Below are 122002 nucleotides of genomic sequence, written 5' to 3' on the forward strand. Positions count from 1 at the left end.
ACATCAGCTTCTTTAGGGGATATGTCACTTCTAAAACCCCGCTAAGCCCGGGAAAACGAAACGCAGGCAGGGTTGTAAGAAACAAAAACACATCATTTTGTTCTCAACCTCAATTTTATCCATGCAACAATGATTTACAATATCATCCTGAGTTCAAGGGATGTTTTTATTTTTTTTTAGGTGCTATTGTTTTTCATTGAAATCCATTCACACCTTATTCATGCTAGAGTTACACTTGGACATGTTTACCTTCAAGTTGTTTTGTATGAGTTTTATTGCATGTAATTATTTGCATACTTCTCTCTCGTGCCTAGGCTTTCTTTTCAAAAGCTACACCAAGTTTCTTTTAAATAATGCAGTGTAGTGTCATTCTTCCACCTTCTAGTAGATTAATGAATACAAAACAACTGTAACTGTATTAGGCTGACTGAGGCTGTAAAGAACTGCTAAAATGACTTAACGATGCTAACTCAGCACTGTTAAAATTTAACCCAAGCAAGAATCACAGAGCCACACAAAGTAGTGCAGTCTCTGTACCAAAACGGCCTTCAAGGCCACTCTAACCTAAAAGGGAATTAATCCCTACAGACATCTGTGTTAAAATACCCAACAGCATTAAAATCCATGTTTAACCTGTTATAAAAAAGTGTTGGTCTTTTCATAACACCTGTATAATGGCTCAATGAAGCATGGCTGCTTTGATTGACAGGTGTGCTGATAATGCTGTAGCCGGTCACTGCTAGGCCTCAGCTTTGGTGGTGCAGCCTGTTCAAGAAGCTTCAGTTTTGATTAGTAGGTGTAGTATTTTATTAGCATCGATTAGCAGGTATGGAGTGGGTTGCATGCATACAGTTCATAGATGCAGTTTGCTGAGCACTTACCTAGCATGTCACCCTCGCATCTAAATATGGTAAATTATTATAAAGCCAAAACTTGAATGAGGAAGGTTTAAAATGCAGAAATCATGGGTAACATTTAAGTGGTTACATCTATCACTTTTTAAAATATGGTTAAAAAGCAGGATTTTTTTCCTATGGTCCCAGCTTATGAGCCAAGCTTGCTAGCATTAGCTGATAACTTAGCACTCCACTGTAGTGTCCAAACATATGGTCACATATGGCTCTAAAACACAACAAAAAAAATCAAAGATGGTAATGGTCACAAAGCGGTGGTGGTGACATCATAATAACCATTTCCATCTTGCTATTCTACACTTTGTGTTTTAACCGTATTCATCACCTTATCTTTGCAAGTTAGCATAATAGCATTTCAGTTAGCACCAGAGGATGAGCATTTTGTTTTTCACAACACTGGAGCAAGGGTGCTGTCAGGGACTAGAACATATTTCCCCCACACTGGCTCCCTGTTATATCCAGAATCAAATTTAAAATCCTTCTCATGCAAAGTCTTGAATAATCAGGACCTATTTTGCCTTAAATACCTCATATTAGCGCTTAGACTGCTGGGGGCTTCCTTATCACTCACCTCTTTTTACTTTCTATGTGTTTATACACCACTTTGCATTTAATCATTACTCCACAGTATGTATTTTGTTCCTCCCGTCATCCTCAACGGCAGATGTCCGCCCCTCCCTGAGCCTGGTTCTGCCGGAGGTTTCTTCCTGATAAAAGACAGTTTTTCCTTCCCACTCTCACCAAATGCTTGCTCATGTGGGGTCATCTGATTGTTGGGGTTTTTCTCCCTATTATCCTCGGGTCTTTACCTTATAATATAAAGCATCTTGAAGCAACTGTTAGTGTAATTTGGTGCTTTATGAAAGAATTAAATTGAATTGATGATAGCAAAATAAGTTTGTGTTCAGGAATTGTGTTAAGGATCAAAATGTACCGACAGAGTAAGAAGCCATGCAATGTGTTTAGGACACACTGCAGACGATTCCAACACACAGAACAAGTTGCAGTTTTTATAGCTGCAACATGTCAGAGATTTTTAAACACTTGTGTTGAGCAGAATTATTATATCTGCTGTTGCTGTGTTTACTGGTTGCGACTGTAGTGAGGCAGCTCTGGTCCCACTCGTTTCTCTTTACTTCACTTTGTCACTATTAATCTTTCACTATCTCACCCAGTCCTTCTGTGTTTGTGAACTCGCTCACACATTTGTTTACTCAACTTTTCTGCTTGTCATTTGTACTCCCCCCCCCCCCCCTTTCCTAACACCTCCCCATCTACCTCACTTCAGTGCTAGCAGTTCTGTTTCTCCTCACGTGCCGTTTTCCCCTTTTTTTGTCGCCCCTGTTTTCTCTCTCTGCCTTTCTCCTCGTCTGTTCTCATCCTTGCTTATCTTTTTCTCCTGGTCACATTCTTCTTTTGAATTACATGGCAGAAACAGAGCCTGGTGTCAGCTTGACGAACGAGGTCACGGAGGTCCAGCAGACCTCGTTATGCTGAGTCACCACGAGGCCTCTCTGTCTGTCTCTCGGCCTGTCTCTCTTTCACATGCACATACAAAATAAAAGGTTCAGTCAAATCTCGCTCTCCACTTGCTTCTCACTCTGCTGTGCCACTCTGACGTCAAGTGATTCCTCAGAAGAGTCATGAAAACAGTCCTATCTTATCATACCCCAGCTCAACTTTAATCACAAACTGCTCGCATCACCATGACTCTCAAATTAGACGCCCATATGAAAAAAAAGAACCTTTCTATAATTCAAGTCCTATGTGTGTATAGAATAAAATATCAATGGAAGGTGTAACAGCATGATTACTTGCACCTTATTAAAGAAAGGTAAGTGTTGTATTTTATTTAGAAACTATATGACAAGTGTGAGAATCAGGCAGCCCTGATTTGAAAGTTAATCTTTCATAGAGAGTCATAAATTACCCATTTTATGTGCGTGTTATTTAATATTTGGTGTATACTGTCTATAGAGCCTCCTGTGCCTGTGATGCTCGTCAGGGCGCAGCCCCGATGGGCCCATCTGGGCCTGGGGAGTGTTGGTGCAGTGGCGTCTGATAGGCTTCAGCTACTATATTTACCCTGCCTCTCATAAGAAAATACCAGACCCAAGAAACCCATCACATGTTCTCTCCTGTGGCCTTTTCCCACATCAACAACACATTGAGATAACATGGACAGGTCTGGAGAGAGTCAGGTTTAAATTAGAAGCAGAGACAGTCAGTAGGTCAGTGAGGGGTGGGGGACGAGTGATCGGTATTAAAGCATTAAAAGGCCAATCAACAGAACAGATGACTTAAACGGGAGAAGTGGAAAAACATCTCTGGACACTAACTTGTTTAAACAGGGTGTACTGACATTGTTTGTGTTGCACCCAAAATGAGAGACAGTCTAACTGTAACCAAGGGGAACAGAAGCTCATGACAACAGAATCCGATTGAGTGGATGAAGAATCTCCAGTTGGGACACCCGTGCTGTGCTTTAGCCGTACTTGAAGGTGACATTGTCAGAGCACAGTGCATAAAGGATCGCTTATCTCAGTAATGTGCTGGAGGTTGTTTTGCTTTTTAACCCAGTTTGCAATAGAAGAAGTGTGAAAGAAAACAACATGTATGATGCATGAAAACAAAAGAAACAGAAACCAGGAAATGAGAACTAAAAGCATTTCAACTGATTGAAAACTTGCCAGTAACCTCAAATTGTTCAAATAATTAAGGAAGCATTCAGCCTGCTGAACCTGTAAGACTGCACAGATAGCAGAGGTTTAAAGCAAAAGACTTCTATCTTCTAGATATAACAACGTTTTCTTCGAACTTTAAAAAGAATATTTGGAACTATAGCTGAACAGCAGTCAGTGTTATACATACATATTGTAACTAAATCCCAAGTTGAGAAGAATCAGCGATCTGAGGTTTACATAAGCTTGGAAATAGCGTTCATACTCTATTTCACTGTGCTTAAGTGATGATACCTGGATAGTGTAAGGTGGTGGGAAGTATGGTAATCTTTGAAAGTCAACAGTGTTTCTGGAAAGTGACTTGGAAAGTGTGCACACGGGGGCCGTGGTGTCTGTGGCTGATAAAGGCTGAGACATTTGTGGCTCAGTGTGAGTTTTCAGGGCTCTGGCAGAAAGTAGTGCTTATCCAACTGCAGGCCTGCGTCCTATCAGCTGCTTTTGGACGGCTGTACACGCCACTCTCACACCTGCTGATTCTTCTGGCACTTCCACAGAGGTCGGTGATAACGAGATGAGCCACACGAGATGGCCTTATGCAGGAGTCAAGCTTGTGCTGAAACTTCTTAAAGTCAAACAGGAGTAAATGATGAGGCAGAAAAAAACATACAGCTGGAAACAGCATGGTCCCCCATTGAAGGGAATTGATTACATTCATGTCATAGTGCTGTGCTGTGCAATCGTGAACATGTGGATTGCAGTTTATTACCCTGCATGCATGTGTGTGTGTGTGTGTGTGTGTGTGTGTGTGTGTGTGTCTCCTCCTAGTAGTTGTTGCCCTCACTCGTGCTGTCTTCCCTCAGTTCTCAGGCCTGTAATGTGATCTGAGTGTGTCTTACTCAAGAAAGGGCCAAGGGGATACCCATCACAGCCGATCTGCAATCACAAGCTCAGGCACCCCCCCACTCTGCTCTCCCCCTCAACAACAACCACCCCCTGCCCACCCTCAACACATCTCACAACGCGAAGCAAGGGGCTGAGGCGCCACAGACGCTTCCAGCCTCACATCCCGTGTCCATTTCACACCACGCCAAACCACCAGTCTATAGAAGCGCTGGCATGCACACTCAGGGAAATGTTTTCACTCCCACTGAATGAGGAGCATGCTTTGCAGAGAGTGCCTGTTTGTTCTGTGCCTTTCTGCATGTGAGCACCTAATGTAGCATGGGTAACACCCTTCACGGGGTGAGAGAGAGAGAGAGAGAGAGAGAGAGAGAGACAGCAGCGGAGCCGAGCGCCAGAAGACAAGAGAGGAGGTGAACGGGCAAGAAATACTTAAAGTGCTGTGATGGTAATGCGGTAACAAGGTCCGGTCATCACGCCGCAAAATAACTACTTGTTTACTGCATATGTGTGTGCATATATGTATGTGTTTGTAACATGTTTAGCCCCCAGACGGGTAGGGCTGGCGGGGGGAGTGGAGGTGTTGGTTGTGTGCCATATTTCCTTATCTCTGGTCAACATGCTTGTGCTAAGGGAGCAGCGCCTCCACCTCGATCTCAAACCCAGCCTGCCACTGTTGGAGGGCAGAAAAGGGAAGGGAGAGTAAGAAAGAGAAGGGGGTTGAGGTTCTCTACAGCAGGAGCAGCAAATAAAGAGAGAGACAGACAGAGAGAGAGGCCCAGCACCTGACAGCTACTGACAGCTGAGCTTCCTCTCTCAGTGGGGCTTTCGTGACCACAAACTGACACACTCTCTCCCTCTCTCTCGCACACACACACACACAAAACACAATGATCGATCCACTTTAGCTTTAGACTGTCAGACTGTGCTTCTGACTGTGTGGCAGAAGCACACACACTATATGTGTGTGTGTGTGTGTGTAGAGGAGGAGCTCTTATATAACAAGTGTGTGACTGTATGAATGCAATGTTTTTGTGTGCTTGCCTTTCTGCGTATCAGCTCAGACGGTCCCTATGTCTGTAGGTTTAAAGTGTGTCCACCAGTGTCTTCCTGTGTGGTAACAGGCCACAAGAGGCAGGAAGCAACAGGTGTAAAAGAGGAATTAAGAAGAAAAGAAAAAAAAAACACGCCACTCCTTCCACCTCCACCCCTCCATCCTGTTTGCCTTTTGACCCTTTGCTGTCACTCCTGGCTTACTGTACCAGGGCAGCTGTGAAAATGACCTCTGCCTTAGCAGCGCACAGCAAAAACAAAACATCATACGTATCTCTCTCCTCGTGTCAAAAGTGAACTGTAAGTGTTCTGTTTCTGTGTCTCCCGTCCGCACGAACCAGCACATGACCTGCATCTCACTTGGGTTGTTATTTAATCAAAGGTGGGGGGTAGGAAGCAGCTGCTGATGTCACACCCAGGACAGGCCATTCCTGATAAGAGCGCTTCAGACAGACAGCAGCAGATATGGCAGTAAATCACATTAGTCACTTGCATCGGTGACACAGCTGTTGAATTTGTTAATTTGTCACAAGGGGAAAGGTCGCGTTTATGTTTGCTGGCTTCATCGTTTGCAAGCGGCGAGGCTTTTTCAAACAGTGGAGAGCTCCAGTTCTATTTTACATTTTTTTAAAAACATCCTACCTTGTGCAACAGGTGTTTCTTGAAGTTCGGATGGATGGAGTCGTCAGTGAAACCGAGAGTTCAAGAAACATTTTAAAGGAATGTTTCTCATTGCCTTATTTTGAATTCTCTGCATTTGCTTCCATGCAGACTGTTAGCAATAAGGCAGGAAACAGGGAGAGGGCTTGGCTCTGCTTTTTCTTTTCTAAAGCCCACTAATTACAGTTTTTCTCAATTGCTAAAACACATTTCTTGAAACTACGCCTCATATCCTCACAACAGTAAACACAAATCCATAACATCTCACTCAATTTCCCAAACATCCTATTTCCAGGTCAAAATGAAGCTCCACACCCAAAACTATTCACTCCTGCTGAAAAACCAAACTTTGCCCTCAGACATCAAACACAAGCCCTCAAAAACACACACACTACAACAGAGTTTTGCACACTGGTACAATTAATTCAAAACAATAGTTCCAAAACAAATAGGTTGCTTATGGTTCTCCCCTTCAAAACCCTTGTCACATGATAAACACAAAAGACGTAACCAATGTATGTACAGTGGCACATTGTCATTCATGTACTATACAGTACAACACACACCAGAAACATTATCCCACCTCAGCATCTTGTCTTTGGTCTGGGTCAGGCCAGAGAATCTCATCCACATCACAGGCTATATTGGCCCCAGCCAGGCAGTGGGGGTAAAATCCTCTTGCATGCCTGATCCACCCCTGGCATGCATCTACTGATATGTCTAGGCAGGCCTCTTCCATGGCCTGAAGGAGGTGAACACGGACATAAGGTTCTCGGTCATACACTTTCCACCGCCATGCCGAAAATAACTCCTCTATCGGGTTTAGAAAGAGAGAGTATGCAGGCAGAAAGATATTAGAAAACCTTGGGTTATTGGTAAACCAGTCACGAACCAGAGCAGCGCGATGGAAGCTGACGTTATCCCACACAACAACGTAGTGAGGCTGCTCTGGCTGTGCTGGTTCCCTGTAGTGCAGCTGGAACATATGTTGTCTTAAACCATCAAGAAAAGCAAGGAGAAGCATAGTGTTATAGGGTCCTAGTACGGCATGGCGGTGGAGTACCCCTCGTTGGCTGATGGCTGCGCACATAGTGACATTCCCCCCACGCTGACCAGGGACATTTACAATAGCCCGATGGCCAATTATGTTCCTCCCCCTTTTCCTTCTTTTGGTCAGGTTAAAACTTGCCTCATCCACAAAGATTATTTCATGGGGAACAGGCCGTCCTTCAGTCTCAAAGATTCTCTGCAAAACACATAACACAGTAGAGTCAATCGGTACCCTGAACCACAGTTCAAGAGTGCTGAAATGGCAGCATAAACTGCCATGCTGTGATGGTACACAATACTTTATACAGTATCAAAACTCATACCTGAACATATTCCACACGTTGGTTTTTCACTCTGTCAGAGTTTCGTTCGAAAGGGACTCGGTATGCCTGTTTCATCCGGAATTGATTCTTTCGGAGGATGCGGTCAATTGTGGAGAGGCTGATGGCATTTATGCCTCGAAAAAGATGATCATCCTCAATCACTCTCCTTTGCATCTCTTTGGATCCATTGTTTCAAACCTGAATGAGCTGACTTTGGCCCTTTTATCTATCCATCGCAGGTTCTGATTGGTGTGTGCTAAATTTTGACTCCTAGTGTTTCCACCTGGTTAATTGTGTGCTAATTGAGCTCAAGCTATGCTGACTTAAGTTAACATTATTGCATGCTAGTGCTTTCTAAATGACTACATGGTGTAAGCACTGTAAAATGTAGGGATTTGTGTGTAGAGTTTTGCAGTAACAGTTCACCAAATTTGAGTCATGTGTCAAAGCAGGGAATAGTGTTTATAGTTCAGGGAAATGGGTGAGCTTTTTGAACAATAGCGTTACGGTTTTGAAATTTTAGTTTAGAGGCCTGGTTATAGTGTTTAAGCAATCGAGAAAAACTGTAATATGATTGTAGATGATGTGTGTTGTTCTCCATGGACAGAGCCCCAAAAGGTCAGGCGAGATCTTAGTATAAACTTTATAAAACGCAATGATTCTTAATGAGATCAAAAAATGGGCATCTTTTGATCGGAGGAAGGGAGATTGTGCTAACATAAGATGAAATATACAACCCGCCCTCTGAGATATTTTTAGCCACGAATTCATCTGTGGTTTCTTTCACAATCTCCTGCACGTGAACCGTCCCCCACCAGTTGCTCATTTCTCCCATCATTTCTTTTTGGTGGTTTCCTTAAACCTCTCCTATTTTAGTATGTTCCACCAAACTTGCCCTCTTGTGTAAAGACAAAAAAAATACCCCTCCAAGTTCCCCGTCCTCTGTCTCATAAAACAACATGGTCCTCTGTGTTTGCGCACACGAGTGTGTGTGTGTGTGTGTGTTTTCATGCACCGACGGTTATGTTCCCCATCCTGTAGGGAGTGATCTGAGCTCAGTACAGCGAGGAGGATAGCCTGCCTGGATTCACCAGCAGCTCTTTATAAGGACAAGGGGAAAAAGGCCCCGCTGTCTCTAAATTTAGATGGACTTTATTAGGCCTCTTGTCTTGTTTCCCCTGTCCCATCCCCTCCTCCTTTGCTGCTGTTAGAAATCTCTCACCAAAGCTATGTGGGAGGCCGACCCTCCTCTCCATCACAGTGAGGGGAGAGTTTGCCTGATAATGATCTGGGCTGATAATAATCACAGAGCAGAGGAAGCAAAAGAAACATGGGGAGAGGGTGACAAAGCAGCGGTGGGTGGTGACAGAAGCATTTTTCATTGTGTCTCCTTTGCTCCTCAACAACTATCATCGACACTGCCGGTGATGTCCTCTCGCTTAGAGTCTTAGAGGGAGACCCGTAGCAGGAAAGTGGTATGTTTATTTATCCAAGCCCAATAAGGAAGAGTGTGACAATTCTCCAAATCCCACATCTATAAGAGTGGTTTCCGTATTCCAGAAGCAGTTGCATTAAATCTCTGTGAAAATATGTGCATATTTATCAATACATAGCCCTCTACATACCTCTGCTATCAGGCCTTATCTCCACTGCAAAACATACTTCAAGAGCTTTGAATGCTGTTGTCCACATTTACTGCCAAAGATAAATAGCCTCCTAACAACTCCACACTCTGTCGTTCTTATCTCACTCATTGCCTAGGTGATTCAAACAAAGAACAGCCAAACACAAATTGTCACAGTGCTTAGGAAAATTCGCTACCAATGCAGAAGGGAATGAGAGAGATCATGGACCTGTAATGGCTTGAGTCTCTCAGAGGAGAGACTCTGTATGCAGAATTTAGCATCAGCACTTTATCGTGATTTATCTTGTAGGTCTTGGATCTAACAGAAGTTAAACCTCAGCTTATGTCATTTATTCTGATCGAAACCAGATATGCATTTTTTTTTTACATTTCCAAAATACCACAAACACAATCTCTCATATACCCAAACTTAGACTACTCTGATAACAATTCTTCTTGTACACCTAAATAATGAGCAACACCCTCACAGTTTAATGTAAAAGCAGCGAGTCTGTGGTGCTCATATTCTACAAAATACACCAGAGGAATTACAACAGGGCTGGAAGAAGTAGCCCAAGAATATTTATTTCTACTTCACCAATGAGCAGACAGCCCAGGAGCCTGGACAGGTGGGGATGATCAGGGCAGAAGAGAGCGATTTGCATTTGAGCTGCCAAACTCCGGAGTCACAGAAGAAAGGCATCAACTGCCACGCAAATGGGAAGCAAATGAGATTCAAATCAGGGCGGGTTAAAGGAGTGGCCAAAAAGATGAGAGCATATGAGAGTTTTGTGTACTGGTATGCAGAACTATTTGCAGTGTGCACCATCCAGTCGCTTTTGCTTCTGGCCTTGTGCTAAAAAGCCTTTCCAGTTTTACCACAACAGCACCAGCAGCAGCAGCAGCAGCAGCAACCCTCTGGGGAAGGACAAACCATGACATCAGAACAGTGGAAGGAGCACTGGAGACAATAGTTCTCTGTGCAGGAGAAGGGCCGAGGCGTGGCCTGGCTGGACAGAGGGTCTTCTCAGTGGACCAGCCAGCCTCAGCAGCTGTCTCAACCTCTGTCTATATCTCTGTCACACACACAATTTCAATTCAGCATGAAAGCTGACATAGCATTAGGACAAAGAATCAACAGATTTATGTTGAAACCCTCCAGCTCTATGTAGCTCTCCTTGTGCTTGTGCGTGCTTGTGTTTGTGTGTGTGTGTGTGTCAGCCTTTTATGCATGCTCAGTTCCAGCTAAGGAACGCAGGCACGGAGGTGGAGTAGGAGAGCCACAGAGAAAGAAATATGGTTGGTACACAGTGGCAAAACAAAGAGGCAATGGAGAGAACGCCCTCCTCTGATCTGGGGTGATAGTAGCATGGGATAACTGTGCGTGTGTGCACATGTAAACACACGTCGCCCCGCACAATGTCTGCTCACATAACAGAAATATATTTATTATAGTCTGTCTGTTGATGTGCAGCAGATGCATATCTCGTGCCAAACTTATTTACCCACACCCTCCAGTGGCGGGTCCTCTTCTTCAAACAGCCGTAAAACTTTACGGGCCATGGCAGAGAGGAGTGAAGAAGCTCACCACGTAGCTGAATTTCACACGGGGAGAGGGGACTGGAGATGGAGCCTCGCTGATCCGGTGAGCATCAGGGACACACGCACCACCTGGGTTGTCAAAAGGAGTCACACTAGCCCTTTTTTCCTCTTTTCTTTCTTTCTTTCTTTCTTTTTTTTTTAAAAAGAGGCTCAATATGTGATGAGCAAACAGAGGACGAGCATCATTGAGCATGTATGAGCAGTGTATTAACACAAAACCCACCTGCCCTTCAGTTTAGGTCTAATGACAACAAATGCAACAAAAGACCTGTGTGATACGCCCGGCCTCGAGGGGCCACCACAGCAATCTATTCAGCCTCTCATTCACCTGTGAGGAGGACTCAATAGGTTTGCATGTTATTAAAAGCTTTCATACACAAGGGCTGATTGCATTATGGATCTGCATAGAGGACACTCGCCTAAACTGAGGAGTTTTTAAAATAATGACTGTTTGCACCATTGTTAGAAACTCCAGCTTTCTGAGCATGAGGGGATTTTTTAAACAACATGCCAGTTCCTGATTTTATCTTCTGGGTTGTATTAATGTAGATTCAGTAAGTTTCCATTAACGGTCTTGCCATTACACACAAACACGGAAACACACGAGCAAAACACTCACACAATGTAATAAACAGGGCATTATTGCCACCCTCCCCCCGACAGGCTGCTGTTAAATTCGTAATGATTCAGCCGAGTTTTAAGGTGTCGCAAGATGTAAGCTGATTTGTTCCTGACAAACCTGCACTGTGGAGCTCAAGGCTATTTAAAATACAAACAAGCGACCTGACTACATGTAGTTCAAAGCCTGAAATCTGTCATGTCAGCAATGCTTGGGGATCTGACGTCAACCTAAACATGTTGAGAGAAGAGGAGATTTTATCTGTGGGGTTTTCACATGCTTTGTAACAGATTTTCAACAGAGAGAGTTTCACTGCCTTGATCGTGACTTGACCGACTGACCAAGTTATAGCAGTTTCATCAGGAAATAGCTCTGTGTCATAAGATTGTACAGGCCTCACAGATTAAAAGAGGTAGCTTTAAATTAACCAACACTGTCTATTTTTTTTAGTAGTTTCATCTTAATGAAGGGAGACAGAATATAATCCAGAAAAAACCCATTACCTAAAAGCTAGATTAAAGTTTCGAGTTGATTTGGATGTCATTGAGTGAAATAAGTACTTGATCCCAAAAACATGACTTAATACTTGGTGGAGAAACTCTTGTTGGCAACCACAGCGGTAAGACATTTTTTGTAGTTGTTCATCAGGTTTGTACACATCTCAGGAGGGATTTTTGCTCCCTCCTCTTTACAGAAACTTTCTAAATCCTTTAGGGATTTTTTTATTACTGCTTGGAAACCCAAACCTTCAGCTTCCTCCACAGACTTTCTATAGAGTTGGGGTCTGGAGACTAGCTAAACCACTCAATGACTTTAATGTGCTTCTTCTTTTGCCATGTCTTTGTTGCCTTGGCAGTATGTTTTGGGTCACTTTAATGCTGGAAGACCAAGCCATGACCCATATTTAGTGTTCTGGGTGAGGGAAGGAGGTTCTAGTCCAAGATTTTATGGTATATGGCCCGGTCTTTTGGCCACTCAGTGCTGTGAAGTCGTCCTGCACCCTTAGCAGAAAAACAGCTCCCATATCATAATGCTTCCACCTCCATGGTGACTGTTGGGATGGTGTTCTTTGGGTCATACACAGCATTTCTCTTCTTCCAAACACGACGGGTTAAGTTGATGCCAAAGAGCTTGAGTTTGGTTTTAAAATGACCACAGCATTTTCACTGGTAAACTTCAGACGAGCCTGTACATGTTTCTTCATGAGCAGGTGGAACTTGCAGACGCTGCTAAATTGCAGCGTCTGCAAGTTCTATTATGTGTGTTATAGTGGTGTTTTTGGTCACTGCTCTTCCCATGTTGTTCTGTGCTGCTTCACCGCCTTTCTCATGATCCTCTTCGTATCATCAGGCAAAATCTTGCATGAAGCTCCAGATTGAGGTGGATTGATGGTCATTTTGTATTTGTTCCATTTCTGAATAATTGCACCAGCAGTTGTCATCTTCTCATTAAGCTGATGGTCAATCTTGTCCCTGATGTCCTTTGACAAATCTTAGGTCTGATTCTGATTTGTCAAAGGACTGAAACTGATTCTGTGTGCAGGCGTGCTTTATATAGGTACGAAGTTGAGATTAGGAGAATCTATAATTGACTGACTGATTGTAATCTTGTGTTACATCTTGTCACACAGGCAATCTGTGGGAACCTGAATTTTGGCTGTGTTGTAGAGGATCAAATACTTATTTAATATTTTGCCTCTCTTCATTAAAATGAAACTACCACAAAAAAATTAGAGACAGCAATGATAGGACTTTGTACACATTTCTAATAAAGCGTCCTGAGTTTGAAAGTCACATGGACGAGTCTTTTCTTATCACACACATCAGGAGAAAGAATCACAGAAAAGCTGTTTGAAACTGCTGAGAATGACAAAGAAACATGAGCATGGCTGCGGTCTTTTCAAAAGATACTTTCTGAATCCGTCTGGGTGAACAGCAGTTTGGTGGTTTTTGCTGTGACCATGTGACAGTTTCTTAAGGAAACTGTTTCTTACTGGTGACATTTCTTTGGGTGACTGTTTCTCTGTAGGATGAACTGTGTGACCCACAGCTGCACACTGAGCAACAGTCTCTTACTTTATCCCCAAATCCAGATCGGTGAGGATCATAAAGTGAAAGATGGACATATACAATCACCAACAAAGAGACACACACAGTATTGCAATTATGTCAACCATGGGCTATGTATAGCAAAAGGCACAGACTGCCATCTAGTGGTGCCTCTGGATCCTGTTACTTCCACCTACCCTGCAGGAAATCTGGATTTGCAATGTGCAATGTGGCTTATTAATGAAGACATGTAGCTTTTATGTACAGCAGTTTAAAAAGATTTTAAGAACATCCTCCTAACCAGCAAAAAAACTGGTGACAAACAGAATAACTTCCAGTCTAAGAGTTGAGACTGGAAGAGACTTAATTACTACTGCCATTGCTGGAACAATGTGACTGTATTTTATTCTACAGCCCAAAAGCCTCATGGAGAAAATATCTTGTTTTCCTTTTAAATGAAGACAGTTTTAAGCATTCCTTAGAGACCTACAAAGAATGGTTCTTCACCGTATTAGAAGTACTTAAGTATGTGATCAGGTAAACCTTTTCCACCCGCTGGATTTCAGCATCAGTGACTGAAAACTGAATATCATGCAGTGAATATATCTTTGAGATACAGAGATGATGGACGTTACCACCTCTTTAATCGTAATGCACTGTGTTATGCTGCTGGGAACAGTTTTCTGTAATCAGAAGCTCACGTTGCTAGATTACAGCATCGGGCTCCCCTCTTCTTCTTGGTGTGCGGCCCATTTGACATGTTGATCACATTGTTTCTCTCACGTTTGTGTTTTTATTTGATTTTATTCTAATGTATTGTTAATTATGTGGTCAGCATTTTTTAAACATGTTGCTAATAAATAAACTGACTAAGAACATAAAGAAAGCAAAAGCACAAATATCAACAGATGTAACAGTTTTATTGTTTTAATAAGTAGCAATGGTCTATGTCTTTTTTTTGCCCCTGGTGGACCCACTGTTAGCACTGAAGGGAAGAGATGTTGCTGCACACACTGCAGCATCTTGTCTGTTTTTTTAACATATACAAAACCTGTTCTTAAATTGTACTGATGTATTCTTTTCACAGCATGACAATGGCAGATGAAATTTAAAAAACGTAAAAAAAATAAAAATGAACCAACAAAAGAAAAACGTTTCAAACAACAGTATAAAAGTCAGTGATGCATGCTGAATGTTACTGATCCGATGATTGCTCTGCTGTACATCACATGGAACAAAAACAACTACAGAAACGTTCCTACCTAAATCATGCAGAGCTGTAATAAACGGTATGTTACATCACTGGCCTCTTTCACATACCTGCCATTTAACTGCTGGAATCTGAACGTGTGGCTTCATACATCAGTGAGGAGCCTGCATTGCAACAGTAATGCCACTAGATCAGGCTGAGCGACACAAGTGAGACTGTTTGCTGCAGAGTTAACATGACTGCATGTGCACAGTGCATATTTGCGAGTTGCTCAGCCCAACCCACTAGAAAATACCATGCAATAACAAGTTATATTAATTTCTATTTACAGTAAGAATAAAGCCATTTTGACCATTTCCAATTCCCAAAAGTCAGCATGGTCTGTGTTCTATCATGAAGCCGGCGTGTCCAGATGCCGGCAGGTCAACGGAGAGAGAAGCCTGAAAGAGGCCTTTGATGCAACTGACAGCTGTTTGAGCTGTGTGTTAGGTTGAAGAGGTTTCTTCCAATATTTTTTTCACCACAGAAACTGTGGTTTCCTCTATCCATCCAGTAATTTGAGAATGCTTTCCCTCTCCTTCAGTGCTTTCCAGGCCTGATCTTTCTCCTTCTTAGTTGGGGTACGTTTCTTCTGCCTGGCTGCCATGATTCGCCGGAACGCCTCCATCACCTCATTGTCAGACACCCTGACTCTCTGCCTTAACTCCTGTTTGCGCATCTCCTCTTTTGCCAACCTGTGAAAAAACAGCAAATCCAGAGTTTCATGTGATCAAAGATCTCTAACACATGTACAGTTTCACTTAGGTGGCAAACAGAACCACTGCTGCTCTCTGTCCTCACCGTAGCAGCTCCTGCTTTCTGGCTCGGTTGTGAGCGGTCAGGGCTTTGAGTTCTGCTTGTCTCTTCAGCAGCTCTGCAAGGACCTCATCCTCAGAGTCTCCTCCCTGGCCAGGTCGCTCCTCGGAGTCCAGCAACCCCTGGGCTACCAGCTCCTCTTTGATTCGAGCCTCCAGGGAGCGCGTATGAGGAACGCTAAAGATGGCAAAGATCATAAGAAATATGCAGATGCAGAGCGGAAAACACCACTAAAACAACCAATGTTACCACCTTAAATCTAGAACCAATTTTTCCCTTTAAATTTAATGGAGAGGAATTAACATCCACGTTTGTGTGTGCAGGCACAGCTGCATGAAAGTAGACAGCAAATTGAGGTACTTTGAAGAGTTAGCTGCTGACCTGCCAAAACATCCTAAAAAAGATTGAATGCGGTTTTTCTTTTGTTTCATGCTGAGGATACCGAGGTCTGTGTGGATGAGGAGATGTGTTTAAAAATGGCTGCTATTTCAGGAGGTTTTCTCATGTAATACATCAAAAATCTATTTGATGCTGACATTATACCTAAAAGCTTTTCCTTGGCTTCGGGGTGAAGTCCCAGCACCATCGTTAGCATCCTTTCCTGAAATGTCCGGTATAGGAGAATCCTCCATGGGGGATATAATGTTCTCCTGGAAGAAACCATGCTCATGTATTTATATGTATATTATTATTTGTATTTTTTACAACGCAATAATGCATTGTTATAAGCGTTATCAGGGCAAAAGCTGGTCACAAAATGATGAGTCTGACCTCTACAAGGGCCTGCAGCAGACGCTGTGTGAGAGGACCAAAGGGACAACCGTCTTCTGGAGATTCGTGTTGGGATTCTGACTTTTTCAGCAGCGAGTCCACATCTACAGCAAGTGAAGATAAATGTTAGTGTTAAGGTGGAGTTACTAGTTCATGCACAGTCACGTGTAGGCACAAGTGAGCCTTCCCCTCACCTTTTGCGTCCAATTCAGAAAGCGGCCCTCCCATGACGCTTTTCTTTTTGTCGTTGGCTCGTGCTCCTTCCCTCTGCTCCTCCAGCAGATCCTCCTGAGCCCACCGCTGAGAGTAGTGTTTTCCCAATGCTGGAATCTACCATTAACACAGATCAGCCCCAAACCTCAAAACACTCTTATTCACTGCATTGCATACAGTTATTTGTAACATAACATTGCGTGCATGGCTCTATGTCATACCTTGAAGTAGTCTGCTTCATCCTCTGGTGGTTTAAGAAGCTCCTCCAACAATCGTACTTCTTCATTTGTAATATCTGCACAGTATGGCTCCACTGAGGCCCAGAATCTTAAAAACAGAAATATTACAAGGTAATATAAGAATAAAGTTCTTTTCTTGCTAAAACACACATCTAAGAATAACTTGAAAATTAGAAGGGAAAAAAAAAGAAACATCAAAGAGAAAATAAACTAAGCAGATATATTTTGTAAGTTGTTGCGGACCTGTTGGGAGCATCATTTTTAGGGTTGCGGGGAATGTCTTGAGGGTCATCTGTAAATTCATACTCTTGTACTTTTGGCTGCAGGTTTTTGGTTTTGGGTCTGCCGGGACCTTGGCCTGGCCCATGACCCCCTTTACCGTCCAATTTCTGCTTCTTTGGCTTGTGGCGAGATGAGGCAGCGGGGTCTGGGTCTTTTCCCAGCTTCAGAAAGCGTTTATCTCCCTTCTTATCTTGCCAGTCTGTAAGGATCTGAGATAAATAGAGAGGAAAAAATTATGGTAGCCTTTAATATACAAGGCTGCATCTAGATGCTTAGAGATGAAAGCCTTATGGTTAAAAGAAAAGTTACATGAAAGAAGAGCGGTCACCAGCTTGTTCCTACCTGTCTCTGCTCTTCCAGTGCTCGGAGGCGGCGGGTAGCTGACGACAGCAGTGTCTCCAGCTCCAGCTGCAGGGTATCCAGCTCTTCGATGCCGATGCCATCATCCTCTGAGCGGCCCAGCACAGCAGTGTAGCGGGGGCATACCTTGACATGCTCCACGGGCTTAAAGTCGTAGTATTTCAGTGGGGGGCAGTCCTTCAGCTCACTCATGATGTATTGCAGCAAAGACCTGACAGTGATTTTACTGGCATAAGACAAAGTACTCATTAGATTATCAGACTGGCATACAATGTGAGTCCAGCTCTGTGCTGTAGCTCTCACACACAAATTCAGAAACACTTACGTACGGCCGCACGTACAGTCGGGACTGCTTTAAAGAGCGCAGGCTCGCTGGGCCCGAAATGCTGGAGAATACGTTTAAATTCTAACAAGGGTTTCTTTTATATTCATGATTTGCGCACAGATGCTTTAAATATGGGCGTTTTAAACCCACACCACACAAATATAGCGCACAAATTATAATGTGTATAATATTTTAGAGCAGCGATAGTTACCTTCACTGAATGGCGTCCATGATGGGTGAAACCATTGTGGTAAGAGGGGGGGTGTGTGAAAATTATTCACCTAAAATGATGTCCCATTTTATATATAATGACGATTCTGAGGAGAAAAAATAAGATAGTTAAATTTTTACAAAACCTAACCAGGCATTTTAAGTCGTAAAAGCAATTTAAAAAGTGGCAAGTCTGAGAATACAGAGTCTGGAGACTTGGCGCTTCATAGAGCCTGTTGAGTAGTCTATCACAATGGTATCATCGGATGATACCAAATCTAGGCGTATTAAAAATATTTGCTGCCAAGCTTTTAATTTGGAAGTTAGACAGTATAGTTTGTGTACGTTAATCTTGATAATTGACATCTAACTATGAAAACCATATAAGGTAAAAATAAAAACTCGTGAGACAACAGCCGTTGTCCCCTCTTCATAGTGCAGAATGGGAACACCCTAGGGTGTGCTCGTTTTACTAAAAATACACTCCACCTGGGCGGAGAAATAAACGCGAACATTTACGCTGGGTGGGTAAAAACGATTCATTAGACTAACCCTCGCATCAAAACGAACACACCATAGATTTTCTCGACTATGTAGGATTTACGGAAGAGTCGTCCCAGGCGTGGCTGAGGAACTTCCGTCTTTTACAGCTCAAAAATGGTAAGTCTCCAGCACAACACTCAGCTTTATATTTAATTATTTAGCCAATTACCCCAAGTAACTACTGCCATATTTAACTTAAGATTAGCTAGCTAGCTGTGTGTTCCTTGTAGACGTGGTTTCTGGTTGGCTGCAGCAAAATGAGATTACGGGCATCCTTGATACGGTTTGCAGAAACAGATTGACTGAGCTGTCTTTTCCTCTCGTTTCCTTTTCTGCTCGTTTCTGTGACCTGTAGCTTCACCACAGTTTGTCCTTAAACCGTGGAAAAGCGACGTATATAGCTGGCATAAATACAGTAAATAATTTGGATGAGCTGCAGTGTCGATCACCTGAAGGCATCACATCCTCTTCTGCATTCATATCGCAGATAGATCTACACGTAGCTACGTAGCATTAGTAGATACTTGTTCATTCTGCCTGTGATAACAGATAGCTGTCAAGTGAGACTTGCACACGGATTATTGTCATGCGTAGCCTTAAACACAAGTCCCTGCTGGGCGATTTACCTTTATTCAACTGGAAGGATCTCATTGCATGTGGCCGAATCCTCCCAGGTATTGACTTTTTATTACTTTTCTCTTCAGACAGCGACTCTGCGCCCCTACTTAAACGCTGTGAGGGCCACCTTGCAGGCAGCCCTATGTCTGGAGAACTTCTCCTCTCAGGTGGTGGAGCGCCACAACAAGCCAGAGGTGGAGGTCAGGTATGTTTAGCAGCACTCAATTGAGTCTCACTGGTTTGTCCCCTGCTGCTTCCCACCCTATGCTTCCTCATGTTTCTCCTGCCCTAAAGATGTGTGTATTATGATCAGCTGCTGGCAGACGAGTTCAGTCATGTGCAAACTTGCATAAGAAAATCAAGGAGGGAAGAAAAATGGCTACAAGCAAGGGCAAGGCTTTAAAGTTGGACTGAAGGGACTTGCCTCAGCTTGTTCGCAGGTGTCCTCCCCTTTCAGTGTTGCGGGGTCTCGAGTATAACGTTGAGTTTTACTGTGTTTAGAAGGACTGTTTTTGCTGTTGTTACAGGAGCAGTAAGGAGCTGCTGCTTCAGCCGGTGGTGATCAGCCGTAATGACAAGGAGAAGGTTCTCATCGAGGGATCCATCAACTCCGTCAGAGTCAGTATTGCTGTCAAGCAGGTCAGTAGAGCTAGAATGGCTTTAACTTTTATTGTGGTTATGACTTTCCAGAATATTCTAACGCTCTTTAAAAACTACTATGATTGACTGCAGGCCGATGAGATCGAGAAGATCCTTTGCCACAAGTTTATGCGCTTCATGATGATGAGAGCAGAGAACTTCTTCATTCTGCGGAGGAAGCCAGTAGAGGTAAGAGACAGCGAGTGACAAAAGAGAAATCAGTACTTATTAACAGTATCAGAGGAAGAATACCACGTACAAAACGAGGAAGTGTGGGAGCTAAATGAGTCATAAAGGTCTTCATGCATGCATGTTTTAGAAACATCATACAGACAGTAAACACCTCAATAAAAAAGATCTAGAAGACGGTTGGTGCAGCAGGGGAGGATGTTAGGGATGGGGGGGTTGGAGGCAGATGATCCGCTGTTGACCCCTAAAGGGAGCAAGCAAAAGAAGGAAACAACATTAAATATCTCAGTATTTACAATAGCTTTAATGCAGTAACACAAATGGTGTCTTTTATTTTTTCCGCTCTTATTTTAGGGATATGATATTAGCTTCTTGATTACCAACTTCCACACGGAGCAGATGTACAAACACAAGTTGGTGGACTTTGTCATCCACTTCATGGAGGAGATCGACAAGGAGATCAGTGAGATGAAACTTTCGGTTAATGCCAGGGCCCGTATCGTTGCCGAAGAATTCCTCAAGAATGTAAGTAACTTGTTCGCTTCCTGCAGCGGCTCCGCTTTTATTATTGCCTCGTGTTAATTTGATTCTCTTGTCTTTACAGTTCTGATGGAAGTGTTAGTGTTTCCCCCGTGCCACCCTGGGAATGTTCCAACTGCCACTCGGCACAAGAGTGGAGAGTTAAAGGAGTAAGCAGCCGACCCGAGAGGAGAGGAACGTGACCAATCTGGCTTTGATGCCCTTTATTTACCCTTTACACCCGAGTGTCTTCCTGTACTCATGAATATCAATGACTGTACATAATGAAATATTTACAGTTTCATTTTCAGCCACTTAGAACAAATCCCCAAACAAAGGCGGGTCCTTAAAGTATTAATCAAGTTGATAACCATGAGTACAGGAGCACTGAGGCTGTGCTGTTCCAAATGAAACTCAGAAGAATTTTGTATTTTTTTTGTGTTCTGTCGCTGTCGTTTTAAATTGTCTCCAAATTTTCTCTGTTCAGGACATACTTGTTTGTGGAAGTGTTAAGTCAAACGTAGAAAGAGCTCACTGTAAAGAAACTGCCATCAGTCATGCAAGAAGATACGGAAATATAATAATAAAACTCAGTTGTTTATACCCGTTTGTGTTTGAAAGCTGACGTTTTTGCTGCACTGTTGCTGTTCCTATAAATGGATTTGCTCTGTTTCAGAGGAAGTTGTTCTGAGCCTGCCCTTTAACCACATTTTGCCTTATGCGTGTGTAACTGCTGTGCGCCGTTTCAGCCGCCAGGAAGGGGAAGTGCAGGCAGGGTGTGAGTCTGACGGTGTTTGTTCACATTCACAAGTTAATCCGAATCGTTCGATCCAAATCAAGACTTGAGTGTGCTGTGAAGAAAGCGCCATTTTCACAATAACCTTAAGTATTTCTTAAAAAAAAAAAAAAATCCACTTTAATTTGAGCAGCTGTACTTACTACACGCACACATGCTTCACAAAAGTTGTGACTCGTGGAGGCTGATACTGCCGTCACACGCAGGGAGGAAGAGATTTGTGTTTCTGTCCTGGCTCGAAGAGGACGCAGCCAAATTAACTTTACAATAATGGCAAGATAGCTTTGCAACTTCCTAAGTTTCCATTGTGATACCATGGTTCATGCATTTGACTGTACAGTACTGTGCATAAGTGTTAAATCACCCCATATTTATATTTTGCTAAGAAAGTAGGAAATGCAGCAATTGATTGGAAGGTATAAACGCACATAGAAATACTTTTTTAAAGGCAGAACAGCTTGTAAGTCAACATTTGATTTGATCACCGTTATTCTTAATCACAGCCTGATGTCTTTTAGGTAAGCTCTCTTGTCATTTTTTAAATGAGTCTTCAGAAATAGTTCTGCAGGCTTCTTGAAGGACATCAAAGATGATCCCACACTGCTCAATGTTGATAATCAGATTATCTTCAGATGGTATTTCCTGGTTGATCAAAATCTGATTAATCTGTTTAAAATCCCATCAATTTTAACAAGATCTCTAAAACCACTGGCTGAAATGCAACCCTACACCATGACAGCCCCTCCACAGTGTTTTACAGATGGCTGTAGGCACTCACTGTTGGACCTCTCTCCTAAACACCTCCGTACATATTGACGATTTGACGTTTTTGATTTGGCTCCCTCACTCCTGGAGACCTGTTGCCACTGATTTTCAGTCCAGTTGAAAATCAGTTTCCTTAAAATTTTTAAGCACACACTGCACAGCATGTTGGCCACACAGAAAGGCCCCGTCCAGATGATGGAGTCAACCTTAGGACCTTCTTGCTGTGAGGCAACAGTGCTAACCACCGCGCCGCCCACAAATAATCCCATTATCAAGAAATAACCACAACACGAACAGTACTGCACAAAAGCCTCATAAAGAAACCCATCACAAGGTATGCAGTCACAAAAATCTCAAGTGAGAAGACAGATTGGAGTGGTTGGCTTAAAAAAATAACATCTTTATTATTGTGTAGTTGGGATGTACATTTTTTTTAAAATCTTAACCCACAACACCAACTTCAAGCTAATATTGTGTTCTTTGTTTCTGTTTTGCATGTTTAATGCTCTGATGTGTTCTCCACAGAAATGAGTGAAAGCATGTGAGTGTATTTCACTGAAGGCCCGTCGTGTGTGGAATCATCATTTACATAAAACATCAGTTTCAGCTGACACTGTACAAGCAGATACAGTACACCACATAGCTAAGGAAAGCTATTACACCAGCCAGCCCTACAAAATGAAATGGCTACTTGTTTACCATTAAAAATGAACGACCCAGTCCTTTAATCTATTACTGAATCAGCACTTTAAAAATAGTAAGCTGTTGTCCGAGTAGGTTTGCAGCCTACAAAGTGCACATTATCACTGAATACAGCTTCACATCCGATAATGACTGCACGTTACAGTTGCATATCAAAAACATGGAGCGGAAAAAAAAAATATCACAGGGTTAATACTTCAAGACACAAAACAGTAACTTTCAGTGTTAGTGCTACTGCTGCGCAAAATCAACACAATGAAACCACACGGAGTACAGTAACAGGCAGACAGGAATCTGCTGTGTGAGTCAAGCGTTTAACTCCCTGCTGTGCAAGACAATACTTTGATTCATAAATAATTTGGAACAGCGATGCCGAGGGCCCGCTGAACACTGAGGCCCGGACACTCGCAAGTTCCTCAAAAAAATATGCTTAAACAAGGGGTAACAGAGAAATGTGTGCGTGTGTATGGCGCTGGTGGAGGAGGAAGAAGGAGACACATTAACCTGCTGGTCACCAGTGTGAGGAGGTTGTGCACATTTGGAAAGGTGGAAAAAAAAGGAAGAAAAAGGAGGAAGGGGAAAGGTCCAGCTTTCAGCATCACCGGGTTCCAGCCAGCAGAGGTATCAGAGATGAGGAGGGACGGTCTGCAAGGCGTCTTCAGCCGTACGTTGGACGTTCACGTTCTGGAAGAAGGAATGCAGCAGCGTCAGTGTCCTGAGTGAATATACATCAACACAAGCCCACTTTTATCACAAGTCACCAAAACAAGGACTCTTCTTTTACTGGGGTGAAAAAAAACAAGAAAGCCTTTTTTTCTCTCTGTCAGTGGATGTTAATGCTTTTGTCTGCTGCTGCTGCAACTTCTTCCATCAGTTTTCCATCTACGACTTTTTGCATTTCTTTTGCCCAAGGCACCATCTGGAGAGCCCCATCACCATGACAGTCACTGGCGTGAGCAGACTGCCAAGTAATTGGTGTCTGGAAGTTGGTAACTACATGTTTCTCTAAACCTCACAGCAGCACCTGAGACTAACCTAAAATGCTTGTTACTACTTTTTCTTTACTTTAAATGTGATTTTTTAAAATTTCCTCTTATTTTGTTTAATTTTAATCAGAGAGCCTTGTTAAGTCAGTGCAGACAGAAATCTGTGACTGGCACAGTGAGCGTTTTGTTTAGCTGTTTGCTATTCACCCCAGTGGAGTCTTTGCATATGAATGACCAGGAGAAATCTCAGTCTCCTGGTTTGCACTGCACTGAACGTTTCATGTGTACACAGAAGAAGATACGAAGGAAATTCCAGCGTTTGTTTGATCTCCCTCTGATATCAGTAAGAAACACCCAAGTCATTTTAAGTCTTTAACAATTCATTAATATCAAACAGTGAAGCAGATTCATGCCATGCTTTCTAAAATGAAGCACAAAAAGAGTGTGATAAAGATACATGATATGGAAGTGTAGTTTATTTAAAAACAGTCAACAGAAATAGCTTCCTCTTAGTTCTGATCAGTAACGTGAAAAACACTGTGAGAGTCTTCACATTGTTTCACAAGAAAAGTGTAATTTCATATTTCCAGCATTTTCATTAGACAGTGTTAGGACATCTTAACAAATTAAACAGGAGCTTATGTGCAAGAGTTTATGTGCAAATATAGAGAAACTGCACCACTTGGCTACGTCACAAAGCGCTAACCTTAAGAGTTTCCTGACTGCTATCTACAAACATATAAAGTGATGGCACACTGTTAAAAGTTAACGTGGTTAAAAATCAGTTCAACAGACAGAATCAAATAAACAACGTATTCACTGACTGCACTTCAGAAGGTGCTGGAGTGTCACTGTTTCACAGTCAGGAGTACAGCATCAGCTCAAAAACACCTTCATTTGATTGTTTTGCTTTTTTATTCATTCTCCAAAAATAGGAGAATGAGCTTGTCACAAGGTCCGTGACAGGATTAATAAATGAAAAATTACAAACTGGATTCCAGTCGATTACCACCATCATCACATCTTATTATTACAAGAGAAGGAAGAACAGAAGACATGAAGAGTGGAAAGAGACTCAGTCAGGGATTTTTTTTCCCTGAAGGTACACTGTGCATCTGAAGGGTTCTGTGTGGGTAATGAAGGACTAAAGGAGGGGGGAGGGTTGGGGGTGTTGGGAGGGGAGGGTACTGCCTCACTGGTGAGATGGCACTGTTAGCAAAGCTTCCTCTGACATCCGCGACACGTCTACGTTCTGTTTGATAAAAAAAAAAAACAGACAAAAAGGAGGAGGGATCAAAACACAAGGGAGACATGAAATCCACTGGGCACACACCATGTCAACGACTTGGAATAATGCATCACGTTTAAGGTTTCAAGGATTTATCTGTTTTTCCACTTGTGTGACAGCATCAAGAAGAAATGAAAACCACTGTATGCACATATTTATGGTTTTGCCAATCTAGTTCAAAAGTTAAAAAATAAAATAATGTAAGTGCTCAACCATAAAACACACGCAGAGCATAAAACATTCACTGTTGTAGTATTTGTTATGCAGAATTCATCGCTGTTCAGTATCAACTCCTGTTAGAAAAAATAATAATAATAAAACAGTTAAAATGGTCCACTTGGAGGACTATTTATCTAAAGGAAATGAGGGAGAATGTGAAGAGCAGTTAGTCAGTGTTTCATTAATCTGTAACCAGAGGTGGGCAGTAACGCATAATCTGATTACTTTTTTCAAGTAACGAGTAAAGGGATTACTATTGCAAAAACGGTAATTAGATTACCGTTACTTTCCCGCAAGCACGCTGCGTTACTGCGTTACTAAAACCGTGATTTTTTTGCGAGAATGTCTCATGACAATGACGTAAGCGAGTATGACGTTCGTGGCAACAGCTGTGTGCAGATCAACAATGGATCACATATCGAGTGCGGGAGAGAGTATGAACGTGCAGTGTTTAAAGCGTGGAAGTACTGACCATTTACCATTTACTTTGAGTTTGATTCCATAAAAAGTGACAAAAACATTAGTGTCCGTGGTACGTGGGAAGAAAACTTCTTTTTACAGCGAAAAAAAAAAAAAAAAAAAAACCCTAAACAAGCACCGAGTACGATGTAATGGGAAATTCACAGAGAAACTCGCGGATTCTTCAACTGACCGCTGCGGCACACCTGCACCAGGGTAAACCTCCGCCTATGCCACTCCTGCTATACAGGTGAAAATAGAGCAACAGGACTGCTAGTCTTTGATTTTATTTGTTTTCTGCTGGGTTTTACTTGCATCTATTTGAAAGAGTGAGTGTAAACACAAAAAATATTTTATTTTATGTGCTGGAATGTGTAGAAAATAGGTTTAAATGTTAAACTAATTTCTTCAAGTCAGAGAATGGTGCAGATAATTTAATTTTTGCTTGATGCATAAAGTTAAAAGATTAAAACTAATAAAACAAGTTTTATAAAGAGACTTTTCCATTTGATTACATTTTGTATGATGGATTATGCAGAAAAAGTAGAATTGGGCTGAAAGATATATCGCTTTATCAGCTATTCAGGTTGTAAATCGTGTTTTTAAAAAGTAACTAAGTAATTAATTACCGTTGAGAATAAGTAATCAGTAAAGTAACGGGATTACTTTTTTGGGGAAGTAATGAGTAATTAGTTACTGATTACTTTTTTCATAACTTGACCAACACTGTCTGTAACCAACACAGGATCTGCCAAACGAGCCAGCTCTGCATCGATTACGAAAGCATGGAAATCAGAAAGGAGCACCACAGTGAGCGACCTTACCTGTGAGAAAGCAGGCTCTGCTGTATCTGTCTGTTTAATGTGTGCGTGTGTGTGTCATGCTACCCACCGCTGGCCTCTCTCTGTGCGTGTTCACTGCATCCACGTTTAGGCTGATGGACTCCACTTTACAGCCTAAGCGTGCAGAAAGAAGGTTTGTTTGATTAGTTTATGTGGCAGCAGATGTATATTCAGTTTGTACATTGCACATTGGCACGACAGCGGACCTACCGTAGGCCACCGGTGTCAGCTTCAGCACCGTGTGTAGTGGGCACTTCAGATATGGAAGCTCCTCTGTATGGAAAGATGAGTTCATTAGAGCACCACCGTATAAGTACACACAGTGCTTTTCACATATTTACATTCTTTTCATAGTGGGAGCAGGTACTCGTGCATGTGCATGCTAAAGGAGTCACATGCGCACTTTTTAAAATGAATTAATAAAAGATATGATTCATCAGGTAGTAAACAAGTATTTTGTGATGAATAAAGAATGGGTCCAAATAGGGATGGGTACCGGTGTCCGGTGCCATGATGGCACCGGTTCTGACATAAACGGTAGTAACCAGACCGAAAAGCAGCGCACATTTCGGTGCTTTTTTTTCCTGAGCTGTGATACACTTTAGATTCTAGCCAATCATTTTACGTTTCCGAGGATAGTAGGCGGGGCCAGGTACGTACGTTCTGTTAGAGCAGAGCTACAGATTAAAAATGTCCAAGGCGAAGCGGTCAAAAGTCTGGCTGTACTTCATAGCAAAATATGCAAACTCAGCAGCCTGCAACAAGTGCTTTAAGCTGATACTGTGATACTGTCAAAGGAGGTAACACCTCAAATCCGATGAAACACCTGGCGACGCATAGCGTTTTTTTAAAAAGCCCAGAAATGCGCCGTATTTGATAGCTTGCTGCGAGACCTCACACCGAGCACATCTACTGCGGGTGGGTTGCCTGTTATGCAACATCCCCCAAAAACACGAAGAGGAGAGTCCTGGCCCCTAGCCCTGCCAGTGTAGCAGAAATGATGACGGATGATGGTGGCAGCAGCCGTTCTTCTCTGCGTGAGTAGCTAATTTACGTTTCAATTCAATTCAATTCAATTTTATTTATATAGCGCCAAATCACAACAAAAGTCGCCTCAAGGCGCTTCATAGATACAGAGAAAAACCCAACAATCATATGACCCCCTATGAGCAAGCACTTTGGCGACAGTGGGAAGGAAAAACTCCCTTTTAACAGGAAGAAACCTCCGGCAGAACCAGGCTCAGGAGGGGCGGCCATCTGCTGCGACCGGTTGGGGTGAGAGAAGGAAGACAGGATAAAAGACATGCTGTGGAAGAGAGACAGAGATTAATAACAGATATGATTCAATGCAGAGAGGTCTATTAATACATAGTGAGTGAGAAAGGTGACTGGAAAGGAAAAACTCAATGCATCATGGGAATCCCCCGGCAGCCCAAGTCTATTGCAGCATAACTAAGGGAGGATTCAGGATCACCTGGTCCAGCCCTAACTATATGCTTTAGCAAAAAGGAAAGTTTTAAGCCTAATCTTGAAAGTAGAGATAGTGTCTGTCTCCCGAATCCAAACTGGAAGCTGGTTCCACAGAAGAGGGGCCTGAAAACTGAAGGCTCTCCCTCCCATTCTACTTTTAAATACTCTAGAAACAACAAGTAGGCCTGCAGAGCGAGAGCGAAGTGCTCTAATAGGGTGATATGGTGCTACAAGGTCATTAAGATAAGATGGGGCCTGATTATTTAAGACCTTGTATGTGAGGAGCAGGATTTTGAATTCAATTCTGGATTTAACAGGAAGCCAATGAAGGGAAGCCAAAACAGGAGAAATATGCTCTCTCTTTCTAGTCCCTGTCAGGACTCTTGCTGCAGCATTTTGGATTAGTTGAAGGCTTTTCAGCGAGTTTTTTGGACATCCTGATAATAATGAATTACAGTAGTCCAGCCTGGAAGTAATAAATGCATGAACTAGTTTTTCAGCGTCACTCTGAGACAGGATATTTCTAATTTTAGAGATGTTGCGCAAATGGAAGAACGCAGTCTTACATATTTGTTTAATATGTGCGTTGAAGGACATGTCCTGGTCAAAAATGACTCCAAGGTTCCTCACCGCGTTACTGGAGGCCAAGGTAACGGATCCAGAGTAAGAATCTGGTTAGATACCATATTTCTAAGATTTTCAGGGCCGAGTACAATAACCTCAGTTTTATCTGAATTAAGAAGCAGAAAGTTAGCGGCCATCCAGGTCTTTATGTCTTTAAGACATTCCTGCAGTCTAACTAATTGGTGTGTGCTATCTGGCTTCATGGACAGATAGAGCTGGGTGTCATCTGCATAACAGCGAAAATGTATGCTATGTCTTCTAATGATGCTGCCTAAGGGAAGCATGTATAATGTAAACAGAATTGGTCCTAGCACTGAACCCTGTGGAACTCCATAATTAACCTCAGTGTGTGAAGAGGACTCTCCATTTACATGTACAAATTGGAGTCTATTAGATAGATATGATACAAACTACTGCAGTGCAGTACCTGTAATACCTACAGCATGTTCTAATCGCTCTAATAGGATATTATGGTCAACAGTATCGAACGCTGCACTGAGGTCTAGCAGGACAAGCACAGAGATGAGTCCACTGTCAGAGGCCATAAGAAGATCATTTGTAACCTTCACTAAAGCTGTTTCTGTGCTGTGATGAGCTCTGAAACCTGACTGAAACTCTTCAAATAAACCATTCCTCTGCAGATGATCTGTTAGCTGTTTGACAACTACTCTTTCAAGGATTTTTGATATGAAAGGAAGGTTGGAGATTGGCCTATAATAAGCTAAGACTGCTGGGTCTAGAGATGGCTTTTTGAGTAAAGGTTTAACTACAGCCAGCTTGAAGGCCTGTGGTACATAGCCGATTATTAGAGATAGGTTGATCATATTTAAGATCGAAGAATTAATTAATGGCAGGACTTCTTTGAGCAGTTTTGTAGGAATGGGGTCTAAAAGACACGTTGAGTAGGCTAACCACGTTATTACATTAATGCATGTAAGGTGAACTAGCAAACAATCATCATAGCTACATGCGGCTGTCCTCTTGTTTGATGGCAGATACTCCCTTCACCCTGGCTAAAAAGGCTAAAATGACCAAAGAAAAAGTGGAAAACAGTTAAACATGAGAGGTTTAGGACAAAGTTTGTGTTTTTTCCGTTGTTTAAGCACTGCTTCCAGCCAAGAGTTCTCTCTGCTTTCTTTGGGGCCATCGTGGTTCAAAGAGTTGGCAGTTCGTCCTGTAACCGGAAGGTTGCCGGTTCGAGCCCCGGCTCGGACAGCCTCGGTCGTTGTGTCCTTGGGCAAGACACTTCACCTACCACCTACTGGTGATGGCCAGAGGGGCCGATGGCGCGATATGGCAGCCTCGCTTCTGTCAGTCTGCCCCAGGACAGCTGTGGCTACAACTGTAGCTTGCCTCCACCAGTGTGTGAATGTGAGAATGAATGAATAGTGGAATTGTAAAGCGCTTTGAGGGCCCCGAAAAGTGCTATATAAATGCAATCCATTATTATTATTATTATTATTTTCTAGCAGATGGACTCCAACTCCATGTTCTTGGACCTGCAGTTTAGTTTGTGCCGCCTCACAACAAAGACTGCTGTCACAGGCTGCACTCATGAGAGGTTGCTAATGATATCGTGAACTATCTGGCTAACAGCAAGGTAACTTTCAAAATAACAGCGTCTGCTAGTAAACTCATCATGGATCGTTATTTTGGAGGGGTGAAAAAAACCCATTAATCGCTAAATACAATATGGCAGTTTTTAATTCCCCTCAAGTACAGTGTGAGTGTGAGACAGTGACACAGTGAAGAATTCTGAAGTGGAGGAATTATTGAAATAAAGGAAAAACAGAAATGAGGTCAGTCAGCCACGTACGTCTCCAACTGCTCACTTGAAAAATGAGCTTTATGCAAAACACGTCAGCGCACAAACCTCTCATCCAGCATCTTAGTTAAAAAGACTCTAACCCAACCAAGAAGGTCTGTGAGGTGCACAAAAGTTAGTCTGGCATGTGAAGCTGCGGAAGCAGCCGGGGACCGGACATGCACAATAATTCATCTATCACTCTGCCTTCAATAGATGTGAAAATGAAACTGAGCAGATAGCTCCAGGATCTACGTGATCTACAATAAAAATGTTGTGTGTGTTTTACACTAAAATGTGTTTCCTAAAATTATTTTTCTCTTACACCTCTCAGGTTTCTTGACATTTCAGTTTGAAAACTGACCTGCTGTTTTGTCCAGAAAGTATGCCAACAGGCAGCGCAGGACAGCTTGATGACAGATGACCAGCACGTTCTCCTGCCGCTCCAGCTCCATGATGACGGGCTCCAACCGCTGCACCAGGTCCTCATAGGACTGAGTGGCACAAAACAACGGAAAAGGCAATCGTGCGAATCCCCAAAACAATATAAAAAACTGAATGTGTAAAATAAGACTTCCACTTGACATTGACACATCCTGCAGAGTAATTAATTCACAGGTGAACAGGATGACATCTGAGCAAATGGAAAATCCATACAGGCTGTGTAGACTAACATAGGCTTTAACGACATTTCCGAAAGCATGATGTCACCGCCCGACTGGGCAACCAGCTAATGCCCATATCCATCTTCCTGTTACAGATTAATGGAGAGGTAATGGAATGAACTAAAGGTGAGAAAGGACCAGCAGGCACCTCAAACCACCTGATCAAATATATCTGGCACACACACACACACACACTGATGCTGAAGCCTTTGTTTACTGTGATCTAGTGTTAAGCCGATACTGTCTGAGAAGCTGAAGCTCATTAGCACAGAGTAGGCTGCCAGAAGCCATTAAGATAAAATTAGATCATGTTTGTGGTTATCAGAAAGAAAAAGAGCACTTCATTATGCCCACAAAGGAAAATCCTGTCTGCATTAGCAATGTTCCACATGTTAAAAAATAACCACTGACCTCTCCTTTTGGATAGCGATAGCGATATTTGTCCTGGTCTCTTAGTGCAAACTCCAGAGGGTAGTTTCTTTGGATCTCCTCATACATCAACTCCTCACACACACCCTAAAATGCACATACGGGTTCAACTTCAACACAGAAGCACAAAGAGGTAGTCAACAGTGATGTGCAGAAGCCAAGAGAGCACCACCTACAGCATCAATCTCATTCAGGACCTTCCACTGTTCATAGGGCACATTGAGGGCTTCGGCTGTCTGGATGGTTCTCTTCATCTGACTAGTCCATACCTTGAGGTCGCTAATGTTTTGCTCCTGGATGAAGTGGCTCAGCTTCTTAGCAAACTGGAGAAAGAAAAACAAAACCTTTATTTATTTTCACAATAGCTCATGCAGTCAGGAGGAAGACAGGTAAGGGTTTAGAAGACATTTTTTCTTTGATTGTAAAGTTTCGTTGTACCTCCTTCCCTCTAATCGTCAGACCCGAGTCTCCTCCGATACGACCCTTGACGTTTAGCTCGCTCTCCCCGTGGCGGCACAGGTAGATGGAGCGGGGTGTGATGTGGATGTTCATGAGGTAGTAGACAATCCGGCTCTGGATGTGGTCTAACACTCTATTGACCAAGTACCGCTGACCAACGTCCATGATTTTAATGTAGGACAGATCTCTGAGGGGAGAACACAGATAAAATACAATAAGAAAATGTGTTTTTTAAGCCGGTTACTCCCATAGTTTTGCAATGGGGACACACACACCATCACCAGGTTCCACCTCACCTGTCCAGTACCTCATCCAGTGTCTCGTACGAGTTTTCATAGCACTTAATCCGCTTCATGAAATCTTCCACTGCTTCTTCTGTGTTGCAGTTGGTGTAGTCCGGGCTATCCAGTTTCACTTGCTAAAGTAGAGCAACAGCAGAGGAGTGAGCCCTGCATCTTCTAACGAGTCAAAACAGTGCCAACAAACACAGACACTCACCACTATGTTCTCCTGTATGACATCTGGGTCTTCACACACAGACTCCACAAAGAACACCTGAAGGAAGACAGAATCAGTGTGACCGCCAGCAAAACCCGAACCCTCACTTTGAGCCCGCCAGGTTACCTTAAAGCCATTCTGCTCCGCAAACTCCAGGATGGTCTCCCTTCTTTCTCGGGTAGTGTTTGTTGCATCGAACACCTGTAGTAACACACACATTATATGAGCTTTTTTAGCACTGCACCCCGTATCTGAGCTGAAGAAAATATCTCAGCCTGTGTGATAATTAACACATGACCCACCGCAACCTGGCCTCCGTCTTCTGTGAGGTACTCCCGCACATCGTTCAATGCCGCTGAAGCACACTTTCTGTGAAAATCACAGACAATCGGCCATAAAATGTTACATAATTAGTGATTAAATAACTTGTTAAGGTAGCATGATGCCAAAAGCACCCTTACCTTCTGATCTTTAACCCCTCCTCGTTGTCCGGACGGAAGAACTCAAAGGACTTGTAGATCTTTACAAACTCTCTTCTGTACTGTCCAACATTAAACTCTAAAGAGAAAAAAAATGGAGGCAAAAGCTATTTATTATAATTGCACTCAAAACACTCTCACTGGTGCTTCTGCTCTTGTGCATAATTTTACTAAAATCTGATACACTCTGTTCAACTCTATGGCACATGTACCTCTGGTGGGCACTCCGATCCAGTTGAGATAGCGGGTCAGCTTCTTGGAGATGTAGGTCTTCCCTCTGGCAGGTAGGCCCACGGTAACAATGAGTGTGGGACAGTTGGTCATACATACTGAAATGAAAGAGATCAAGGAAGCTTCAGTCCGCAGCTGATCCCTTACAATACGAAAGTCAAATTTAAAAACACACAGTTACTCAATCAAGACTGTCAACAACCAGGTTTGGGGATAGATTAGGAGACTGGCTCCAAAATGCTATCTTTCATATTACACAATTTATAAAGATATAATTTGAACGTTAGATTGGCATTATCAGAATGTGTGCGCCTGCGTGGTGCTGATATCGTTCATCTTGATAAAGTCTCACCACCCTGACAACGTGGAGTGATAGACAGAAGTATAACAGAGGTCACAGTTGCTGCAAGATGTGTCGGGGGTCTAGTGAAACAGCACTTTTACTGCAACAGACATCTGGAGAAAGCCAGCACACTGAGCCACTGCGTACACAGGTGACTGGGCCAGAGAGCAGCCAACCACTGGCCACATGCTCATTATTTTAAACTCCGCTCATTCCAATAATCCTCTCCGAGTCAGGCCACAGTGAGGAGACCCTGACCGTGCTGCGGCGCGCTGGTAAAACTCAGCAGCACAGCCACACGGCGAATGAGCCGCATGACTGCGGGGATACAATTCATGTTTACAACCGGCGGTCGACACAGAGGGTCATCCCTCGGACCAGTCCTTTCTCCTCGATACGAGCAGCCTTCATGTGCGGCGAGCATCATGTGAGTCCTTACATAAGCGTGCGAACCAGATGGCTGCTGCAGCAGAGAGACGTCTGACCTCTGTGAACTGTACTCCCCGCGGTAACGGCAGCTACTGCCACACAGATATTAATCCATACTGACCCAGCGCTCATTATTCACGGCGGACTGGAAGCCTCTACACACGCGCTCACGCGCACGCGGAAGAGAAAAAAGGGTTCCGGAGAAACTGTGAAGCACAACCATTGATACTCATATGACCACAAACGTTATATATTCAAGCTAACTGTTGTCGCCACGTCATACGCACCCTTCCTTTGACAAATGTGTTTTTCAGGAAGGCCGTTTTTATACGGCATCCAAATCTTCTTCAGGGGGTTTTGCGTGAGCTCCCGCGGATTTGTCGCTGCTTTGTCCTCCATTCCGTCTTGCGGTGAGGTGGAGGTTGCCGCGGCGGCAGCAGGAACACGGGGCTTCTTCCCGTGATGCTGCTCTGAAGTCGACCGGTGCTTCATCCGCGTTGGTGTGGCGGGATGGAGACGGCACGAGCGTTCTTTTCTCTCTTTCTCTGTGCCACTTGTCACGTGACCCGATCTGCCGACACCAACAACCGGCAGTTGGACGTAATGATCACAGCACAGGCGCAAAACAATTTTGTGATTAAACGTAAGTTTTATATGTTTTGCGCAACCACAAAACACAATCGTTGCATAATTACACCGATTACCCCATAACAAATAATTACGGGGCCAGTATTGCTGATATCAATATTGTTAACCTATAAAAGCAGCGTATTTAACAGGGAGCAGGGTGTCATGATTTATGACATGCATCACGATCAGTTTGCAAATTATGAACACGCTTTAATGACAATTAAATCACTGTGACGTTTACTCTCCACAATGACACACCTTTCAGCTTCTCGTGTATTTTGAAACTCCAAAACGCTTTGAGTCAACTTCTGTTGTTTCACTGTGCTATAGGCGAGAAATAAAATGGATGTGACAGGTTCAGGGACTTTTATGGTGCAGTATTTGAGGTCTATTTTTTCATTTCCACAAAATAAATAAATAAATAGATAAATAAATCAGTGCGCTACATACTGAACCTAGAGGATAGAAACTAGTGTAAATCCTACTGCCCTAGTTTCAATCCAGCACCAATAGCAGCATTGACATTTGCATTGTCCCACCTCTAAATAACAGTTTTAAGCTCAAAAATATTTCTGGCTGGTCTTGATTCTAATGGTCCTCTTATAATGGTCCTCAGCAGCATCTCATTGGCTTAAAGTGCTCACAGTGACATTGGGTCACTGTTGTACCAACCAACCTCTCCTAAGCTTTACATAACGAAGGGCTGCTTTGACATTCTGCCATAAATCATTTTGATACAGTTTTGAATTCATTGTTTTTTCAGTAATTGCAAGGCACAGAGGCACAGAGACAGCAAAGGAGTTTCAAAACACGATTTCCACCACTGTGCTTCACAGTTGGTACTGAAGTTTGGCATCTGCCTTGCTCCACAACTTCAGCTTTCTTGTCATCATTTTTGTTGTCCACAGCATGTCCCAAAAGCAGTGCGTAACATCAGCGGAGGGAAAACTTAGACTTTGTTTCCATTGGTTTCTTTCATAGCATGCTTTCTCCAATACTCATTAATTAATACATTTATTAATAAGTGATAATTATACTTTCAGTAACAGACCTTGTATGATGCTATGGTTAGTTTATTTTATTAAATTTCCTATATCGCCATCTGGATGAGACCAAAGCGCATGTTCGGCTCCTATTTATTGACTTTTCTTCAGATTTTAATACTATCCAGCCACATCTCTTAGCTTATAAACTTCTTAACCCGTTTAAACTGGATTTTAATCTTGTTGGTGGGATTTTAGACTTTTGGACCTGTTGTAGATGAGTCTGCTTCTTGGTGTGATCAGTCATTCTTAAAGATCAGCAGCTTGAAAAGTAAGGACATGGTAATTGACTTCAGGAAGCCATCCCCCCATCCTGCACCAACAGTAGTACATGGTGCAGCAACTGAACTGGTGGATAGTTTTAAGTAATTAGGGGTTGTTCTTGATAAGGTTCTGTCCTTTGAGTCACATTTTGATGCTACAGTGAAAAAGGTCCAATAACGACCGTACTTTTTAAGGAGATTCTGAAATGATGACCCTTTTTTATAAAAGTTTTATTGGATGTATTTTAATGTTTTGTATCATTGCTTGGCATGGTAATTTGTCTTTGACCAATAAGACCAGATTTAGTAACCTTAGTAACCAAGAGACATAGAGTGCCTTTTATACCTGCTGCTATTGTGATGATTAATAACACTAAACCATAAGCATTGTTGCCATCACTACTGGACATTGGACTTTGTTGATGATAACATTTGGGCTGTTCTCTCTGGGCTGTTTTGAGTGTGTGTGTGTGTGTGTGTGTTGTTTCATGTGTGGACATACTGCAAATCAATTTCCCACTGGGGACAATAAGGTTACCATTGAACACTGTATACTACCTTTTCTCTAAACTATATACTTTGTTGCCTATTTCAGGAGTACATGCGATGCCCCCAGTGTAAACTTTGCAGGACACTCACTCCTCAAGAGTGGATCACCAGCTATCGATCCTACGTGCTGCACAATAATATTCAATACTTAGTATTTACTGTTATATTCACATAGATCATCGCGATGATGTTGTTTATTATGTTGCTCTCTTTTTTTTGCTTGTTTTCTCTTTTTTCTTTCTCAACAGGTGATCCAGGTGATTGATATATGTATTTTTTTTTTGTCTTTTTGTTTTGTTGGGGTTTTTTTTGCCCTTTATCACCGTTCCTCTTCCCCGCTGTTTTTCTTTCCCTACCTCTCTTTCTTTCTCCCTTTTCTTTCCCTCAGTCATGTCTGTCCCGTGTGTAGCAAGTGAAAATAAAATAAAATAAACAATAAAAGCAAAGGTGAATCAAATAGACCAATACGGCAAGGCCGGGATGGTCCATTTGGTAAAGTAAATCTACTGGGCATCTTTCTTTGCCTTTAGACAATAATTCTGATGCAAAAGAACCAAACGGGACAGACGGAAGAAAAAAAAATGAGTGGATCACCAGTCTTGAATTTTCTCTAGTTGTATAGTTTGCCTTATTGTGGACTAATCAATGCCCAGGTCTTTAGAAAAGCTTAATAACAATTTGACAAAGATCCTGTAAAAGCTATCACAACAGAAGCATGCTTTACACAACTAGTATTTCTTGAGAAGAGCAGACCTTGTCAGCACAAATTTTGTTTGCTTGTATTTAAATGGAGAGCAGCCTAACTCACATTTCCAGGTTTACATCCTTAACTGGAATGCTTGAAGGTAGCTTTTGGAAAAGTCATACCCCAGAGGTCCGGGTTACATGGTGAGTGCGTTCATAAAGGTCAAGTGATCACGTGTTGTTTATTTACTCTAGTTGGGTTTATAAATGAGATTTAGATGAAGGTCAGAACCCATTTTATAAGCAATTAATGCTGAAAAGACTAATTACAAATGCTTACTTTTAGCTGAAAGGTCATAAACCAATGTATAATGCTTAAAACAAACATAAGAAAAAACGTATGTATGATGATTAGGAGACTCAACAATATGTGTTATCACATAAAACCATATCATGTTTGTATTTCAAATGCACTCAGCGGAGTACTGATAAACAACACATTTCCTAGACATCAGGTATGTAAAAGTCATGCTGTCTTCCTTTCTTTCTTCTTCTTCTTCTTTTAAGGTTTTGAACTTCTACATAAACTCACTAATGAAAACCTAAAAGTTCTACTTTAAATGGACCTCAATAGCCCTTTGTAGCCAAATAGGTGCTTTCACTTTTATCCATTCCTCTCATCACTGTCCAACCTGGCAACCACATTTTCAGCATAGTTCTTTCCACCTTTAACCTTTGACCTGATTCACAGAAGTCTAGTCAGCAGGAAAAACACTTTGTGTGTGTCTTTAGGAAAGACGTTTTCGTTTTAATTGAGTACAGGGGTTTGGTGTTTCCCGATTCAAATGTATGTGTCTGTAAAATGTAATAAAATAACAGTAAATAGTCCTGAAGCAGCAACTAGCCTGGTCATGGCCAAGAGATAGCCATGACTAGTTGCTGCTCCTGACTCCTCCTGACTCTTGAAAGTGTGGAGCAACAAGATGACACTGTGTATTATGTGGGATTATACACCACAGCACTGCTTTGAGTTTCGACTCATTAGTCATAGTCAGAGTCCACTTATTCTACTTTCATACTCACAAACAGACCTGTCCAAAAAGACCAGAAAAAAGTGTGTAGATAGTTACAGGCAACATTAATAATGTCTATTTCTGTTTCAGGGTTCTGCTGTTATGTTCACTGTCCCAATCTGAGGCTTACTTAGAAACTTGACTCAACCATAGTTTTTGCACTACATCAAACGTAAAGTGAAAAATATCTGCTTTTCTTTCACATTTTATATGGCAAACAACTTTTTTCCCCACATGCTCACACACTTCACTCCACTCCCTGACAATGTCCATGAGATGGCAGTATTGCACTCCATCTGTCCTCATCTGTAAGTCTGCACTCTATGAGTATATTAAACTTTGCTACTGGAATCAAACTCACTAGCCTGAAAACACATCTCACTGGTGACTCATTTTTGCAAGTCCAATTTTGTCATATATGCACAATAATATGTTAGGTCATGTGCTCTTCATCTCAGGTGAACAGAGTAAAGCAGTTGGGGGAGTGCAAAACCCCTGCAGTGGACACAGAACTTAGCACACCACACAGGCACTAAACATAAAAACTAAACACAGAAAGCTTCACAAAGGCAGAACGTATGCAGACCTGATCAGACCTGTATAAAAGGTTTACATCACTGCACTGGTGTACCTAATATGTTTTTCAAAGCTCTTTACACTCTTATGTGTTATAATCAGAGGTGGGTAGTCACTAATTACATTTACTCTTTTAAATATACCTGAGTACTTTGGGAAAAAATTCTTTTAGGAGTAGCTTTACTGCACTGTGCTTTTTAATTTTACTTGAGTAATATTATTATGAAGCTTTGCTACTCTTACTTGAGAAACATTTCTCGCTACTCTACTCAGTGTAACTTCACTGCATGAATAATAAACACATTTTAATCAAAAATGCATGAGACACTGACACAAACCTACAGTTTATGTCAAGTCGTTGTTGTTTTTTGATTTTCAGTCTTTCAAATACCAACATTTGCACTAAACTTTAAATTTGTGTCTGTTTGATTATCTCATTTTTAAACATTAAATCAGATGTTATGATCAGTTACACAGTACTAAAGTAGCATTTCTTTTAAACTAAATTCTTTTTTACTGTTACTCGAGTAATTTCTTGAACGGCTACTTTTACTTTTACTTGAGTAAAACTATGTTGAGGTAGTGCTGCTACTATTACTTGAGTACAATTTTTTTTGGCTACCCTACCCACCTCTCGTTATAGTTATACTATTTTGGAGCACAGAGTCGATCGTGATGGGGTAGCAACAGGGCCCTTGACCTAAATATGCTCTGATGGAGGTTTTCTAATTAAATAGGCCCTACACGCTCAAATTCCCTGTCTGCTAGTAGACTATAATATATGTCAGGTTCATCAGGTCCACGAAGAAATGGCACAGTAACTCGTGGTTTATTTTTATATTTTCATCTGTCAAATAAACATGCTGCAGTGCAAAAAGTTTTGACAGAAACCGCAAAACTGCGTAAAAGTCAGCTAGAGAACATCAGATGAAGGATATTTGCATAAAGTTGTACACGGCCTATGAGAAATCAGCCACTGACAATCCTCCACTGACACTCCTGCTTGGCAGGAGGTTCTCGCACATTTTTCAGTGTCGTCTTAAAAAGCTCCACTGGAGAACATGAACAGGAAACGGAGCTGAGCCGGGCTCCTCCTCCTCCTCCCAGCAGCTGTCAGGCTCTGATTGCAGCTAACCGCCTGTAGCCTGTAACATACTGGACAAGTCATTTCCTAACATAGTAGTGGACATTAACATTACACTTGGTAGTAAAGTCGGCATTGGCCGTACAGGGAGTGTGAGGGAGCCCGAAGCTTATTACGATCGAGGATGAAGCAGACACGAGCGACAGGCTGCGGTTACATCGCAGCGGCATCTGATCAGTCACAACAAACAGCCATAAAACGCAAACCATCAGCCTCTCCAGCAGCACCACAGGAATCAGTGTAGGACCATGACAGCAATCACAGCCCGATGATGGCACACACCAATAACCTGGAAGATGTGTCGCACGCACGCGCCCAAATCTTAACATTGTCGTTTTGTTATTTTTTTAAAATCTATTTTATTCTAGCAGCAGCTCTAAAACACCCGCCCGGCAGTAGCTGTGAAGCTGCTGCTGTTCCAAATAAGTCTGCCAACTATTTAAGAGAAAAACCCAGAGACTGTCGCCAGCTGCCGTTATGTAGGGTAAAGGTGAAAGCGCCAGCACACCAACAGGCATCGACTCTTGTTTACGTCTTTAAGGGCTGCCCCTCGCCGTCCTACGCTGTCTGTCTGTTAAAGGAGAACAATTCAAAGTGCTGAACGAACGGATCCGAGGAGCGTGGAAATCGACGCCTCTTACCCGCTCTGTCCTGGTTCTGCGAGAGCTTGGACCTGCTGGAGCAGCCTCTCATCATGAGCGTCCGTCTGATGGAGCGCAGTGCCTGGCGGTGTGTACGTGCGTCCAACAGCAGCCAGCGCCACTGATGCTCACTGTACACACCCCCGATGTGCGCGCGCGCGCGTACGTATGCGGGAACCTGGAGTCAGGAGGACGGCTTTCGACAAAAATGGGTATAATGAAAGAGCGGCCTACCTGCCTTATGACCCTCCTACACCCCACCCACGTTTAGACTGTCCGGAACGTCTTTACCAGCCCAACCCTTACAGGCAGAGCAAAAGAAGAAGGACTGGATTGGCAGCCAACTTTGACAGGGATGTGATATTTCATTCAAAAACAAACAACACAAAACAAAACAAAAATACCTGCACAGCATAAACTCAAACCTATATATATCATGAACCGGTTTGGGAAATATCCATAAACGCGCAGTACGTTGGTTTTGTTTGCAGGTCTTCAGTGGGATCATGGTTTAAAGCCAGTCTCGCGACCAGGCGATGACCTTTTTTTTTTTATTAAGTTCCACAGTCATATATATGAGGGGAAGCCGACTTTCCCAGGTCTGACTTGTGTTGGACTTGCACAGGCCCATGCACTCAGAAATCACTGTACTCTTGAGTCCGATTCTCTAAGCTACAGTTAACTATAATATTACCATGGGCTTGTTGTTACTATAACGTATGGTTAACTGTATGGCTTAATTTCACTTACAGTAAAATTTATTTTCTAATTTAAAAAAAAATACTATCAGTAAAACTGATTCTCAATCCAGCTCAGGGGGTACAGCGTCTGCACCTCTGGGACCACAACACTGCAGCTTATTGGGGCTTCACCTCATCTGCTTTCACGTGACACTTTTGGCTTATAAAATGCACAGTTCAAGAAAGAATCATTCAATTACACAGGCCTCCACAGTTCATACCATAACAATAAAAACTCAAAACTCATCCAGTGTATGCTGAATGTGCTCTAAAATTTCTTTATCCTACTTAGCCATATAGAATATTCTGCTCAAATAATACTAAAAAAAAACTGAACCATGTCACTTATTTACTGCTGAATGTGAAAGTCAAATCCTTTTTTAAAAAAAGTTTAAAAGCTTTCCAGGAGCTGTCATACTTGCAGAACTTGCTCTCTGTAGCGCAGGAAGACTGCTCCTCCTTGCCTTGACATAACTCAGCCAATACTGGTGAGGCCTGTTGTTTACAGTTCTGCTGCGTTTAATTGGACAATACACACAGGAAGACTCCTGGTATAAAATAGTTTTCGGAGAGTTATTGCACCTGTGATGGAAAGAATGGAAGAAAGACTACAAAATATGATGTGTGCAGTATGATCAGTGCAAGATGAATCACACCAAACGGTGTCCTGTGATCTTGGAGAGATTCTCGTGGTTCCAATGGTACTAACATTTATTTTTGTGCTTCTTTTCATATTTTTCTGTGACAAAACCCAACTTAATTTATTTAAAGTTCTAAGACAACAATTGTGAAAAAAAAATGAAGTCAAGGCGCATCTAAGTATCAGTTATAGCTGCAGTAAAGAATTCTCCGATCTTCCATACAATGCTATGAAACGAAGCACACATGCACTGAGCTACCAAGCACTGTGACCCTCTGGAGATAATATAAGCATCATGTGACATGCCTGTGAGGACTTGAGGCTATTTTGGTGGCAATGATGATACCCTTAACTATAATAGTGATGGTGAGACTAATTGTCGAGCAGGAGCCTGCAAATGCAGATCTGTGAATAAAGAATAAAGACAGCCTCGCATACAAACACACAGAAAAGATAAGATAGGACGACACCGGGGAAATGACGAGGCATGGGCAGAAAAACACGTGGAAACGGAAACGACCAGGACTCGGGAGGCTTCACGTACAACACAGACTATTCATGACGGGGTGGAATAGAAACAGTGGAAAGTCACGTAACTCTCCACCGACCTTCAGCACATTCCTCCCTAAAGGCTAAAGAGATCAAACCACTCACCCCACTCACCCTATGCTCCTGCTGTTAGCCTCGCACCCAAAACCTCTCACAGTACACCAGGATAACCACATTTTAAAAAACTGTGTTTGATAACAGCAACCAAATGACTCAATGAAAGACATAATTTGTGATCCCCCACTGAGGAAACAGACTTCTAACTTAAGCAGGCATGCTTTAATTTTTTTTATTGTCATCCTTTTGGTTTGAAACCCTTTGCTTTTGAGGAATTACGCAAAAAAAGGGAAGTGTTCAAGACACTGTTATGTCAACATCATGTTAGTAATTGAGACATAGTGGTACATCAGGACTGGACTTGTCTCTGTATTATGGAGCAATTAGCACAAAACATTCCCTCCCCTAATTCGTCACGAGGAAAAAAACATGCTTTGGAATATGCTGTGATATTTCACTCGGGGAAAGCTGAGACTTTATTGTTTTATTCTCAGAACTTCTAAACTTCTTACGTTCACAGAGGCCCGAAGAAGAGCTGTGCAGTCCTGCTGACAGTACGGCAACATCCCAAAGGCAGAAAAGCCAAGTAGCTTTTTATGATCAGCGTCCCCTTAACACTCTTGGCATCACATGATCAAAGTGGGCTAAAGGTTGCAATCATAAACATGAAAATTTTGACCTTTTGCAGTTGAATGACATGTCAGATGGCTGCGTCCCACAGAACTACTTCGCTGCTCCTATTAATAGCAGCCTGACAAAGCCTGAAATACACGATACCAAAAAAAAGAAAAATGTTGCCACATCCACAGGAAACGTGTCTGTCACACGAAAACTTCTATTTTAAGTTTAGGAGCGTGTTTAGAACCACCACGTGGAAAATCTTAGCATCTATGTGAAGTGGATTCACCCAAGAGGTTTCCTTTCTCCCTGCTAAGGTTGTATTTTAAAGAGAAACTGTAGTCACAATTTACTGGAAGCATTTTATCACCACAGTGACACATAAGAAATTTCTCAGGAAAACTGACACAACTTGCCAATGCAACACAACCAGCCGTTAGCCCACTGCAGCTACAGGAAGCTGACAGTCTGAGTGCTGCTCTGTTAACAGGACACCAGACTGATCTGCAGCAGTGATTCTGTACAAAAAAAGTTTCTCAGATGGAAGCGATTGTGGAGGCTACATTTTATTAACATTTTAGGATTTTGAATCCTAAAAGGAAGGCAGCAAACGAAGGACGATATTAAGACAAAAGACAATAATGAGCCTTTTAGTTTCACAGTCTGTCCACAGTTAGTTTCTTTGAGTGTGATCTGCACACAACTGCATAGTTACACCATAGACAGGTAAATCCAGCATTCAAATACACAACGTATACCACTACAAATATCTCTACACACAGGTACTCTTACAAACAGCCCAGCCCCCTCCCCAAAAAAGAAAAGACATTATTACACAAAATAATTAAAAACAGAGATGCCTGCGGTGACAACAGACAGGTGATATCACGTCTCCACGTCCCTGAAATATCCAGGTTTAACTCTGGCGTTCCTAATGTCTCTTATTTTAGAGCACACTTGCTTGAAGTTGAGTCTCTCAGAAGTCTAAAGCACCTCTTGAACCTTCCACCAAAGCTCATCCTTGCCTCACTGACTCTGGCATACCGTGGACCCACTCTTGCCCCCCGCAGCGGCCTTCTTGCGCCTCTTGTTGAGCAGAGGGTTGCTGGAGGTGTCGAGATCTTTGATCTTCACCTGGTCGTAGTCCACACGCATGGTCGCTAAAGCGCTGGTCATCTCTTCCTGCGAGAGAAGAGGCAGATGTTGGAGGATTTAGCTGGCGCTTACGGATGTGGAAACCGTTTGCTTTTTTACCAGTGGCACATGTATGTTTCCAAAGAGCAGCCAGTTAGCTTAGCATAACGTCAAGACATAAAATGGAGAAAACAAGCAAGCACGCTAAAGCTAATGAATTAACGCAATATGTCTGCTTTTTATTTTCCAAACAAAAAGTATAAAAAGGAGAAGCTGCGGTTTTAGTGAGGACTGTTTCTCAGCAGGGAACAGTTGCAGGTGTTGGTCAAGAAACTGTGAGGACATAAAACCCAAAGAGCCTGCAACTTTTTTTTGTTTACACATCAGTATAGGTATGAATTTTTTAAAAAAGGAGACGATATGTTAACCAGAGAAGCTTTAAAAGTGCTGATAAGTGGAATTTATTGCTGTAGGATGGTGTCAGGTTAGCTGTTTCCAGGCTTTACACCACCCCAAAATAATTAGAGCTGACATCTATCCTCTCATTAGTCATTTTTCACACCATCAACTCTTAGAAAGGAAACAAAGGAGGATGTTTCCTATAATGTCAAAATCTTCGCTGCAAAGGCTTCCACGCAGTTCGCTGCTGTTCAAGATCTGTGCAGCAGGAAAAAACTAAGCAAAGGTAGAAAGAAAAAAGGAAACAGGCTGGAAATATTTTTATGATTTTAAAAAAAGGCCTGAACTCAAAATGAGTCAGAACAGACCTCAGAGAAAACTAAACCTTTTCCATTTACTGTGAATAAAGCTCAATATAAAGACTGTACCCTCCTGACTCTTTGCTTTTTGAGAAGTGGTCTTTTATGCAACGCTGTACCCAGTACCCACTGCAGAAACGAACAGTGGTGTATTGTGAGCGTATCATTTTGCTGAATGGTCTTTTCACACCTTATCATGACAAACCTGTTCATTCAGCTGTTGTGAAGGAATGTGCCATTCCACATGTTATTTACAGGGATTGAAAATAAGTGATTGCCTAAGTGAGACATTTTGTACATTTCTGCATGGCTGAATGAACTTGATATGAGGAAGTGGTGTTTTCTTTTGTTTAGTAGTTTAAATCAGGAAAAAATGCAGGAATGGCAAAAGGTAAGCTAAGCTTAGGTGTGTTTGGGTTAAATATTAAACTGTAACTCATACAGTTGTACAGACTGCAAACACTTCTTCACCCTGCTGGTTGTCAGGAGATAATAAGAATGTAAACACATGAGGATGGCAGTTTTCCTCACATTTCCATCATTAGAATATTTAAAGGGCCACTTTGCTGTTTTCACACATGAAAATCTGTTTAGAGGTCGTTAGGGTTTTACTCCAACAGCTGAAATTGTTGTATATGTCCTCTGTGGTTCTGAGCTTTTTAATGATGTGATTGTAAGCGGCCTTGATTACATCATATGTATGCCTTTAGGTGCATTTCAGAGCGTACATGGAGGCTTGAGGTTTCAAGAGAAACCAGAGTAAACTGGGACATTCTCATGCATTCTGGAAAGTTACCAGTTCAATATTTTTGGAGTTTTCCCCCATACTGGTCTATAAACCACTGCAACGTTAACTGAAACCCTACCGCAAGCTGAACATTTCAGCAGCCTATCATTAACAAGCTGTAATGTCAAGATGTGACCAGAGGGGGTCGATGTTGTCGTGCTACTGACCTTCACGTCCTCCCACATCTCTCTGTCTTCTGTCAGGACCCGTGTGGTGTGCAGGGGAGTGGAAGGAACCATCATGGACTGCTGCAGAGTCAAAACACAAACACCGATGAGGACGTAAGCAAACAGATGCACAGACAAGCAGGAAACAGTAGATGAGGCGTGTACGGGTGCTTACATTGATCCAGGGGTGGTTCATAAACTGGGTGATGGTCATTCTCTCGTTAGGGTCTGTCTTCAGTAGTTGGTGGATCAAATCTTTTGCTGGGAGACACAAGGCAATGCAAAGTTTACAACTTTTCACATGATGTTTGCCTTGGAGATAAAATGTTCTATTTATAGTGGATTTTGATGTGTTGAATTCAAATGTCACTATTAAAACAGCTGCTTGTCTCATTGTTTTATATATTGGTAGATAAGTTGAAAATATGTGCTGTGATTTGCTGAAACATGGGCAAATGTACAGGGAAATACAGGATATAAGGCAAAAACAGAGTTTTTACAGTTTTAACAACCATCAAAGTGAATATTTTGCATGGCCACCTTTATTCTTTAACAAAGGCTGAACTCTTAGGCATGCTTTCTTGTAATTTCTTCAATTAGTCTCGAGGTTCAGGCTCTGGGGAGAACAGACTGATAGTGTTTTATGTGTCTTTCTATTATCTATTATCAGTGCATTTGGGATCCCTGTCATGCTTTACAGAGAAGCTGTTGCCAGATAGGTGCTTTCCAGATGGTATTTTTAAATATTCTATTTAAAAATCGGACTTTTCTGACATCAATTTTGAAAATATACCCAGTACCACTGTCTGAAATTAGTTCCATGGAAGCGGAATATAAAGAAATCCCATGTGGCTCAAGACTTTTGCACAGTACTGTATATAAATAAGACTTGATATGAAAAAAAAAAGGTTTTCCCCCCAGTTGTTGATGTTTCCACAACCAAACTTATTGAATTAACAAAATATTTCACTGGTGCATTTTCTGTGAGTCAAAGTACTTTCAACAGCACACTGTGAAGGAAAAGGAAAATATTACTCAGGGATATTATGCAAAAAAAAAAAAAACCCTTGTAACTTTAATTTGCATCATTACAAATTGTTTAAGGTTGAATCAAAGGTCAGAGCAGAGTTTAAATATAATACCAAGAAGAAGAAGGAGTCACTGGAGCAAACGGAGCCACATATTTAACACTGGATGCAATTTAAAGAGACGGTGACAATGGACAGAATATTCAACATTAGAACAAGATTTATTGGGGAAAGAATCCCAAACTACCTGGCTATATCTGAAAAAGTAATCCCCGCCTAAACCTAATAACTGGTTGTGTTACCCTTGGCAGGAAGAATTGCAATCAAGTGTTTGTGTAGGATTTTGGCCCACTCATCTTTGGAGAATTATTTTAAATCAGTCACATTGGAGGGTTTTCGACTACGAACCGCCTGTTTAAGGTCAAAGCACCTCAATCACATTTCAGTCCACTTTGACTAGACCACTTCAAAACCTTCATTTTGGTTTTTTGAGCCATTCACAGGTAGACTTGCTGTTTTTTTTACGGACCTCTGTCCTGCTGTGCACCTGAGCTTCAGGGCATAAACTGATGGCTACAGTTCAGGATTTTGTGGTAGAACAGAATTCACGGTTCCATCAGGTACAGCAAGTCGCCCAGATCACCTTTTGTCTCGTCAGTCCAGACTTATACCCAAGTCAAAGCCTTGGGTATAATCAAGATGAAGATGTGAGATGAGCCCTTGTGAGGTTTTTTTTTTGGTCAGCAGTGGTTTTCTCCTTGGACCTCCCCCATAGATGCCTCGTGAACTCTGACCTTAACTGAGGCACGTGAGGCCTGAAGACTTTTTTTTGAAAATTTCTAACATTTTGAGTTATTTTCCAGTGTTAGAAAATCAGCACTGCTCAGTGTTGGTCATTGTTAATCTTCAAAACTGACTAGGTTACTTTAAAAAAATATAACACTGTCAAAAGTGTTCATTTAACACTCAACAGTGTTATATTTAACACCCATTTTGGTGGACCCATATAGACACTCTCTAGTGTCAATTTAACACTGGAGATTTTGCTGTGTAACCTTTCTAAGCCTGATAGTTGTCAGTGACTTTTTAAATTAGGTCATGGCATGAAATGTTGCTTTTTGAGATCTTTTAGCTTGTTTCACTTTGTCAGGCAGTTTCTCTTTTAGCGACTTCTTGATTCGACAGGTCTGGCAGCAATCGGGCCTGGGTGTGACGGGTGAAATTAAACTCAGCTTTCTAAAGAAATGTGGTTCATCATTTATCATTCACTGTTAATTCAAGATTTAACAAGGGAGGGAATCATTTTTTCACACACAGCCAGGTTGGTTTGGATAGTATTTTTTCCCTTAATAAAAATAATCATCATTTAAAAACTGCATTTTTATTTACGTGGGTTATCTTTCTCTAATATTACATTTTTTATGATCTGAAACATTTAATTGTGAAAATATACACATATACACAAATATACACAAAACTAAGAAACCAAGAAGGGCCAAATACTTTTTAACCACACTGTAAGTAAAGTTTATATAACAGCGAGATGCAAACTGGGGCAAGATTATATCTTGCTGTATATGATTCTCGAAAATGTTTCTATATGATAATATCTTAACTTGACATACATTGACATTTAGTAAATCTGCAGAATTGGCCTGAGTGCAGCCCCTGCTGTTTAAGGTTTCCTGTTTCTGACAATAGAGAGCAGACAAGCAGGCCATACATGCATGAATGCAGATAAACACTGCTGTGTCACACATGATTGCAAACATTTGTAAAACCTGCAAATGTTTACAATAAAAAGACAAATATATTAAAAATGTTTTTTTTGTAATTCTCTCACAAAAGCTCAGATGTTTAGCCTACAGGAGTTTCTATTCATATGGATTAAACAGAGGGAAGCTACAGACTTTTTTTTTGCTGCCATACAAAATTAAAAGTTGTAGAAAATTTGTACATTTTTGAAGAATGAAACATGTTTATGAATTTTGCATCTCTTAAACAGCACAGTGGCTTTAATTTGACACGTCTAAGGAATTTACAGTAATTTTAGAAAATTTTAGTTTTGTTTTTTATAAACAACCCTCCGTTTGAGATCGGATATTTTTCAATGGCCAAGTCGGTCAGCTGATCTCAACCTCAACAAGCAGCAACTGAAGGAGGCTGCAGTAAAGGCCTCGCAGAGCATCTTAAGATAGGAAGCACAACATTTGGTCTGTGGTTTCTAGACTTCAAAAAGTATCTGACTGCAGAGGTTTTTTATCCAAGTATAAAAAAAAAAATCCTTTTATTTAAAATTATGCTACTTTGTCCAGTTGAACCTCTGAAAATGGCAGACTAAGCAGAAAAAATGGCTTTAAATCTCTAAATAGTTTATACAAAATTTTATATATTATATAATTTTCACCAAACCCCTTGTCAAAGCTGTAAATCTGCACTTAAATCATCTGTTTGATTTAAAATCCACTGTGCTGGTGTAAAGAGGCAACCCTACAAAAACTGTCCTTGTCTAAAAACAAATAGACCTAACGGTAACTATGTGTGCTCGTTGCCTATATGGCTGCAAGCTAATATGCTGTTTGACAGTGTTTTAGTTTGAGTTCCTCACCTTCCTGTGACACCTCCGACCACTCTGGATTAGGAAATTCATACTGGCCCATCCTGATCCTCCTCTTCATCCCAGGAGAAATGGCTTGGCCTGTATTCGAGTAAAACGGAGGGAAGCCGCACAATCTGCAGAGACAAACAAGCCGTAATGATGACGACCATTTAAAAACGTAATAAAATTAAGCAGCGCTTCTTGTAACAATATCCAAATACAAATACATGCGCCGTACAATAACATCTGTGGTGAAATCAGCACTGGCCTCCACACAAAGACAGTACTCACAGGATGTACATGATGACGCCCAGAGACCACATGTCACATGACTTGTCGTACTTCTCTGGGCCCAGAACCTCGGGAGCTTATCAACAGGAATACACACGTACAAACAATATAACAGTGGAGATTAGGGCACAGGCAAAAAGTGACTCAGCAGCTTATTACTGTCATTTTGAAACATCTGGCTCATTTGTTAATATGGCCCAAACCCATCCCGGGACAAAGTAAGACATCTTACCCACATAGTACGGAGTATAACAAGGAGTCTGCAAAGGATTATGCAGCGTGGTCTCCTTTGCAAAGCCAAAGTCTGTCAGTTTGAGGACCGCATTTTTCTCTTTACTTGTGTACAGCAGGTTCTCTGGCTGGAGGTGGAAGCAGCAGAGGAAAACAAGTGAACCAAGCTTTCACCAAACTACCCAGACATGACATCACATGCTTCACGATTTGGGCACTGAACTTCATCTCTGCGTACCTTGATGTCTCTGTGCGCGATATCAATGTTGTGGAGAAAATCGATGGCCGTGCCGATGTCCCTCATAATCTCTGATGCCTCTGGGAGGAAAAACAGGTAAGCAGACTCTCTCAAACCAGAAGCAATTCCAGTGTTAAAACAACAGGAGGCACAGATGAAAGAGAGCTCGCTTTAACTAGTTAACACGCCACCGTTGCTGTGTATCCATCACGTGGAGTCTGCCCTCCATCAGTCCTCACCTTTTTCAGTGAACGCCTGGTCTCCTCTGGCCTGGATTCTGCTGAACAGCTCTCCTCCCTCCATACTGGACACATAGACAAGCAGGGAGAGAACAGGGATCAGTGTATTATAGAATAGTACCCACATTTCTGTTAGTACACGTGTACCACTTTTACAAAGTGCTTCACAGTTGGGATAAAAAGGCTTTAAAAATAAGTGTACATATTTGTACAGAGTCAAGCACACAGCCTTTCATTCAATCCTGCATACAAAAAGCCACAGATAACAGACAAAAGATTCAAACAAACCACAGAGCCAACCATCAGCCAACCTGATAAGGAAGGCTGTTCCAAAGTTAAGGGTCTAAAGTGTGATCACGCCTGGTTTTAAAATAAGTGTGTGGAACAGATGGGTGACCCTGATCAGACGACAGGAGTCTAGAGCTCTGCTACAGGAGCCTGTCCATGTAAGGTTGTCTGTAAATTACACATTAGAGATCATTAAAGACCTGCTTGCCTTTACACCAAAATTTGAGAGCATTTTTTTCCATCAGTAAAGGAAAGGAAGACCAAAAGAAATGTTGGTCTTCCCCCAAAGCAAAAGCACCAGGATTATTTTAAACTACTAGTGTTATTTTTTAAAGGGGGGATTCTTTTACTTAATTATGAACTATTTACTCACACTGCTAAATCTTTTGGAGTTTCTTCTGTGACGAAACGGTAAGTGAAATAATAAAAATACTGAGTGAAAGTGAAACTGAGACAGTTTAAAAACAGGAAGAAGGGAAAAACACCAAAGTCCTACTAAACAAAACTGTGTTTATACTGAATGAGTGTGCCATTATTAATTCATCTTGCAGTGATATAAACACTATTTGTCACTTCTGTAGTGTCATTAATGACTTAGCAGCACAATAAGAGGTTATTTTGCAATAACATAAACGTTTGGTTTCATTTTATATCTGAGAAACGTTCAGAGACTCACTACCAAAAACATCTTGAGCCAGATGCTTCCCACTCTCCACTTTCATTGTGTGATATAGAGAATCACTGATACCTGAAACTCCACCTTGAGTTCTTTGGAAAAATGTCTCCATAATTGCATTAAGTAAGCGCACTTACTCCAGCACGCTTCTTGTGGATCACAAATGAACTGAGAGCTGAAGGAAGAACGGGAGCTGCTAAGCTACCCACAGCGAGCCGAGCAACTTCCTTCATACAGGAAGCAGCAGACATTCTCTCGCTGTGTGTGTACCGTCAAGGTCACTACGCACATATAACAAACACCTGCCATGTCAGTCAATGCGGTGATGACAATCACTCTTTAAAATTCCCGCATACTGAGCAAAGGTGTCATGCCTATGGAGTTCCTTTTTTTTTCCTCTGAATTATTCACATTTTCTCCCTTAGAGAAATAAAAAGTCCAGAGTTCAAACATGTGTCAAAGCACACACAGTTATGCGTCCTTCACTCATATTCACCTTAACTGTAGCTACTTTCCAAACCTTTAACCTTCTCCTACCTTACAACATGCATTGACTTGGACAGTCACCATATGTAGACAAGTGTTTTTGTCCTTATAAGGAAAACACTTCCCCACAACATGAGTAATACCTGAACCACACACACGCACACACACGCACACACACACACACTTACACAAACACACAGACTGTTTAGCAATGGCGTTGAATTCATTACAAACAGTTTGTCATGACACATGAAGCCCAGATGAAATTCTGTCTCTATGTCAGCTTCAGAGCAGCAGCTCTTATAACTGACCTTTAACTTGTATAAAGTTAAAGGTCACTATGGCTCAGTGGGGCAGAGCTTATTATGTAACTAAACATGTGTTCTACATATTTAAAAAAAAATAGACCCTTTTCTCCCAGCGGCCATGTGACATGACGTAGCTGGAAAACGCAGGTGTTACTAATCACATAATTAAGGCTCGTAAACAAATCAGACTCCCTGGTTAATGACACCGGTAACACCTGTGTTACTTCGTGTCAACATGGCTGCCGTGACGTCTGCATAACGTTCCTGGGAATGGCTTCACCGGCTGTACTGAAAGGTGATGTAATCTCTGATTTCAAATAAAATCCACAGATGACGTAAGCGTGTGCCCGGCTCTATCCTAACCTAACCTCAGTAAAGAACTAATGTTATTATTTGACAGAAGGAGACCATATACAGGACGGCCTCTTAATTCTGTTTATATTTAGCCCAACTAACACTTTGAGCTTGAGTTGCTGTTATCTGTGCAGTTACAGTGTCACAACAGCGTTGATAGTATCTTGTTGGAAAAACATGTGGGCATGTTGTAAGACCTTAATCACTGCTGAGCTCATTTTCTTTGTTTGTCATGAAGCAAGGTTAAAAAAAAAGAGAGAGAGAGAAAAAGCAAAAGTGTAAGCTGTAAAAATGATGCAAGGCAACTTTAGCTTGTTATTTTTAATCTTTCACTTTGTTATGTTGTCATTTATTCAAAGGGCGTCATCTTACTCGGAGCTGTGACTTATGGGACTCTGTACCCACTCCGAGCTCTTTTTCACATTAAAATACTGATTCATCATTACGTCCTACAGAATGAAAACTTCTTTAATGTCATGCTTTCAACAAAAAGAGAGCAGACTTGCTCTAAGTTTCAAGACACTGTTGTTTTTTTAAGAAAAGCTTTAAATATGAAAGTACAGAGAAAGTGTTTGATTCAAGGAAGTGCTAACTGACTGGTGAGATCCTACCACTCCATGATGATGAGCAAGCACTTCTTCCCGTGATACATGTTCTCATAGAGGCTCAGGATGCGAACGATGTACGGCCCTCCTGACACTCGCCAGTGGAGCTCCACCTCTCGCCTCGCTTTGGGACTATCATAGAGAATCTGGGAGAGACGCAGAGAGAAGGACAGATCATGTCACGTTATATAATCATTTATGAGGAGTCATTCAACTTTAACATGGATAGTTTTGGTGTAGTGTAACACAGCAGCAGCATCATTTTATAAAAACATTTTAAAAAACAAAACAAAAAAACAAAAGCAGTTTTTGTTTTTTTCTGCATAATGTGATATACATGAGCCAAGCTGATAAGTAGATGAATCAATACTAAATACGTTGATGGTAAAAATAATCAACATCGTCTTAGGTTTTACATGTCAAGACATATGTGGGTCTAAAAATTTGGCAAATACGCTCTTGTATGAAAAAATTACATGATATATTACACTGTGTTGTTATTTTTTTTAACAAAAGGTCAGTCAAAAACTGTAAAAGCAGTGAGCAGTACATCCCTACTGCTTACAAAGGAGTTAAGAGGGTAAGTATGAGCCAGGTGTTGCTAGGCAGATGCATTCAATGCTATAAAAGCAGATGATTTTTGGCAGTTCTCTGGTCTGCACCATTCAGGTGTGTGTTACACAACGTCAAGACATCACGAGTGATCTTGTTGCTCATCAGTTTTGGTTTTAATCTGATTACTCACAACTAGGGATGGGTATTGATAAGATTTTCACGATTCCGATTCCATTTTCGATTCTGTTTAACGATTCGATTCTTTATCGATTCTCTTATCGATTCTTTTTAAAAAAGGAGAACACTAAGTTCGATTAGCTTAGAACTTTGTTTTATATCTTCTCTTTGAACAAGATAGAAATTTAGGAGTAACATGGCCTTACAAACCCAACAGTGAGATCTTAAGAGATCCAGCCTACGGCTCTTCAATGGGTGTCACAGGGTCCCCAGGAAAAAAAATTGTAAATGTAAAATAATAAAATAAATATTCTTCTGTAGCAATAACAAAGCATAACATAAATTATTCAGTAGCAATTACACAAGAATATCCAGTAATGTCCCTGCCTACAATTAAACACATTCACTTACCTAAAATTGGGGGCATCTGCTGTGGCAAATGGGTTCAAGCCAGTGTTTCCAACTTAGCGACTTTGTCGCTATATTTAGCGAGTTTTCAGACCCCTTAGCGACTTTTTTTAGAATAAAGGTCGCTAAAAAAAGGACGTGAAAGCGCGTATCGATTTTACTCTCAACAAGCAGTGGGTGCTGTAACGCAGTCAGTTCTTCTTTTACTCGTATGCTGTTTTGTGGATCACAAGGTTTAAAACTACTTATAAACACACACACAAAGTAACTCCACCAGAGTGCCTATTTCAGGTCACTTTTGCCGGTCCAAGCCCGGGTAAAGGAGCAGGGTTGGAATTGTGACATTAAAAAAAACAATAATTGCTAAAATAAATTTAATTTGTAGTTCTAAATAAACTAAATGCATTAAGGAAGTTTTTTACTCACTTTATGTCTCTTCCACGATGTTATTTCTCTCTCCAACAACATAGGTTACAATTAGATTAGCATGACCAATTATGCAAATCAGGCGATGACATCATTTAGCGACTTCTAGCGACTTTTAGGACAGCCAATAGCGATTTTCCTTACTGAGGAGTTGGCAACACTGGTTCAAGCCTTTTACCACAAACTTAGTCACTGCTCGGTGACATTCGTCTATCCTGGCCTGAAAGGAGACGCTACCGGTAGACTGCAGCGAGAACTGCCAGCATCTGAGCCAGCCAGACTCTGTCTGTCTGTCTCATCATGGTCACCTAAATGCACAGTAATAGCAGGTTTTGTAATAAGGCAGATCGCGCTAACATAATATGCACTGTTAGTTGATTATTTACCTGCCGCATTAACGGGAGAGGACGTGCAAACGTTACCGCTGCTGCTGGGTTGAGATTCACGAGTCCGGAGCGGAATTAAAAACATGACATTCATTTAAGGTTATCACGTGTTTTGTGAGCAAATGCTTTTGCATATTCGTAGTGTTTCCTCCCTTAAATGAAGTATCTACTTTGCAAGTATTGCAAGTTGCCCTGTTGTCATCCGTTCTCGTAAACTTTTGAGCGTTTGAGCCGCTTACGCGCCGTGTTTCCTGCCAGGTAAATGACGCTCCGCAACGTGGTGACGTCATTCGGGGCGACTGGAATCGATAAGGGAATCGTTTGCAAAAATGGCAAACAATTCCAAGGAATTGAAACAGTGGGAACCGGTTCTCAACAAGAACCGGTTTTCGATACCCATCCCTACTCACAACTGGAAAACATTCAAGACATCAAATTGACCCCAAGGTCAGACAATGCAGTTATACCTCAGACTCCACAGGCCTCAGTTGGTATGTTAAATGTTAAAGTTTGTGACAGCACAAATAGAAAAAGACTGAACAAATATGGCTTTTTTGAGAGGTGACTGGGGGAAAAAAGCCTCTTCAATCTAAAAGGAACATTTGCAGCATTTCTTAGCACTGCAAAGTTTCAAATGAACAAACCAATGTGGAGATGTTGCGCCATATTTCACAGTGTTACGTTTGGTGAAAACCAAACACAGCACATCGGCACAAACACCCCGCACCAACTGTCGAGCACGGTGGTGGAGGGGGTGATGATTTTGGTTTGCTTTCCAGCCACAGGACCTGGGTACCTTGCACTCATTGAGTCAACCGTGAACTCCTCTGTATACCAAAGTACTTTAAATTCAAAGGTGAGGGCGTCTGTGCAACAACTACAGCTTGGGCTAAACTGGGTCAATGATACTGTTTTAATCCCAAGCACAGCAGCAAATCCACGACAGAATGACTGAAAAAGAAAAGAAGCAAGGTGTTGACCCAGTCAAAGTCCAGATAAACCTGACGCAAAGGCTGTGGCATGACCCTAAGAGAGCTGTGCATAAACAAATACCCATAACATTGCAAAGAAAGTGGGCCAAAATTCATTCACAAAGATGTGAGAGACTGATACTCATACAGAAAACCATTATTTAAGGTTTCTGCAGCTAACGGTGATTCTACAAGCTACTGAATCGTGAGGTGTGCTTAGTCTCTTACACAACTTCCATATTTTAGCTTAGCTATTGTTTAATAAGTAATGATTTATAATCTCATGCTGCGTGCTGTTCCTCCTTTGAGGTGGCATTTAAATAGTTTTAACAACTGGTGAGAATCAGATGATTTTTTTGTTGTTATGTAAAACCAAAGCACGGAAAGAGGGTACTTTCTTTTCAAAACGACTGTAAGTGGATTGGTAGTTCAAGCTCTAATGTCAGTATAAGAACTGATGCCTATAAATACTGGAATACTGGAATAGCCGGGTACTCACACAGTTTGCAATACAGCAGACACACACACATACACACACATACACACACACACACACACAGACGTACAAAGCAGGTGACAGACTTTGACATAGCACACAGTCAAGGGGTATTTTTGGATGTGACAGTGATGGAGCTATCCCCTGTTGTTCACAAGGCCGGTCTGCTTACAGACTGCGCCTGGAATACACAACACACACAGAGTTTGACTCACTGACGTATGACAGACACACATACATAAATCTGTGGTGTGTTGCAGGTGACTTTCGCAAGGCTCTACCCGAGCAAATTGGATTCAGCTGGTGGGTAAACATGAAATTTCTTGGAAACTCCAAAATGCCGGAAAGAAACAGCTCATCTGTGTAGCGCCTTTTTTTCCTCTATCTTTTTTTGCTTGCTAATGTCAAAGAGGAAGCAAAGGGTTCAGAGGACGGCAGTGTGTTAAAAGAAGAAGTTGAGGGTTTCCGGTGTCTGATCTGCTACTACATGTGTCCTATTTTGCTCACCCTCGCCCACTTGCCTTGACTTTAAGCGGAGCAGTGGGCAGGTTTTGCTTTTGCTATGTAATTTATAGCTTTATGACTCCAATCAAGAGCAGATAGTTTATGAGCTGGTTTCCTTAATTTCCTGCAGCGAAACAGAATCGGCTCTAATAAAAAGGGGCCTGTAGCACTGTAGTAAAACATAAAAAGGGTTGCAGAGGAAGGACTAAGAGAACGAGACAGTTAATCTTCAGGAGGATTTTGTTCTTATTTGAAAGGGCACGTAAACCAGTCAACGATGACTCGACACTCAGACGAATCAGATCTGTGTCAGGAGAAGCTTAAGAAACACTGAGACACACACCTTTAGCTGATAACGCCCACTAAATTTAACCACATGCTGCCTCCCACAGAACCTTGGTTAACACACACACACGCGCACACACACAAACACACTTTAATTGCTCGAACATGTTTACACTCTATTAAATATTAGTGAATTTCAAAGTGCTGGTCTGTATATCTTCATAAAAATGTGGTTTATCTTTACAACATCTGCCAATAAAGATCTGCTCATAAAGGCTACAGCAAAGTGGTCTAGAAAGCAGGAGACTGTGTAAGTGCTAAATACTAATGTCAGCAATCCTAACATGTTCATATTCAGAGAACATCAAAGATTTGTTGGGTTGTTTCTTTTGCTTTTGGACCAAAGTGATACACAGACTGATGATACCAATTCTAGAATCACTTTTTTTTTCTTTATAATGATTTAAAAAGCCTGAAAAACTCACTCAAAATTGTAAATGGCCTTTTTCTTCTATAGTGCTTTTCTACTTGAACCTCAGTCATTCACACACTTTGCTTTCTGTCTGACATTCACACTCTGATGAACACATCAAGGGAACTTCAGTTCAGTATCTTGCCCAAGGATGCAGATGACCTGTGCTCACAGCCACCTCTTAGAAGACTTCTACTGCTCAAGTATAAAAATACTCACAATGCATTTTTGCATATAGAAAGTGGAAGTGAAGCAATGAAAACATAAAGTTCCTCTGTGCTGTAAAGGTACAGAGTGATCAGAGTGATCCCAACAAGACACTTCCAGCTCTGTTGGGTTGATGAGGTTTAAAAGCCTAAATCCTTCAATTCATTCAAGAGGACCCCAGAGACTGATTAACTTGTTGGAGGGAGCTTAACCCTAACCTATGAGATCTTACAGAAACTTTCAAAACAAAAGTCTTTTTTGGAGCTGCCTTTAACCAAAACAGTGGGCATTTCCTTTATGGTTTGGATAATTTACACCCTGAAACACACTCATTTGTGCAACAAGTGTGCCAAAGTGATAACCACAGAACCCAAAGCCAAAGCCATTGATAAGATTTTGACTATGAGTAAAACAGGCCTGCAGGCCATTTAGCTTCACTCGAAAAGGCCCAATGTTCTCTTAAGTGGAACAATCATTTGTACTTCTGTCTAAGCAGTTAATGGTGGAGGTCACGAACGCATCCAAACAGCACAGGGCTCTCTCTCCCATCCCCTGCTGTTAAGTAAGAAAAATCCAAGTTAAAAGAACCAAGATAACTTTAACTGCATTACACTGAAAGGATGGCTTTGTTCAAGCACTGCTGCAAAGTAGATTAAAGCCATAGCCATCTATTACATTCAGCGCTCAGAGCAACACTTAATTTAAAAACCCAATGGGCCGGTCATCCGACTCTACATCAGTCTAGCTTCTGTTTACTTTTACTCACTATTTAACTTGACATAACAAAATTAATCAAATTTACATAAACGGCTGTATGAACAAGCACAGTGCAAAAGAAAAACTGCAGCAGCTACAATAGAGAAGACAGACTGAGCCATCAGAAGTGTTTCTTCTGCCGTCTCTTAACACCTTTTAACAGATCTTCAGAGAGAAGAAGATGGTCAGAGGCTTAATGTGATGCGTTCCCTCTCTACTTGGGTCACAGCGATCTATTGCCGGCTTTCCCCTACGGAACAGTGTGGTTGCAGTGACACACACACAGTCTTTTGGCAGAACATTAAAAGACACAAAACTTTCTTTGTGTGTTTCAGTTCTGTCATTACTTCTGACAAAAGACAAAAACTTGCTGGATTCAGATTAGCATTTTGCCTGAAGATTTTTTCCGCATCGGAAGTCTTTTTCATTTTAAGTAATTCTTTCTGCTCATATTTCTAAGCAGAATTGTTTTCTTTACCGGTCCCACCCATGATGCTATCAAGAAAAGTATCCCCTTTCTGATTTTGGCATTCTATCTTTTTTTTGTAATATTCAATTTCCTGCTGCAGTTTATCTCATTTTTAAATCTTTAGCTTTAGTTTCTATCCCAAAGTTTTGGGTATGCTCTCCTTTTGACACTGCTGCCTGGCTGGCAGCTCAGATCCAGATGGATTACTGTAAACCAGTAAATCTCTCCGGGTCTGTGGACCAGTGGTGACAGGTGAAAACCTGACGACCTGTGCATGTGTGCAGATGAGTGTGAAGGTTTCTACCGCTCCCAGAATAAAGTGTCACCATCACAGTCCGTGTGTCTTTGAAGCAGTGTATCACGTGATATTTTATGGCTAGGTGACCACACACCCATTAACTTGGAACTGCTTGCAAAGGGCTGACCTTCCAGGAAACACCACCAGATAAGTGAATGTGAGCTCGGGGAGAAGCATGTACAGTGCATGTCAAACCCAGTATGATCAGTAGGTATATATACATGCAAAACCAGCAGTCTATTCATCTATCTGTCTATGTCAAACACTGGTTTTGTTAGTAACCTTTAACCTTTCATGTTCCTGGAAAAAGAAAATCCTACTTCCATAAAGGTCATAGTTCTTGATTCTTGTCTACACAAGTTTCCACTCTTATATTTTAAACCCACAGTGCAAACAAACACTTTAGGATAGCTTATGGACCCTTATGTGTGTTTCCACACAGTTAGGTATTTAAACCATACTTGCATTAGATTAGGATCAAATTTAGAGGAGCAGCAAGTGATATAAATAAATACCTAGACACACCACCATAATCCAACATAATGGACTGACGCCTGTTTTTCCAAATGGATTGACCAGTCTGGACAGTCGACATCTATGTTATTACATCCAAACAAAGTGAGAGATAAACTTGTATCAGAAACAGGTGTTCTTTCAGCTGGGATGATCTAGAGTTATCGCTTAAAAGCTATAAAGTCTGCAGTTATACTGTGAGAGTGTCAACAGGAGGGCCGGGGACAATTTATGATATACTCATGAGACTTCGATACCTTTAGCGCGCACTTCTCTCCAGTTTTCTTGTTAAAGCACTCGAGGACTTTGCCGTTGATCCCCAAGCCCAGAACCTGATTGGAGACTTTATAATCGTCCGTCACCGCGTTTCGCTTTATCTCCAGTTTAGGGTAAGTGGGCATGGGGAAGTGTGTGGACTCTGCGTCCTTCTTGTCGGCGGCTGGGAGAACTGCCGGCTGCTCTTGCTGCAGTTTCGGGTTGCCATCCGTGGAGTCTGACTCTGTCCCACCAGTATTTGGCGGTTGCGGAGCTTTTTGCTTTCCGTTTCCATTTTGCAGCATGTTTTACACCGGCTTGCTGTCAACAGCGGTGCACAGAGGGACAAACTGTGAGCAACTCTCCGGATTAACGCGATGAGTCCAGCCCTCCTCCGGTAAATGCGTAAAGCTGAGACCTCTAACGCATCCGCCTGTCCCGTGCGGACTCTACCACAGTGACTCCACTCTATCTTCACACAGGCTTACAAGTCAGAGTCCATTTGGGGAAACTACACTATAATTCTATTCTTTAAATGTAGCTCTCTGAACTTTAGCGATCCGGGGTGGCCCGTGAGAGAAAATCTAAAAAAGAATTTGAGCGCAAATGAACCATTTAAGAAAATTCCAGTCAGACGTGTTTGGGGGTAAAAAAAAAAAAAAGAGGCAGTGGTGACGATTATCTGTTGATCTCGGTTTCCCGCTGATAACTCCTTCAGCTGCATTCACATGGCCAGTCGCTGTCACAGTAGTTTAAGCGCCACCCTCCTTCAGTCAAGTCATATTTCTCAACTGACCTACGCGGCCGCCTTAAAGGAGCAGGACGGATATTCAAGCATCAAATGAGCGCTGCGGGGAGGTGAAACTAGTCAGTGGTAATAACGGTTGTATATTTGGCTGTGCAGAAAATACACACAAAAAAGGATCCAATTACCAAGTGATTTTAGTGATGGTAAATAAACACAGAGGATATTGCTTGTGAACAGTTTATTAGATAGATTAAAGTAGATAACCAATAACTAACAGCAATAACTAATAATAACTAATTTCTCGTTCAATAGTCCAGTGCACAGATGAGTGCAACACCCCGTTTGACCCAGTGCCTCTGGGTGTGATGTGTTGGCAACTCCAATGACACCACATAGTTCGTAGAGTGGCCGGTGGTGGACAGAGTCCCTGCAAAAGCACACAGAGCACTTCAGTGACTTAAAGACAAAAGTGTTTTAAACCATTTCTGTTTTTTCATTGCTACACTGAAGGAAGGATTTGTGAGCAGCCTAAGGTGCCAAGACGTTGGCATTGCGAGTGGAAAAAACTGAGCTGCACTTTCAGATGCTTCATGAAATTAGACCCTCACTGGAGTCTATTTTGGGTGAGTAATAAAACCAGCAAACAGGGATACGCACAAACCTATGACGGCACACCTACTGACTACAGATCATAACCTGAGCCAGAGTTTCACAAACATGGACTTTTCTTTTGTTTTTTCCTCACAAATTTACAAAAAACTCAAATTAATCTATATTATTTCTTATAATCTCTATACTAATCTATATCACTCCTCTATATACTGACCAGCTCGTGTGAGTGTCTTGTAGATAGGGCATACATAGATCCCTGAGGCTGGAGGCTTTCGGTTGGGTTTGGGGATCAGCCAGATGACGGCCATTTGGGTGTAGAGCTCCTTGGGTCTGGACTCTGCGAGCTGACCTGCCTTGTTATCCCAGCGAGCCCCCTCCAGGAATAGACCATGAATGTAGCAGCCTGTGTCTGGTGTTTCTGTTATCTCTGACACTGACTTCACTAATACCTGAAGGATAAATCATCACAAAAAAGTAGGTCAAGACCAGTGAAAACCTGGGTTAGGGTTGGGGTGGGGGTTAAAGTCATTATGAATGTAGCACTTTATATACATACAGATATGAAGCAATGTTCTACATCTGTAAGACTGTTCTTTAAAACATTGCTGCTAGTGAGGCAGCCTACAGTCTGACCTCAAAGTCAAATCCAATCGTGTCAATTGAGGTGCCGAAGCGACGGGCATAATTCTGGAGGGTTCCGGTGAGAAAAGCCTGCGGGAAAAAGAAGCCGCTAATCCAGAACGCAGGTGGAATGCCGTTAGAGATCCATCTCTGTAGGAAATTGATCCTCTGAAGCAGGTCTGACACCCAGGAGGCCAGAGGCTTCAGAGACGGGTAGGCCTGAAGAACGAGAACAGCGGAGTCAAACTGTGCATTCTCAGAAAGCACATTATTACATTTTAGGAGGAGAACAGAAATATCTTTATTTGATTTTCTGCCCAGTGAAATGGCACTTCAAATATTCAAGTCACAAGTGTGCACAATCTAGTGATACAAAAATTTGAAGAAAAAAAAGGATAACAACAGAGAGAAAAAAAGAGAATACATTCACATGTGCAGCCCCTGCTACAAAGTGAGTCACATGTAAAGTAACAGCTGTGTGTGCCTTGCCTTGGCTTTCCACATATCAGGCACCGCATTGTTGAATAAGCTGCGGGCCATAAGCTCGAGCGCGGATGACATCACCACTGAACCTTTCAAAGCCTTCACAGTATCTCTGAGACTCAGAGAGATGACCTCCAGCAGCTTGTTATATCTGAAAGATAAAAAACAAACAAACACAATTACAAGTTACTAAAGCACTAATAACCACATGCCCACAGTTTGAGTAAAACGCAATTTTCAGGGCATGACTTACCAGAAATCTACTAATATGTGTGAGGTAATGAGACACTCCCAGATCAGGTTGATTAATGTGCAAAAATTTCTTTTTGTGCATAGTTCCACAAAAACAGATAAGCATTCACCTTGCAGAGGAATGATGAAATGACCCCGTATGTTTCATTCCTCCTCAAATTTCTTCGTGATAACAAAAAACCTTCACTTAATGGACAAAATATTTCTACTCTCTATATATACAAAAAAAAAAAAAGTTTGCTGATCAATACGAATGACTCGGGAGATGCTAAGTCGGATTCTGGGACCTTCAGCCTCCAGACTCACTCTGGACAAATTTCTGACTAATAGTACAGCCTAATGTTACCTGATGACCTCCTGGATGAGCACAGTGTTCATGGACTCCTCGTAGAGCACCGGGTATTTTCCCATCACTTCTTCAATGTCAAAAGGAGGAGGGATCTTTTCAACGATGCCTGCCACTATCTCCTCCACTATCTGTAGCGAAGAAAGAAAAACAGATCATAGACAACACATCACATGCCCCGCACCTCTCAAACTCTATTTAATTACAAAGCAATCAATAACAATTAGTGCTAAATTGAATTATTAAGCAATCAATAACATGATGCTAGTAGTAATAATAAAGACATCTAAAGACAAATGAATCTGTATCAGTACCTCCTCAAGAGTTTTGCCCTCAGCAGATGTAGCTCGGGGCTGGAGACGAACCACAGCTTCTAACAAGCCAAAGGCCTCATTTTGAGCAAAGCTGATGTTAGCGTTGTCATGGAGACCAAAGATCTCAGGTGTGTCATTGATGGGCAAACCACGAATGTATGCCAAATAACCCTAGGGTCACAATTGCCATGACAGCGAGTCAGTCAAGCAGTCAGTGTTTGACATGATCAGAGTTAACATTTTACAGCATTTTTAACAAAATGTCTTGATTGGACTGCATTTCTAGTCTAAGCTTAAATCACAAGCTTTCAGGCTTTTCTGCAATCTGTGTTACTGCAGGCAAATACTCACCGCCTCTCTTGTTATATTTCCTTGTTTGAGAATGGCAGCAAGAAGAGAGAAAACAGTTTCTATTGTTGTGAACTTGTTAAAGAACAAACTCACACAAAGGGAAACACACTGTGGCATTGCAGCACAGTAACTCATGTGATAGTTTAACTTCTCTGAGCTGTGGAAACTTTTGTTCTCTATGACTGATTTGTATTTGATGGCTGTGTGACTCATGGTGTTTTACATGACTGATGTTTCCCCCCAGGCTTGGCTAACTTAGCCTTACTTCCAAAAAATGCATATAGCATGACTCTTTTCTGTTTTTTAAAACAAACATACTGTATGCCCCTATTTAAGTTTGATAAGGCACACACTTGCCTTTTATACTTTGCTTGTCTCACAATCAATAGCCTGTTATAAACTCAAAATTATGTATAGTAAACAGAGAGTTCTGAGTTTATCTAACCTTGATATCCAGTTTTGTGTCTATTTGCCGGTAGACTCCAGATGCACAGTAGACGTGATCACTACTGAGGACAGCAGGACAATAGAAGTCCTCCACCACACTGAGCAGACATCGTCTGTCCCAGTCATCTGTCACACGGCCACCATAATTAATCTCTCCTGCAGTGTATTTTAGAACCTGGACAGGTGGAGGACAGCAATGGGAGACAGACAAATGAACATGCTCAGCACAGGCAGATGCACACACATAATTTCTACCAAAAACCAGAACACAGGCGTCTTTCCTAGATGGCCTGTGTTTCTGCTTATAGCTTATACATCAACTATCTGTAAGAAACATTCTTATAACTGTAAGAAACAGTATGTATAAGTAGGAGCAATTTGAAACATCATCTTCAAATAGGTAATGAAACAGAGACAGAAGTGTTGCCTCCACCTTGTATGGGATGTCCTGGTACTCATCCAGGAACATTTTGAGCTGGCTGATACAAATGTTCAGGTCGCCATCAGTGAACTCATAGGGAATGTTGAAGCCCAAAGGGCCAAACTTTCGTCTCTCCAAAGCAATTCCATGGAACAGGCAGAGAGACAGCAGCAAAGACTTAAAGTCTGCTGTCTAGACAAGAAAGAAGAGTAGAGGAACCATTCATAGCAAATCTACACACTGGTTTGAGAAGACTTTACTATATGTTGTCAAACCAAAGCAGCAGGAGCTAAATATGGGAAACCAATCAGAGACACTAGAAGTACTTGAGACAGACCTTGGTGGAAGAGGAGAGAAAATCATTAGTGAGCCTCATGTAGGTTTTCTGTAGGTTGGCCTTGATGCCTCTTGGAGGTTCAATGGTCATCTTGGAACCATTCTGCAGAACAGACACCGGGAACTTATTGCTGGGAAGACTTGTGAGCCACAGGCGGAAGTTCTCGTGCACCTGTACAGGAAAAGAGACAGATTTTTCCCTTGGAATATAAAGGATGAAAAAGCTCTGTGTCCTTGGCTAGTCTAGCATATACACACTGAGGATCTGTTTTGCTTCTGGTTTATATTTGTGTCCTCTTGTTGTCACCTTTAGTGGGTTGATGTTTTCAATAAGTTTCTCCAGGGTAGGCATCCAGCTGGGTGCCAGATGACAGTTCTGGAAAAAAACCCAGTGACCTCTTTCCATGGCATCGTGCATCATACTCTCAGCCCAGGGGCCCTGAATCACACAAATGACAGCATTTCTGATAGGTTTAATCATTATTGGAGAAGCTGGTCTCATAAATAATATTTTGACTGTGGGCCTCAGTGCATCTGCCTACAGCTGAAAGGTTTTGGACACTCAGTTGAAAGACAGAAATTGAGAAGGGGGATACAAAAAGCCTGACACGAGCCAAGATCACGTAATTGCAAGTAATGTGATGCTAATGTCTATTGAACGTCTAAAGTGTGCTGCTAGAAGAATGTTGCCAGCACGGTTTAAGGTTTTTGGACACTGAGTCTGCATTTATCATTCAAGCTTCTTAAGCTCATTTATGGCCCCTAGAGTACATTGTCCTGGAATGGTCATAAATAGTGAAAACAATTAGCACAGCGGTGCTCTCATTCTCATTCTCACCAAGACAAATGACACTGGCCTGGTTCAGTGAAAATGTGATTTACAGCAGATTCCTGTGAGTCAGAGTGTGTGTGTGAGAGAGAGTGAGAATTCCCAGGCCCCCCTTCTAAAACTGACCTGGCCTTGGCCAAGAGAGATGGCGCTCATTTTCTTGGAGAATTGCATGACATCAGCAAATTTGTAGAGGTCAGCAGCAGGGTCGGTGCCAGGGGACAGAACAAAGATCAGGGGAGTGGAGGAAGATGACTCTGCGAAGACGACAGACAGGTCTGATGTCTGCAGAAAGATGGAAAGAGAAATAAGCCATAATTGATGTTATCACATACTGTGTCATAGTGTCATGTTACTGCACACAACTGAGATTTACTATGCATTTTAAGACGGGAGAAGTACTTTACCTGAGGCTCTATGAAGCGCTGTCCTAACTCAGCAGCAACAAAGTCCTGCAGGCCTTGAATGAGGCAGTCAGCCCTCAGACAGCGCAGGACCAACAGCTTCTGGAAAGAGTCCAGGATGACATCCCACGCTCCTGGGAGGGGCTCCCTTTAGGCAAATATACAGACATAAGCACAGCTTGTTAGACACTCACAGCTTCTGCAACGTACAAATGAAGGTGCAAAGTGTGAATGTGTTAGCACGGTGTTTGGCTTTACATGCCTGTGAGGCTGGCTACTGTCAAAAATTTTCTTGAAGCCCTCCAGATGTTCAGGGAAGCTTTGCGCCAGGTTAGAAAAATTTTTCAGAGTGCTGAGGCCTAAAATGTCCTGCCAGGCACGTTCTGACAGCCAGCTTACTGCTGGGTTGGCCAGCTGTTGGACAGGCATTGCTCCAGACAACAGGTAGCGCCACTCGACCTGTCAAAAGGAGGCGATGCAGCTTCATCACGTGTATTTAGGCTGCTTAAAGAAGATGACAGATCCCCTTCTTGCCGTTACTCACCATGTCAATCTTTTTGTCGTTCATCATGATGCGAGCGCACAGGAGAAAGGCAAACATCAGTTTGTGTTTCTCAAACAAGCTGCGACATATATTACCATAGAGGCTGAAGGTGAAATATTCATTGATGTTCCAGATTCTCTCCTCCACTGTGTCTGTGTGAAACATGTCAAGAAAAAAGGTGCTACCATAACATTGTTCACATCTGGTTCTTGTGATTTTGTTATCTTCACACATGTAGTTCAGTGTATAATCTTGCTGACTACCTGCACTTCTAGAGTTGGCAATACCAGACAAAAAGATTCCCAGGAACCACTCCAGAGAGTACTGGTACATTGGGTCAACATTGGACAGATCTGACACGCAGAAGAAGAGGATCTGTGCACGCACAGCCACAGGGACATACTCCAGACGGGCAGCATCAATGTTCTGCTCTGTCTTTTCTGCTGCCTTCACTTTAGCCTGCCAGAAACCCCAACATCGAAAACAGAGCAAATGTGGCTTAAAAGTTTAATGATGCATCACCAACATTTTATGAACAAGGGTGTAAAGAAAATTATTTAAACACTTCCCCGATATACAATATTGGACACAAAACTTTTCCACTGCCTGACCTTGATCTCTCCAGCTTTGATCTTCGAAGCCTCCAACACTCGGATGAGCTCCTCATTGTCCACAGGATTGCCTTCTGTGGAGCTGAGTCGGAACAGTATCTCATCCTCAATTTCTTTCAGTTCCTGCTTCATCTTGGCATTGCTGGTGATTAGCTGGTTCTTTGCAACCTCCAAGTCTTGCTGCTCTTTAGCCACCACCATCCCCAACAACTGGTCTTGTAGACCACTGAATATAAATAGAATGCACAGTCCCACAAATTCAGACCGTATGAGTAAGTATCACTAACAGAAACAGGTTTGCAGGATTCAGGACAATGTCCAAGCAATTACATTTTAACATCCTGCCAATCTTTTCAGTTATGGACTAAATAAATTATAATCACAGCAGATACTAAAATTAAAATGTGTGTTACCTGGGTGACAGGGTGAAGTTTATGAGTGTGACTTTGGCAGAAAACTCTGGAGAGTAGTGTGGGTTGGGCAGCTTGGTTGTGAGGTACATCTTGAAAGACTCGTGGTAGTCGATGAGTGAATCGCCCAGTTTCAGTAAAGTATGGCCTTGCTGCTTAAAAGTCTTAATAGGTGTGAGATAAACATAGTGGTGTGTTAGAAAGGTGAATAACACTGAAATAAAAAGAACCATTTGTTTGCAGCAGGTGTGTGAGTAATTACCTGTTGTAACAGGACAGGTTCTAGAGCAGGATCTAGTTCTTCCCCCACATTCTCTAAGAGGCAGGGTTTACCGAAGCGGATTGCATTCTCAAGCCTGCGCAGGAAGTCCCGGTCACTGAGTTTCACAACCTCCAACCCACTGTCCTTTTCCTGGGTGACCACAGGAAACATTTATGAGTAAGCAGTAAATCAAAAATCTATTTAAGCATGTATGTGTTAATAATATGTCCAGAGTTTGTTACACATCACTGCAGGTACCTGTGATGTTGTTGTTAACATATTAATTATGTGCACTAGAAACTTTATGATACTGACACTTGATCATATAATTACATATCACATTAAAAAAATAAATTAAAGGAACACTTTTTAATCAGACTATAGCATCAAGATAGTTAAACTTATGGGATATTGATGTGGTCAGTTAAGTAGCGGTTGGGGTCAGTTTCAGTTTCAGCTGCTTTGGTGTTAATGACACTAACAACAGGTACACTGGAGGGTCAATGAGGCAAAAACAGCAATAATTTTACAGGTAGAGGCCACTGACATCTTCCCCTTCTCATCTTTTCAGCCTTCTGTAGGTCAATCATTTTCATTTCCATCAAACAATGTGGCATCCTGTAATTCCTAACACAATCCCAAGCAAATATCTGTATAGTTAAATGTATGTTAAAGTGTTCCTTTATCTTTTTTGGGCAGTGTATATCCAAATACTGCTCTTTTTCTTCTCTCAAGTTTTGACATAATCAGCACAGTTTGACCTCACCATGTTTTTAATCCATGTGTTTGCTTGTCCCTGAGGATCAATGAAGAGGGCCCAGCGCAGAGAGTACTGAGAAACCACACCATTTTCCACAGAAAGGTTGTCCTTGGGCAAACCTGCTATCTACAGGCACATAGAAATAAAAAATAACATTAACACAATAAAAAGTCAAATTAACCCAGAAAGGGTGAAAAAACAAAATAAGGCACTCCTATGAATAAATTGCCTCCAACCTGCCAGGTGCGGATGTTCACTGGATCTCCCAGAGTGCTGACCAGGTTGGGTACATCAGTGTGTGGAACACCCAGCTCTTTGAAACCTTTCAGCAATTCTTTAGCCATGGCTGCTCGGTACTCTCCCTGCCCCCCCCCCCCCCCCCCCCCAAAAAACCAAACAAACAAAAAAACAAAAACAAAAATAATCAACACACAAATTACGCTTCATTGATAACTGCATATACAGTATATTGTATTGTGGGAGAGGACCAGATGGAGACATGCTAAAATGAGGAATATAGACAGATACAGATACAATGCAACATTTTATTATGATAAACTTACAGTGAAGGGTCCCAAGTATGCAATATATCCTGCAGACAGAAGCATGTCACCGGCTACGTTACTGATCATGTAATCCAAATGTTGTACTGTCTCCTTCCAACGCACTTTTTCATCTGCCAATCCACCAATAAGCTGGGAAATATAAAAACAGACTAACATTTAAGGACACATAGTAACTGGTATCGTAAACCTTTCTGCTTTCTGTTGTTTTATTTTTTCATATTTATGTATATGTTCCAAACAGTTTTAGTATATAGACTGAAACAATTGCATTACTATATAAGTTAATGTGTTGTTTCTAACTGCTTGATTTGGCCATGTGGGTTGTAACTGTAATTTTTACTCCCAGTTGTCTGACCTTGTCTGCTCGGACGAGGCGAGCCTCACATAGTTGATACTTATTGTCCAGCTCGTCCTTCTTAGCTAGGCAGTCCTGGTACTTGGCCTGCAAAGTGGCAATCCCAGCTTCAACTCCTGCCAGTTTCTCTTTGGCTTTATCCAGATTTCGCTGGGTTTCTGCTAAGTCCTCTTGGGCTGCCTGGAGAGCTATCTGCACGCAAATTTACACATTTACTGTTTTGATGACTCTGTTATCTGAAAGACATATTACTATATCAATTGTATGTCACACATAAATAATTAACACAGTTTTACCCTTTTAGGTTCCACAGCCTTCGCCACAAAGTTATATGCATGCATGGCTCGCACCCACTGGCAAATGGAAGTGCAAGCTTTGGAAATCTTGGCAATGGAAGCTGGCTGAAATTCCTCATTATCTATATATGGCTGGATTAAGCTGATCACATTCTCTGGGATGTTATCCTGCAGTATAGGAGGCAGAAAAAGCTGCTTTTAATACACTGCAAACATCAAACACTGAAACTTGAAGCATAAACTCAAATCTGAGAAAGTCAACAATAACGTTCTTGTCAATACATACTACACCTTATCATATTTGAAGAGACTTTCCAGAAACTTTCCAGGGTCCTGGAGCAGACCCTTCCCAGGCTCCCAGTAGTCATCAACCTTGGTGCCAGGTTTCTCCCCGGGTACCTTTTTGGGTTTGATGCCTTTCATAATGCACACTGAAGTAGTGACCCAGCATAGATCAAATGTAAGCACAAAAGTAGCCAAGGTAGTGTTTTTCCTGGAAATTTTAAGTGAAAGGATAAAGTAACTGCTTACCACTTTAGTTTAACAATGATTAATGAAATGTAACCGTGTAACTCATCAGCAGTCTGCACAGTATGGTCACATATTAAAACTGAAGAATATGTTGTACTTGTTGTTGTCAGCCGGTGATCGGCTGTGATCAGCTGATCACGGGGCCGGGGTTAAAAGAGAGACGCCACCCACCTGTTCGCCGCTCAGACATCAGTATCCTCGTGTCACGAGCTCCGAAACTCTGCGACATCAGTCTCCGCCTGATCCAGCAACTGTGAGTTACAACCCCTTTCAATCCTTTTCCTCTTCCCGGCTCCGCTCGCTCTCTGTCTGTAACGACCGTTCCGAAGCCACGCTTCGTGCTCAGGTCATTACTAGAATAACTGCGTGTCTGCTCCAAACCCACCGCTAGCCTTCGCCGCGCTTGGGTCTAGCCAGCACGCCACACGGGCACGCCGAATTACTGTGTGCGATCCGCCCGGCCGTGACAGTTGTAGTGTTTCATCATGGGTCCAGTTTTTACCCAGGTGCTTAAAGCCCTTCTTTACCCTCATGTAACACCAACAGTAACTTCCAACCACTATTTCCTGTTCCTGTCAGTCAAACAAACAGACGACAAACATCTTCTATAAACAGGAATAATGTCATTTTATCGGATTAGAAAACATCTAATCTAGCGTTGATATTACACTGCTGTTTAGTGTCTGGCTGATCTCAGTGTCACCAAAATATCTGCCCTACATGTCAAACAATGAGAGAACTTGAAACAGTAACATCACCTAGCAGCTTATTTTAATTAGTGCTAACGTTTTGTTTGCTGGCTAACATTGCTATTATTATAGTCACAGTTAATTGACTTTGAATAGCTTTATTTCAAAAGTAATTTTACAATTTCACAGCCATTTACCTGTGTTAACTGTACATGCTGTAGGTCATAAGGCGTGCATGGATCATTTTTATAATCAGCCTCTTATCTTTTGTCCACCACAGGCTTTGCCATGATAAATTGGTCAGTTGACAACCAGGAGCCGTACACCTTAACCTCAGAGGCCAGGACATCCAGGGGCAGTGTGAACACGTACTTGTTTAAATGGGACGCAAGACGGACTATAGAGGGCCACCCGCTTGCCAGACAACCAAGTGCTGTCCCTGTCCACGGCCAGTGTGAGAAGGACTCTCACTAAAGTCAACCCACACAAAGCTGCTGGACCAGACAATATACCTGGACGCGTGCTCGGAGCCCGTGCTGACCAGCTGACTGATGTCCTAGCGGGCATCTTTAACATCTCCCTGAGTCAAGCTGTTGTGCCACAGTGCTTTAAAACCACCACCATCATACCTGTCCCCAGACCTTCCCAAAGCCTAATTCCACAATGATTGCCTGAGCCTATTCTTGTTAAATGATGAAAAACTCAAAGGCACGTTTGGGCAGTGGATCTGTGTGAAATCAGCAGCTTGCAAAACTAAATCAAAATGTGTGCAATTGATTCTAAAAATAGAAATCACAATAAAGTTCAACATTTACTAAAACCGCCATTCAGTCATCTGAGAGTCTTTACTCATGAAATTATAACGGTTAGATGAATGTATATGCAGTGATTTACTGATCAATGATAAAAGGGGAGATTTATGCAATAACGAAGACTGTCATGAAAAGTATTTGGCATCTGATCTCCTGTAACCTGCGGAGCTAAGCTGTTTTACCAGCTCTGCTCTCTGATTTTTCTTTTTTCTTTTATGAAAAAACACAAGTTGTCAAAGTTATTTGTTTGCAAATGTATTTCAGAAATATCGACATACTTTTTTTAATCAGCAGAAACTTTATGTCAGTAGTGCAAAAACCTGCACTGATCTGACCTCATTTCTTCCTCATCCTGATTCCTGACCTGGGAAGGGAGAGAAATATTTGTTTTTGTTTGTCTTCTTGTTTTATTTAATTCCTTGTGGGATTTGGATCCAACACATAAAGTATGCATATTATGCACACACACAAACACACATGCAGCTATTACCCATTTCTTGTATTCTTGAATAAAGACATTGATTTGACACATTTAATTAGTGACCAATTGTTTTTATTGTTCAATTATTAAGAAAAAAGAAAAGGTGGGGGTGGGTGGGATGGAAAGTAAAGGGAGAGAGGAGAGAAAACCCCAACAATCCCCTCTGAGCAAGCACTAGGCGACAGTGGATAGGAAAAACTCCCTTTAAAGGAAGAAACCTATGACAGAACCAGGCTCTAGAGGGGGCAGTCAACTGTCGGGACTGGTTGGGGGGTGATTGTGAAAAGAGGGGAGGGAGATGGGAGAGGTGTTAGTAGTTAAGGGGGGGGGGGGGGGGGATTAAGCTGGAACAGAGGTGGGAGAGGAAGAGGCGACATTGGCAGTACTGAAAGAAGGAGTGTTCCTCCTCCAGAAGAAGCAGAAGCGTTTTTTCTGTTTCTTCAGCTGCTTTTCCACGAGCACCTTTTTCTCGAGGATGAGGATTTTCAGCTCCTCGATTGTTTCGGTGTTTTGCTTCTGCAGCTTGTTGCATTTTTTCTCCACTTCTTCTATTACGGCTTGTTTTTCTTCCAACCTTTCTTTCAGCACTTTAGATGTTGCCTCCTGTTTCTCAAACTCCTGGAGAAGAAGTTTTTCTTCTCTCTGCTTACTGACCAGCTGTTCTCTCTCTTGAAGCAGGTCTTGATATTTGTGCAGTGTCTCTTCGAACTTTACCTGCAGCATCCTGTTGTTTCCCTCCATGAGCTGGAGTTGGCACTCCATGTCTCCCTGCTTTCTGTCCAGCTGCTCTTTCTCTTGCAGGATTTCTTTATTTTGTAGCAGAGCTTCATCAAGCTTTCCTTGCAAGCTTTCATTTTGTTGCTTGATGCTCTGCAGATTGGAATCCATTTCTTTTTGTTTGATTTCTTGTTCCCTTTTCTCTTGGAGAAGCTTCTCATTTGCTTGCTCTGTGCGATCAAGCCTTTTTTTGTCAACATTGTACATTAGCTCCATGTCTCGGAGATTGGAGTGCAGCCCTCTCTTTTTCGTGCTGTCTTTCATCTTCTCCTGGAGGAGTTTTCTATTTTGTCGCAGAGCTTGATCAAGCTTTCCTTGCAAGCTTTCGTTGTGTTGCTTGATGCTCTGAAGCTTGGAATGCATTTCTTTTTCTTTTAACTCCTGTTGCCTTTTCTCTTGGAGGAGCTTCTCATTTGCTTGCTCTGTGCGATCAAGCCTTTTTTTGTCTACACTGTACATTAGCTCCATGTCTCTGAGATTGCTGTGCAGCCCTCTCTTCTTCATGCCGTCTTGTTTCTTCTCTTGGACAAGTTTTTTATTTTGTTGCAGGGCTTCATCAAGTTTTCCTTGGAGCTCCTGGTTCTTTTTGTCCATGTCATGGAGATCCTGTTGTTTCCCCTCAATAATAGCTTCCTTTTCTTGAAGCTGGAATGACAACTTTTTTAGTTGAGCGCTCTTTTGCTCATTTTCCTCCATCAAGAACTTAATCTTCTCTGCGTTTCTGAGCGCTTCATCCTCCAGTTCTTCCAAACGCTTTTCCTCTAGTTCCACTTGGTCACACCAGGGAAGAGAGGAAAGGGAAGAGTCTAGTGGCTCATCCCAAGGAAGAGCATAGGGGTCAACTTCTTGTCCCTTTGGATTTTTTTGAGACATGTTTGGTCTGGATACAGTTACAACTGCAAAGGATCCAAATATTTCAAAAGGCTTTTCTGGCGAACGGTTCAATGCTGCACACATCAAGGCTGCGAGAAACGGACTAAAAGTCGTTGCTCTTCACCCCTATTTATAGGTTTTTGGATCAAAGGAAAGAATGGTGGTAAGATTCTACGTGTGTGACGTCATAATTCTGTAAGGCAATGAGGTTGTCACGTGATATTTTTGGAGGAGGGCATTTTTCAACTTGGACAAATTATCAGTAAAGTTTCAATCTCTGTTATTTTCCCCAAAAAACGTGTTGTCGCAATCATGTTTTCTACTGTAATTGGTGCCAACAGATGGCGCAGTTTAAAGTTGGCTGTTACTCTGCCCAGGCTGCTACCATAGAAGAAGAATGTAGACCAATAGTACTTTAACGATGTCCGCTGATCGTTTCCGTGTAAATCTTAGCATTGCTTTAGCCGTCAAGCTAAAGGTTTAGCTTCATACTGCCATATTTTCAGAGTAACAAAATATTTAAACGGTCTCAGATCATGGTGAGTATTTGAAAAAATGTTTATTTAATGTGAAGCCTGTGATGTGGAAAGGTTAGCAAGCGTAATTTTGCCTATTGTGTTATACACGGGTGCTTACATCCGAGTAGTGTTGATCTTTTCTAAGGTCCATGGGTTTATCCAACGAGCAGCTAAGTCACCGTTATATCTGTAATTTTGTGTGCAACGTCTTAATGCAAAAACAAAAAAAAACCCAAATCAACGCAACGAAGCAAAGACTAAACAAAAAACAAAAAAAAAACCCCACAATGCGTTTTTAAGCTCTCTCTGCGTTCACTGCCTCTGCAAGTGTCAAACTTACTCGCTTTAGCTGATGCTAACCAACATTAGCGCTTACGGTTCGTATATAAACACAACTGTCAGCCCTTCACTTTTGGTGCCGACAACATTTTGAGCATTTTCTACAGTTTGTGAAATGGTCGCCATTGGCATTACATGCCAGTAGTGTTCGCTAATTGACTTTACCGGGGATTATATTTATTACAACGTTACTGCGTGGGAGTGATCATAGTGTATGCTTATGAACGTGAGTGGTAGGTGTTATTAGTGCGACTTTACCCTTAATTAGTTTTCCCACCGGAAGTAGAGTTGTTTATGCGACGTGATGGCTAGAGCAGTCCCAAACAATCGATTGCGTTTCTTAACAGACCAATTCTCTCCAAACTTTTAGGGTAAGCTAGACTCGAGATATGGTTGCAATAATACGAACAAGAGCGCAACAGCATATTGACAATGGCGAGAACTTTAATATTTACATTGTGTTAGTGCACCCATCGCTCCGCATCCTTAACGCTACATTGATGTCGAGAGTCTCTGACACAGCTGTGCTCTGCAGCACAGACACCCTGCTTATCTGTGATTCGGCCAGACTGGTGTTGAACTCCAAAGACATGCGCGGGGTTAGGTTAGTTGCTGTTGGTGTGAGTGGTTGTCTGAGTCTCTCTAATAACCCTCCAACAGACTGGCGACCTGTCCAGGGTGTACTTTTGCCCTATGACAGCTGAAATACAACCTGAATAAAATAAGTAGGAGAAAATGAATGATGTTTATGAACTGTAGTTAATGTAGTCAGACAATAAGTTACCGAGCAACAGGCCACAAGTCTTGGTGCAGAATCATACTAAGATTTAAAAAATAAAATGTTGGCACTGGTGTTTGAAACAGTATACTGTCAGTAAGACTGGAGCAACTGCACACATCTGGAAACTAATAACTAGAGTAGTTAGTAACATTTTGTTACTGCATCCATTTAGCCAGGTATAATTAGCATGTCTACATACATGTCATTTCTAATGTGGTCCTATGTGGTATGTTGTAGGACAGTGAAGTGTCTGACACTGACCATGTAGCAGTGCCTGAGAACACTGGTATGGAGGGGGAGAACGCACCTCTTTACTGTATTTGTCGGAAACCAGACATCAACTGCTCCATGATGTAAGTATATATCAGTTTTATATTTGCAGTATGCGCAGTAGGGGTGGGCGCTAGCTTCAGCAATGTTATCAGAGGTTTTTTTTTTAAAATGAAGAGCTTCTATTTCGAGAAAACTACCAATAAGGATATATGCACAGATATAGAAAACAATACTGTAACATTTTATTGATGCTTGCAGTTTGGAGGCAGCAGTATTTGCAAGTGTAACTAAATTCCAGGCATTTTCCATCCTTCTTTTCCTATCAGCTTTTTTCTAGTTGTCAGTGTGAACCAAGGTGTCAGCAGCAGCATTATAGTGCAAAAGTAGTGACCCAGCATAGATCAAATGTAAGCACAAAAGTAGCCAAGGTAGTGTTTTTCCTGGAAATTTTAAGTGAAAGGATAAAGTAACTGCTTACCACTTTAGTTTAACAATGATTAATGAAATGTAACCGTGTAACTCATCAGCAGTCTGCACAGTATGGTCACATATTAAAACTGAAGAATATGTTGTACTTGTTGTAGTGTTTCATCATGGGTCCAGTTTTTACCCAGGTGCTTAAAGCCCTTCTTTACCCTCATGTAACACCAACAGTAACTTCCAACCACTATTTCCTGTTCCTGTCAGTCAAACAAACAGACGACAAACATCTTCTATAAACAGGAATAATGTCATTTTATCGGATTAGAAAACATCTAATCTAGCGTTGATATTACACTGCTGTTTAGTGTCTGGCTGATCTCAGTGTCACCAAAATATCTGCCCTACATGTCAAACAATGAGAGAACTTGAAACAGTACCATCACCTAGCAGCTTATTTTAATTAGTGCTAACGTTTTGTTTGCTGGCTAACATTGCTATTATTATAGTCACAGTTAATTGACTTTGAATAGCTTTATTTCAAAAGTAATTTTACAATTTCACAGCCATTTAGCTGTGTTAACTGTACATGCTGTAGGTCATAAGGCGTGCATGGATCATTTTTATAATCAGCCTCTTATCTTTTGTCCACCACAGGCTTTGCCATGATAAATTGGTCAGTTGACAACCAGGAGCCGTACACCTTAACCTCAGAGGCCAGGACATCCAGGGGCAGTGTGAACACGTACTTGTTTAAATGGGACGCAAGACGGACTATAGAGGGCCACCCGCTTGCCAGACAACCAAGTGCTGTCCCTGTCCACGGCCAGTGTGAGAAGGACTCTCACTAAAGTCAACCCACACAAAGCTGCTGGACCAGACAATATACCTGGACGCGTGCTCGGAGCCCGTGCTGACCAGCTGACTGATGTCCTAGCGGGCATCTTTAACATCTCCCTGAGTCAAGCTGTTGTGCCACAGTGCTTTAAAACCACCACCATCATACCTGTCCCCAGACCTTCCCAAAGCCTAATTCCACAATGATTGCCTGAGCCTATTCTTGTTAAATGATGAAAAACTCAAAGGCACGTTTGGGCAGTGGATCTGTGTGAAATCAGCAGCTTGCAAAACTAAATCAAAATGTGTGCAATTGATTCTAAAAATAGAAATCACAATAAAGTTCAACATTTACTAAAACCGCCATTCAGTCATCTGAGAGTCTTTACTCATGAAATTATAACGGTTAGATGAATGTATATGCAGTGATTTACTGATCAATGATAAAAGGGGAGATTTATGCAATAACGAAGACTGTCATGAAAAGTATTTGGCATCTGATCTCCTGTAACCTGCGGAGCTAAGCTGTTTTACCAGCTCTGCTCTCTGATTTTTCTTTTTTCTTTTATGAAAAAACACAAGTTGTCAAAGTTATTTGTTTGCAAATGTATTTCAGAAATATCGACATACTTTTTTTAATCAGCAGAAACTTTATGTCAGTAGTGCAAAAACCTGCACTGATCTGACCTCATTTCTTCCTCATCCTGATTCCTGACCTGGGAAGGGAGAGAAATATTTGTTTTTGTTTGTCGTCTTGTTTTATTTAATTCCTTGTGGGATTTGGATCCAACACATAAAGTATGCATATTATGCACACACACAAACACACATGCAGCTATTACCCATTTCTTGTATTCTTGAATAAAGACATTGATTTGACACATTTAATTAGTGACCAATTGTTTTTATTGTTCAATTATTAAGAAAAAAGAAAAGGTGGGGGTGGGTGGGATGGAAAGTAAAGGGAGAGAGGAGAGAAAACCCCAACAATCCCCTCTGAGCAAGCACTAGGCGACAGTGGATAGGAAAAACTCCCTTTAAAGGAAGAAACCTATGACAGAACCAGGCTCTAGAGGGGGCAGTCAACTGTCGGGACTGGTTGGGGGGTGATTGTGAAAAGAGGGGAGGGAGATGGGAGAGGTGTTAGTAGTTAAGGGGGGGGGGATTAAGCTGGAACAGAGGTGGGAGAGGAAGAGGCGACATTGGCAGTACTGAAAGAAGGAGTGTTCCTCCTCCAGAAGAAGCAGAAGCGTTTTTTCTGTTTCTTCAGCTGCTTTTCCACGAGCACCTTTTTCTCGAGGATGAGGATTTTCAGCTCCTCGATTGTTTCGGTGTTTTGCTTCTGCAGCTTGTTGCATTTTTTCTCCACTTCTTCTATTTCAGCTTGTTTTTCTTCCAACCTTTCTTTCAGCACTTTAGATGTTGCCTCCTGTTTCTCAAACTCCTGGAGAAGAAGTTTTTCTTCTCTCTGCTTACTGACCAGCTGTTCTCTCTCTTGAAGCAGGTCTTGATATTTGTGCAGTGTCTCTTCGAACTTTACCTGCAGCATCCTGTTGTTTCCCTCCATGAGCTGGAGTTGGCACTCCATGTCTCCCTGCTTTCTGTCCAGCTGCTCTTTCTCTTGCAGGATTTCTTTATTTTGTAGCAGAGCTTCATCAAGCTTTCCTTGCAAGCTTTCATTTTGTTGCTTGATGCTCTGCAGATTGGAATCCATTTCTTTTTGTTTGATTTCTTGTTCCCTTTTCTCTTGGAGAAGCTTCTCATTTGCTTGCTCTGTGCGATCAAGCCTTTTTTTGTCAACATTGTACATTAGCTCCATGTCTCGGAGATTGGAGTGCAGCCCTCTCTTTTTCGTGCTGTCTTTCATCTTCTCCTGGAGGAGTTTTCTATTTTGTCGCAGAGCTTGATCAAGCTTTCCTTGCAAGCTTTCGTTGTGTTGCTTGATGCTCTGAAGCTTGGAATGCATTTCTTTTTCTTTTAACTCCTGTTGCCTTTTCTCTTGGAGGAGCTTCTCATTTGCTTGCTCTGTGCGATCAAGCCTTTTTTTGTCTACACTGTACATTAGCTCCATGTCTCTGAGATTGCTGTGCAGCCCTCTCTTCTTCATGCCGTCTTGTTTCTTCTCTTGGACAAGTTTTTTATTTTGTTGCAGGGCTTCATCAAGTTTTCCTTGGAGCTCCTGGTTCTTTTTGTCCATGTCATGGAGATCCTGTTGTTTCCCCTCAATAATAGCTTCCTTTTCTTGAAGCTGGAATGACAACTTTTTTAGTTGAGCGCTCTTTTGCTCATTTTCCTCCATCAAGAACTTAATCTTCTCTGCGTTTCTGAGCGCTTCATCCTCCAGTTCTTCCAAACGCTTTTCCTCTAGTTCCACTTGGTCACACCAGGGAAGAGAGGAAAGGGAAGAGTCTAGTGGCTCATCCCAAGGAAGAGCATAGGGGTCAACTTCTTGTCCCTTTGGATTTTTTTGAGACATGTTTGGTCTGGATACAGTTACAACTGCAAAGGATCCAAATATTTCAAAAGGCTTTTCTGGCGAACGGTTCAATGCTGCACACATCAAGGCTGCGAGAAACGGACTAAAAGTCGTTGCTCTTCACCCCTATTTATAGGTTTTTGGATCAAAGGAAAGAATGGTGGTAAGATTCTACGTGTGTGACGTCATAATTCTGTAAGGCAATGAGGTTGTCACGTGATATTTTTGGAGGAGGGCATTTTTCAACTTGGACAAATTATCAGTAAAGTTTCAATCTCTGTTATTTTCCCCAAAAAACGTGTTGTCGCAATCATGTTTTCTACTGTAATTGGTGCCAACAGATGGCGCAGTTTAAAGTTGGCTGTTACTCTGCCCAGGCTGCTACCATAGAAGAAGAATGTAGACCAATAGTACTTTAACGATGTCCGCTGATCGTTTCCGTGTAAATCTTAGCATTGCTTTAGCCGTCAAGCTAAAGGTTTAGCTTCATACTGCCATATTTTCAGAGTAACAAAATATTTAAACGGTCTCAGATCATGGTGAGTATTTGAAAAAATGTTTATTTAATGTGAAGCCTGTGATGTGGAAAGGTTAGCAAGCGTAATTTTGCCTATTGTGTTATACACGGGTGCTTACATCCGAGTAGTGTTGATCTTTTCTAAGGTCCATGGGTTTATCCAACGAGCAGCTAAGTCACCGTTATATCTGTAATTTTGTGTGCAACGTCTTAATGCAAAAACAAAAAAAACCCCAAATCAACGCAACGAAGCAAAGACTAAACAAAAAACAAAAAAAACCCCACAATGCGTTTTTAAGCTCTCTCTGCGTTCACTGCCTCTGCAAGTGTCAAACTTACTCGCTTTAGCTGATGCTAACCAACATTAGCGCTTACGGTTCGTATATAAACACAACTGTCAGCCCTTCACTTTTGGTGCCGACAACATTTTGAGCATTTTCTACAGTTTGTGAAATGGTCGCCATTGGCATTACATGCCAGTAGTGTTCGCTAATTGACTTTACCGGGGATTATATTTATTACAACGTTACTGCGTGGAAGTGATCATAGTGTATGCTTATGAACGTGAGTGGTAGGTGTTATTAGTGCGACTTTACCCTTAATTAGTTTTCCCACCGGAAGTAGAGTTGTTTATGCGACGTGATGGCTAGAGCAGTCCCAAACAATCGATTGCGTTTCTTAACAGACCAATTCTCTCCAAACTTTTAGGGTAAGCTAGACTCGAGATATGGTTGCAATAATACGAACAAGAGCGCAACAGCATATTGACAATGGCGAGAACTTTAATATTTACATTGTGTTAGTGCACCCATCGCTCCGCATCCTTAACGCTACATTGATGTCGAGAGTCTCTGACACAGCTGTGCTCTGCAGCACAGACACCCTGCTTATCTGTGATTCGGCCAGACTGGTGTTGAACTCCAAAGACATGCGCGGGGTTAGGTTAGTTGCTGTTGGTGTGAGTGGTTGTCTGAGTCTCTCTAATAACCCTCCAACAGACTGGCGACCTGTCCAGGGTGTACTTTTGCCCTATGACAGCTGAAATACAACCTGAATAAAATAAGTAGGAGAAAATGAATGATGTTTATGAACTGTAGTTAATGTAGTCAGACAATAAGTTACCGAGCAACAGGCCACAAGTCTTGGTGCAGAATCATACTAAGATTTAAAAAATAAAATGTTGGCACTGGTGTTTGAAACAGTATACTGTCAGTAAGACTGGAGCAACTGCACACATCTGGAAACTAATAACTAGAGTAGTTAGTAACATTTTGTTACTGCATCCATTTAGCCAGGTATAATTAGCATGTCTACATACATGTCATTTCTAATGTGGTCCTATGTGGTATGTTGTAGGACAGTGAAGTGTCTGACACTGACCATGTACCAGTGCCTGAGAACACTGGTATGGAGGGGGAGAACGCACCTCTTTACTGTATTTGTCGGAAACCAGACATCAACTGCTCCATGATGTAAGTATATATCAGTTTTATATTTGCAGTATGCGCAGTAGGGGTGGGCGCTAGCTTCAGCAATGTTATCAGAGGTTTTTTTTTTAAAATGAAGAGCTTCTATTTCGAGAAAACTACCAATAAGGATATATGCACAGATATAGAAAACAATACTGTAACATTTTATTGATGCTTGCAGTTTGGAGGAAGCAGTATTTGCAAGTGTAACTAAATTCCAGGCATTTTCCATCCTTCTTTTCCTATCAGCTTTTTTCTAGTTGTCAGTGTGAACCAAGGTGTCAGCAGCAGCATTATAGTGCAAAAGTAGTGACCCAGCATAGATCAAATGTAAGCACAAAAGTAGCCAAGGTAGTGTTTTTCCTGGAAATTTTAAGTGAAAGGATAAAGTAACTGCTTACCACTTTAGTTTAACAATGATTAATGAAATGTAACCGTGTAACTCATCAGCAGTCTGCACAGTATGGTCACATATTAAAACTGAAGAATATGTTGTACTTGTTGTAGTGTTTCATCATGGGTCCAGTTTTTACCCAGGTGCTTAAAGCCCTTCTTTACCCTCATGTAACACCAACAGTAACTTCCAACCACTATTTCCTGTTCCTGTCAGTCAAACAAACAGACGACAAACATCTTCTATAAACAGGAATAATGTCATTTTATCGGATTAGAAAACATCTAATCTAGCGTTGATATTACACTGCTGTTTAGTGTCTGGCTGATCTCAGTGTCACCAAAATATCTGCCCTACATGTCAAACAATGAGAGAACTTGAAACAGTAACATCACCTAGCAGCTTATTTTAATTAGTGCTAACGTTTTGTTTGCTGGCTAACATTGCTATTATTATAGTCACAGTTAATTGACTTTGAATAGCTTTATTTCAAAAGTAATTTTACAATTTCACAGCCATTTAGCTGTGTTAACTGTACATGCTGTAGGTCATAAGGCGTGCATGGATCATTTTTATAATCAGCCTCTTATCTTTTGTCCACCACAGGCTTTGCCATGATAAATTGGTCAGTTGACAACCAGGAGCCGTACACCTTAACCTCAGAGGCCAGGACATCCAGGGGCAGTGTGAACACGTACTTGTTTAAATGGGACGCAAGACGGACTATAGAGGGCCACCCGCTTGCCAGACAACCAAGTGCTGTCCCTGTCCACGGCCAGTGTGAGAAGGACTCTCACTAAAGTCAACCCACACAAAGCTGCTGGACCAGACAATATACCTGGACGCGTGCTCGGAGCCCGTGCTGACCAGCTGACTGATGTCCTAGCGGGCATCTTTAACATCTCCCTGAGTCAAGCTGTTGTGCCACAGTGCTTTAAAACCACCACCATCATACCTGTCCCCAGACCTTCCCAAAGCCTAATTCCACAATGATTGCCTGAGCCTATTCTTGTTAAATGATGAAAAACTCAAAGGCACGTTTGGGCAGTGGATCTGTGTGAAATCAGCAGCTTGCAAAACTAAATCAAAATGTGTGCAATTGATTCTAAAAATAGAAATCACAATAAAGTTCAACATTTACTAAAACCGCCATTCAGTCATCTGAGAGTCTTTACTCATGAAATTATAACGGTTAGATGAATGTATATGCAGTGATTTACTGATCAATGATAAAAGGGGAGATTTATGCAATAACGAAGACTGTCATGAAAAGTATTTGGCATCTGATCTCCTGTAACCTGCGGAGCTAAGCTGTTTTACCAGCTCTGCTCTCTGATTTTTCTTTTTTCTTTTATGAAAAAACACAAGTTGTCAAAGTTATTTGTTTGCAAATGTATTTCAGAAATATCGACATACTTTTTTTAATCAGCAGAAACTTTATGTCAGTAGTGCAAAAACCTGCACTGATCTGACCTCATTTCTTCCTCATCCTGATTCCTGACCTGGGAAGGGAGAGAAATATTTGTTTTTGTTTGTCTTCTTGTTTTATTTAATTCCTTGTGGGATTTGGATCCAACACATAAAGTATGCATATTATGCACACACACAAACACACATGCAGCTATTACCCATTTCTTGTATTCTTGAATAAAGACATTGATTTGACACATTTAATTAGTGACCAATTGTTTTTATTGTTCAATTATTAAGAAAAAAGAAAAGGTGGGGGTGGGTGGGTGGGTGGGATGGAAAGTAAAGGGAGAGAGGAGAGAAAACCCCAACAATCCCCTCTGAGCAAGCACTAGGCGACAGTGGATAGGAAAAACTCCCTTTAAAGGAAGAAACCTATGACAGAACCAGGCTCTAGAGGGGGCAGTCAACTGTCGGGACTGGTTGGGGGGTGATTGTGAAAAGAGGGGAGGGAGATGGGAGAGGTGTTAGTAGTTAAGGGGGGGGGGGGGGGGGGATTAAGCTGGAACAGAGGTGGGAGAGGAAGAGGCGACATTGGCAGTACTGAAAGAAGGAGTGTTCCTCCTCCAGAAGAAGCAGAAGCGTTTTTTCTGTTTCTTCAGCTGCTTTTCCACGAGCACCTTTTTCTCGAGGATGAGGATTTTCAGCTCCTCGATTGTTTCGGTGTTTTGCTTCTGCAGCTTGTTGCATTTTTTCTCCACTTCTTCTATTTCAGCTTGTTTTTCTTCCAACCTTTCTTTCAGCACTTTAGATGTTGCCTCCTGTTTCTCAAACTCCTGGAGAAGAAGTTTTTCTTCTCTCTGCTTACTGACCAGCTGTTCTCTCTCTTGAAGCAGGTCTTGATATTTGTGCAGTGTCTCTTCGAACTTTACCTGCAGCATCCTGTTGTTTCCCTCCATGAGCTGGAGTTGGCACTCCATGTCTCCCTGCTTTCTGTCCAGCTGCTCTTTCTCTTGCAGGATTTCTTTATTTTGTAGCAGAGCTTCATCAAGCTTTCCTTGCAAGCTTTCATTTTGTTGCTTGATGCTCTGCAGATTGGAATCCATTTCTTTTTGTTTGATTTCTTGTTCCCTTTTCTCTTGGAGAAGCTTCTCATTTGCTTGCTCTGTGCGATCAAGCCTTTTTTTGTCAACATTGTACATTAGCTCCATGTCTCGGAGATTGGAGTGCAGCCCTCTCTTTTTCGTGCTGTCTTTCATCTTCTCCTGGAGGAGTTTTCTATTTTGCCGCAGAGCTTGATCAAGCTTTCCTTGCAAGCTTTCGTTGTGTTGCTTGATGCTCTGAAGCTTGGAATGCATTTCTTTTTCTTTTAACTCCTGTTGCCTTTTCTCTTGGAGGAGCTTCTCATTTGCTTGCTCTGTGCGATCAAGCCTTTTTTTGTCTACACTGTACATTAGCTCCATGTCTCTGAGATTGCTGTGCAGCCCTCTCTTCTTCATGCCGTCTTGTTTCTTCTCTTGGACAAGTTTTTTATTTTGTTGCAGGGCTTCATCAAGTTTTCCTTGGAGCTCCTGGTTCTTTTTGTCCATGTCATGGAGATCCTGTTGTTTCCCCTCAATAATAGCTTCCTTTTCTTGAAGCTGGAATGACAACTTTTTTAGTTGAGCGCTCTTTTGCTCATTTTCCTCCATCAAGAACTTAATCTTCTCTGCGTTTCTGAGCGCTTCATCCTCCAGTTCTTCCAAACGCTTTTCCTCTAGTTCCACTTGGTCACACCAGGGAAGAGAGGAAAGGGAAGAGTCTAGTGGCTCATCCCAAGGAAGAGCATAGGGGTCAACTTCTTGTCCCTTTGGATTTTTTTGAGACATGTTTGGTCTGGATACAGTTACAACTGCAAAGGATCCAAATATTTCAAAAGGCTTTTCTGGCGAACGGTTCAATGCTGCACACATCAAGGCTGCGAGAAACGGACTAAAAGTCGTTGCTCTTCACCCCTATTTATAGGTTTTTGGATCAAAGGAAAGAATGGTGGTAAGATTCTACGTGTGTGACGTCATAATTCTGTAAGGCAATGAGGTTGTCACGTGATATTTTTGGAGGAGGGCATTTTTCAACTTGGACAAATTATCAGTAAAGTTTCAATCTCTGTTATTTTCCCCAAAAAACGTGTTGTCGCAATCATGTTTTCTACTGTAATTGGTGCCAACAGATGGCGCAGTTTAAAGTTGGCTGTTACTCTGCCCAGGCTGCTACCATAGAAGAAGAATGTAGACCAATAGTACTTTAACGATGTCCGCTGATCGTTTCCGTGTAAATCTTAGCATTGCTTTAGCCGTCAAGCTAAAGGTTTAGCTTCATACTGCCATATTTTCAGAGTAACAAAATATTTAAACGGTCTCAGATCATGGTGAGTATTTGAAAAAATGTTTATTTAATGTGAAGCCTGTGATGTGGAAAGGTTAGCAAGCGTAATTTTGCCTATTGTGTTATACACGGGTGCTTACATCCGAGTAGTGTTGATCTTTTCTAAGGTCCATGGGTTTATCCAACGAGCAGCTAAGTCACCGTTATATCTGTAATTTTGTGTGCAACGTCTTAATGCAAAAACAAAAAAAAACCCAAATCAACGCAACGAAGCAAAGACTAAACAAAAAACAAAAAAAAAACCCCACAATGCGTTTTTAAGCTCTCTCTGCGTTCACTGCCTCTGCAAGTGTCAAACTTCCTCGCTTTAGCTGATGCTAACCAACATTAGCGCTTACGGTTCGTATATAAACACAACTGTCAGCCCTTCACTTTTGGTGCCGACAACATTTTGAGCATTTTCTACAGTTTGTGAAATGGTCGCCATTGGCATTACATGCCAGTAGTGTTCGCTAATTGACTTTACCGGGGATTATATTTATTACAACGTTACTGCGTGGGAGTGATCATAGTGTATGCTTATGAACGTGAGTGGTAGGTGTTATTAGTGCGACTTTACCCTTAATTAGTTTTCCCACCGGAAGTAGAGTTGTTTATGCGACGTGATGGCTAGAGCAGTCCCAAACAATCGATTGCGTTTCTTAACAGACCAATTCTCTCCAAACTTTTAGGGTAAGCTAGACTCGAGATATGGTTGCAATAATACGAACAAGAGCGCAACAGCATATTGACAATGGCGAGAACTTTAATATTTACATTGTGTTAGTGCACCCATCGCTCCGCATCCTTAACGCTACATTGATGTCGAGAGTCTCTGACACAGCTGTGCTCTGCAGCACAGACACCCTGCTTATCTGTGATTCGGCCAGACTGGTGTTGAACTCCAAAGACATGCGCGGGGTTAGGTTAGTTGCTGTTGGTGTGAGTGGTTGTCTGAGTCTCTCTAATAACCCTCCAACAGACTGGCGACCTGTCCAGGGTGTACTTTTGCCCTATGACAGCTGGAATACAACCTGAATAAAATAAGTAGGAGAAAATGAATGATGTTTATGAACTGTAGTTAATGTAGTCAGACAATAAGTTACCGAGCAACAGGCCACAAGTCTTGGTGCAGAATCATACTAAGATTTAAAAAATAAAATGTTGGCACTGGTGTTTGAAACAGTATACTGTCAGTAAGACTGGAGCAACTGCACACATCTGGAAACTAATAACTAGAGTAGTTAAGTAACATTTTGTTACTGCATCCATTTAGCCAGGTATAATTAGCATGTCTACATACATGTCATTTCTAATGTGGTCCTATGTGGTATGTTGTAGGACAGTGAAGTGTCTGACACTGACCATGTAGCAGTGCCTGAGAACACTGGTATGGAGGGGGAGAACGCACCTCTTTACTGTATTTGTCGGAAACCAGACATCAACTGCTCCATGATGTAAGTATATATCAGTTTTATATTTGCAGTATGCGCAGTAGGGGTGGGCGCTAGCTTCAGCAATGTTATCAGAGGTTTTTTTTTTAAAATGAAGAGCTTCTATTTCGAGAAAACTACCAATAAGGATATATGCACAGATATAGAAAACAATACTGTAACATTTTATTGATGCTTGCAGTTTGGAGGAAGCAGTATTTGCAAGTGTAACTAAATTCCAGGCATTTTCCATCCTTCTTTTCCTATCAGCTTTTTTCTAGTTGTCAGTGTGAACCAAGGTGTCAGCAGCAGCATTATAGTGCAAAAGTAGTGACCCAGCATAGATCAAATGTAAGCACAAAAGTAGCCAAGGTAGTGTTTTTCCTGGAAATTTTAAGTGAAAGGATAAAGTAACTGCTTACCACTTTAGTTTAACAATGATTAATGAAATGTAACCGTGTAACTCATCAGCAGTCTGCACAGTATGGTCACATATTAAAACTGAAGAATATGTTGTACTTGTTGTAGTGTTTCATCATGGGTCCAGTTTTTACCCAGGTGCTTAAAGCCCTTCTTTACCCTCATGTAACACCAACAGTAACTTCCAACCACTATTTCCTGTTCCTGTCAGTCAAACAAACAGACGACAAACATCTTCTATAAACAGGAATAATGTCATTTTATCGGATTAGAAAACATCTAATCTAGCGTTGATATTACACTGCTGTTTAGTGTCTGGCTGATCTCAGTGTCACCAAAATATCTGCCCTACATGTCAAACAATGAGAGAACTTGAAACAGTAACATCACCTAGCAGCTTATTTTAATTAGTGCTAACGTTTTGTTTGCTGGCTAACATTGCTATTATTATAGTCACAGTTAATTGACTTTGAATAGCTTTATTTCAAAAGTAATTTTACAATTTCACAGCCATTTAGCTGTGTTAACTGTACATGCTGTAGGTCATAAGGCGTGCATGGATCATTTTTATAATCAGCCTCTTATCTTTTGTCCACCACAGGCTTTGCCATGATAAATTGGTCAGTTGACAACCAGGAGCCGTACACCTTAACCTCAGAGGCCAGGACATCCAGGGGCAGTGTGAACACGTACTTGTTTAAATGGGACGCAAGACGGACTATAGAGGGCCACCCGCTTGCCAGACAACCAAGTGCTGTCCCTGTCCACGGCCAGTGTGAGAAGGACTCTCACTAAAGTCAACCCACACAAAGCTGCTGGACCAGACAATATACCTGGACGCGTGCTCGGAGCCCGTGCTGACCAGCTGACTGATGTCCTAGCGGGCATCTTTAACATCTCCCTGAGTCAAGCTGTTGTGCCACAGTGCTTTAAAACCACCACCATCATACCTGTCCCCAGACCTTCCCAAAGCCTAATTCCACAATGATTGCCTGAGCCTATTCTTGTTAAATGATGAAAAACTCAAAGGCACGTTTGGGCAGTGGATCTGTGTGAAATCAGCAGCTTGCAAAACTAAATCAAAATGTGTGCAATTGATTCTAAAAATAGAAATCACAATAAAGTTCAACATTTACTAAAACCGCCATTCAGTCATCTGAGAGTCTTTACTCATGAAATTATAACGGTTAGATGAATGTATATGCAGTGATTTACTGATCAATGATAAAAGGGGAGATTTATGCAATAACGAAGACTGTCATGAAAAGTATTTGGCATCTGATCTCCTGTAACCTGCGGAGCTAAGCTGTTTTACCAGCTCTGCTCTCTGATTTTTCTTTTTTCTTTTATGAAAAAACACAAGTTGTCAAAGTTATTTGTTTGCAAATGTATTTCAGAAATATCGACATACTTTTTTTAATCAGCAGAAACTTTATGTCAGTAGTGCAAAAACCTGCACTGATCTGACCTCATTTCTTCCTCATCCTGATTCCTGACCTGGGAAGGGAGAGAAATATTTGTTTTTGTTTGTCTTCTTGTTTTATTTAATTCCTTGTGGGATTTGGATCCAACACGTAAAGTATGCATATTATGCACACACACAAACACACATGCAGCTATTACCCATTTCTTGTATTCTTGAATAAAGACATTGATTTGACACATTTAATTAGCGGCCAATTGTTTTTATTGTTCAATTATTAAGAAAAAAGAAAAGGTGGGGGTGGGTGGGATGGAAAGTAAAGGGAGAGAGGAGAGAAAACCCCAACAATCCCCTCTGAGCAAGCACTAGGCGACAGTGGATAGGAAAAACTCCCTTTAAAGGAAGAAACCTATGACAGAACCAGGCTCTAGAGGGGGCAGTCAACTGTCGGGACTGGTTGGGGGGTGATTGTGAAAAGAGGGGAGGGAGATGGGAGAGGTGTTAGTAGTTAAGGGGGGGATTAAGCTGGAACAGAGGTGGGAGAGGAAGAGGCGACATTGGCAGTACTGAAAGAAGGAGTGTTCCTCCTCCAGAAGAAGCAGAAGCGTTTTTTCTTTTTCTTCAGCTGCTCTTCCACGAGCACCTTTTTCTCGAGGATGAGGATTTTCAGCTCCTCGATTGTTTCGGTGTTTTGCTTCTGCAGCTTGTTGCATTTTTTCTCCACTTCTTCTATTACGGCTTGTTTTTCTTCCAACCTTTCTTTCAGCACTTTAGATGTTGCCTCCTGTTTCTCAAACTCCTGGAGAAGAAGTTTTTCTTGATTCTTGTCTACACAAGTTTCCACTCTTATATTTTAAACCCACAGTGCAAACAAACACTTTAGGATAGCTTATGGACCCTTATGTGTGTTTCCACACAGTTAGGTATTTAAACCATACTTGCATTAGATTAGGATCAAATTTAGAGGAGCAGTAAGTGATATAAATAAATACCTAGACACACCACCATAATCCAACATAATGGACTGACGCCTGTTTTTCCAAATGGATTGACCAGTCTGGACAGTCGACATCTATGTTATTACATCCAAACAAAGTGAGAGATAAACTTGTATCAGAAACAGGTGTTCTTTCAGCTGGGATGATCTAGAGTTATCGCTTAAAAGCTATAAAGTCTGCAGTTATACTGTGAGAGTGTCAACAGGAGGGCCGGGGACAATTTATGATATACTCATGAGACTTCGATACCTTTAGCGCGCACTTCTCTCCAGTTTTCTTGTTAAAGCACTCGAGGACTTTGCCGTTGATCCCCAAGCCCAGAACCTGATTGGAGACTTTATAATCGTCCGTCACCGCGTTTCGCTTTATCTCCAGTTTAGGGTAAGTGGGCATGGGGAAGTGTGTGGACTCTGCGTCCTTCTTGTCGGCGGCTGGGAGAACTGCCGGCTGCTCTTGCTGCAGTTTCGGGTTGCCATCCGTGGAGTCTGACTCTGTCCCACCAGTATTTGGCGGTTGCGGAGCTTTTTGCTTTCCGTTTCCATTTTGCAGCATGTTTTACACCGGCTTGCTGTCAACAGCGGTGCACAGAGGGACAAACTGTGAGCAACTCTCCGGATTAACGCGATGAGTCCAGCCCTCCTCCGGTAAATGCGTAAAGCTGAGACCTCTAACGCATCCGCCTGTCCCGTGCGGACTCTACCACAGTGACTCCACTCTATCTTCACACAGGCTTACAAGTCAGAGTCCATTTGGGGAAACTACACTATAATTCTATTCTTTAAATGTAGCTCTCTGAACTTTAGCGATCCGGGGTGGCCCGTGAGAGAAAATCTAAAAAAGAATTTGAGCGCAAATGAACCATTTAAGAAAATTCCAGTCAGACGTGTTTGGGGGTAAAAAAAAAAAAAAAGAGGCAGTGGTGACGATTATCTGTTGATCTCGGTTTCCCGCTGATAACTCCTTCAGCTGCATTCACATGGCCAGTCGCTGTCACAGTAGTTTAAGCGCCACCCTCCTTCAGTCAAGTCATATTTCTCAACTGACCTACGCGGCCGCCTTAAAGGAGCAGGACGGATATTCAAGCATCAAATGAGCGCTGCGGGGAGGTGAAACTAGTCAGTGGTAATAACGGTTGTATATTTGGCTGTGCAGAAAATACACACAAAAAAGGATCCAATTACCAAGTGATTTTAGTGATGGTAAATAAACACAGAGGATATTGCTTGTGAACAGTTTATTAGATAGATTAAAGTAGATAACCAATAACTAACAGCAATAACTAATAATAACTAATTTCTCGTTCAATAGTCCAGTGCACAGATGAGTGCAACACCCCGTTTGACCCAGTGCCTCTGGGTGTGATGTGTTGGCAACTCCAATGACACCACATAGTTCGTAGAGTGGCCGGTGGTGGACAGAGTCCCTGCAAAAGCACACAGAGCACTTCAGTGACTTAAAGACAAAAGTGTTTTAAACCATTTCTGTTTTTTCATTGCTACACTGAAGGAAGGATTTGTGAGCAGCCTAAGGTGCCAAGACGTTGGCATTGCGAGTGGAAAAAACTGAGCTGCACTTTCAGATGCTTCATGAAATTAGACCCTCACTGGAGTCTATTTTGGGTGAGTAATAAAACCAGCAAACAGGGATACGCACAAACCTATGACGGCACACCTACTGACTACAGATCATAACCTGAGCCAGAGTTTCACAAACATGGACTTTTCTTTTGTTTTTTCCTCACAAATTTACAAAAAACTCAAATTAATCTATATTATTTCTTATAATCTCTATACTAATCTATATCACTCCTCTATATACTGACCAGCTCGTGTGAGTGTCTTGTAGATAGGGCATACATAGATCCCTGAGGCTGGAGGCTTTCGGTTGGGTTTGGGGATCAGCCAGATGACGGCCATTTGGGTGTAGAGCTCCTTGGGTCTGGACTCTGCGAGCTGACCTGCCTTGTTATCCCAGCGAGCCCCCTCCAGGAATAGACCATGAATGTAGCAGCCTGTGTCTGGTGTTTCTGTTATCTCTGACACTGACTTCACTAATACCTGAAGGATAAATCATCACAAAAAAGTAGGTCAAGACCAGTGAAAACCTGGGTTAGGGTTGGGGTGGGGGGTAAAGTCATTATGAATGTAGCACTTTATATACATACAGATATGAAGCAATGTTCTACATCTGTAAGACTGTTCTTTAAAACATTGCTGCTAGTGAGGCAGCCTACAGTCTGACCTCAAAGTCAAATCCAATCGTGTCAATTGAGGTGCCGAAGCGACGGGCATAATTCTGGAGGGTTCCGGTGAGAAAAGCCTGCGGGAAAAAGAAGCCGCTAATCCAGAACGCAGGTGGAATGCCGTTAGAGATCCATCTCTGTAGGAAATTGATCCTCTGAAGCAGGTCTGACACCCAGGAGGCCAGAGGCTTCAGAGACGGGTAGGCCTGAAGAACGAGAACAGCGGAGTCAAACTGTGCATTCTCAGAAAGCACATTATTACATTTTAGGAGGAGAACAGAAATATCTTTATTTGATTTTCTGCCCAGTGAAATGGCACTTCAAATATTCAAGTCACAAGTGTGCACAATCTAGTGATACAAAAATTAGAAGAAAAAAAAGGATAACAACAGAGAGAAAAAAAGAGAATACATTCACATGTGCAGCCCCTGCTACAAAGTGAGTCACATGTAAAGTAACAGCTGTGTGTGCCTTGCCTTGGCTTTCCACATATCAGGCACCGCATTGTTGAATAAGCTGCGGGCCATAAGCTCGAGCGCGGATGACATCACCACTGAACCTTTCAAAGCCTTCACAGTATCTCTGAGACTCAGAGAGATGACCTCCAGCAGCTTGTTATATCTGAAAGATAAAAAACAAACAAACACAATTACAAGTTACTAAAGCACTAATAACCACATGCCCACAGTTTGAGTAAAACGCAATTTTCAGGGCATGACTTACCAGAAATCTACTAATATGTGTGAGGTAATGAGACACTCCCAGATCAGGTTGATTAATGTGCAAAAATTTCTTTTTGTGCATAGTTCCACAAAAACAGATAAGCATTCACCTTGCAGAGGAATGATGAAATGACCCCGTATGTTTCATTCCTCCTCAAATTTCTTCGTGATAACAAAAAACCTTCACTTAATGGACAAAATATTTCTACTCTCTATATATACAAAAAAAAAAAAGTTTGCTGATCAATACGAATGACTCGGGAGATGCTAAGTCGGATTCTGGGACCTTCAGCCTCCAGACTCACTCTGGACAAATTTCTGACTAATAGTACAGCCTAATGTTACCTGATGACCTCCTGGATGAGCACAGTGTTCATGGACTCCTCGTAGAGCACCGGGTATTTTCCCATCACTTCTTCAATGTCAAAAGGAGGAGGGATCTTTTCAACGATGCCTGCCACTATCTCCTCCACTATCTGTAGCGAAGAAAGAAAAACAGATCATAGACAACACATCACATGCCCCGCACCTCTCAAACTCTATTTAATTACAAAGCAATCAATAACAATTAGTGCTAAATTGAATTATTAAGCAATCAATAACATGATGCTAGTAGTAATAATAAAGACATCTAAAGACAAATGAATCTGTATCGGTACCTCCTCAAGAGTTTTGCCCTCAGCAGATGTAGCTCGGGGCTGGAGACGAACCACAGCTTCTAACAAGCCAAAGGCCTCATTTTGAGCAAAGCTGATGTTAGCGTTGTCATGGAGACCAAAGATCTCAGGTGTGTCATTGATGGGCAAACCACGAATGTATGCCAAATAACCCTAGGGTCACAATTGCCATGACAGCGAGTCAGTCAAGCAGTCAGTGTTTGACATGATCAGAGTTAACATTTTACAGCATTTTTAACAAAATGTCTTGATTGGACTGCATTTCTAGTCTAAGCTTAAATCACAAGCTTTCAGGCTTTTCTGCAATCTGTGTTACTGCAGGCAAATACTCACCGCCTCTCTTGTTATATTTCCTTGTTTGAGAATGGCAGCAAGAAGAGAGAAAACAGTTTCTATTGTTGTGAACTTGTTAAAGAACAAACTCACACAAAGGGAAACACACTGTGGCATTGCAGCACAGTAACTCATGTGATAGTTTAACTTCTCTGAGCTGTGGAAACTTTTGTTCTCTATGACTGATTTGTATTTGATGGCTGTGTGACTCATGGTGTTTTACATGACTGATGTTTCCCCCCAGGCTTGGCTAACTTAGCCTTACTTCCAAAAAATGCATATAGCATGACTCTTTTCTGTTTTTTAAAACAAACATACTGTATGCCCCTATTTAAGTTTGATAAGGCACACACTTGCCTTTTATACTTTGCTTGTCTCACAATCAATAGCCTGTTATAAACTCAAAATTATGTATAGTAAACAGAGAGTTCTGAGTTTATCTAACCTTGATATCCAGTTTTGTGTCTATTTGCCGGTAGACTCCAGATGCACAGTAGACGTGATCACTACTGAGGACAGCAGGACAATAGAAGTCCTCCACCACACTGAGCAGACATCGTCTGTCCCAGTCATCTGTCACACGGCCACCATAATTAATCTCTCCTGCAGTGTATTTTAGAACCTGGACAGGTGGAGGACAGCAATGGGAGACAGACAAATGAACATGCTCAGCACAGGCAGATGCACACACATAATTTCTACCAAAAACCAGAACACAGGCGTCTTTCCTAGATGGCCTGTGTTTCTGCTTATAGCTTATACATCAACTATCTGTAAGAAACATTCTTATAACTGTAAGAAACAGTATGTATAAGTAGGAGCAATTTGAAACATCATCTTCAAATAGGTAATGAAACAGAGACAGAAGTGTTGCCTCCACCTTGTATGGGATGTCCTGGTACTCATCCAGGAACATTTTGAGCTGGCTGATACAAATGTTCAGGTCGCCATCAGTGAACTCATAGGGAATGTTGAAGCCCAAAGGGCCAAACTTTCGTCTCTCCAAAGCAATTCCATGGAACAGGCAGAGAGACAGCAGCAAAGACTTAAAGTCTGCTGTCTAGACAAGAAAGAAGAGTAGAGGAACCATTCATAGCAAATCTACACACTGGTTTGAGAAGACTTTACTATATGTTGTCAAACCAAAGCAGCAGGAGCTAAATATGGGAAACCAATCAGAGACACTAGAAGTACTTGAGACAGACCTTGGTGGAAGAGGAGAGAAAATCATTAGTGAGCCTCATGTAGGTTTTCTGTAGGTTGGCCTTGATGCCTCTTGGAGGTTCAATGGTCATCTTGGAACCATTCTGCAGAACAGACACCGGGAACTTATTGCTGGGAAGACTTGTGAGCCACAGGCGGAAGTTCTCGTGCACCTGTACAGGAAAAGAGACAGATTTTTCCCTTGGAATATAAAGGATGAAAAAGCTCTGTGTCCTTGGCTAGTCTAGCATATACACACTGAGGATCTGTTTTGCTTCTGGTTTATATTTGTGTCCTCTTGTTGTCACCTTTAGTGGGTTGATGTTTTCAATAAGTTTCTCCAGGGTAGGCATCCAGCTGGGTGCCAGATGACAGTTCTGGAAAAAAACCCAGTGACCTCTTTCCATGGCATCGTGCATCATACTCTCAGCCCAGGGGCCCTGAATCACACAAATGACAGCATTTCTGATAGGTTTAATCATTATTGGAGAAGCTGGTCTCATAAATAATATTTTGACTGTGGGCCTCAGTGCATCTGCCTACAGCTGAAAGGTTTTGGACACTCAGTTGAAAGACAGAAATTGAGAAGGGGGATACAAAAAGCCTGACACGAGCCAAGATCACGTAATTGCAAGTAATGTGATGCTAATGTCTATTGAACGTCTAAAGTGTGCTGCTAGAAGAATGTTGCCAGCACGGTTTAAGGTTTTTGGACACTGAGTCTGCATTTATCATTCAAGCTTCTTAAGCTCATTTATGGCCCCTAGAGTACATTGTCCTGGAATGGTCATAAATAGTGAAAACAATTAGCACAGCGGTGCTCTCATTCTCATTCTCACCAAGACAAATGACACTGGCCTGGTTCAGTGAAAATGTGATTTACAGCAGATTCCTGTGAGTCAGAGTGTGTGTGTGAGAGAGAGTGAGAATTCCCAGGCCCCCCTTCTAAAACTGACCTGGCCTTGGCCAAGAGAGATGGCGCTCATTTTCTTGGAGAATTGCATGACATCAGCAAATTTGTAGAGGTCAGCAGCAGGGTCGGTGCCAGGGGACAGAACAAAGATCAGGGGAGTGGAGGAAGATGACTCTGCGAAGACGACAGACAGGTCTGATGTCTGCAGAAAGATGGAAAGAGAAATAAGCCATAATTGATGTTATCACATACTGTGTCATAGTGTCATGTTACTGCACACAACTGAGATTTACTATGCATTTTAAGACGGGAGAAGTACTTTACCTGAGGCTCTATGAAGCGCTGTCCTAACTCAGCAGCAACAAAGTCCTGCAGGCCTTGAATGAGGCAGTCAGCCCTCAGACAGCGCAGGACCAACAGCTTCTGGAAAGAGTCCAGGATGACATCCCACGCTCCTGGGAGGGGCTCCCTTTAGGCAAATATACAGACATAAGCACAGCTTGTTAGACACTCACAGCTTCTGCAACGTACAAATGAAGGTGCAAAGTGTGAATGTGTTAGCACGGTGTTTGGCTTTACATGCCTGTGAGGCTGGCTACTGTCAAAAATTTTCTTGAAGCCCTCCAGATGTTCAGGGAAGCTTTGCGCCAGGTTAGAAAAATTTTTCAGAGTGCTGAGGCCTAAAATGTCCTGCCAGGCACGTTCTGACAGCCAGCTTACTGCTGGGTTGGCCAGCTGTTGGACAGGCATTGCTCCAGACAACAGGTAGCGCCACTCGACCTGTCAAAAGGAGGCGATGCAGCTTCATCACGTGTATTTAGGCTGCTTAAAGAAGATGACAGATCCCCTTCTTGCCGTTACTCACCATGTCAATCTTTTTGTCGTTCATCATGATGCGAGCGCACAGGAGAAAGGCAAACATCAGTTTGTGTTTCTCAAACAAGCTGCGACATATATTACCATAGAGGCTGAAGGTGAAATATTCATTGATGTTCCAGATTCTCTCCTCCACTGTGTCTGTGTGAAACATGTCAAGAAAAAAGGTGCTACCATAACATTGTTCACATCTGGTTCTTGTGATTTTGTTATCTTCACACATGTAGTTCAGTGTATAATCTTGCTGACTACCTGCACTTCTAGAGTTGGCAATACCAGACAAAAAGATTCCCAGGAACCACTCCAGAGAGTACTGGTACATTGGGTCAACATTGGACAGATCTGACACGCAGAAGAAGAGGATCTGTGCACGCACAGCCACAGGGACATACTCCAGACGGGCAGCATCAATGTTCTGCTCTGTCTTTTCTGCTGCCTTCACTTTAGCCTGCCAGAAACCCCAACATCGAAAACAGAGCAAATGTGGCTTAAAAGTTTAATGATGCATCACCAACATTTTATGAACAAGGGTGTAAAGAAAATTATTTAAACACTTCCCCGATATACAATATTGGACACAAAACTTTTCCACTGCCTGACCTTGATCTCTCCAGCTTTGATCTTCGAAGCCTCCAACACTCGGATGAGCTCCTCATTGTCCACAGGATTGCCTTCTGTGGAGCTGAGTCGGAACAGTATCTCATCCTCAATTTCTTTCAGTTCCTGCTTCATCTTGGCATTGCTGGTGATTAGCTGGTTCTTTGCAACCTCCAAGTCTTGCTGCTCTTTAGCCACCACCATCCCCAACAACTGGTCTTGTAGACCACTGAATATAAATAGAATGCACAGTCCCACAAATTCAGACCGTATGAGTAAGTATCACTAACAGAAACAGGTTTGCAGGATTCAGGACAATGTCCAAGCAATTACATTTTAACATCCTGCCAATCTTTTCAGTTATGGACTAAATAAATTATAATCACAGCAGATACTAAAATTAAAATGTGTGTTACCTGGGTGACAGGGTGAAGTTTATGAGTGTGACTTTGGCAGAAAACTCTGGAGAGTAGTGTGGGTTGGGCAGCTTGGTTGTGAGGTACATCTTGAAAGACTCGTGGTAGTCGATGAGTGAATCGCCCAGTTTCAGTAAAGTATGGCCTTGCTGCTTAAAAGTCTTAATAGGTGTGAGATAAACATAGTGGTGTGTTAGAAAGGTGAATAACACTGAAATAAAAAGAACCATTTGTTTGCAGCAGGTGTGTGAGTAATTACCTGTTGTAACAGGACAGGTTCTAGAGCAGGATCTAGTTCTTCCCCCACATTCTCTAAGAGGCAGGGTTTACCGAAGCGGATTGCATTCTCAAGCCTGCGCAGGAAGTCCCGGTCACTGAGTTTCACAACCTCCAACCCACTGTCCTTTTCCTGGGTGACCACAGGAAACATTTATGAGTAAGCAGTAAATCAAAAATCTATTTAAGCATGTATGTGTTAATAATATGTCCAGAGTTTGTTACACATCACTGCAGGTACCTGTGATGTTGTTGTTAACATATTAATTATGTGCACTAGAAACTTTATGATACTGACACTTGATCATATAATTACATATCACATTAAAAAAATAAATTAAAGGAACACTTTTTAATCAGACTATAGCATCAAGATAGTTAAACTTATGGGATATTGATGTGGTCAGTTAAGTAGCGGTTGGGGTCAGTTTCAGTTTCAGCTGCTTTGGTGTTAATGACACTAACAACAGGTACACTGGAGGGTCAATGAGGCAAAAACAGCAATAATTTTACAGGTAGAGGCCACTGACATCTTCCCCTTCTCATCTTTTCAGCCTTCTGTAGGTCAATCATTTTCATTTCCATCAAACAATGTGGCATCCTGTAATTCCTAACACAATCCCAAGCAAATATCTGTATAGTTAAATGTATGTTAAAGTGTTCCTTTATCTTTTTTGGGCAGTGTATATCCAAATACTGCTCTTTTTCTTCTCTCAAGTTTTGACATAATCAGCACAGTTTGACCTCACCATGTTTTTAATCCATGTGTTTGCTTGTCCCTGAGGATCAATGAAGAGGGCCCAGCGCAGAGAGTACTGAGAAACCACACCATTTTCCACAGAAAGGTTGTCCTTGGGCAAACCTGCTATCTACAGGCACATAGAAATAAAAAATAACATTAACACAATAAAAAGTCAAATTAACCCAGAAAGGGTGAAAAAACAAAATAAGGCACTCCTATGAATAAATTGCCTCCAACCTGCCAGGTGCGGATGTTCACTGGATCTCCCAGAGTGCTGACCAGGTTGGGTACATCAGTGTGTGGAACACCCAGCTCTTTGAAACCTTTCAGCAATTCTTTAGCCATGGCTGCTCGGTACTCTCCCTGCCCCCCCCCCCCCCCCCCCCCAAAAAACCAAACAAACAAAAAAACAAAAACAAAAATAATCAACACACAAATTACGCTTCATTGATAACTGCATATACAGTATATTGTATTGTGGGAGAGGACCAGATGGAGACATGCTAAAATGAGGAATATAGACAGATACAGATACAATGCAACATTTTATTATGATAAACTTACAGTGAAGGGTCCCAAGTATGCAATATATCCTGCAGACAGAAGCATGTCACCGGCTACGTTACTGATCATGTAATCCAAATGTTGTACTGTCTCCTTCCAACGCACTTTTTCATCTGCCAATCCACCAATAAGCTGGGAAATATAAAAACAGACTAACATTTAAGGACACATAGTAACTGGTATCGTAAACCTTTCTGCTTTCTGTTGTTTTATTTTTTCATATTTATGTATATGTTCCAAACAGTTTTAGTATATAGACTGAAACAATTGCATTACTATATAAGTTAATGTGTTGTTTCTAACTGCTTGATTTGGCCATGTGGGTTGTAACTGTAATTTTTACTCCCAGTTGTCTGACCTTGTCTGCTCGGACGAGGCGAGCCTCACATAGTTGATACTTATTGTCCAGCTCGTCCTTCTTAGCTAGGCAGTCCTGGTACTTGGCCTGCAAAGTGGCAATCCCAGCTTCAACTCCTGCCAGTTTCTCTTTGGCTTTATCCAGATTTCGCTGGGTTTCTGCTAAGTCCTCTTGGGCTGCCTGGAGAGCTATCTGCACGCAAATTTACACATTTACTGTTTTGATGACTCTGTTATCTGAAAGACATATTACTATATCAATTGTATGTCACACATAAATAATTAACACAGTTTTACCCTTTTAGGTTCCACAGCCTTCGCCACAAAGTTATATGCATGCATGGCTCGCACCCACTGGCAAATGGAAGTGCAAGCTTTGGAAATCTTGGCAATGGAAGCTGGCTGAAATTCCTCATTATCTATATATGGCTGGATTAAGCTGATCACATTCTCTGGGATGTTATCCTGCAGTATAGGAGGCAGAAAAAGCTGCTTTTAATACACTGCAAACATCAAACACTGAAACTTGAAGCATAAACTCAAATCTGAGAAAGTCAACAATAACGTTCTTGTCAATACATACTACACCTTATCATATTTGAAGAGACTTTCCAGAAACTTTCCAGGGTCCTGGAGCAGACCCTTCCCAGGCTCCCAGTAGTCATCAACCTTGGTGCCAGGTTTCTCCCCGGGTACCTTTTTGGGTTTGATGCCTTTCATAATGCACACTGAAGTAGTGACCCAGCATAGATCAAATGTAAGCACAAAAGTAGCCAAGGTAGTGTTTTTCCTGGAAATTTTAAGTGAAAGGATAAAGTAACTGCTTACCACTTTAGTTTAACAATGATTAATGAAATGTAACCGTGTAACTCATCAGCAGTCTGCACAGTATGGTCACATATTAAAACTGAAGAATATGTTGTACTTGTTGTTGTCAGCCGGTGATCGGCTGTGATCAGCTGATCACGGGGCCGGGGTTAAAAGAGAGACGCCACCCACCTGTTCGCCGCTCAGACATCAGTATCCTCGTGTCACGAGCTCCGAAACTCTGCGACATCAGTCTCCGCCTGATCCAGCAACTGTGAGTTACAACCCCTTTCAATCCTTTTCCTCTTCCCGGCTCCGCTCGCTCTCTGTCTGTAACGACCGTTCCGAAGCCACGCTTCGTGCTCAGGTCATTACTAGAATAACTGCGTGTCTGCTCCAAACCCACCGCTAGCCTTCGCCGCGCTTGGGTCTAGCCAGCACGCCACACGGGCACGCCGAATTACTGTGTGCGATCCGCCCGGCCGTGACAGTTGTAGTGTTTCATCATGGGTCCAGTTTTTACCCAGGTGCTTAAAGCCCTTCTTTACCCTCATGTAACACCAACAGTAACTTCCAACCACTATTTCCTGTTCCTGTCAGTCAAACAAACAGACGACAAACATCTTCTATAAACAGGAATAATGTCATTTTATCGGATTAGAAAACATCTAATCTAGCGTTGATATTACACTGCTGTTTAGTGTCTGGCTGATCTCAGTGTCACCAAAATATCTGCCCTACATGTCAAACAATGAGAGAACTTGAAACAGTAACATCACCTAGCAGCTTATTTTAATTAGTGCTAACGTTTTGTTTGCTGGCTAACATTGCTATTATTATAGTCACAGTTAATTGACTTTGAATAGCTTTATTTCAAAAGTAATTTTACAATTTCACAGCCATTTACCTGTGTTAACTGTACATGCTGTAGGTCATAAGGCGTGCATGGATCATTTTTATAATCAGCCTCTTATCTTTTGTCCACCACAGGCTTTGCCATGATAAATTGGTCAGTTGACAACCAGGAGCCGTACACCTTAACCTCAGAGGCCAGGACATCCAGGGGCAGTGTGAACACGTACTTGTTTAAATGGGACGCAAGACGGACTATAGAGGGCCACCCGCTTGCCAGACAACCAAGTGCTGTCCCTGTCCACGGCCAGTGTGAGAAGGACTCTCACTAAAGTCAACCCACACAAAGCTGCTGGACCAGACAATATACCTGGACGCGTGCTCGGAGCCCGTGCTGACCAGCTGACTGATGTCCTAGCGGGCATCTTTAACATCTCCCTGAGTCAAGCTGTTGTGCCACAGTGCTTTAAAACCACCACCATCATACCTGTCCCCAGACCTTCCCAAAGCCTAATTCCACAATGATTGCCTGAGCCTATTCTTGTTAAATGATGAAAAACTCAAAGGCACGTTTGGGCAGTGGATCTGTGTGAAATCAGCAGCTTGCAAAACTAAATCAAAATGTGTGCAATTGATTCTAAAAATAGAAATCACAATAAAGTTCAACATTTACTAAAACCGCCATTCAGTCATCTGAGAGTCTTTACTCATGAAATTATAACGGTTAGATGAATGTATATGCAGTGATTTACTGATCAATGATAAAAGGGGAGATTTATGCAATAACGAAGACTGTCATGAAAAGTATTTGGCATCTGATCTCCTGTAACCTGCGGAGCTAAGCTGTTTTACCAGCTCTGCTCTCTGATTTTTCTTTTTTCTTTTATGAAAAAACACAAGTTGTCAAAGTTATTTGTTTGCAAATGTATTTCAGAAATATCGACATACTTTTTTTAATCAGCAGAAACTTTATGTCAGTAGTGCAAAAACCTGCACTGATCTGACCTCATTTCTTCCTCATCCTGATTCCTGACCTGGGAAGGGAGAGAAATATTTGTTTTTGTTTGTCTTCTTGTTTTATTTAATTCCTTGTGGGATTTGGATCCAACACATAAAGTATGCATATTATGCACACACACAAACACACATGCAGCTATTACCCATTTCTTGTATTCTTGAATAAAGACATTGATTTGACACATTTAATTAGTGACCAATTGTTTTTATTGTTCAATTATTAAGAAAAAAGAAAAGGTGGGGGTGGGTGGGATGGAAAGTAAAGGGAGAGAGGAGAGAAAACCCCAACAATCCCCTCTGAGCAAGCACTAGGCGACAGTGGATAGGAAAAACTCCCTTTAAAGGAAGAAACCTATGACAGAACCAGGCTCTAGAGGGGGCAGTCAACTGTCGGGACTGGTTGGGGGGTGATTGTGAAAAGAGGGGAGGGAGATGGGAGAGGTGTTAGTAGTTAAGGGGGGGGGGGGGGGGGATTAAGCTGGAACAGAGGTGGGAGAGGAAGAGGCGACATTGGCAGTACTGAAAGAAGGAGTGTTCCTCCTCCAGAAGAAGCAGAAGCGTTTTTTCTGTTTCTTCAGCTGCTTTTCCACGAGCACCTTTTTCTCGAGGATGAGGATTTTCAGCTCCTCGATTGTTTCGGTGTTTTGCTTCTGCAGCTTGTTGCATTTTTTCTCCACTTCTTCTATTACGGCTTGTTTTTCTTCCAACCTTTCTTTCAGCACTTTAGATGTTGCCTCCTGTTTCTCAAACTCCTGGAGAAGAAGTTTTTCTTCTCTCTGCTTACTGACCAGCTGTTCTCTCTCTTGAAGCAGGTCTTGATATTTGTGCAGTGTCTCTTCGAACTTTACCTGCAGCATCCTGTTGTTTCCCTCCATGAGCTGGAGTTGGCACTCCATGTCTCCCTGCTTTCTGTCCAGCTGCTCTTTCTCTTGCAGGATTTCTTTATTTTGTAGCAGAGCTTCATCAAGCTTTCCTTGCAAGCTTTCATTTTGTTGCTTGATGCTCTGCAGATTGGAATCCATTTCTTTTTGTTTGATTTCTTGTTCCCTTTTCTCTTGGAGAAGCTTCTCATTTGCTTGCTCTGTGCGATCAAGCCTTTTTTTGTCAACATTGTACATTAGCTCCATGTCTCGGAGATTGGAGTGCAGCCCTCTCTTTTTCGTGCTGTCTTTCATCTTCTCCTGGAGGAGTTTTCTATTTTGTCGCAGAGCTTGATCAAGCTTTCCTTGCAAGCTTTCGTTGTGTTGCTTGATGCTCTGAAGCTTGGAATGCATTTCTTTTTCTTTTAACTCCTGTTGCCTTTTCTCTTGGAGGAGCTTCTCATTTGCTTGCTCTGTGCGATCAAGCCTTTTTTTGTCTACACTGTACATTAGCTCCATGTCTCTGAGATTGCTGTGCAGCCCTCTCTTCTTCATGCCGTCTTGTTTCTTCTCTTGGACAAGTTTTTTATTTTGTTGCAGGGCTTCATCAAGTTTTCCTTGGAGCTCCTGGTTCTTTTTGTCCATGTCATGGAGATCCTGTTGTTTCCCCTCAATAATAGCTTCCTTTTCTTGAAGCTGGAATGACAACTTTTTTAGTTGAGCGCTCTTTTGCTCATTTTCCTCCATCAAGAACTTAATCTTCTCTGCGTTTCTGAGCGCTTCATCCTCCAGTTCTTCCAAACGCTTTTCCTCTAGTTCCACTTGGTCACACCAGGGAAGAGAGGAAAGGGAAGAGTCTAGTGGCTCATCCCAAGGAAGAGCATAGGGGTCAACTTCTTGTCCCTTTGGATTTTTTTGAGACATGTTTGGTCTGGATACAGTTACAACTGCAAAGGATCCAAATATTTCAAAAGGCTTTTCTGGCGAACGGTTCAATGCTGCACACATCAAGGCTGCGAGAAACGGACTAAAAGTCGTTGCTCTTCACCCCTATTTATAGGTTTTTGGATCAAAGGAAAGAATGGTGGTAAGATTCTACGTGTGTGACGTCATAATTCTGTAAGGCAATGAGGTTGTCACGTGATATTTTTGGAGGAGGGCATTTTTCAACTTGGACAAATTATCAGTAAAGTTTCAATCTCTGTTATTTTCCCCAAAAAACGTGTTGTCGCAATCATGTTTTCTACTGTAATTGGTGCCAACAGATGGCGCAGTTTAAAGTTGGCTGTTACTCTGCCCAGGCTGCTACCATAGAAGAAGAATGTAGACCAATAGTACTTTAACGATGTCCGCTGATCGTTTCCGTGTAAATCTTAGCATTGCTTTAGCCGTCAAGCTAAAGGTTTAGCTTCATACTGCCATATTTTCAGAGTAACAAAATATTTAAACGGTCTCAGATCATGGTGAGTATTTGAAAAAATGTTTATTTAATGTGAAGCCTGTGATGTGGAAAGGTTAGCAAGCGTAATTTTGCCTATTGTGTTATACACGGGTGCTTACATCCGAGTAGTGTTGATCTTTTCTAAGGTCCATGGGTTTATCCAACGAGCAGCTAAGTCACCGTTATATCTGTAATTTTGTGTGCAACGTCTTAATGCAAAAACAAAAAAAAACCCAAATCAACGCAACGAAGCAAAGACTAAACAAAAAACAAAAAAAAAACCCCACAATGCGTTTTTAAGCTCTCTCTGCGTTCACTGCCTCTGCAAGTGTCAAACTTACTCGCTTTAGCTGATGCTAACCAACATTAGCGCTTACGGTTCGTATATAAACACAACTGTCAGCCCTTCACTTTTGGTGCCGACAACATTTTGAGCATTTTCTACAGTTTGTGAAATGGTCGCCATTGGCATTACATGCCAGTAGTGTTCGCTAATTGACTTTACCGGGGATTATATTTATTACAACGTTACTGCGTGGGAGTGATCATAGTGTATGCTTATGAACGTGAGTGGTAGGTGTTATTAGTGCGACTTTACCCTTAATTAGTTTTCCCACCGGAAGTAGAGTTGTTTATGCGACGTGATGGCTAGAGCAGTCCCAAACAATCGATTGCGTTTCTTAACAGACCAATTCTCTCCAAACTTTTAGGGTAAGCTAGACTCGAGATATGGTTGCAATAATACGAACAAGAGCGCAACAGCATATTGACAATGGCGAGAACTTTAATATTTACATTGTGTTAGTGCACCCATCGCTCCGCATCCTTAACGCTACATTGATGTCGAGAGTCTCTGACACAGCTGTGCTCTGCAGCACAGACACCCTGCTTATCTGTGATTCGGCCAGACTGGTGTTGAACTCCAAAGACATGCGCGGGGTTAGGTTAGTTGCTGTTGGTGTGAGTGGTTGTCTGAGTCTCTCTAATAACCCTCCAACAGACTGGCGACCTGTCCAGGGTGTACTTTTGCCCTATGACAGCTGAAATACAACCTGAATAAAATAAGTAGGAGAAAATGAATGATGTTTATGAACTGTAGTTAATGTAGTCAGACAATAAGTTACCGAGCAACAGGCCACAAGTCTTGGTGCAGAATCATACTAAGATTTAAAAAATAAAATGTTGGCACTGGTGTTTGAAACAGTATACTGTCAGTAAGACTGGAGCAACTGCACACATCTGGAAACTAATAACTAGAGTAGTTAGTAACATTTTGTTACTGCATCCATTTAGCCAGGTATAATTAGCATGTCTACATACATGTCATTTCTAATGTGGTCCTATGTGGTATGTTGTAGGACAGTGAAGTGTCTGACACTGACCATGTAGCAGTGCCTGAGAACACTGGTATGGAGGGGGAGAACGCACCTCTTTACTGTATTTGTCGGAAACCAGACATCAACTGCTCCATGATGTAAGTATATATCAGTTTTATATTTGCAGTATGCGCAGTAGGGGTGGGCGCTAGCTTCAGCAATGTTATCAGAGGTTTTTTTTTTAAAATGAAGAGCTTCTATTTCGAGAAAACTACCAATAAGGATATATGCACAGATATAGAAAACAATACTGTAACATTTTATTGATGCTTGCAGTTTGGAGGCAGCAGTATTTGCAAGTGTAACTAAATTCCAGGCATTTTCCATCCTTCTTTTCCTATCAGCTTTTTTCTAGTTGTCAGTGTGAACCAAGGTGTCAGCAGCAGCATTATAGTGCAAAAGTAGTGACCCAGCATAGATCAAATGTAAGCACAAAAGTAGCCAAGGTAGTGTTTTTCCTGGAAATTTTAAGTGAAAGGATAAAGTAACTGCTTACCACTTTAGTTTAACAATGATTAATGAAATGTAACCGTGTAACTCATCAGCAGTCTGCACAGTATGGTCACATATTAAAACTGAAGAATATGTTGTACTTGTTGTAGTGTTTCATCATGGGTCCAGTTTTTACCCAGGTGCTTAAAGCCCTTCTTTACCCTCATGTAACACCAACAGTAACTTCCAACCACTATTTCCTGTTCCTGTCAGTCAAACAAACAGACGACAAACATCTTCTATAAACAGGAATAATGTCATTTTATCGGATTAGAAAACATCTAATCTAGCGTTGATATTACACTGCTGTTTAGTGTCTGGCTGATCTCAGTGTCACCAAAATATCTGCCCTACATGTCAAACAATGAGAGAACTTGAAACAGTACCATCACCTAGCAGCTTATTTTAATTAGTGCTAACGTTTTGTTTGCTGGCTAACATTGCTATTATTATAGTCACAGTTAATTGACTTTGAATAGCTTTATTTCAAAAGTAATTTTACAATTTCACAGCCATTTAGCTGTGTTAACTGTACATGCTGTAGGTCATAAGGCGTGCATGGATCATTTTTATAATCAGCCTCTTATCTTTTGTCCACCACAGGCTTTGCCATGATAAATTGGTCAGTTGACAACCAGGAGCCGTACACCTTAACCTCAGAGGCCAGGACATCCAGGGGCAGTGTGAACACGTACTTGTTTAAATGGGACGCAAGACGGACTATAGAGGGCCACCCGCTTGCCAGACAACCAAGTGCTGTCCCTGTCCACGGCCAGTGTGAGAAGGACTCTCACTAAAGTCAACCCACACAAAGCTGCTGGACCAGACAATATACCTGGACGCGTGCTCGGAGCCCGTGCTGACCAGCTGACTGATGTCCTAGCGGGCATCTTTAACATCTCCCTGAGTCAAGCTGTTGTGCCACAGTGCTTTAAAACCACCACCATCATACCTGTCCCCAGACCTTCCCAAAGCCTAATTCCACAATGATTGCCTGAGCCTATTCTTGTTAAATGATGAAAAACTCAAAGGCACGTTTGGGCAGTGGATCTGTGTGAAATCAGCAGCTTGCAAAACTAAATCAAAATGTGTGCAATTGATTCTAAAAATAGAAATCACAATAAAGTTCAACATTTACTAAAACCGCCATTCAGTCATCTGAGAGTCTTTACTCATGAAATTATAACGGTTAGATGAATGTATATGCAGTGATTTACTGATCAATGATAAAAGGGGAGATTTATGCAATAACGAAGACTGTCATGAAAAGTATTTGGCATCTGATCTCCTGTAACCTGCGGAGCTAAGCTGTTTTACCAGCTCTGCTCTCTGATTTTTCTTTTTTCTTTTATGAAAAAACACAAGTTGTCAAAGTTATTTGTTTGCAAATGTATTTCAGAAATATCGACATACTTTTTTTAATCAGCAGAAACTTTATGTCAGTAGTGCAAAAACCTGCACTGATCTGACCTCATTTCTTCCTCATCCTGATTCCTGACCTGGGAAGGGAGAGAAATATTTGTTTTTGTTTGTCGTCTTGTTTTATTTAATTCCTTGTGGGATTTGGATCCAACACATAAAGTATGCATATTATGCACACACACAAACACACATGCAGCTATTACCCATTTCTTGTATTCTTGAATAAAGACATTGATTTGACACATTTAATTAGTGACCAATTGTTTTTATTGTTCAATTATTAAGAAAAAAGAAAAGGTGGGGGTGGGTGGGATGGAAAGTAAAGGGAGAGAGGAGAGAAAACCCCAACAATCCCCTCTGAGCAAGCACTAGGCGACAGTGGATAGGAAAAACTCCCTTTAAAGGAAGAAACCTATGACAGAACCAGGCTCTAGAGGGGGCAGTCAACTGTCGGGACTGGTTGGGGGGTGATTGTGAAAAGAGGGGAGGGAGATGGGAGAGGTGTTAGTAGTTAAGGGGGGGGGGATTAAGCTGGAACAGAGGTGGGAGAGGAAGAGGCGACATTGGCAGTACTGAAAGAAGGAGTGTTCCTCCTCCAGAAGAAGCAGAAGCGTTTTTTCTGTTTCTTCAGCTGCTTTTCCACGAGCACCTTTTTCTCGAGGATGAGGATTTTCAGCTCCTCGATTGTTTCGGTGTTTTGCTTCTGCAGCTTGTTGCATTTTTTCTCCACTTCTTCTATTTCAGCTTGTTTTTCTTCCAACCTTTCTTTCAGCACTTTAGATGTTGCCTCCTGTTTCTCAAACTCCTGGAGAAGAAGTTTTTCTTCTCTCTGCTTACTGACCAGCTGTTCTCTCTCTTGAAGCAGGTCTTGATATTTGTGCAGTGTCTCTTCGAACTTTACCTGCAGCATCCTGTTGTTTCCCTCCATGAGCTGGAGTTGGCACTCCATGTCTCCCTGCTTTCTGTCCAGCTGCTCTTTCTCTTGCAGGATTTCTTTATTTTGTAGCAGAGCTTCATCAAGCTTTCCTTGCAAGCTTTCATTTTGTTGCTTGATGCTCTGCAGATTGGAATCCATTTCTTTTTGTTTGATTTCTTGTTCCCTTTTCTCTTGGAGAAGCTTCTCATTTGCTTGCTCTGTGCGATCAAGCCTTTTTTTGTCAACATTGTACATTAGCTCCATGTCTCGGAGATTGGAGTGCAGCCCTCTCTTTTTCGTGCTGTCTTTCATCTTCTCCTGGAGGAGTTTTCTATTTTGTCGCAGAGCTTGATCAAGTTTTCCTTGCAAGCTTTCGTTGTGTTGCTTGATGCTCTGAAGCTTGGAATGCATTTCTTTTTCTTTTAACTCCTGTTGCCTTTTCTCTTGGAGGAGCTTCTCATTTGCTTGCTCTGTGCGATCAAGCCTTTTTTTGTCTACACTGTACATTAGCTCCATGTCTCTGAGATTGCTGTGCAGCCCTCTCTTCTTCATGCCGTCTTGTTTCTTCTCTTGGACAAGTTTTTTATTTTGTTGCAGGGCTTCATCAAGTTTTCCTTGGAGCTCCTGGTTCTTTTTGTCCATGTCATGGAGATCCTGTTGTTTCCCCTCAATAATAGCTTCCTTTTCTTGAAGCTGGAATGACAACTTTTTTAGTTGAGCGCTCTTTTGCTCATTTTCCTCCATCAAGAACTTAATCTTCTCTGCGTTTCTGAGCGCTTCATCCTCCAGTTCTTCCAAACGCTTTTCCTCTAGTTCCACTTGGTCACACCAGGGAAGAGAGGAAAGGGAAGAGTCTAGTGGCTCATCCCAAGGAAGAGCATAGGGGTCAACTTCTTGTCCCTTTGGATTTTTTTGAGACATGTTTGGTCTGGATACAGTTACAACTGCAAAGGATCCAAATATTTCAAAAGGCTTTTCTGGCGAACGGTTCAATGCTGCACACATCAAGGCTGCGAGAAACGGACTAAAAGTCGTTGCTCTTCACCCCTATTTATAGGTTTTTGGATCAAAGGAAAGAATGGTGGTAAGATTCTACGTGTGTGACGTCATAATTCTGTAAGGCAATGAGGTTGTCACGTGATATTTTTGGAGGAGGGCATTTTTCAACTTGGACAAATTATCAGTAAAGTTTCAATCTCTGTTATTTTCCCCAAAAAACGTGTTGTCGCAATCATGTTTTCTACTGTAATTGGTGCCAACAGATGGCGCAGTTTAAAGTTGGCTGTTACTCTGCCCAGGCTGCTACCATAGAAGAAGAATGTAGACCAATAGTACTTTAACGATGTCCGCTGATCGTTTCCGTGTAAATCTTAGCATTGCTTTAGCCGTCAAGCTAAAGGTTTAGCTTCATACTGCCATATTTTCAGAGTAACAAAATATTTAAACGGTCTCAGATCATGGTGAGTATTTGAAAAAATGTTTATTTAATGTGAAGCCTGTGATGTGGAAAGGTTAGCAAGCGTAATTTTGCCTATTGTGTTATACACGGGTGCTTACATCCGAGTAGTGTTGATCTTTTCTAAGGTCCATGGGTTTATCCAACGAGCAGCTAAGTCACCGTTATATCTGTAATTTTGTGTGCAACGTCTTAATGCAAAAACAAAAAAAACCCCAAATCAACGCAACGAAGCAAAGACTAAACAAAAAACAAAAAAAACCCCACAATGCGTTTTTAAGCTCTCTCTGCGTTCACTGCCTCTGCAAGTGTCAAACTTACTCGCTTTAGCTGATGCTAACCAACATTAGCGCTTACGGTTCGTATATAAACACAACTGTCAGCCCTTCACTTTTGGTGCCGACAACATTTTGAGCATTTTCTACAGTTTGTGAAATGGTCGCCATTGGCATTACATGCCAGTAGTGTTCGCTAATTGACTTTACCGGGGATTATATTTATTACAACGTTACTGCGTGGAAGTGATCATAGTGTATGCTTATGAACGTGAGTGGTAGGTGTTATTAGTGCGACTTTACCCTTAATTAGTTTTCCCACCGGAAGTAGAGTTGTTTATGCGACGTGATGGCTAGAGCAGTCCCAAACAATCGATTGCGTTTCTTAACAGACCAATTCTCTCCAAACTTTTAGGGTAAGCTAGACTCGAGATATGGTTGCAATAATACGAACAAGAGCGCAACAGCATATTGACAATGGCGAGAACTTTAATATTTACATTGTGTTAGTGCACCCATCGCTCCGCATCCTTAACGCTACATTGATGTCGAGAGTCTCTGACACAGCTGTGCTCTGCAGCACAGACACCCTGCTTATCTGTGATTCGGCCAGACTGGTGTTGAACTCCAAAGACATGCGCGGGGTTAGGTTAGTTGCTGTTGGTGTGAGTGGTTGTCTGAGTCTCTCTAATAACCCTCCAACAGACTGGCGACCTGTCCAGGGTGTACTTTTGCCCTATGACAGCTGAAATACAACCTGAATAAAATAAGTAGGAGAAAATGAATGATGTTTATGAACTGTAGTTAATGTAGTCAGACAATAAGTTACCGAGCAACAGGCCACAAGTCTTGGTGCAGAATCATACTAAGATTTAAAAAATAAAATGTTGGCACTGGTGTTTGAAACAGTATACTGTCAGTAAGACTGGAGCAACTGCACACATCTGGAAACTAATAACTAGAGTAGTTAGTAACATTTTGTTACTGCATCCATTTAGCCAGGTATAATTAGCATGTCTACATACATGTCATTTCTAATGTGGTCCTATGTGGTATGTTGTAGGACAGTGAAGTGTCTGACACTGACCATGTACCAGTGCCTGAGAACACTGGTATGGAGGGGGAGAACGCACCTCTTTACTGTATTTGTCGGAAACCAGACATCAACTGCTCCATGATGTAAGTATATATCAGTTTTATATTTGCAGTATGCGCAGTAGGGGTGGGCGCTAGCTTCAGCAATGTTATCAGAGGTTTTTTTTTTAAAATGAAGAGCTTCTATTTCGAGAAAACTACCAATAAGGATATATGCACAGATATAGAAAACAATACTGTAACATTTTATTGATGCTTGCAGTTTGGAGGAAGCAGTATTTGCAAGTGTAACTAAATTCCAGGCATTTTCCATCCTTCTTTTCCTATCAGCTTTTTTCTAGTTGTCAGTGTGAACCAAGGTGTCAGCAGCAGCATTATAGTGCAAAAGTAGTGACCCAGCATAGATCAAATGTAAGCACAAAAGTAGCCAAGGTAGTGTTTTTCCTGGAAATTTTAAGTGAAAGGATAAAGTAACTGCTTACCACTTTAGTTTAACAATGATTAATGAAATGTAACCGTGTAACTCATCAGCAGTCTGCACAGTATGGTCACATATTAAAACTGAAGAATATGTTGTACTTGTTGTAGTGTTTCATCATGGGTCCAGTTTTTACCCAGGTGCTTAAAGCCCTTCTTTACCCTCATGTAACACCAACAGTAACTTCCAACCACTATTTCCTGTTCCTGTCAGTCAAACAAACAGACGACAAACATCTTCTATAAACAGGAATAATGTCATTTTATCGGATTAGAAAACATCTAATCTAGCGTTGATATTACACTGCTGTTTAGTGTCTGGCTGATCTCAGTGTCACCAAAATATCTGCCCTACATGTCAAACAATGAGAGAACTTGAAACAGTAACATCACCTAGCAGCTTATTTTAATTAGTGCTAACGTTTTGTTTGCTGGCTAACATTGCTATTATTATAGTCACAGTTAATTGACTTTGAATAGCTTTATTTCAAAAGTAATTTTACAATTTCACAGCCATTTAGCTGTGTTAACTGTACATGCTGTAGGTCATAAGGCGTGCATGGATCATTTTTATAATCAGCCTCTTATCTTTTGTCCACCACAGGCTTTGCCATGATAAATTGGTCAGTTGACAACCAGGAGCCGTACACCTTAACCTCAGAGGCCAGGACATCCAGGGGCAGTGTGAACACGTACTTGTTTAAATGGGACGCAAGACGGACTATAGAGGGCCACCCGCTTGCCAGACAACCAAGTGCTGTCCCTGTCCACGGCCAGTGTGAGAAGGACTCTCACTAAAGTCAACCCACACAAAGCTGCTGGACCAGACAATATACCTGGACGCGTGCTCGGAGCCCGTGCTGACCAGCTGACTGATGTCCTAGCGGGCATCTTTAACATCTCCCTGAGTCAAGCTGTTGTGCCACAGTGCTTTAAAACCACCACCATCATACCTGTCCCCAGACCTTCCCAAAGCCTAATTCCACAATGATTGCCTGAGCCTATTCTTGTTAAATGATGAAAAACTCAAAGGCACGTTTGGGCAGTGGATCTGTGTGAAATCAGCAGCTTGCAAAACTAAATCAAAATGTGTGCAATTGATTCTAAAAATAGAAATCACAATAAAGTTCAACATTTACTAAAACCGCCATTCAGTCATCTGAGAGTCTTTACTCATGAAATTATAACGGTTAGATGAATGTATATGCAGTGATTTACTGATCAATGATAAAAGGGGAGATTTATGCAATAACGAAGACTGTCATGAAAAGTATTTGGCATCTGATCTCCTGTAACCTGCGGAGCTAAGCTGTTTTACCAGCTCTGCTCTCTGATTTTTCTTTTTTCTTTTATGAAAAAACACAAGTTGTCAAAGTTATTTGTTTGCAAATGTATTTCAGAAATATCGACATACTTTTTTTAATCAGCAGAAACTTTATGTCAGTAGTGCAAAAACCTGCACTGATCTGACCTCATTTCTTCCTCATCCTGATTCCTGACCTGGGAAGGGAGAGAAATATTTGTTTTTGTTTGTCTTCTTGTTTTATTTAATTCCTTGTGGGATTTGGATCCAACACATAAAGTATGCATATTATGCACACACACAAACACACATGCAGCTATTACCCATTTCTTGTATTCTTGAATAAAGACATTGATTTGACACATTTAATTAGTGACCAATTGTTTTTATTGTTCAATTATTAAGAAAAAAGAAAAGGTGGGGGTGGGTGGGTGGGTGGGATGGAAAGTAAAGGGAGAGAGGAGAGAAAACCCCAACAATCCCCTCTGAGCAAGCACTAGGCGACAGTGGATAGGAAAAACTCCCTTTAAAGGAAGAAACCTATGACAGAACCAGGCTCTAGAGGGGGCAGTCAACTGTCGGGACTGGTTGGGGGGTGATTGTGAAAAGAGGGGAGGGAGATGGGAGAGGTGTTAGTAGTTAAGGGGGGGGGGGGGGGGGATTAAGCTGGAACAGAGGTGGGAGAGGAAGAGGCGACATTGGCAGTACTGAAAGAAGGAGTGTTCCTCCTCCAGAAGAAGCAGAAGCGTTTTTTCTGTTTCTTCAGCTGCTTTTCCACGAGCACCTTTTTCTCGAGGATGAGGATTTTCAGCTCCTCGATTGTTTCGGTGTTTTGCTTCTGCAGCTTGTTGCATTTTTTCTCCACTTCTTCTATTTCAGCTTGTTTTTCTTCCAACCTTTCTTTCAGCACTTTAGATGTTGCCTCCTGTTTCTCAAACTCCTGGAGAAGAAGTTTTTCTTCTCTCTGCTTACTGACCAGCTGTTCTCTCTCTTGAAGCAGGTCTTGATATTTGTGCAGTGTCTCTTCGAACTTTACCTGCAGCATCCTGTTGTTTCCCTCCATGAGCTGGAGTTGGCACTCCATGTCTCCCTGCTTTCTGTCCAGCTGCTCTTTCTCTTGCAGGATTTCTTTATTTTGTAGCAGAGCTTCATCAAGCTTTCGTTGCAAGCTTTCATTTTGTTGCTTGATGCTCTGCAGATTGGAATCCATTTCTTTTTGTTTGATTTCTTGTTCCCTTTTCTCTTGGAGAAGCTTCTCATTTGCTTGCTCTGTGCGATCAAGCCTTTTTTTGTCAACATTGTACATTAGCTCCATGTCTCGGAGATTGGAGTGCAGCCCTCTCTTTTTCGTGCTGTCTTTCATCTTCTCCTGGAGGAGTTTTCTATTTTGCCGCAGAGCTTGATCAAGCTTTCCTTGCAAGCTTTCGTTGTGTTGCTTGATGCTCTGAAGCTTGGAATGCATTTCTTTTTCTTTTAACTCCTGTTGCCTTTTCTCTTGGAGGAGCTTCTCATTTGCTTGCTCTGTGCGATCAAGCCTTTTTTTGTCTACACTGTACATTAGCTCCATGTCTCTGAGATTGCTGTGCAGCCCTCTCTTCTTCATGCCGTCTTGTTTCTTCTCTTGGACAAGTTTTTTATTTTGTTGCAGGGCTTCATCAAGTTTTCCTTGGAGCTCCTGGTTCTTTTTGTCCATGTCATGGAGATCCTGTTGTTTCCCCTCAATAATAGCTTCCTTTTCTTGAAGCTGGAATGACAACTTTTTTAGTTGAGCGCTCTTTTGCTCATTTTCCTCCATCAAGAACTTAATCTTCTCTGCGTTTCTGAGCGCTTCATCCTCCAGTTCTTCCAAACGCTTTTCCTCTAGTTCCACTTGGTCACACCAGGGAAGAGAGGAAAGGGAAGAGTCTAGTGGCTCATCCCAAGGAAGAGCATAGGGGTCAACTTCTTGTCCCTTTGGATTTTTTTGAGACATGTTTGGTCTGGATACAGTTACAACTGCAAAGGATCCAAATATTTCAAAAGGCTTTTCTGGCGAACGGTTCAATGCTGCACACATCAAGGCTGCGAGAAACGGACTAAAAGTCGTTGCTCTTCACCCCTATTTATAGGTTTTTGGATCAAAGGAAAGAATGGTGGTAAGATTCTACGTGTGTGACGTCATAATTCTGTAAGGCAATGAGGTTGTCACGTGATATTTTTGGAGGAGGGCATTTTTCAACTTGGACAAATTATCAGTAAAGTTTCAATCTCTGTTATTTTCCCCAAAAAACGTGTTGTCGCAATCATGTTTTCTACTGTAATTGGTGCCAACAGATGGCGCAGTTTAAAGTTGGCTGTTACTCTGCCCAGGCTGCTACCATAGAAGAAGAATGTAGACCAATAGTACTTTAACGATGTCCGCTGATCGTTTCCGTGTAAATCTTAGCATTGCTTTAGCCGTCAAGCTAAAGGTTTAGCTTCATACTGCCATATTTTCAGAGTAACAAAATATTTAAACGGTCTCAGATCATGGTGAGTATTTGAAAAAATGTTTATTTAATGTGAAGCCTGTGATGTGGAAAGGTTAGCAAGCGTAATTTTGCCTATTGTGTTATACACGGGTGCTTACATCCGAGTAGTGTTGATCTTTTCTAAGGTCCATGGGTTTATCCAACGAGCAGCTAAGTCACCGTTATATCTGTAATTTTGTGTGCAACGTCTTAATGCAAAAACAAAAAAAAACCCAAATCAACGCAACGAAGCAAAGACTAAACAAAAAACAAAAAAAAAACCCCACAATGCGTTTTTAAGCTCTCTCTGCGTTCACTGCCTCTGCAAGTGTCAAACTTCCTCGCTTTAGCTGATGCTAACCAACATTAGCGCTTACGGTTCGTATATAAACACAACTGTCAGCCCTTCACTTTTGGTGCCGACAACATTTTGAGCATTTTCTACAGTTTGTGAAATGGTCGCCATTGGCATTACATGCCAGTAGTGTTCGCTAATTGACTTTACCGGGGATTATATTTATTACAACGTTACTGCGTGGGAGTGATCATAGTGTATGCTTATGAACGTGAGTGGTAGGTGTTATTAGTGCGACTTTACCCTTAATTAGTTTTCCCACCGGAAGTAGAGTTGTTTATGCGACGTGATGGCTAGAGCAGTCCCAAACAATCGATTGCGTTTCTTAACAGACCAATTCTCTCCAAACTTTTAGGGTAAGCTAGACTCGAGATATGGTTGCAATAATACGAACAAGAGCGCAACAGCATATTGACAATGGCGAGAACTTTAATATTTACATTGTGTTAGTGCACCCATCGCTCCGCATCCTTAACGCTACATTGATGTCGAGAGTCTCTGACACAGCTGTGCTCTGCAGCACAGACACCCTGCTTATCTGTGATTCGGCCAGACTGGTGTTGAACTCCAAAGACATGCGCGGGGTTAGGTTAGTTGCTGTTGGTGTGAGTGGTTGTCTGAGTCTCTCTAATAACCCTCCAACAGACTGGCGACCTGTCCAGGGTGTACTTTTGCCCTATGACAGCTGGAATACAACCTGAATAAAATAAGTAGGAGAAAATGAATGATGTTTATGAACTGTAGTTAATGTAGTCAGACAATAAGTTACCGAGCAACAGGCCACAAGTCTTGGTGCAGAATCATACTAAGATTTAAAAAATAAAATGTTGGCACTGGTGTTTGAAACAGTATACTGTCAGTAAGACTGGAGCAACTGCACACATCTGGAAACTAATAACTAGAGTAGTTAAGTAACATTTTGTTACTGCATCCATTTAGCCAGGTATAATTAGCATGTCTACATACATGTCATTTCTAATGTGGTCCTATGTGGTATGTTGTAGGACAGTGAAGTGTCTGACACTGACCATGTAGCAGTGCCTGAGAACACTGGTATGGAGGGGGAGAACGCACCTCTTTACTGTATTTGTCGGAAACCAGACATCAACTGCTCCATGATGTAAGTATATATCAGTTTTATATTTGCAGTATGCGCAGTAGGGGTGGGCGCTAGCTTCAGCAATGTTATCAGAGGTTTTTTTTTTAAAATGAAGAGCTTCTATTTCGAGAAAACTACCAATAAGGATATATGCACAGATATAGAAAACAATACTGTAACATTTTATTGATGCTTGCAGTTTGGAGGAAGCAGTATTTGCAAGTGTAACTAAATTCCAGGCATTTTCCATCCTTCTTTTCCTATCAGCTTTTTTCTAGTTGTCAGTGTGAACCAAGGTGTCAGCAGCAGCATTATAGTGCAAAAGTAGTGACCCAGCATAGATCAAATGTAAGCACAAAAGTAGCCAAGGTAGTGTTTTTCCTGGAAATTTTAAGTGAAAGGATAAAGTAACTGCTTACCACTTTAGTTTAACAATGATTAATGAAATGTAACCGTGTAACTCATCAGCAGTCTGCACAGTATGGTCACATATTAAAACTGAAGAATATGTTGTACTTGTTGTAGTGTTTCATCATGGGTCCAGTTTTTACCCAGGTGCTTAAAGCCCTTCTTTACCCTCATGTAACACCAACAGTAACTTCCAACCACTATTTCCTGTTCCTGTCAGTCAAACAAACAGACGACAAACATCTTCTATAAACAGGAATAATGTCATTTTATCGGATTAGAAAACATCTAATCTAGCGTTGATATTACACTGCTGTTTAGTGTCTGGCTGATCTCAGTGTCACCAAAATATCTGCCCTACATGTCAAACAATGAGAGAACTTGAAACAGTAACATCACCTAGCAGCTTATTTTAATTAGTGCTAACGTTTTGTTTGCTGGCTAACATTGCTATTATTATAGTCACAGTTAATTGACTTTGAATAGCTTTATTTCAAAAGTAATTTTACAATTTCACAGCCATTTAGCTGTGTTAACTGTACATGCTGTAGGTCATAAGGCGTGCATGGATCATTTTTATAATCAGCCTCTTATCTTTTGTCCACCACAGGCTTTGCCATGATAAATTGGTCAGTTGACAACCAGGAGCCGTACACCTTAACCTCAGAGGCCAGGACATCCAGGGGCAGTGTGAACACGTACTTGTTTAAATGGGACGCAAGACGGACTATAGAGGGCCACCCGCTTGCCAGACAACCAAGTGCTGTCCCTGTCCACGGCCAGTGTGAGAAGGACTCTCACTAAAGTCAACCCACACAAAGCTGCTGGACCAGACAATATACCTGGACGCGTGCTCGGAGCCCGTGCTGACCAGCTGACTGATGTCCTAGCGGGCATCTTTAACATCTCCCTGAGTCAAGCTGTTGTGCCACAGTGCTTTAAAACCACCACCATCATACCTGTCCCCAGACCTTCCCAAAGCCTAATTCCACAATGATTGCCTGAGCCTATTCTTGTTAAATGATGAAAAACTCAAAGGCACGTTTGGGCAGTGGATCTGTGTGAAATCAGCAGCTTGCAAAACTAAATCAAAATGTGTGCAATTGATTCTAAAAATAGAAATCACAATAAAGTTCAACATTTACTAAAACCGCCATTCAGTCATCTGAGAGTCTTTACTCATGAAATTATAACGGTTAGATGAATGTATATGCAGTGATTTACTGATCAATGATAAAAGGGGAGATTTATGCAATAACGAAGACTGTCATGAAAAGTATTTGGCATCTGATCTCCTGTAACCTGCGGAGCTAAGCTGTTTTACCAGCTCTGCTCTCTGATTTTTCTTTTTTCTTTTATGAAAAAACACAAGTTGTCAAAGTTATTTGTTTGCAAATGTATTTCAGAAATATCGACATACTTTTTTTAATCAGCAGAAACTTTATGTCAGTAGTGCAAAAACCTGCACTGATCTGACCTCATTTCTTCCTCATCCTGATTCCTGACCTGGGAAGGGAGAGAAATATTTGTTTTTGTTTGTCTTCTTGTTTTATTTAATTCCTTGTGGGATTTGGATCCAACACGTAAAGTATGCATATTATGCACACACACAAACACACATGCAGCTATTACCCATTTCTTGTATTCTTGAATAAAGACATTGATTTGACACATTTAATTAGCGGCCAATTGTTTTTATTGTTCAATTATTAAGAAAAAAGAAAAGGTGGGGGTGGGTGGGATGGAAAGTAAAGGGAGAGAGGAGAGAAAACCCCAACAATCCCCTCTGAGCAAGCACTAGGCGACAGTGGATAGGAAAAACTCCCTTTAAAGGAAGAAACCTATGACAGAACCAGGCTCTAGAGGGGGCAGTCAACTGTCGGGACTGGTTGGGGGGTGATTGTGAAAAGAGGGGAGGGAGATGGGAGAGGTGTTAGTAGTTAAGGGGGGGATTAAGCTGGAACAGAGGTGGGAGAGGAAGAGGCGACATTGGCAGTACTGAAAGAAGGAGTGTTCCTCCTCCAGAAGAAGCAGAAGCGTTTTTTCTTTTTCTTCAGCTGCTCTTCCACGAGCACCTTTTTCTCGAGGATGAGGATTTTCAGCTCCTCGATTGTTTCGGTGTTTTGCTTCTGCAGCTTGTTGCATTTTTTCTCCACTTCTTCTATTACGGCTTGTTTTTCTTCCAACCTTTCTTTCAGCACTTTAGATGTTGCCTCCTGTTTCTCAAACTCCTGGAGAAGAAGTTTTTCTTGATTCTTGTCTACACAAGTTTCCACTCTTATATTTTAAACCCACAGTGCAAACAAACACTTTAGGATAGCTTATGGACCCTTATGTGTGTTTCCACACAGTTAGGTATTTAAACCATACTTGCATTAGATTAGGATCAAATTTAGAGGAGCAGTAAGTGATATAAATAAATACCTAGACACACCACCATAATCCAACATAATGGACTGACGCCTGTTTTTCCAAATGGATTGACCAGTCTGGACAGTCGACATCTATGTTATTACATCCAAACAAAGTGAGAGATAAACTTGTATCAGAAACAGGTGTTCTTTCAGCTGGGATGATCTAGAGTTATCGCTTAAAAGCTATAAAGTCTGCAGTTATACTGTGAGAGTGTCAACAGGAGGGCCGGGGACAATTTATGATATACTCATGAGACTTCGATACCTTTAGCGCGCACTTCTCTCCAGTTTTCTTGTTAAAGCACTCGAGGACTTTGCCGTTGATCCCCAAGCCCAGAACCTGATTGGAGACTTTATAATCGTCCGTCACCGCGTTTCGCTTTATCTCCAGTTTAGGGTAAGTGGGCATGGGGAAGTGTGTGGACTCTGCGTCCTTCTTGTCGGCGGCTGGGAGAACTGCCGGCTGCTCTTGCTGCAGTTTCGGGTTGCCATCCGTGGAGTCTGACTCTGTCCCACCAGTATTTGGCGGTTGCGGAGCTTTTTGCTTTCCGTTTCCATTTTGCAGCATGTTTTACACCGGCTTGCTGTCAACAGCGGTGCACAGAGGGACAAACTGTGAGCAACTCTCCGGATTAACGCGATGAGTCCAGCCCTCCTCCGGTAAATGCGTAAAGCTGAGACCTCTAACGCATCCGCCTGTCCCGTGCGGACTCTACCACAGTGACTCCACTCTATCTTCACACAGGCTTACAAGTCAGAGTCCATTTGGGGAAACTACA

General features: G+C 41.8%; 12 protein-coding genes across 17 annotated transcripts; 1 reads left to right on the forward strand and 11 right to left on the reverse strand.

Moving 5' to 3' along the window:
• Positions 1-14375: 14375 nt before the first annotated feature.
• tada3l (transcriptional adaptor 3 (NGG1 homolog, yeast)-like) lies at positions 14376-18211 on the reverse strand. Of its 2 annotated transcripts, none has more exons than XM_085455955.1 (9): positions 17941-18211; positions 17387-17630; positions 17006-17253; positions 16745-16850; positions 16505-16640; positions 16311-16414; positions 16083-16189; positions 15525-15716; positions 14376-15418 (listed from the first exon to the last, which is right to left on the reverse strand). In XM_085455955.1, the coding sequence occupies exons 2-9, from the start codon at positions 17594-17596 to the stop codon at positions 15226-15228; spliced, it is 1296 nt and encodes a 431-aa protein (XP_085312081.1). In that variant the 5' UTR covers positions 17597-17630; positions 17941-18211; the 3' UTR covers positions 14376-15225. The 2 variants fall into 2 exon arrangements, with proteins under 2 accessions (XP_085312081.1, XP_085312082.1); XM_085455956.1 differs by lacking the exon at positions 17941-18211 and adding an exon at positions 17730-17934.
• Positions 18212-18404: 193 nt separating this feature from the next.
• On the forward strand, positions 18405-21050 carry arpc4l (actin related protein 2/3 complex, subunit 4, like). The gene is made up of 6 exons (XM_085455957.1): positions 18405-18599; positions 19187-19305; positions 19628-19739; positions 19833-19928; positions 20283-20453; positions 20533-21050. Exons 1-6 carry the CDS (start codon positions 18597-18599, stop codon positions 20536-20538), a joined length of 507 nt encoding a protein of 168 aa, XP_085312083.1. The 5' UTR covers positions 18405-18596; the 3' UTR covers positions 20539-21050.
• A 1337-nt stretch (positions 21051-22387) lies between these two features.
• pfkfb4a (6-phosphofructo-2-kinase/fructose-2,6-biphosphatase 4a) lies at positions 22388-40696 on the reverse strand. Of its 5 annotated transcripts, none has more exons than XM_085455961.1 (14): positions 40539-40694; positions 33145-33261; positions 32915-33011; positions 32756-32822; positions 32580-32654; positions 32454-32510; positions 32252-32373; positions 31935-32142; positions 31673-31819; positions 31479-31583; positions 30767-30896; positions 26715-26777; positions 26554-26618; positions 22388-23394 (listed from the first exon to the last, which is right to left on the reverse strand). In XM_085455961.1, the coding sequence occupies exons 1-14, from the start codon at positions 40591-40593 to the stop codon at positions 23335-23337; spliced, it is 1368 nt and encodes a 455-aa protein (XP_085312087.1). In that variant the 5' UTR covers positions 40594-40694; the 3' UTR covers positions 22388-23334. The 5 variants fall into 5 exon arrangements, with proteins under 5 accessions (XP_085312087.1, XP_085312084.1, XP_085312089.1 ...); XM_085455958.1 differs by lacking the exon at positions 40539-40694 and adding an exon at positions 34223-34496; XM_085455963.1 differs by lacking the exon at positions 22388-23394 and adding an exon at positions 24153-24948 and having other exon boundaries at positions 40539-40696.
• Positions 40697-42776: 2080 nt separating this feature from the next.
• mapkapk3 (MAPK activated protein kinase 3) lies at positions 42777-61270 on the reverse strand. The gene is made up of 10 exons (XM_085455964.1): positions 60512-61270; positions 53338-53477; positions 50615-50679; positions 50376-50455; positions 50139-50265; positions 49907-49982; positions 49625-49749; positions 46164-46249; positions 45989-46069; positions 42777-44324 (listed from the first exon to the last, which is right to left on the reverse strand). Exons 1-10 carry the CDS (start codon positions 60812-60814, stop codon positions 44169-44171), a joined length of 1239 nt encoding a protein of 412 aa, XP_085312090.1. The 5' UTR covers positions 60815-61270; the 3' UTR covers positions 42777-44168.
• A 210-nt stretch (positions 61271-61480) lies between these two features.
• LOC146709007 (dynein axonemal heavy chain 1-like) lies at positions 61481-70922 on the reverse strand. Its single transcript, XM_085455977.1, has 24 exons — positions 70769-70922; positions 70478-70645; positions 70182-70373; positions 69824-69955; positions 69497-69622; positions 69267-69386; positions 68501-68650; positions 68242-68402; positions 67829-68054; positions 67481-67676; positions 67218-67369; positions 66936-67132; positions 66677-66821; positions 66396-66554; positions 65748-65879; positions 65442-65612; positions 65117-65296; positions 64682-64858; positions 63886-64056; positions 63572-63702; positions 62980-63124; positions 62503-62709; positions 62084-62318; positions 61481-61684 (listed from the first exon to the last, which is right to left on the reverse strand). Exons 1-24 carry the CDS (start codon positions 70898-70900, stop codon positions 61563-61565), a joined length of 3927 nt encoding a protein of 1308 aa, XP_085312103.1. The 5' UTR covers positions 70901-70922; the 3' UTR covers positions 61481-61562.
• Positions 70923-73028: 2106 nt separating this feature from the next.
• On the reverse strand, positions 73029-75390 carry LOC146709008 (uncharacterized). Its single transcript, XM_085455971.1, has one exon. The coding sequence runs from the start codon at positions 74722-74724 to the stop codon at positions 73330-73332; it is 1395 nt and encodes a 464-aa protein (XP_085312097.1). The 5' UTR covers positions 74725-75390; the 3' UTR covers positions 73029-73329.
• A 3290-nt stretch (positions 75391-78680) lies between these two features.
• On the reverse strand, positions 78681-81022 carry LOC146709009 (uncharacterized). Its single transcript, XM_085455972.1, has one exon. It carries the CDS (start codon positions 80366-80368, stop codon positions 78974-78976), a length of 1395 nt encoding a protein of 464 aa, XP_085312098.1. The 5' UTR covers positions 80369-81022; the 3' UTR covers positions 78681-78973.
• Positions 81023-84318: 3296 nt separating this feature from the next.
• LOC146709010 (uncharacterized) lies at positions 84319-86693 on the reverse strand. The gene has a single exon (XM_085455968.1). It carries the CDS (start codon positions 86024-86026, stop codon positions 84632-84634), a length of 1395 nt encoding a protein of 464 aa, XP_085312094.1. The 5' UTR covers positions 86027-86693; the 3' UTR covers positions 84319-84631.
• Positions 86694-91970: 5277 nt separating this feature from the next.
• LOC146709011 (dynein axonemal heavy chain 1-like) lies at positions 91971-101411 on the reverse strand. Its single transcript, XM_085455976.1, has 24 exons — positions 101258-101411; positions 100967-101134; positions 100671-100862; positions 100313-100444; positions 99986-100111; positions 99756-99875; positions 98990-99139; positions 98731-98891; positions 98318-98543; positions 97970-98165; positions 97707-97858; positions 97425-97621; positions 97166-97310; positions 96885-97043; positions 96237-96368; positions 95931-96101; positions 95606-95785; positions 95171-95347; positions 94375-94545; positions 94061-94191; positions 93470-93614; positions 92993-93199; positions 92574-92808; positions 91971-92174 (listed from the first exon to the last, which is right to left on the reverse strand). The coding sequence occupies exons 1-24, from the start codon at positions 101387-101389 to the stop codon at positions 92053-92055; spliced, it is 3927 nt and encodes a 1308-aa protein (XP_085312102.1). The 5' UTR covers positions 101390-101411; the 3' UTR covers positions 91971-92052.
• Positions 101412-103517: 2106 nt separating this feature from the next.
• LOC146709012 (uncharacterized) lies at positions 103518-105879 on the reverse strand. Its single transcript, XM_085455970.1, has one exon. The coding sequence runs from the start codon at positions 105211-105213 to the stop codon at positions 103819-103821; it is 1395 nt and encodes a 464-aa protein (XP_085312096.1). The 5' UTR covers positions 105214-105879; the 3' UTR covers positions 103518-103818.
• Positions 105880-109169: 3290 nt separating this feature from the next.
• On the reverse strand, positions 109170-111511 carry LOC146709013 (uncharacterized). Its single transcript, XM_085455974.1, has one exon. It carries the CDS (start codon positions 110855-110857, stop codon positions 109463-109465), a length of 1395 nt encoding a protein of 464 aa, XP_085312100.1. The 5' UTR covers positions 110858-111511; the 3' UTR covers positions 109170-109462.
• A 3296-nt stretch (positions 111512-114807) lies between these two features.
• Positions 114808-117182, reverse strand: LOC146709014 (uncharacterized). The gene has a single exon (XM_085455969.1). The coding sequence runs from the start codon at positions 116512-116514 to the stop codon at positions 115120-115122; it is 1395 nt and encodes a 464-aa protein (XP_085312095.1). The 5' UTR covers positions 116515-117182; the 3' UTR covers positions 114808-115119.
• Between the last annotated feature and the right edge of the window lie 4820 nt (positions 117183-122002).

The sequence above is a fragment of the Copadichromis virginalis genome, linkage group LG5 (genome assembly GCF_057382275.1).
Source record: "Copadichromis virginalis isolate Kocher_CV1m ecotype Utaka linkage group LG5, C_Virginalis_male_GT1.1, whole genome shotgun sequence".
Classification (NCBI taxonomy): Eukaryota; Metazoa; Chordata; class Actinopteri; order Cichliformes; family Cichlidae; genus Copadichromis; species Copadichromis virginalis.

Coding starts and splice junctions, on each gene's coding strand:
- tada3l (XM_085455955.1), bottom strand. CDS start 17,596: ATGAGTGAGCTGAAGGACTGCCCCCCACTGAAATACTACGACTTTAAG. Junction 17,254..17,386: donor CACTGGAAGAGCAGAGACAG/GTAGGAACAAGC, acceptor TATTTATCTCAG/ATCCTTACAGACTGGCAAGA. Junction 15,419..15,524: donor AGAAAGCAGGAGCTGCTACG/GTGAGGACAGAG, acceptor GTTTTTTCACAG/GTTGGCAAAAGAGGAGATGC.
- LOC146709011 (XM_085455976.1), bottom strand. CDS start 101,389: ATGAAAGGCATCAAACCCAAAAAGGTACCCGGGGAGAAACCTGGCACC. Junction 101,135..101,257: donor GTCTCTTCAAATATGATAAG/GTGTAGTATGTA, acceptor CCTATACTGCAG/GATAACATCCCAGAGAATGT. Junction 97,622..97,706: donor ACGACAAAAAGATTGACATG/GTGAGTAACGGC, acceptor TCCTTTTGACAG/GTCGAGTGGCGCTACCTGTT.
- LOC146709012 (XM_085455970.1), bottom strand. CDS start 105,213: ATGTGTGCAGCATTGAACCGTTCGCCAGAAAAGCCTTTTGAAATATTT.
- LOC146709010 (XM_085455968.1), bottom strand. CDS start 86,026: ATGTGTGCAGCATTGAACCGTTCGCCAGAAAAGCCTTTTGAAATATTT.
- mapkapk3 (XM_085455964.1), bottom strand. CDS start 60,814: ATGCTGCAAAATGGAAACGGAAAGCAAAAAGCTCCGCAACCGCCAAAT. Junction 50,456..50,614: donor CCAGGCGTTCACTGAAAAAG/GTGAGGACTGAT, acceptor TTTTCCTCCCAG/AGGCATCAGAGATTATGAGG. Junction 49,750..49,906: donor GGCGTCATCATGTACATCCT/GTGAGTACTGTC, acceptor TTGTCTCTGCAG/ATTGTGCGGCTTCCCTCCGT.
- LOC146709007 (XM_085455977.1), bottom strand. CDS start 70,900: ATGAAAGGCATCAAACCCAAAAAGGTACCCGGGGAGAAACCTGGCACC. Junction 68,055..68,241: donor AACTTCACCCTGTCACCCAG/GTAACACACATT, acceptor ATTTATATTCAG/TGGTCTACAAGACCAGTTGT. Junction 64,859..65,116: donor ACCAGGACATCCCATACAAG/GTGGAGGCAACA, acceptor CCACCTGTCCAG/GTTCTAAAATACACTGCAGG.
- LOC146709008 (XM_085455971.1), bottom strand. CDS start 74,724: ATGTGTGCAGCATTGAACCGTTCGCCAGAAAAGCCTTTTGAAATATTT.
- arpc4l (XM_085455957.1), top strand. Junction 19,306..19,627: donor AAGCCAGAGGTGGAGGTCAG/GTATGTTTAGCA, acceptor CTGTTGTTACAG/GAGCAGTAAGGAGCTGCTGC. Junction 19,740..19,832: donor TCAGTATTGCTGTCAAGCAG/GTCAGTAGAGCT, acceptor GATTGACTGCAG/GCCGATGAGATCGAGAAGAT.
- LOC146709013 (XM_085455974.1), bottom strand. CDS start 110,857: ATGTGTGCAGCATTGAACCGTTCGCCAGAAAAGCCTTTTGAAATATTT.
- LOC146709014 (XM_085455969.1), bottom strand. CDS start 116,514: ATGTGTGCAGCATTGAACCGTTCGCCAGAAAAGCCTTTTGAAATATTT.
- LOC146709009 (XM_085455972.1), bottom strand. CDS start 80,368: ATGTGTGCAGCATTGAACCGTTCGCCAGAAAAGCCTTTTGAAATATTT.
- pfkfb4a (XM_085455958.1), bottom strand. CDS start 34,427: ATGAAGCACCGGTCGACTTCAGAGCAGCATCACGGGAAGAAGCCCCGT. Junction 32,655..32,755: donor AAGACGGAGGCCAGGTTGCG/GTGGGTCATGTG, acceptor GTGTTACTACAG/GTGTTCGATGCAACAAACAC. Junction 31,584..31,672: donor TCCTGAATGAGATTGATGCT/GTAGGTGGTGCT, acceptor TGTGCATTTTAG/GGTGTGTGTGAGGAGTTGAT.